General features: G+C 42.7%; 1 protein-coding gene across 1 annotated transcript; it reads right to left on the bottom strand.

Annotated features, from left to right (window-relative positions):
- Positions 1 to 31,544: 31,544 nt before the first annotated feature.
- Positions 31,545 to 117,161, bottom strand: Slc15a5 (solute carrier family 15 member 5). Its single transcript, XM_051173210.1, has 9 exons — positions 116,828 to 117,161; positions 111,779 to 112,001; positions 98,606 to 98,775; positions 84,209 to 84,420; positions 77,954 to 78,140; positions 68,283 to 68,465; positions 61,618 to 61,749; positions 34,803 to 34,911; positions 31,545 to 31,689 (listed from the first exon to the last, which is right to left on the bottom strand). Exons 1-9 carry the CDS (start codon positions 117,159 to 117,161, stop codon positions 31,545 to 31,547), a joined length of 1,695 nt encoding a protein of 564 aa, XP_051029167.1.
- Between the last annotated feature and the right edge of the window lie 27,018 nt (positions 117,162 to 144,179).

Here is a 144,179-nt window from a genome sequence, read left to right on the forward strand (position 1 = left end):
ATGCAGAATACTAATATAACTGCCCGAGAGTCAGGCACACTTTAAGACATCATATAAATGAATCTAATTAGAAGGTGATTGACAGGTCTGACTTTTGGTCTGGTCCTCCTTTTTCTTGAATAATATTAATAGATGTCCAATAAGCTGACAAATGTGTAGAAAATGTTTAAAACAGCAGATCATATCAATCATAAAACTGTAGTATCCGGAGCAATCGAACTAAAGGGATCTGAGCAAATAGCTAGCAATGTGACTCTGCCAGAGATATGAAGATTAATTATCTAGTGGGAGAACCGGGAACCCCTGTTTACAGACAAGGAGTTAGATTCTCACAGCAGCTCGCGAGGAGACTTTTGAATTAATGGCTAATTTCAAACAAAGCATTTAATGTCACCACTTGAAATGTTTCAGTAATAATTCACACGGTTTAATTCTAAGCCACTTATGATTAAATTTCAAATATGCTAAGGTATTATTAGACATTTATGGGAGAAATCATTTTTCCCCCTGCAAATTAAATGTTCCTCTTTGACAATTATTCAAGTTATGATGGGAATTCTTGTTTCCTTTTAATTATAGCCCAAACACTTATATGGATAATGCGGCAAGACATTCACTATTTCATTCTGGACCGTTATTACTGAAATGCAAAATATCTCAATCTCTAGCCCTCGCCCCCCGCCCTCCTCGGTTTTCTTTTTAATCCCGTAAAAGCATCTGTCTTTGCTCTCAAGTGGAGTACCTGCTGTGCGGGATGCCATGCAAATCCAATTTGTGTGTAACAAAACCAAATGGGCTGAAATGAACTCTGCATTTTAAAGATGTTTTTGTTTAATCATCGCCATCACTCCTCCTTAATGAATGCATAATCAAGTTAAACTTCAGGCAAGAAATGCAAAGGCTGCGTTTCCAAAGAGGAAGGCAAACTCTTGCCTCTTCCCTCACTGCCCATCTTTCTCTTCTCCCTGGCTTGGCAGGCAAGGAAGAAGGCAGATCTTCCGATTCCTGCCATGATGAACCATTGAGAATCAGTATAAGCTGCAACTGCTCCCCCCCCCACACACACACACAACCCTTACTTTCCTCAAAAAGAATTGGTGTTTATGCCAGGAAGTGAGGTGTCGGGACTTCTCCTTTCCCTCTCCCCTCTGCGGCCTGTCACAGGATGCGGGTGGTGTAATGAGGCTTTGGGATGTGTGAGCAGGGAAATATAGCATGAGGCATTTCTGTGCTACATACATCTAGTCCTAATTTCTTGAGGAAAAAAAAATAAAAACTTGTTTTGGGAAGGAGAAAATCTCTTATAAAGACTGGGAAGTGCCAGGTGACTTTTGACTTCTGTGCAGTCATAATGTAGTTCAGATCGAACAATTAATCATGGGCAGGGCAAGAGTCAAGCCGATGCTTTACAATAGTGGCCTCTTACCAGCCACCTAAATACTAATGTTCTGAACCAGAAAGCTAAGCACAGAATGTGTGTCCACTGACATAAAGTCAGATGCTGTGTGAGTGTGAGAGCCAGGGCTGTGACACCGACCTCCCGTCCTCAGTGTGTTCAAAGCCACAGGAAAGTGGGTGCCTAGGGAGTGCAGCCTACAAAAGTCTGTCTGATCAACTGTCTACACCAGCTTTGTGCTCAAGGTGAGCAGGCACCAGAAGACAGGAAATGCCTGCAGATCATGTGCGATCGATCTCCAAGCAAATCTCTAAGAGTTCGTGACAAAGCTCGTGTAGATGGATTTGTGACTGATAAGACTGGGATTCAAATCTCTGAGAATAAGTGACTGTTGAGAGCCCAGCCCCTGAATGTAACATCTATGTCATCTACTGCAGGGCCCAAGGAACTTTCCAGAAAGAACACAAAGACCGCAAGAGCCAGAGGATAGATAGGAGTGGAGGGCTCTTTATCTTCGTCATCTAACATGGCTGTTTGGATGACGCACACACAGCAGCTGCCCGCAGAAGACCGGCACAAAGGCGGGGAGGGGGGAGGAAGCAGAAAAATGGGAAAGTAGCAGAGGTGGAAGGGGGAGAAGACGGTGACCTAGGGGTAAATATAGTCACAATATACACATGAAATTGTTAGAATTAAACAGAACAAAACAAACTCACAGGAGTGAAAGGGGGCCCGTGAGAGGCCCCGGCGGTCTCTTGCTACCAAGCCTAATGACCCGAATTCTATCCTTGGGATCCACATGCTGGATGGAGAAAACCAACTGCTGACCCTCCCCAAATGTGTCCCCCAGCAAAATAAATAAACACGACACCCTCTTAAAGAGCAAAGATCAGAACCTAGATCTACTATATCTGCTTTCCTCCCCCAATCATTTACAGAGCTTGGGGATATCTTAAAATAAAACTGGATAATTGGACATAAATAACTGTGCCTCACAGAAAACAGTTTGGATTAACTTCTTAGTAGAGAGTCTTGTGCTGGGAGTCACAAAGCTGGGGCGATCGGCTTCCGACATCAGCCTGGAACCCCAGTGCCGCTGCGAGTTGTTACTCTTATGTTTGTATTCATCTGTTGTATGTGTATGGGTGTTTCGTCTGCACACATGCTGTGTACCATGTGCATACAGTATTCGTGGAGGGCAGCCAAGGATCCTGGATCCCCTGGGACTGGAGTTGCGGATGGTTGTGAGCCACCACGTGAATGCTGGGAATCGAACTCCAGTTGCCTAGAAGAGTGACTGGTCTGGAACACCGAGCCATCTCCCCAGCCCCCAGTTTATGTTACCTTGACATGGAGACACATCTCCTATTAAGGGGATCAGCTCTTTCTTTTAGCCTTGAATTTCAAAAGCTCACCAGCTTTCCTTGTGATTCCTACAGCACACATGGTACTGTGCCTGTACCAACTGTTTGCTGATCTGTTGAAGGTTGGGGAAGTCTGGCTGGCCCACAGGAAGTGTCTGAGTCTTCTGTGATAAGGCCATGGAAAGCAATAGGGAAAGCCCCAGTGGAGGAAGCATCATGGAAGTGTGCATGCTTTTCCGGCTTGTTTGAAGGTGGTTACCCTGAGTTAGAAGCCCATACAGCAGACCCTTTAGTTCATCTCCCAGTGGTAAGTTCTTAGAGGTCTCCTGTTCTCTATCTGCTCAGCTTGTCCTTAGTGGCTACTTGTCTCATTTGGCTAAAGAATGGCCTATTAAGCTTCAAGTTTTCCCATATGGTGACAAGATGAATTATTTTTTTCTATTAAAGATGTATTATTGTGTGTGTGTGTGTGTGTGTGTGTGTGTGTGTGTGTGTGTGTGTGTGTGTGTGTGTGCATGCTTGGTGACATCAGAGGCCAGAAGAGGGTATTGGATCTCCCTAGATTTGGAGTTACAGGTACTCATATGCTGCCATGTGGATATGGGAACTCAACCCAGGGCCTTACAGTTTAGGTAAGAAGAATTATAATCATAAAACATAAACATTGTTTGGTGAACCCTTGTACATAGTTCTATCCTGGGCAAATTCTTTTATTTTAGTATTATTGTGTAACTCTGAATCCTACTACTTTAGGGGGTTTACACACACCCATGCATGCTCTTTCTCCTCTGGAACCATCCCAAACCTGTACTGCAACCAATAGGTCCTTTTGACTTCCATCGTTTTCATTTTTCTCTATACCCATGCAAGGTAGATTCATGTTAGTATTAGTATATTTTGCACACTGGAAAGGCCATACATGTAGATAGAATGAGTCCAATAGTCTATTATGTTTAGATTACTTTTGGAGAACATTTGATCACTTTAATACAGTGATCATTTGCGCAGTGGAGAAAGCCAGGGCCCAGGTCTTCACAGGTGAGAGTGGCTAAGGAAATACACTGATTGGTCAGCGACTGTCTACTACATGCAAGCACACTGGCTTCCAAAATGGCGGGGAATGGAAACTCTGTGTGTGTGCACAAGCATGTATGTTCTTGTATACATGGAGACCAGAGGCCAATGTCAGGGGTTATTCTTCCTGTACCTCCATGTTGGGAGTTTGTTTGTTTGTTTTGTGCCTGTTTTCAGAAAGGCAGTGTTCTCATTGGGTCTCTCGTTGGCCTGGAACTTGCCGAGTAGCCTAGGCTGGACCCCAGGGTATGCCTGTCCTCATCTCCCCAGCCCTGGGATCACAAGTGCATATTGCCACACCTGACTCTTTTATGTCGACTTTGGGGCTTGAACTCAGGTCCTCAAGGTCATCAGGCAAGCATTTTCCTGTAGTCAGGGTTTTCTGTGAGTTACCAGCTCACAAAGCACAACACGAATTTAGTCTAGGCTTGTTTCTAACTAGCTCTTACAACTTGAATAAAGTCATTTCTATTAACCTATGCCCTGTCACCCACTGCTCACCCTGCTGGGTCCCCTCCCATCTCTTGGGCTAGCACCCAGATTCATCTCCTTTCTCTCTCTGCCCAGAAGTCCCTCTTATGCCTCCTGCCTAGCTATGGACAATTCGGCTTTTTATGACAACAGTCACAGCAACACCCCTTCACACAGTGTGCAGATGTCCCACAACGCTTTCCTGACTGAGCCAGAAATCTCCTTAGACATTCCAGTAGGGGACTCTAATCGAATCCTATCTTTATACAGATAATTCAGTTGTTGTCAACGTACATGGCCACTGGATGTCTCCACTCTTCCTCAAATGCAGCCATGCCGTTTCTCAACTGGCAGGTAGAAAAACAATGCATTTTCCCAAGGACCTTTCAGACAGATCCTGCAAGAGTTCTGGATGCGGTTAGCAGCATTGCCTAGTCCTGACCTAGCAGCATAGCTTAGAAATGACTGAAGAGGTTGAATTCAGGGTCTCTCTCTCTCTCTCTCTTTCTCTCTCTCTCTCCCTCTCCTTCTCCCTCTCCCTCTCTCTCTCTCTCTCTCTCTCTTTCTCTCTCTCTCTCTCTCTCTCTCTCTGTGTGTGTGTGTGTGTTGGGGACTTGTTCATTAGTGTTGCTGTGTATTCACTTTCATAATGTGTTTAAACACCCAGTTTTTCTGCAAAGTTCTAAAGGGAAGCAAGTGCGAAGACACTGGAGGTGAGGTGAGTATCAGTAGGGAACGGTGAGAACCTGGGGGAGTAAGGATGCTCACCTTTCAGAGTACACCAAAAATGCACAGACCTCGTGGGAATACAGGAAATGAGCATGTGACATTCTTTAGCATGCTACATGGTCTGAATTTTAATCTGTCATCCATTCTTAGTAGTGGGACCCAGCCAGGTGGCCCTGTGCAACCATTGACTGCCTATTGGAGCTATTGTTAGGAGACCACAGTTAAGTCTTTGTAACACTGAACAAACATGCCATGTCTCTAAAGCTCAGGCCCTTGTTGACAAGATGGGATAATACTCTTTTCCTCATGTTCGTTGAGAAACTTAAATGACATTTTATATTACAAGAACCTGGGGCCCAGTGGTTGGGGGTGGGGGAAGTTGAGTAAGGATTTGGAAGCAATGATATTTAGAAAAAGATTTTAAATCTTCAAAAGATCTTTGGTCTGGTTAAAATGGAAAAAGGAAGGATTTAATACTACTTCCATTTTATTATCTACTCAGAGTTAATGAGAATTATTTAACTGTATTAGCTTCCCCTTGATGAATGTCCAACATGGAGAATTACGCTCTACCTTGCCAAAGAGTAGCCCCAAAGACCAGAGAAGTGGTACCGTTTTAAAAAAGAAAGTACTGTAGGTACTCAGTTAATTCTTGGAATTTATGGAGACAAGAAGGAATGGAAATGAAGTGAGTTTCTTTCCTGATGTGTAGCTGGAGCTTCTGCAACGCGGCGACAGAGCAGCTCCACGCCATCCATCACACCACGGCATACAAGTTTCATCACACCGCGGCGCAGAAGTCAGATGGAGGCTCCTCTGCAGCTGAATTTATCACGGTTGCTCCTAAGTGAGGGAAGGGAATGCTCAGAGACCACAGAAAACCGAATCTTACCCTCCCTGAATCGAGTCCACCAGACTCCCAAGGAAGTCTGATCCTCTAATTCCATCCCCTCCACCCCTAACTATCTTATATCTACTTAGAGAATGCAATAAAACCTGATTGTGATTGAAAAGCAAGTCCTGCAAGCAGCCCCAACGGCCCCTCCACAGCCTCTTGCTGGGAGAACAGAACCAGGACTCATCTGCAGGAGAGTCTTTTTGCTCACTCGTGAGCACTGACTGCCAGGATCCTACTCATATTGCTCAACGGAGGAAGCTGACTTGGCTTTGGTTTTGTGTAGTCTCTACACCAGCATCCAAGTCTCTATATGCAGCTTAGCGTGAGTGAATGGCTATCAGGAGTAATGTCAGTCTGCATGAGCGCTAACCCGGGCACTTCTGATTGGAATGAACTATGAACCTGATGCCAAGGACCCCATGGGCTCTGGTTTGGTTGATTCCAAACAGCCGAGGCGTTTGATACCTGAAGAAAATTGTTCAGTGAGAATTCACGACCAGGGCTTTACTCTTGTAAGTTAGTTTTGGACATCTATTTGAAAGCTTTTATTGATCATATTTTATCAAAAGAACCCACCTGCTGTGTAACTGCACAAGGTTCTGCACACAGCAAATTATGGGCTCTGCTGCCTTTATGGTCATTGGATAATGCAAATGTGGTTCCTACATACACTGGGATGTTATCAGCTGTAAGGACCGGTGAATGATGATGATTTCAGGGAAAGAGATGCAACTGGAAATCATGCTAAGCAGACTAATCCAGACCCAGGAAGACAAATACTGCATGTGCTGTTTCTTAATGTGGTGTGTGTGTGTGTTAATACAGGCGCATGGGGCATTTGTCATCACAATAGAAAGGGAACTGTTTGAGGGGAGGAAGAGACCTTAAGCAAGGAGAGATGGAAATAAATAAGGGAGTGTCCCTATCGGTACTGTGACCTCCAGCTCAGTACTCCAGGTCACAGTCGGTACTGTGACCTGTCAGTGTGAGAGGTCCCTATCGGTACTGTGACCTCTAGCTCAGTACACTATGTCACCATCTGTACTCTAACCTTTAGCCCAGTGCTTTGCTTCCAGAGATGGGTTTCCAGAAGGGCGGAGGCAGCAGGATGGAGGCATTCAGGACAGAAAGCAGAACAGAGGTCTGCCAAGCCCTTCACTCACACCGGTTCACTGACAGACAGGTCCTGCGGCATGATGCCTCTAATGCATCTAATGGTTCTCCTCTGTCTTGCTTCTCAGAAAACAAAAACAAACAAACTGACATAGAGGAATGAGCACCCAGACTTTCACTCTTGGGCTTCAGACTCTGCGAGGGAAACACTTACCTGTAGGTAGTAACATGGGTAAGAGGCTAAAGCAAAATTCCCCCACCAAATTCTGTAAACGTCCCCACACACTAGAAGCTTAAAAAACAAACAAACAAAAACAACAACTTTTCTCAAACGAACCTGCTGTACCCCAGAAGAGTCAGAAGAGTGGCGCTCTCCCCAGGGTTATGTTCCCGCCTCCTCTGGGAAGATTTGATGGCTTCCTGAGGAAGTTTTGGTTTTCAACATCCAGCTGCGTGAAGGTGTGAATGACACCTAATGGATAGAAACTAGGGCAGCTGCAAATCCCATAGTGCACCATCCAGCCACAGCGGGGAGGGTCCGACTGAATGCCTGCAGTGCTGAGACCCAGAGCCCCAGAGCCCCAGAAGGAGCGTGCAGCTGAGACAGTCTCCCAGCGTTGGTAAGAAGCTAGAGGATTTCTGGAGGCCCTAGGCAGAGCCAGGGACAGAAGCCTCTCTCCTAAGCTGTGCATCTGACAATAGCTAGCCAAGGCTTCTGACCACTGTTGCCAGCAGAACCACTGTTTGCTTATGGACAAGACTCACCCCAATACAAGCTTTGGGCCTTCATGACTTTGCAGCTTGGAATTACCCTCCTTTCGTGTTGGCTCTCACATTTACCCTCTTAAAGGTCAAGTATTCTCCCTCACAGTCTGCGTGTTTGATTCGGAAGCAGCAAATTTAAATTCCTCCTTCTGTAGCACAGATTTTTATCAAGGGAGACATTTCCTCACTTGGGCGATAAGTCCCTACAATAATTAGCGCTAATTGAGATCCAGGTAGGCAGCTTAAGCAGAAAAGCTGACTACTAAATCACTCATGACGGTGACCTAGGGACTGGTCTCATAGGCTCTCATTTAGTCACAGGAATGAAGAAGAGGGCAGAATTAAGTGACATTAGCAAGTCACCTTAAGGATGCTTTGCAGTTACTATGAAAAATTACAAAACGATTTGAGCTGAATGCCATCACACACACACACACACACACACACACACACACACCCCTCAGTGGGAATCTGATCTCCACCTAATTACAGACAGAGATCATAGGTCCAGCAGCATCATTACTCTTTAAATAATATATAGGTCTGTCTGGTAGCCCAGGGACAAGATCACACATGTTTCACTTGTAGACTGGAGGTGTCCTTGTGAGTGGCTCTCACTTGACTTTTCTTTAGTTTCTCCATTATTACTGTTCCATACTTCTGGAGATCCATACTCAGAAGTGAGACCATCACAAAAAGGAGCTGTGCCATTTAACCAGACTTGAGTCCCTTAGCTTTCTGGAGTTCTATTCTGGTTTTGAGGGTGTGGTGTTTTGAATGAGAGATGTCCTCCATAAATTTACATATTTGAGCACCTGGTCTCTGCTTGGTGAAGCTGTTTTGGGGAGGCTATGTGGGGGTGTGGTCCCGGGTTTGCCACTGGGGGTAGGGTTTGGGGGTTGTAGCCTTGTCCCAATGCCAGTTCACGCTCTCTCTCGGCTTCATGTTTGTGGTTGGAGATGTGATCTCTCAACTTCGTGCTTTGGTTACCTGCTTCCACACCACCTACGCTATTATGGAATCTCCCTCTGGAACTTTCTTCTGCAAGCCACTCTTGGTCATGGGATTTATCATAGCAACAACAAGTAACTATTATGTGGTGAGGGGCTAAGCAGGAGGGACTAAGAGTGGAAATGACACTTGCTACAGAGAACAAGATGTACGTACACAGAGAAGTCTTTGTCATACAGGCCTAGGGAGCAGATACCTATCAAAGTTAATGAGGCATTGACAGTTTCTCTCTAATCTCGATGAGTATAGAACGACAAGAGGTAAAGATTGTATGTGAGTAAATTCCCATGACCCAGAAGAAATTGGAGTCATCATGTCCATACTAGTGGTACTAACCTTTGCTGTGATAGTCTTCAGAATTTTCCGCAAAGAGAGAGAAGCAAGAATTCTTAAGCGTGCCAGCCTTGCCGTTCAGTAGCTAAACAGAGCTTCTCCCTTCGTCACTAACAAGGGGAAGATTGAGGTGATGCTGAGCTCACCCTTAGTGCTGTTTCTATGAACTCCATCCTATGCTGTCTCAGAGACTCTCAGTGCAACCCCAAGCAACTCATCTTGACAAAAGGCTCTGCAGGAGAACAGCATTTCTGTGTGTGTGTGGTTCAGTTCCTGCACAGGCCTGAAGAAGCCCACAAGCTCTCCACATCTTGGGCAAATTCATCATGAGAATTAATCCACTGCCTGTGAGTTATGCGCTTGAGTATGAGCTTGTGTCATTACAGACATCTACCTGGGCAAAAAGCAAGGCAGCAAACTTGCCCTCCAAAAGAGGATGTTCTTGGAAGAGAGAGTCTACGTACCCAAGCTTGCCCTCATAGCAGCCTGGTGGTTGAAATAATCTTGAGCATATGGTACACCATGTCCACAGGATCTGAGAGCACCTGGCTGCTTTGTTTTGCTGGTTGTATTGGTAAACAGAGCACAACATGAGAAGGCGGGAAACAAAGGCGTGGTCTCAATGAAATGAGAGATACAGGATAGAGAACCCCAACGGCTCCAGTGGGAGCCGTAGAAAGCTTGACTTCTGTGGTTTGTGATGGAATTCTAGGTATATGCACCCACTGTGCTTAAGGGGACGCTCTAGAGTAGAGCTTTTGGGAATGTGTGTTGCGAGTGTGGTACCACAATGGTGTATTCCACATAGAACCGAGAAGACCATCCTGCGACTGTGTGAGGAACCCTTGAGTGATAGGTTGAATAGGGAGGAAGCTCTCACAGTAGTGGTTTCAGGACAAACTGGACTGGTAAAATGTGTAGCTACAAGTGGGTTCCCTGTTTCCAGTCTTCCTCCTCTGCCTTGGACACCTCACCTCCAACCTCTGTCTTAAAACCACTTCTGCGTCCAACCCAGGACCTTGAAAGTGAGACAGAGGAGAGGTTTCCCAGGAATTCTAAACACAACAGCATCGCAGTGACTGTTTGGATCAGTGTAGTGACCCAAATCCCTTCTATAGAAGAGAGATATGGAAGTTATTTGAGGCAAGGACGGTGACTTGGTGGTAAATTCCAGATGATCATAACTAGGGAACATACTCAACACCAAACATGCTAATGAAATATCTTGGAGCAAGATTATTGCATAGATTGTAACTTTTTGGAAATGAGCCAGGGCATAGTTGGGCTCTATTATTCAGTGGTCTTTAGCTACACAGATAAATTGCCAACCAAAGTCCTGTGACTTTTCCGTCCCCAAATGAAGAACTATTGTTCAGTTTTACTGCTCCCTCCCACCTGGACCTCTGAAACAATCTAAAACGGTTGAATTTTGTTCCCATCTACTCTACTTTTGGTATGCCAACATTTCCTTGGAGGACTACTTTATTCCCAGATTTCTTCTCATGTACAATGTTCCTTTGCAGTTGCCTGCTTTGGAGGGATACATTATCACATAGTCCTGGCTAATTGATCACAGTGTTTGACCCAGAAATGAACACATACCTCCTTGGAGTTGAGGAGATACATGGAGACAATTGCTGGAACGTCTGAGAAAGGAGTTCTTCTCAGCTTGTTCTCAACGGTTTTCTGTTGTCATTAATTGATCATGAAGGAGAGCCAGGGCAATGCAAAGAAGGGGTGATGCTGATTCTGCGGTTATTGCAAGCTTCTCGTAACACCCCATCAAGGAGCAGGACCGGTTTTGGGCAGTTGCACAAAGTCTTATTAACACAATGGTTTTATACAGTTTTTGCCATTTCTGCTGTGCTTAATACATTTTTCACTTTGGACTTAAGTTTTTCAAGAGAACCCTGCAGGAAAGAGGAGCAGGCATCCGAATGTCTGCCATTCCTCACCACTGTTTCTTTCGTGCTGCCCCGTGGGCAGAGAACTCCAGTGGACCCCACAGAGTGTCCAGATGTAGTGCACAATGTGAATAAAAAGGAAACAAGCTGTGTGTACAACTGCATACACGAGTCCTGAAGGCTCCAGTGTTGGGCTATTTTTTTTTTTTTTTTCTGAACCAGAACTTGCTTTGAATGCAGGAAGACATCAGAGACCTTCTGAGGAACACAAACAACAGAAGAGCTCTGTCCGGTCCTTTGTGCTAGCCCCTGTATTAGCCAACCATAATTCAGCTCAAAATGATGCCCCAGGAGGAAAGAGCAAGGACGATCCACAGTGGCTGTTGCTTTTAGCCTCTCTTTATCAATGGGTTTTGTTTGGAGTGTTGGTAGGATGGGCATGTATCAAGAAAGACACTAAAACAGTGGAGGGAGTGTTCTTAGGGTTCTGCTGTCTGGGTAGGAATGACAAGCAGATGCATACACACGCGTGTGAGAGATATGAGACGTTGATAAACAGGTGCATGCACACATATGTATAAGACAGGAGATGCTGAACTGTAGAAGTCTTATGTTTGGCATTTAAGTTTCATGCTCTGATACTGGTGTTTAAATAGTCACTGCAGAGCCAGACATGGTTGTATGTGCCTGTAATCTCAGTACTTGAGAAGATCAGAGGTTCAAGGCCAGCCTCAGCTGCATATAGGGTACCTGATGTGCTATCTCAAAACAACGACACCACCACCACCTAACACACACACAGACACACATAGAGACACACAGACACACAGAAAGACAGACAGACAGACACACACACAGTGTGTGGACTAAATAACAGAAACTTATTTTTCAATGTACTGTAATTGGGGCAGTCCAAGATCAAGGTCCTGGCACAGTTGGCTTCCCCTGCAGCCTCTTTACTTGTTGTGCAGATGGCTATGCTTTCATTGTCTCTCACCCAGCTGTTCTGCTGTGTGTCTCTTTGACAGCTCTTTGTGTGCCCACGTCTCCTTCCCTTCAGAGAGAGCAGTAGGCTGGATTTGGAGCCACCTGTACCATCTTGTCTGGTTAAGGGACTACGGAGCTTGGATGACAGGTGCTTACAGGAGAACAGCAACTCATGCGACTCCATCCCTGAAAAGCTCACCTCACAGGGGTGGTAACTTATCCAGACAACACCACTGGAGTTTTCTGAACAATTTCCAGTTGTTCCACCAAGTCTTTATTGCTTCTATCACTTCTGAGATAATGGCCTTGTGAATCTTGTGAACCAAGAGAGAATATTCCAAGCTTGAAGAACTCACGGCATACCACCAGCATCATTGTAATGTGATCAGAAAGGTGAATTTAAACTAAAATGTCAGTTTAACACCCACGAGTAATATGATACAAAAGTATAGTAATGCCATTTCAACAACACTATCTAACAGTAATGTTCTAACACAGTGTACTTTCTAACAAGCAAGACACCTACTATGTGACAAACAGGAGGGTAGCCTATACAATGTGGCTGCATTGGACAAAGGAGTGATCCATGTAGGGGCAGATGGGATGGCAGGGAGTCTCATCATATTATCCATAAAGGCACCCCAACTTAAAATTTACTAATTGTTTATTTCTGTGATATTTCCATTAAAAAATTTTGGGTCATGATTGACTACAAGTCACTGGAAATCCCAGGAAAATGACACTGTGGCTAAGGAAGGAATATGTGTAGATTTTAGCAGGGATATGACGCAGCCTGTAGTGGTATTTCCCAGTGGCTTGAACTAATAAATTCCACTTTTCCTTACCATTATCAAGCGTGGCTTATGTTTTCCTTTTGTAAGTACATGTAGCCGCAGAGCCACATGGCTGTGCTGTGAGTGCTGTTGTGAGCGATTCATTGCACTCTACGTTCATGTTGAGCTGGCTTGGGGGGTTCCATCCTTGAGAACTCACAATAACGGAGACCACTTCCCAATGCCATTTCTTAGGGTCCACTCTGGTGTTCTGTCACCAGTGGACAGACTACCTAAGTGCACTAAGAGCTCACCAACCTTGCCACAGGAGTGGGAACAGATGCTTGTGAAAACCTATCTCTACATGTCATCTATGAGACCCAGAAAGTATTAGTGCTACTGGAGAATCAGGTATCTACCCATTCACTTTCACAGGGGAGTCAGGAAATAAACAACCAGAGGCCGTAGCCCCCAGAGCTCAAACAAATCCCTTTCTCTTCTCCATGCTACTCATATCCATCTCTCACAAGGCAGAGATGAAGGGTGGAGTTTTGAGTCTTGGGTTGGTTGGCCTGTTTGATAAAAACTCTTCTCTTGGGCTGCCTTTGTGTATATTTTTAAACAAAGAATTGTTTGAATAAAATATGCACCGGTATATCAAGATGCCTGGCAAAGTCTAAGCTAGCAAAGTCAGTGCTGTAGAGTTTTTTTCCTGGTTAGGTTAAGAACTTCTAAAAGATGTAACTGATGCAAATGAATTCATTTCTCACTCAAAGAAAAAAGAAGAAGTCACAAATGCTACAATCTAAACTGAGATCTTGGAGATGTGACTTCAATTACAGTGCGGCTGAGGTAATCAATAATTACACAAGGCAACTCCTCTAAGGCAATGATGGGCTTCAGAATCATTGGGATTTGAAATTTAGAATACCTCCGCCCATCCCAGGAGTTAATTCCACATGCATGGCATAGAGTTCTGTCTTGAGAACTAACAGGCGGCAGAAATAACACATTTTTACTTGCACAATTTTCTAAGCAGGAATTCACATACTGGGTGGATGGATATTTTTTATTTATTGAATGTTCTCAGCATTTCTCATTGGTGTCTCCAAGCAGCATAACTAAGATCAATAGGAAGGCATATGGTTGCAAGATGGGAATGAAAAATGAGATTAAGAGTAATGCTTGTGAAAATGCAAAGATACATGCTTGGGAAGCAGGCTGTGAGGCCCAGGCCGTCTCATCTTCCCTTTTTTTCTTGTGTGATAGTAGCAGTGTTGTGTCTCCTATAGTAAGATTTGCCTGGTTACAGAGGAGGCTCAGTGGGAAAGGGGCTACTGTGCAAACATGAGGATCTTAGTTCACGTTCCCAGCATCTATGAGAAGTGGGTTGTTGTAGAACAAATCTTTAGCCCCAGTGCTGAGTGAGGGAGCAGAGACAGATGCTGGGGCTCGTTGACTAGCCAGCTGAGCTGAGAAGACAACATCTGAGATCGCCAGCAAGAGACCCATTCTCAAAATCATAGAGTCAGGCTTGGGAGGAAGGCTCAGTTGTTTAGACTACTAGCTGCTGCTTTCAAGGATTGAAGCTCAGTTTCTGGCACTCACATTGGGTGTCTTACAGCCAACTCTAGGAGATCTAGAGTTGCCTTGTTTTGGCCCTTGTGGGCACTCACACATGCACATAATGTGTGCATACATGCACACACACGTATGCCCATGCAGATACACATATACATGATAATAAAATAAATCATTAAAAGTAATCTGAGGAGTGATAGAGGATACCTGACATCAACCACTAGCTTCCACATAATAATGTATGGGCAAGCATAACTCCACACATATGTGAACATGTATGTATAACACAGAGAGAGAGAGAGAGATGAGAGAGAGAGAGAGACTTGATCCAAGTCGAGAGAGAAATAGGGCCAATGAGATGGCTCAGCAGGCAAAGGCTGACAGCTACATCGAGGCTGGAGATAGAACAATTTCCTGGAAGCCCAAGAGCCAGCTAGACTGGAGTGCAGAGCAGCAGAAACCAAAGGAGAGACACGGTTTTAAAATAAGGTGGAAAGACAAAACCCATTCCTGAAAATCTTCCTTTGTCCTCTATATACTCCTGTTGGCCTACACACACACACACACACACACACACACACACACACACCACTCAACTACCACTACTAAAAAGAACTAATAGATGAATAATGATTAAACAAATAACAAGGTTGGGGGAAATATAGGGCACTGTGGAAGCTAGAGACATTGACAAGTGTCTCCAAGGGAAATAATTAGATCAGACATGAGGTAGGATCAGTGCTCTGACTGTGAAGTAATGTGGATATATTTTGAGTTTTTATTGCCAATGAATATATAAATACATCCAGATAAATGTTTTCTTTTAAAGTCATCACATTAGCAGTATATGTATTATAACACAATAACCGTTTCTTAAAGTGCGTGCGTGTGTGTGCGTGCGTGCGTGCGTGCGTGCGTGTGTGTGTGTGTGTGTGTGTGTGTGTGTGTGTGTGTTTGATTCTTGGAGCTAATGAGTGTCTGCCTGTTGAATTTTGGAAATTTCAAGAGACCAATGAGGGCCCACAATTCAGTCAAAAGGCCAGTGTATAATGCCACAATTCAGGTGGATCTTTTCACCCCTTCCTCTCTTCCCTCCTCCGCCCCCTCCCGCCTCCCACCTTCTCTCATAAATGCTGTAATCTAGACTAAGATGTTTATAGAAGTGTCTTCAGTTACAGACTATGCAGGGCAATCAATAATCACAGAAGGGAACATGTGTAAGGCATAAGCCTGGGTTGCAGAGATCCACATCTATTCCTCTCCTTCCCTCTGCTGCCCATCTCGCTCCTTTCCTTCATTTCTTTGTTTCTTACTTCCTCCCTCCCCCACCTCCCTTCTTTTCCTGTACAATCAGTAATCAAAAGTAGAGGTCCAGATACAAATTAATGCAGTCACTGTGGCTTGTAAAGTTGGTGGATGTTGGAGGCTTAAGGAAGTCTGAACAATGGCAACCTTGCAAACACCTTCTCAAGGGTGGGGAGGGCTGAGCATCAGAGGGAATCGTTTGTATGTGTGTTTGCCTGACACAGGATTGCCAAACATCTTGGTCGTATGAAAGTTGTAACCTTACTTAACACACAGTGCAACTAAGCACAACCCACAGGTGCTGTTTTTTCCACACCCGTGAATGATGTCATCTAAGTTAGTTCTGTTTCTTTTTGCTATTTCTGAACTCCCTTGGCTCACAATCTTGTCTTTCTCTCAGGGACAGTATAAAGCTTGGGAATGTTCAGCCTCGCAGGAATAGAAGGGCAGAGCTGGTGGCCAGCCCCCGGCCCTTACCTGTCCTACCATGGTCTCTGAGATTTGTGTGTCTTCCATTTGCTCCTCTACACTGCTTCTTACTATGGCACCTCTGACCGCCACACCGACACGGGGCCACCCATTTTCTCTTCTCGTCCTTGTTTGATTCTCATCCTTACTCCGTCTTCGTTTTCCAGAGATACAGCCATCCTGTGTTATAAAATGTGGGAAAGAAGGAAGGGTCCATGTGTCTCATACCTTCAGAAGAGTTGGAGGAGAAATCCCAAGCAGCATGTTAGTCGGTAGGAGCTCCTTCCCAGAGTTCCAGGGCAGAAGTTGAGTGCATGCTTTTCTCCTTTGGAACTCACACAGAATCCCTTCTCACTCCTTGAAACAGCTTGTTGAGAGTGCATACAATAGGGTGAGTTTCTGTTTAAGTGGGTCCTGGAATAACTCCAGGTTGCTGAGGATTTCCTGAGTTATACAGTCACTTAATTTGCTTAGGCAAACTGTACTTTTCCCCCACGTGTGGGATTGGACAGGGTGCTTCATTCCTCTCTAGCCTTGTCCTGCCGATGCTTCTTTTCTATCCTCTTCTACTTTGCATTCCTAGACGCTTTATTAGCCTGCCATCAGCACCCATGCTGTGTATCTTTGAATTGCTATGGTTAGGACCGTTGAATCAAGGCAGACAAGTTGTCTCCGAATAATGTTGCTATTGTTTTAGGAGTGGCTGCATCTTTGCAAACGAGGAGATTGGAGGTCAGGGAAAGGAAGTTCGTCCTGGTTAGTTTTGTGTCAACTGGACACACAAGCCAGAGTCACCTGCAAAGAGGGAACCTCAGTTGAGAAAATGCCTTCCTGAGAGTGACTGGTGGGCAAATCTGTGGAGCATTTTCTTGATTAGTGATTGGTACAGGAGGACTCAGCCCCTGGGGCAGCTGGTGGGAGTCAGTCCTGGGTGTTCCAGAAAGGAAAATGGACCTAGTAAGGAAGGTGGGACTCCCTAGTAAGCAGCTTTTCTCCATGGCCTGTGTTCAAGTGCCTGCCTCCAGCTTCCTGCCTGGAGTTCCTGCCCTGACTTCCGTCATGATGAATTGTAAGCTATAAGCTGAAAGAAACCCTATCCTCCCCAAGTTGGCTTTGGTCATGGGATTTACCACAGCAACAGAAAGCATTAGAATACAAGGGTTATTATTTCCAACTTAATGCCATGTATATAGTCCAAAAGTCAGGGAGGTAGCCTGGTTTTAAAACAGCACAAATATTTTCAGATAGTTTCTTAAAAGCTATTTTTTTTGCATACATTTAAGTTCCAGGGAGAGTGCTTTGGCACAGCTTGGGAGATAATCAAGTTGGTAATCATATGTAAACTTTGGTTTATATAACTAACAACTCATTGCTCACAGTATAGATTCCTCTGGGACCATAAATGACTTTGATAGGAACACTGGCCCTCATTTACCACTGCAGGAAATCTCCAGTGTACACACACTCAGCTTAGTGAAGATGAGGAATGGCTGGGAAATCATTAACGTCTGGCTGGCTCTTTTCTTCATGGGTTTATGAGAACAGTTGCACCAAACTTTCAGAAGGGAAATGTTCTGCATTCTGATGAGTTCATCCTGCCTCTCCTTCTCTCCCTCTTATTTGCTCTCTCCCTACCTCCCTCCCTCCTTCCCTCTATCTCTTCCTTCCTTCCTTCATTCTATTTTCTATATTCTATTCCTAGCCAACATTGCTTCAATACAAATAACTGGATTAATACAGAAATTGTGTAACTTTTGTCACAATTGCCAGATGATGAAATGAAATTTCTTAGTTCCAGTTGTTCAATCATTCTTCTCAATTTAAGCTAATTCAGTACATGGGATCTCTGTCTCTCTTTCTCTCTCTCTCTGGCTTTATTTCATTTATTTTTTTTTTGAAAAATTCATACATGCATAAAACGAGTTTTGACCAACTGCATCCCTCATTCCTCTTCTGTGCCAGTTGTCCCTCAAAATTTCATGTGACCTTTTATTTATAAACATAATAATCTATTCAGTGCTGCTAGGATGTGTCTGAATGTGAGGCCATCTACCAGAGACAAGATCTATGAAGAATACTCCCTCCCTTCCTCCCTCTCTCCCTCCCTCCCTCCCTCCTTCCCTCTGTTTCTTTATATGTCTCTGACTTTCCTTCTCCGCCAGGGGCTATCAGTTACCAATAGTCCCCCAGCTGTGGGTGGGATTTCATGGCTACCTCCCTCATCCATGTTAAGATTTTGTTCAGCTTGTTCTTGTGCAGGTCTTTTTTATGCTGTCACAACCTCTATGAGATCATATGTGCAACTGCCCCACCGTATCTAGATTACAGGTTTTCTGTCTCTCCACCTGTGCTTGGTTCTTATATTCTGTAAACTCTCTCTTCCACAATGACTTCTAAGTCTTATGGTAAAGCATCATAGAGCATGAGCTCTCTGCAGTCTCTATTTTATGCATGTTGACCAATTGCAGGTCTCTGTACTAATCATCCTCTATTGCAAGAAGCAGCAGCATCCCTAATGGGGGCTGGGGAATATGCTAGTCTTTGAGTAGAAAAATGAGTCATTAGGAGTCTGTTTAGCAGAATAATAGTAGTAGTTTCTCTCTTAAGGCCTATGATCGACACAGCTGTAATTTCTTGGCCCTATTAACCCTGCCAAGCACAGGCTCCCTCTTGTGGAGGAGGTCTTAAATCCAATCAGACAGTGGTTGGTTACGTCCATGATATTCATGCCATTATTGCACTGGTGGGCACGTCTTGCCAGGCCATGTATCTTTTGTTCTTGTATGCCTGATTTCCTGTGATTTAGTTTTGACACTGGGTCTTCCAAATGGGTGTTAAACTGTATTCTGGATAAATACCAGGTCAAGAACCTAAATTGCATATGTTACTAGCATAGTGATATCAATTATAACACGTTAAAGTCAATTTTATCGGGCTAGGAAGTGACTCACCGGGTAAAGTGCTTGCCACACAAGCGTTGGGACTGGAAATTATTGGCAGGCATGTTCTTCAGTATTCTTTATCTTACTTTTTGATATGATGTCTCTCACTAAATCTGAAGTTCACTGAGTGTCTAAATTTGTCAGTCAGTAAATGTCCAGGACTGTCCCTTCTCTGTCTCTCCAGCATTGGGACTGTAGTTGTAGGTCTATATTTATTCACAGCAAGTGCATCACCCAATAAGACATCTTCCCAGCCCATGAGTGACCCTTGAATGAGTTTGCCATTTTATGTCTTCTCAGAAGCACCTTTTCCAAGGTTGGACTCAGAAGGTGCAGTATTGACAACCTCTCTCCATCCAAACAAGAATATAGCTCAAAACCAATAGAATACCTGACAAATAAGCAGGCCTCAGTTTGCTTTTTATTAAGGTGATTGTAATGAGTTTAACAACTGTTGATTAAAGAAGAAAATAAGTTAACTCTGTGAAGGCTCTCACTGTTTTAAAGAAGAGCTCACAGAAGCATTTAATGAACAATCAAAACCTCGTTTGTTTCATTGCATTTTATGATGTCTTATGGCTAGTGTCTGTGGGATGCTTAGCTCCATCCATAATCTAATTATGAGTAGGAAGGCAGAGAAGGCCAGTTAATTGTGTATCTGGAGACAATCCGAATTCCACGGGGCTAAGAAATGCTATGATGAACCAACAGGGACTTTGTGTTCTGATAAATGAGATTCCTGCATCTTCATCTCTTCTAGTCTGAGAATTTGATACAATTTTGGGTCTAATATCAAGGTTATTGTTATTACTGGATACATTTTTGTTGGAGGGGGTAAAAACTTTTTGTTAGGATTCACATAAATGAGAAAAACAGATGCTTTTAATTTTTCTGATTTAGTAAAATTCTGATTTAGAAAAATATTAATTGATACATACCCAGAAATTACTTGGGAGCAGAGATGAAATCCAGTAAACATTTGCTGACTGAGGGAAGAAAAATAGCTGGTTACTAATTTGCATTAACAACCCCATGTCTGGGGATCTTTAGTGCATGTTAGAATATTTCCAAGGGCTAAGACTATGGGGAATATATCCCTGCTGGTTTGAAGGTGTGGAGGGTGAAGCTCTATAATGATAAATATTTCATCAAAGCCTACCCAGTTACTACCAGTTGGAGACTTAGTCACATCTGGACCTGTCTGATTCTTAAGCTAAGATCCTTTCTGACCTCTCAGCTTATCCCAGAAGTCTATGGAAAAGATCAGTCTGTTCCTATGAAGTTAGACTCTGAGTATGTGTTTAGCGGTATGTGATTCATGTAATAAAGTTTTTCATAAGCCCACTAGAAATCAAGCTGAACTTATAAAATTAAATCCAGCATTTGACTTTGATTCTTTCCTTCTTCTCTAATAACTCTTTTGGGACTACTTGTTTCACTGGGTTAGACTGATTGTCAGAGATCTTTGAAGTTTACCAGGTAAAACACTTGGTATTTAATTCTGGGAAGACCACATCAACTCTTTGGGTCTAGATTTATTCATTTATAATATTAAAAAAAACCATGGCCAGATGTTCCTTAACATTCTCCTGAAATATGAATTCTTGACGACTGAAGATTTTTATATAAACAAAGCTTTGTATGTAACTCTCAGGGCACAGGGCATCACTCTGTTTGCTACAGACACCTCAAATTCATTGTGTGAGGATTCTCTCTTGTGATGTCTACCCCTCTACCCTCCCATGTGTATCTAGTTCAGCAGCTTGAATAGTCATGGAGTGTCTTAAGCCTGGAAATGCTCCTTGACTTCTTGCCCTGTGTCACCTACACATCCACGCAATGTGTTTATTATTGAGTATGCTACCTTTCAGGATTGGACTCTATGAGTCATGGCTGTCCTTGGGAGAGTAGCTGGACATCTCTGTGTTTCAAGGATAAGATATATAATGTGAGCTTAATACTAATTCCAAGGTAAAAAAAATTATTAAAAAGTTTTAAGAAACAATTTAGTGCAAGTAAGGCCCAATGCATGCTGTCCATCAGTTACCTCACCCCTGACTGCCTCTTCTTCTCTCCATGCTAGGCACTACACAATTAGCCAGGGACCTTATTGCTGTTTACATTGCACTAATTACCCAACTAGGCTCTCTAGTGGGTATCTAATTTCTGTCAGGTTCTCCATTACATTTCTGACTGAGTGATCTTTCTGAAACACAAATGTCTCACATTGCTTTCATCTAGAGACTTGTAATTGGCTATGGCATATGAGCTGTCATTTTCACACTAATCCAAGACCTTTGCTTACCACTTGTGTGTTTTGCTTATGCCCCTTCCTATGTTTGCCTGGAATGCTTTGGCCTCCACCCTTCTGTTCTTCAAGGACAGGAGTGCTGCCTAAATTTTTGGCTTCTCTGGGCCACATTAGATGACAAAGAATGATCTCTGATCATACATCACTCTAGTAGATACTTACTTAACCTGAAGCCTAAAATCCCACAGCAACAGTTTTATTACCCAACGAAACAAAAGACTCTTGCTATTTTCCAGGAAGAGATGGGACTTAATGCTCTTCTTTGAGTTGAGATGGAGCTCCATAACTCTCCCAAACAGAGTATAGGGTAGGAATGCTGTATGGTTTTAAGTTAGGGCACAAGAAAAATAGGTTTTCTGCCTTGGGTAGTTCTTTTTTGGAATGTTTGTGAATCCCAGCTCCTAAGCACTCACAAAACTTGAAATTGTATCTGTAGATAAGATGAAGAGTGTCACTGGCAGAGTGCCCTAGCTGACAGCCAGTGTCAACTGTAGGCTAAAAGTTTTCCTTCCTTCCTTCCTTCCTCCTTCCTTCCTTCCTTCCTTCCTTCCTTCCTTCCTTCCTTCCCTTTCCTCCTTCTGTCCAGTCTATCATCTATCTATGTATCCATGTATTTATCTATCTATCTCTGTCACTATCTACCATTCTACCATCTACCATGTATCTATTAATATACCCATGTATCATCTATCCTATCTTAATGTTTCTTCATTACTTTCTCTAACTCTATATATCTGTACAATCATCCCTACCTTCATGGACCACTTCTTTATAACCTCAAGGTCATTTGTGCAGCTTGAAGCTGCTGTAGTGAAAAAGTTGTTTGTACTCAGGAAAAAGAGAGACCTTGGGAAACTACCCCTTTTATAAATGCCCCAAGGTGAAAATTAACTAACAATTTAGCATGAATTAGAAGAGAAAGCTTGATGGAGAAAACCCCTGCTTCCCACCTGCTTCTTTAGCCTGTGAACCTCATGGCCAGTTATACACCGAGCATCTTTGTTCTTCTGAACCTTGCCTCTCTGCTGCATATGGCAATCTGGGCCAGCCGTCTGGGATGTGACTCTGGCTTGAAAAATAATGTTAAAGTTTCTAGCACTCCCTGTCATTGTGGGAAGCAGACTGTTATAGAAGTGTTATTATTAATGAGAATTACTGCTGGACAGCTTGAACTAGAGGATAATTTATTCCCTGCGAACTTCTAATTGCGGCAAAGCGGTTCATTCACCTCGACTGCTTGTTGCCGCTTCTCAACCACACTCTGTGGCAGTGAAATCAGGCAGAGCCCGGGGTGTGGGGGGAACAAAAGTCTGGATTCTGGAGACACAGAATTGGGTCAGGAAGGATTAATTAACGTGAGACGTGCTTGAGGAGTAGAGAAAAGCCATTTGGTGTGCTCAGGGGACTACCCGTGATTCATACCAGTCAAGGCACTCACTATGTGCAGGGCATACTGTCCAAACTCAAATGCCCACTTCTGAGTGACCACTACCTGCTTTCAAGTTTGAAGGCTTTCTTCTCTTCTCTGGCCTGTCTGACAGAGATGTGCTCGCCTTGTGTTAAATTCAATGTGTCTTCCTAGTCTTTTCTTCATTCTCCTGTGATGGATCCTGCTGGGGAAACGCAAACTGCCATGATGTCATGTGTGTTTCTTTTGTAATACCTTGGATGGCGAGAGGTGCCCCCTTGCTTTAGCCAAGTCCCTGCCTCCCATGGACTCCATTTGTCTCCAGCTTTTATCTGTTGTAGAATTATAGAACTGTTTCAGTGCTTTTCACTTAAGTGCCATTAAATGTGTTCCCGACTTGCTGTTACCATGGTAATAGACACTTGTCACAGGCTGTGGACTCATTGCTGTGTTTATTTAAGTTTAGCCGCTTGTGGTTTCGTAAGCCTGAGAACCACCTGACTTCTATCCAAGACACAGAATCGGAGCCAAGAGGTGGATTCCAGCATGGCCTTGGTGGAGGATGGGGGCTTAGAGGTTCAGTGATTAAGAACATACATACTGCTCGTTGGGGGGCTGGAGCAAGGTTCCTCACACCCTTGTAAGACAGCTCACATCTCCTGTTAACTCTCCTGAGACTATCTAAGAGCGGATGGCAACTCTGATTGCTAAGTGAACTGACATACCAAGAGACGGAACAGTGTTGTGTGCTCTCAGCAAGTTGCACAGGAATCATCACAACTATGGATCAGACTTTGGGAGCATTTGTTTCTTGCAAATTGCCTTTTTAAAGGCAGTTGAGAACCCATTTGTAGTACAAACATCTGGCTGGTTTTGATGGCAGAACCGAAGGATCTCATTTTGAGTGTGAAATCCATGTTCCCACTGTAGTCAGTTGGAAGAAACTTTCAGTGATCTATGGCTTCCTGTCAATCAGGGGTCCATGTGGGAGCAGCATAAGGCTCCATGACCTGTACGTTCCTATCAGCATAAGGCTCCATGAGGTGTGCTGATGGAAGAAGATGCTGTTTAGTCAGGACCTCTATCCATGTCACGGTATTACTCTCCTTGTTCCCTTTTGATGATGGAGAGTGCGTTGATCCAATGTTGGTGATATCTAGACTGTTCTTTGTGAAAGGAGCTATTGTCCTGGTGAAGGACATTGTAACTTTCAAGCCTTGTCTATGAAAACTACTATTTCTGTAACTCTGTGTAAAATTTATTTTTATTTATTCATATATGTGCATGCATGTGTGGGTGATATTTGTATGTGATGTGATGTGTGTGTGTGTGTGTGTGTGTGTGTGTGTGTGTGTGGTATACTTGTATATGTGTGTACAGGTCATGCATATGGAGGACAGAGGTTGATGTCAGGAGACTTGCTTGCTTTCCGCTCTTGTTGAATATTATTTTAAGGTGTGTTACATTTGTTTATGTGGTGGTGTAGCTGGAGTTTCTTGTGCCATCAGGTCCCACTGATGCTTCGGCCCCAAACACATAGACACTATATTATTTATAAAATTGTTGGCCGATGGCTAAGGCTTCTTATTGGCTAGCTCTGTCATAATTATTAAATCATAACTACTAATCTATGTATTTCTACATGGCCTTATCTTATAAGAGAACTGCTGCATCCTATCTTCCCAGTGTCCACATGGTGTCTCTTTGACATCTTTTTTCTGCCTACCTTTCCCAGAATTCTACTCATCTCTTAGTCCCACATATCTTCTTGCCTCTATTGGCCAAACAGTTTTTTATTCACCAACCAATAAGAGAAACGTATATACAGAAGGACATCTCCCATTACCTTCTCTTTTCTGTCTAAATAAAAAGAAAAGTTTTAACTTTAACATAGTAAAATTATATATATCAAAATATTTATCAAATAAGAGCTATAGTTAACAATATTTAGCATTTGGCAAAATTTAAAGAAAAAATATTCTATCATCTATCCTATCTTTGTGAGTCTCAAGTTTTATATGTAACTTACCTTTTATCATAAATAAGGAAAACTGTAACCATAACTGTCCTAAATGCCATCAAAGACCTCAGAAGGATAATTTATAAACTCTAGAATCAACAGAGACATCTTGCTACCCGGACAGTCACCTAAAGATTCTCTGTAACATTGGAGCATCCATGTTCAGCTCATAGGCCATAGTGTGTCTGACAGACTTCTCAGTGAAGCAGGCAATTTTAAACTGCCTACCTGTATTGGCAGTTTGTCAGTCATTTTTCTCTCTGTCCTGCAGAATGTCTGGCCTACCATTCCATGAAGCAGAAACCCTGCAGGACTGTCCTATCTTATTTTTCAAGTTCAGCAGTCACTTTCCTGTGGGTCCTTTCTGCCCAGTTTATACAGCATATAGTCAAACTATCCAGGCAAGAGGAGATTCTTGCCTAAATGGCTAGTCTTGCCATATTGAAAGCAACTCCATATCGACTTTCTTTGATGCCCATCATCCACTCTGAAGTAATTGGTGTTGCCAGGAGCAGTTGTGTCTCACTAACCTATTTTAAATGCCATATTCCGCAGGTCTTTGAAAGGTTTGAAGAATATCTATCCATTTGAAATATACCTCTGTATATCTAAAAAAACTAACATGTTTTGATTATTATAGGTGACTACAATTTGTATGTAATTATACATTTTTAAAAGAGACATATAAACACAATACCCAAATAAGAGAAGAAATATACCCATAACAAATTGATCTTAAATTTGTATCAATAAACCAAAATCCATACCAATGTAAAATATTCATTTCTATATCAAATTCCCCTTTTTCCTTTAAAAAGAGACTGTCTGTGAACATTAACCATTTATAACCAATCCCATTTAAATGAGAAACATTTATAAACAATATCTAGGAATGTGGGCATCATTCACTCCAAAGTGCTTCCTGCTGTTTGGGAGCACTGTCAATACCATCAGGATCCTGAAAAAAAAAAAAAAAAAAAAACCAGAAACCTGTCCAAATCCTGGCTGTAATAGTCTGAGGCTGCATCATCTCAGTGGTTTTGGATGTTGGATCACCTGGGCTGCCACTTCAGGGGGGTCTTGTTTGATCAAACCATATTAATCTGGAAGGAATCCATAGCTTTTCATTTCCTGTGGAAACAAAAGCAGAACTCCTTTTACAAAGTAACCTGCCCTTAGACTTCAATTTTGAAGTCAAGGAATTTTCAAAATATATAGGTTGGATTAATCCTGCAGCATTTATAATCAAATGTCTGTAGGCAGCTGTTGCTCTTTACTCAGCAATCAAACAATTTAAAGGCAATACAATAACGTACACTATCCAGACTCTCTGTGTATTCTCCATCTTTATGTGGCTTTTTAAAAATACTCTATTTCTTTTACTTTTTTTTTTTCATTTTTTGAGATAGGGTTTCCTCTGTGTACTTTTGCCTGTCCTGGAATTCACTTTGCAGACTAGACTGGCCTTAAAATCACAGAGACCTGCCTGCCTCTGCCTCCCCAGTGCTGGGATTATAGGTGTGTGGCACCCTGCCCAGCTACTCTATTTCTTTTTTAACCACTTTATCCTTTCCCTTTTCTCTCCCATGCCTACACTGCAAACCGTTCAGAGGTTTTTCTTAATCTGAATCTGTCTTTATTGTATATCTCTGTCTTTTTTTTCTGGCCATAAATCTTTTATCTGCTAAACAGCATGACTAAAATTAAAGCAGGCGTTTTAACTGCTGGCTTTCAAACATGGTATGGGATATGTTTACTGCCAGAGCTGGGAGCTGTGCTCACCATCTTGACTCTTAAACCTTTTTTGTCTGTATGAGTGAAAGCTAAATCTGCCATGCAGCATGCTGCTGGATTGGAGATCTGGTCACTTCTGGTTGTACACACCATTCAATTGGTAGCAGGGCCTCTTAAAAAAGCCATGCAGTTTTTGCCGCTAATATTGAGTCAGCAAGCCTCCCTTAAAGGCACCGTGAGCCTCTGCTTGTCTCTAGCAAACAGAGCCCACCCGAGAAAATGCTGCTACCAGGAAGCTGTGCTTGTCTCTTTTCTTTTGTTTTTAGAATCCATTTTTAAGTTCTTGTCAGGTTTTACATGGAAATTCATGCATTGGGCACCATTTTGTTGCTGTAGTTTTCTGTCCTGCCAGGCTCTTCTGTGGCTTCATGGTGCAAAGATGTGTTACATTCTCTTATGTTTTGCTGGTTTAACTCTGTGAACCTGTGCTACTTTGCCTGCCTAAAACACCTGATGTTCTAATAAAGAGCTGAATGGCCAATAGCAAGGCAGGGGAGAGAAATAAGTGGAGATGGCAGGCAGAGAAAATAAAAGAGGAGGAGAACCCTGGGAAGAGAGGAGCAAGAGAAGGGACCAGCCACACAGCCACACAGCCACACGGCCACACGGCCACACGGCCACACGGCCACACAGCCACACAGCCAGGCATGGAATGAGAATGAAGGAAAAGATATACAGAAAGGGAGAAAGGTAAAAACCCAGAGACAAAAAATAGGATAGTTTAAGTTATTAGAAGCTGGCAAGAAAAAAAAAAAAAAAGTCAAACTAAGGCCAGGCAGGCCAGGCATTCATAAGAAAAAAACTTCTGTGTGTGTTTATTTGGGAGCTGGGTGGCAGGCCCCCAAAAGAGTAAAAAGAAACCAACAACAACATCTTGGTGTTCCAACGTAGGGCTAGATTAAACAAGACAAGACAAAAAACAAGACAAAACAACACCAACAACACCTTACCTTACTTTTTTGAGACAGTGTTATTCACTGAGCCCAGGGCTCAACCATTCAGCAAGGCTGGGTGGCCAGCGGTCTCCAGGGATCAGCGTGTCTCTGTCCTCTGCACAGAGTTTATATATGTGTGCTGCAGTCCCTGTCTTCTGCCTTTGGGGATCTAAAGTTTAGATCCCCGGGTCCTCATGCTTATGCAATAGGCACTCTTCTGAGTAAACCATCTCCCAAGCCCTGTAACTCCTGATAAGTCACTTACTGTCTTGGCGCTGCAATTTCTCTTTTACAAGATGGGGACACTAAAATGTGCCTCCCTCCCAGAGTGCTGGCCTTAACCAAACGTATGACAGAGACTTGTAAACTCAAAGGGTGATGTAACTATGGGTCACTACTACTGGTGACTCCTTTATCCCCTTGCTCTCCCCCCCCAGACTGCTCTGGGGGAAACCTGTGTTTCCCCCCCCCCCCATCACTCTGCTGTTGGTTTGATTTGAGGGCTTTGGAAGAAAGCCCGAGACTGGGAAACCTATTCTGCCCTTCATTGTGATGGGCAATGGAATGCAGCTGGCTGTTTTGGGGGCCATCAGCACTGCTGGTTTTCTCAGGCCCAGAGAACCTGGAGGAAATGTCAGCAGGGGTTCAATTTGTTATTCACAATATTAACAGGAAACATTTGGAATCAAGAGCTGTTATTTACAGATTCCATTACTCTGTTAGCTGATAAAAATACTTTAAATCTTGCTGTGTGTGGCGTGTGCTTGTGATTGTGTCTGTGCACGTCTCTGTGTGTGCACAGAAGAAAGAGGAAGATAATGGGTGTCCTGCTTCGTCATCTCCCGCCTATTCCCTTCTGAAGCTCACTCCGTCGGCTATACTGGCTGGACAGAGAACGCCTGGAATCTGCTTGTCTCTGCTCATCAAGGCAGGGCATGCAAGGTCATGCCACATGATCAGGTGGGTTCTGGAGGTCAAACCCAGGTTCTCCCAAGTACATGGCAAGTGTGCTCACTTAACTGACCGGTCCCCACAGTTCTTCAAAGTGCTTTTATAAAGCAAGTGGCAATGACGGGCTGGATGCTAAACTTAAGATCACGGAAGAGAGACCAGATGAGAGAGAAAACTGAGTGGAGAGATTATAAGGGAAATGGCCAAAGAGCTTGGGAGAAAATCCATCTGCTTCCAGATCTCAGAGTTGATTTTATCCTTGTCTGTTTGTTTCGTTATTGTTGTTTGTTTGCTTGCTTGCTTATTTGCCTTTCTCCCCATTAAGAAACAAGATACTATGATAAAAATGTGTTTACTGGTAAATTCTTATGTAACACACAAAGAAAAATGAATGACCCAGAGACTTCAAGCTGAAGGTCAAAGAACACAGGAAGTGACCGCTAGCTCTCACCTCTACCTCAGGCTGAAAGCCCTGATCCTCACATGAGCCCTCACCAAGTCTCAAACTGCCGCCTCTCCTCAGTGTGGCTGGAGAAGGAAGCCTCTCTGAGACCTCGCTTCTGTCTTACATACTTCCCTAATGTTGGGGTTAAAGATGTGAGCTATAATTCTCTTTCAGACTGATTCACTCATGAGTAGTGGCCTTGGACTCACAGAGATCCATCTATCTCTTAATCCCCAGTCCTAGGATTAAAGGTGTGTACCACCACTGCCTGATCTCCACAGTCTGAGGCTAACTTTGGTTCTCTGAATCCACAGCCAAGCTTTAATTAAATCATAAGTAATATATCACTACATTCATGCAGTAAGAACACATTTTAAAAATCTGTGTACAGGCACAATGTCTAACTTTTGGCTTCCCCGAAAAAGGAGGAAAGAGATGTCCTTATCAGTTGTGGACAAAACCGGATGGGATGCATGGCCTGTGTGCTCTGTGGGTCAGAGAAAACATTTTCTAGTGAGTGCCTTCTTTCCATGTCTCAAATCTTGAGCAGAAATCCAGCATTGAGGGTTTCTTGGGAAAGACTAGGTTCCTTCAGCTTTTGTAACCCGTGGTGAGTGAGTCGCTGGGAGACCCTTGATGGAAGTGGCAGAAGCCTAAGGAACACAGCAGACACAGGACTCTGCGGCCATTGAGTACATTATGGGAGAAATACAGTACGGAACGCAGCAGGCTTCTGCAAACAAGGCATCCCTTTAAGTTAATTGGTGTTATATAGAAGCTGAAACGCTCCGCTTATTTACAAAGCTCCAGATTTATGTAAAGCAAAACCAATTACACTTAATGCCTAAACTATTCCAGGTGCTCAGCGATAATGTCGCCAGGCACTAAAGAAGAAACTGCCGTGTGAATGCACCCTGTTCCAAATGGAAGCCTGTGTAGTTACTGCAATTTAGCTAATCACAAGCGTCAACGCCAGCGTGCGAGTTCTCGGCTCTTCTCCTGCTTGCTTTGGGTCAATTTTCTAATTTCTGCAGACCTTTCATCGCAGAGGAAGAGTGAAAGCGCAATGAGCACCCTTTTTCCCCGTTAAAATGTGGAAATTAAGGCGGTGAAGGGAAAGTTGGGAAAGGGCCAAAGTCATGCCAGGCCTTTTTCTAACAGCAAGAGCCAGCTATGACTTTTCATTTACACCAAGGCGAGGTGTTTGGAGCTTTCTTCATCTTCGGGGTGTTCATTATGAGACCAACGCACTAGATACTGCTCTAACGAGGACCCTTTGGGGTGTTCATTAAGCCCAAAATTGCAAGCTTGGCATTTAACCTTTGCCAGCAAGGAAGGTTGTAAGAGCATCAGGCTTGGCCCTGCTGATTTGCCTGGGGTTTATGCAAAATAAAGGTTTTGAAAAAGTTGTGGGGAAGGCTGGTCTTTTTTTTTTTAAAGGAGTGCTCTAAACTTAACTGGCAAATAGCCAATAGCTGGAGTAAGAAAAACACCTGGTGTTTACAGCTGTAAGAGCATTTAAAAATGCACATTGAAGCCTAGTCTGGCTACATCTTTTATTCCACAGCTTTAAGCATTGACTGCATCAGCAAGAGGTGTGGGGGTAGGGAGGCTCAGTCATGTCACTTGCAGTGCACTGGTAAATGCTCTAGCCCAATCCAGCATAGTCCCAGAGGGGAAGTAAATGAAGGGCACTGGTGAGAACCTTCAGTATCTGGGTACCAGTGGGGAAGAACTCAGGTTAGGCTCATCAACACAGGCAGTGGGCGGGGTCAAGAAAGCATCACCTGGAGCAGGAGGCTCACAAGCCAAGCCTTGAGACAAACGTTGACAGATGGACAGGACTCATTTTATTCAATAATAACAATAATTAATAATAATAATAGAAGACTGGCATGGAGGTACCTAGCCTGTAATTCCAGTTTGTTGGTCTTCCTCAACTACACAGTTAAGCTTGAGGCCAGCCTGGACTGAATGAGACTTGTTCCAAACCTAACAAGACCAAATGAAATCAAGCTACCTCTATTTTAGTATTATTGCCTTGAAATTAAAAAAAAAATTTTCCTTCATCAAGATATTTTTTAGTGGAATAATAAAGTCTAATATAGCAGAATTATATCACATTATCATCTGCCTAGACTTATATTATCTATGGTCATACTACCTAGAATGCAGTAAAGACTTGGTGAATATATAGAAAGAACAATATAAACATAGTGTTTCTTAGCTTCTAATGACATGAAAATTATAATTATAACTTTTAATTGCTCAACCAGTGTAAAGGTTATATGATATGATTGACATGCTGGTATAGAAAATGATCATTTTCTGGTCATAGAGTAATCGCCAAGCTGTTAAAATCACTTGATTAGGTCAAAAACATATATCAATACAAAAGCATAGCAGTTTATTAGAGGATTGTAACTGTTCTTTGTAAGTAAAGTACATAGATAGCATCCATAGTTACTTTCGTTTATGTTGACTTTCCCAGTAAAATGTATAAAGTGTTCGACTGAAGGAGAAAATAATGAATAGGGGTGCTCACAAGACAGAGTCAAGTCCAGTTTCATAGGGCTGTCTCCCAAAGATCAATACTTGACGATGTTTCCTGTGTACTGCCATAAAACTTCAGAGACTTTTCCCAGAGAAGAGTTTCTTCACGATTTCCTCCACTGACGCTCTGGGCATTAAAATGATTTAGATTACAATATCTAAAGAAAGAAAGAAAGCCAGCTCTCCTTAGGAGCAGATGTAGATGACTTGATAAATCATTGACTTCCCTCCCGTGCTTGCCTACCCTTTATGATGGCACCTCAGGGGTCATTATTTAAGAGGCAGTTTTGGTACAAGGACAGGAGAGTTCTATTTAGTGCGTAGTAAGGCTTCTTATAAGGACCTTTAGCTAGGTTCTCTTTATTATTGAGATGAGGTATTGCCATGTAGTCCAAGCTCTCTTGCAACTTGCTATGTTGTCTAGGCTGGTTTGAACTGGGGCAATTCTGTTGCCTTAGCTTCCTAAATGCTGGGATAATAGGGTAGCACACACCATCATGACCAGCAGGTTGGTGTTGGTTTACAACCTCCTGTGAGTCTCTTCTGTATTGTCTGTGAGAGAAGCCCTGAAATTTTATTGGCGGTGGATTTCATGGCTGCTTGGACTCCAAGGGCTCATCAGATGTGCTGTGTATTGTGCTGTACTGATCAGACGTAACATGAATTTGGTGCTGAGACCATTGTCAAAGGAGTCTATGACCACATTTTAAGCAGGTCTGCTGTCCACCCCTAACATCAGAGAAACTTAGCTTTCCAGAATATCTTCTCTGACCATACTACTCTGGGAGGAGCGATTGTTCCCATTTTACACACTAGAAACCTGAAATGTAGGAAGCAAACAAACAACTTCCTTATGGCTTACATAAGTTGTGAGCAGGACTACACTTATTTATGAATCAAACCCGCCTTAGCGCATAGTCCTTTGTCTTTGCTTGCTGTACTCTCTAGGGTTGGACACTTTCATCCTTGTTTTCACCACCTTCAAGGGCTCACTCAACAACCACGGGTATTTGAATGTTTTAGATTGGACAGTGACCTCATCCCCTGTGTACTAATGGAGTCTCCTTGCTTCCGCATTGTTTCTTAGTGCCGGGAACAGTGCTTAACAGGTTGGCTGGAAGCATGCATGCACAATGAACTGACAAGTAAGTAAAACTTACTCGGATTCAGTCATACTCATGGTCAACTAGACCACACCTCAGCAGAAGTATGCGAGGAATAAAGCAGCAGAGAGGGGCTGGATAAGGCTAATTTAGTAGGCACTTTAGTATTGCTAATATTTCTGAGTATCTACTCAACTTCAAGCAACTTTGCAACACAGTAAGAGGTCAAGGAACCAAGCCCAGTTAAGGAGTGTTTGGGTTTGGGTGTTTACTTTGCTCATACACCGGAACAGATCGTGACATCCCTGACTCTGGAGGCTGCTTCTGTGAAGGGCAAAGGCAAATTCTTTTCTTTTTTCTTCCTTTCCTTTCCTTTCCTTTCCTTCCCTTCCCTTCCCTTCCCTTCCCTTCCCTTCCCTTCCCTTCCCTTCCCTTCCCTTCCCTTCCCTTTCCTTTCCTTTCCTGTTTTTGGAGACAGGGTTTCTCAATTTAGCCCTGGGTGTCCTGGAACTCACTTTGTAATTCAGGCTGACTTTAGACTCAGAAATCCTCCTTCCTCTGCCTCCCAAGTGCTGGGATTAAAGGTACAAGCTATCACCACCCAGCGAAAGGCAAACTCTGACCAAAAAAAAAAAAAAAAAAAAAAAAAAACCCATGAAATAAAAAATGGAGAGGTGATACTGGAGAGTACGTGCTGGCAGACGGGCTCAGCTTCTGGGGTTGGAGACTGGGGCTGGAGGGAAAGAGCACATGTCTTCGGCTTCTGCTTCCTTGACATAATCTATTTTTCTACAAAGCTACAGATCCTTGTTGGAGTTTCCTGTGAGACTCTGATTTACTGTTTCATTTGCACTCCAAGAGCTTGGCATTTAGAGAGAGGTAGAACTTGTGTGCTCTGGAAGGTAAGAAATACTCATAGTAAAGGGGCCTGTTCAATTTGAGGACTGGTTCCCATTCCTCCTTGCAGGGTTTCAGGGTCTCCCATAATGGACCATCAGCTCGGGGAGATGAGGGCTGCAGATGACACTGAACATCTGCTGCCTTTTGCCTCTGCAAACTTCTTGTTTGCTGCACCCATCTGTCACCTGGATGCTGATCCAAAAGACATTTGATAGAAGAATAAAAGACTGGTTTGGGCAAGGAAGAGGTGGCAAGTGGGAGGCCTCACGGGTAAAGCACTATAATGGATAAACAGAGGCAACTTGAGTTCCTGTGACGTGGTGCACATGGACCTTAGCTCTTTACAGGGTTCTCTCCCTGAAAACCAGAGGTTGGTGACACTGATGTAATTTACATGTGTAAAGACTCCACCAGGTTAGACAGTTTGCTCTCTGACACAGCCACAATATGTCAGAAAGAGAGCTGAGGTAATCAATGAATAGATGGATAGCAGATGACACAAAGATGCCTGATTCATGGAGCTTTTTTTGGCAAATACGCATTGAATGGATGGAAAATATTTACATGATTAGATAGTATTTTGCATGAATTAACTAACTGAAGACAAGTGAGATTATGCACAAGGATGTTGATATTACATTATTCTGATCACTTAGGTGAGTCTCTGAAACAGTGGGTCATGACTCCTTGAGGGGTCAGATATCAGATATCCTGCATATCAGATATTTATATTATGATTCATAACAGTAGCAACATTACGGTTATGACAATTTTATGGTTGGGGTCACCAAAACATGAGGGACTGTGTTAAAGGGTCACAGCATTATGGGAAGGTTGGGGAATGCTGATCTAATGGATTTTCACCTATTGGCCTTGAAATGGCCACTGCTAATTTAAAGACTTGACTAGAACCCAGATCCCTAGGGCCATTAAATTCTTAGCTGTTTGTTTAATGGCAGTTTTTCCCCAATGGTAATGACTTACCCATATGGCTACCTGTAACTCTAAAGCACTGAGACAGTGGCTACAGAAAACCACACTGGCAAAGCATGCTTTAGAATGGAATAAAGCACTCATTTATTGTGAGAACTGGTGGATAAGGAAAGTCTAAACTGAAGTTTTTTTTTTTTTTTGCTCAGAATAATCCATTAAATTTCTGCAGGATGTTAATTTGTCTCGTCATGGCATACGGGATCCCATTGGCTCACTCATGAGTCTCAGACCAATATTTCACAGAGTCAGAAATCGCTCCTCTTCCCCACACTTACCTCTGTGAAGCCCTCCAGAATCCCAGGACGTTCAGCAGCGTCAAGGATGCCAGCACGAAGAAGAAGCCTTCTAAATTGCCTTTGTTTAATGTGTTTGGAAACCAATTGCCTGTTTGGAGCAAATGTGTAATTGTTATTCAGCTGCAGAGTTGCAAGTTTCTGTGAATATTTTATTATCCTGCAGTTCATAGAGAGTTGTTTGCCTCAGTAATATTGCTTGTGTAAGAAAGCTCATTTGAAACTTCACTGCCAAAATTCATTTCATTTGCTGTTAATAGAGAAAATGATAAGCATCACACCCCAACATGCCAGGAACCTTTCTCTGGGTTGTAAGGGTAATCTTGATCATGATACTAATTTGCTTCATCTATGATTGTCTCAATTTATTTTTGTTACTGTACCTAACATATGGAATAAATACATACTGAAGGTCTGAAAACGCCTTTTTATACTTGTCCTCTGCGAATCTAATTGTAAGACCTGTCAGGTGACACATGCAGGTGATGGCTATCACACATTTGGACAAACAAGTGAATCCAGGGTTCTCTTATCCTGATGTCACTGCGCGTAGATAACATTCATCTCCGATTGATGCGGAGATTTCTTTGGACCTGATGAATAATTATTCTTGCTAAAATTACACAACAAATGATCTCCACTTCCTTATAGCACCAAGCCGAGTATTTATGCTATCACTCAGGATTCAAGGTAACTCATCCGCTACTAAGGTTTAACTTTTGTTTTTGGTCTTTGCTGTGATTTCCCCCCTTTTCTACATCTGAAATATTTATTCAATGTATGCTTTCTGCATGTGTGTGCGTATGTGCATGTTTCTGTGTGTTGGGTGCAGATACATGCATGTAGAGTATGTATAATGGAGGTCAGGGGATAACCTTGAGTGCCATTCTCTAGGCTCCTTCCAGCTTTTGTTCAAAACAGGGTCTTATTGGCCTGGAACTCTGCCATGTAGGCTAGGCTAGCCCAAGAGCTTCCGTGTCAGAACACAAAGTAATGACTCACGGTGAACCCTGACTTGGGAACTGTGGGAGAGACTCCAGGTAGAAAGGCAGAGGGCCTATGGCTCCCCATATAGTTCTTGGTCATGATTTTGTGCCTCCTGTTACAACACATTCAACTTCTAAGACATGTTCACTTTTGTTGGATGTCAGAATATAGCTAAAGAATCCAATCTTGTCAGTGGACCTGAATCTGGACATGGCCCTCTGCCTTGCTTTCATGATTTCCCAGATATAGTAGGTACCGGGCAATCATGTTTAAACATACCTGTCCTGAGAAGGTTCTGGAAGTGGGCTGTTCTGTTAACATTTAGTATGTGCTTACTGATGTGTGTTTACATGTTTTTCTGAAGTCAAACAACCTTGCTTGGATCATTGCCTCCTTTGCTACATTCATGTATAAAAGGACACTGGAACTGATGTAAGGTTGTCCCAGAATCTTACTGTCACTCCCCCGCCCCCACCCTTTCAGGTTGTCAGATCCCAGGTCTCGCAGACACAGGCCTGCATAGGCCGGGGAAAGACAACAAGCAGCACCCGAATGGAAAGATGAGAGAAGGCATGAGGATCCTTGCAGCAGGAGGCAGGGAGGGATCGATATGGGCCTAAAAACAGGGAAACTGGCACCATAGCCTGAGTCGGCGCATCAGCATCATTTCTTAAATAAGAGAGGTGTTGCAATGCCTGAAGCCCAGCTGCAAGAACGTTGGGATTTAATAACAGAATATAATCCTTGGTTTCCTCAAAGCGGCTCTCTAGATTCCAGAGTGTGAGATCTAGTTGATGAATATACAGTGAAAGCCCACAGACAAGAACGAAGTAGCCCAGCTCAGGTCCCGGTGACTTGGACATTCCTCCATATCATGATGCAAACAATAAACGGGAACCAGCCAGAGAATTTAGAAGTGCTGCGACAGATTCTTTACATGGGTATGAGCTAAATCATGAAACACAAGGAAAAAAAAAAAAAGTCTTACATGCTAAAAGGGGGCTTTTTCTAGCACAAGGTCAGAAGGGACCAAGAAAATCAAAAGTAAAATGGTCAGCTCAGCTTGAGGATGAGCACCCAGCCATCTTCCCCTCCCTCATGTGCCTGAAATCGTTCAACTTCCTCCAGTGATGGTTGGAAGGTATGGAGAGGGGGGGTGGTGACATGCTGCCTGTGCCGAAGGGAGCACCTTTGTTTTCTGGGAGTGAGGACATACGGCGCAAGTTACCACATTCTGGAAAAACAGAGAAACTTTCTAAAATTAGACAGGGCCCTGGCAAGCCATATCAAGACTTTGTTTCTGATCTTTTACAGGTGACCAAGGGTCTTACGGCTGATGGAGAGGCAGGAATGCTTATTGTTAAACAACAGGCATATGAGAGCCAATGCTGCATGCCAGACTGCCATCCGTCCCTTTAGAAAGAAAGGAGATGTTAATGGTCATGTCCACCTCCGTGCTGAGGTTGGGCCTGGACACTGGAGTCTGCCTGTGCCTACCCACCATCTCACCATTTCTGGAATTATACGCGATCACCACCACCATCTGCATTTTTGCGTGAGTTCCAGAGCCCTGAACCCAGGTCCTCACACCAGCAGGGCAAGTGCTTCACCACCCGAGCCATCTCTCCAGCTCCCTCAGTGGATTCTGATGTATTTCTTGCAGTTCAACATACTATATAGAATACAACCTTCATGGCACCCAATTTTAGTCAATACTCTAAAACCAGAAATATGGTCCCGTACGATACGGTTTAGAAGGAAAATCCGTCTTTACAGGAAAGGTCCAACTGCAGTTCTGAGTCTGGCTAGAAAAACCAATACACTTTGCCATTATGAGACTAGGAGCCCATCCTCTTTGAAGGCTCAAATGCCAGTGTCTGGGTCTCCTGCCTTAGAGCCACAGCTTCAGAGGCATTAGTAAAGGGGGTCTGGGGCTTAGCAACCCATCTCCATGCATAAGGCCTTGACCTTCAAGGCTGCACTTAGCCCATACTACAGGATGCTTCTGGAACTAGAAGGCATCTCTTGGCCTCTTCCTGGGAAGTACAGACTTTGAAGTCGGTTTTGGATCATTTCTGATAGGTTAATAACCTAAGTAAGACAGCTGTGACTAAGTGTGCCATTCCCTATTTATGTCTCCTCTCTCTCCCCTTCACAAAAGAGAGTAATAGCAAATGTCCTGGGCCTTTGGCTCTGCCTTCTTTTTCACAAAGTTTCCTGAGCCTTGGGTGTACCAGTTATGTTGTGAATTTGTTAAATTGGGGCCAGGCTCCCCTTAGTCAGGTGGCCAGCTTTATCATTCTGTTTTGATCTCACTTTGTTGAAAACCAAACCAAACCAAGCCAAACCAAAAAAAAAAAAAAAAAAAAAAAAAAAAAAGGACATGCAGTTGAGAGCTGGGGAGGAGGGGATGGATGTGGGAGGAGTTGGGAGAAAGAATGGGAGATGAATGAGATCAAAATGCATGGGATGGAATTCTCAAGGAATTACTAACAATAAATTTTAAAACTTTAACCACTACAAAGAGGCTTTATCACTAACAAAATTGTAAAGGAAAATAAAAGATTTTTCTTCTGCCATTTAACGTCCCATTGGAACATCCTTGTGTCCCAACCATGGAATGATCTTGTATCTGGAACACAATAGGTAAAGTTGATGCTGAAATGGCACACACCTGAAATCTCACTTCTTACGGGGCTGAGGCCACAGGTTCACCAGGGGTCTGAGGCCGGCCTGGGCTGCAGTGCCAGATGCTATCTTCAAAGAAAACAATTAAGTTTAGTGCTGTTTTATAGGTTATACTACCACGTTAATTAACATTATTATTTAGATTGTGTGTATATGGGTATTTTGCCCCCGCGTGTGTGTGTGTGTGTGTGTGTGTGTGTGTGTGTGTGTGTGTGTGTGTATGTGTGTGAGTGCCATATACATTCAGTACTCTAAAATGCCAGAAGGGGGCATTCTATCCCCTGGGACTGGAGTTACAAATAGTTGGGAGCTGCCATATGGTTCTGGGAATCTAAAACCCAGATCGCCTGGAAAAGCAGCTAGTGCTCTTACCCACCGAGCCATCTCTCCAGCCTTTGTCCATCTTCTTAATTTGCATACCATTATAAAGAAAATGCCTGCTTCTGTTGCTGGAGTGACACAGCGATGCCTTCATTTGGTGTTTGGATGAGTGGTTGCTCTGAGTGCCTTCCTGTATGTCTGTAAATGCACCCTGCAGTCCGTTTCTCTCTTTTCCTTTTTTATCTGCATCTCTGTGTCTGCCTCTCTGCCAGACCCGCCATGCACATATAGTGACTCAAGCTGTACTTGAGTGGAGGAGCTTGGGTGTAGGTCAAGGAAAGGTGAGCTAACATTCCGCTTAATTTCAGAAAAAAACTAAGCTACCCCACTAAGCCCGTCCAGATAGCACTATTTTCTTCTTCTCTTGCATTAATATCCCAGTCATATTTCTGTCCTTTCCATTTTACTCCAGCACTTCACGTGTCATGCGATTATACCATTTTACCATCTTGTTACTCTGGCTGGGGTAAGAGGTTGGCAAGGAGCGCGTGAAACCTGAGAATTAACATGACATTAATTCTTCTGGGAGCATGAATTTCGGTCCATAATAAGTAATTGAAAAGACTATCTTTATATTATAACAAAGTCAAATGAGGGAGAAGAATATAAATTTTGAAATATCTTTAGAGGTAAAACATCATATTTCTAAGAGATTTTGCAATTACAGCAAATACCAGCCTTCCGGGAGGCAGTACCAAGTCCCCTGGGCATGGCAGCATACTTCCATCTGTCACTGGGGACACAGCAGGCATGCATAAAAATCACTGTGACTTGGTATATAGGACTGTGGGGAAGCCAGATGGGAGGACACTGTCCTGAGAGGTTAGAGGAAGTAAGTGGAAATGCCAAGCTATTTGTCAAGCTGTTCCTTAAATATTTTGCAAGTGGGGTTACTTAAAAAATAAAATACCAGATTGCCACATTGGCTATTCTAATTCCTAATTCTATCTGTCATTTAGTTATATCTCTATCTATCTACCTATCATCTATCTATCTATCTATCTATCTATCTATCTATCTATCTATCCTCTACTTATCATATCTATCCATCTATCTATTTATCTATCAATCTATCATCTATCTATCTGTCTATTGTCTGTTTCTGGGGATTGAAGGGCCTTGCACATGGTAAGCAGGTTGTCTACCAGTAACCTATGTTCTTAGGCCGTTTTTTCATGTTATTTTTCTTTATTTTTATTTTGAGGTTCTGGTTCTAACAAATTTCTGGGATAACCTTGAACTCACTGTGCGCACCATACAATCCTTGAATGTGCAGTATTCCTGCCTTGCCCTCTGTGGGTAGCTGGCGGATGGGGGATGATGTCCTTCTGTATATGTGATTCTCTTATTGGCTGATGAATTAAGCACTGTTTGGCCAATAGCCAGGCAGGAAGGATCGGCGGCGCAACTAGACCAGGAGAAGGCTGGGAGAGGGAGAGGAAGGCAGAGAGAAGCTACAAAGAGAGGCGCCATGTAGCCAAGGAAGGAATGACAGGCCCCGTCCCTTCTCTGGTAAGATATGACCATGTGGATACACTTAGAAGTGGGACATATTGGATATATATATATGTATGTATATATATATATATATATATATATATATATATATATATATATATGAAATGGGTTAAATATTAAGAGAGAACTACCCAATAAGAAACCCTAGCCATTGGTCAACTGTTTTATAATTAGTAGTGTCCGTGCGTTTAATTGGAACTGAAGGGCAGCAGGACCAGGCGGAACAGAAACTTCTGTCTTAAGCTGGCCCTGGAGATGACATCGCTAAGCCTTGCTCTGTATTCCTTCTTAAATGTTTTAAGTACCTGGATTTTAAAAATGATGCTGATCCTCACATGCATCCCATAGCTTTTCAATACACTCTGATTTAACATTCCCGATAAAGTTTGCTTTTGTGATAAGAGCCATGGTAAACAGACTCCTTGCCTGGATTGACAGCTTGGGACAAAAATTAAGCCTCGGGTTGGACAGAGTCTTCATAAAAGCTAAAGGTTGCTTTATTTTTTGATATTTTTTATTAATTTTTATATTTAAATTAAAAAGTCTTATTTTACACACCAATCCCAGTTCCCTCTCCCAGCCCTTCCATTCCTCTCCCCATCTCCCCATCCTAACCCCCCTCACCCACTCCTCAGAAAGGGTGAGGCCTCCCATGGGGTATCATCAAAGTCTGTCGCATCATTTGGGGCAGGACCGAGGGCCCCCTCCCACCATATCTAAGCTGAGAGAGTATCCTGCTCCATAGGGAATGGGCTCCAAAAAGCCAGTTCATGCACTAGGGATAAACACTGGTTTCATTTTAGTACTTGTCTTTCAATAGCAGAAGGCACACTGGGTGTACCAAGGCATCCAAAGAGCCTGGGGCTTGAGGCAGACTTTCAGAGTCAACCCTCATCTCTATTATTGGATATCTTTTGTATTGAGCAAACAACTGGATGCCTTCAGCCTCAGTTTCTCCACTCAGTGACAGTGATACCTTTCTCTCTGTGCTCTTATAGGAATCAAAGAGATAATGACCGGGAAAGAATGGACACAAGAAGGCCATAAATATCAGGCCATCACTTTCCCTGCCCCCTTAAGAGAGAGCTCACACAGCTATCAGGTGCCCTGAACTTAATTTGGGGCTTGTTTCCTGTCAGTTATTTCTGTATGCTCTGTGTGCCATTTTTTTTTTTTTATCATTATCTCAGGACCAGCTGTAAAATGTTCCATTTAACATCGTCAGTTGACTCAGCTCTTAGTGCTATAACTTGATTTTAGTAGCTTATAAACTTTTATTGTCGTAATTCACATTTGGGCCATTTTTTCATCTGACATTTCTAGGAGCTGATTGAAGTCGGGAGCATCCTTGAAAAAGGAGACAAAGTGAAGATGATTTTAGTTGGAGAAGGAGGCCAAGGAAGCTTCTCCAGAACGTAGCTCACGAGAGCAGGAAGTTAACGGGGAAGACTGGCACGGAAGGCCCCTTTATTGCATGGTATTTGTTTACCCTCATAGAGAGCCCTAGGTACTCGCTTCCACGATGTGATGTGTCAAGCTGGTTAAGTAGAGACTGTTGGACTGTTGAAGCTAACAGAACTTTTGGGATATTTGGCATTGCTCAGCTTCTCCGTAGGGAGTACTTGCTAACCTTAATTTATTTGCCCATTTGATGGGAGATGTCATATGTATATATGTTTCTCATACTGGTTAATGAATAAAGCACTGTTGGCCAATAGGAAATGAAGATAGGAGGGACTAGGAGACAAGGAGGAAAGAGGAAGTAGTAAGGAGGAGTCAAGATGGAGAGTCTGGAGAAAGCAGTATGCCGGCAGGCTCCCCGGTAAGAGAAATACATAGATCAGCAGAAATGGGTTAATACTTAAGACAGAGCTAGCCGATAAGAAACAAGTACCTGGCCAATAGCATTGTATCAAATACAGAGTCTCTGTGGGTTATTTGGTGCTGGCACAGCAGCGGGACAAGACCAGCAGCGGCGGGTGGAAAAACCTGTACTCCTTACACCCATTGAAACCAATTTTAAAGAAACTTTTGGGTACCAAGAAGTGGTCCTTTGTCCTCTGCATAGTATATATGTTATGTGTGTGTAGCTTTGTGTTCTTGTAGAACTCCGGAAAGTGGGAGGAGAGTGTCTGTTGCCTGCACTTGGGACCCTTTCCCTTCTACCGTGTTATCTCATTTACTCTTGGTAGGAGGTTTGTGCCTGGTCTTATTATGTAACTTGTTATGCTATGGCCTGTTGATATCCCCGGGAGGCCTGCTCTTTGACTTATTTATTGAAGGGAAATAAAGGGATAGATTTGGGGCAGAGGGGAGGCGGGGGGGGGGAGGGCGAGGCTGGGAGGAGTGGAGGGAGGAGAGAACTTCTGTGAGGATTAATATATGAGAGAAGAATAAAAGAAAAGAGGAGGGAACCAGCCACACCCTCCTTCAGAAGCCAGGGGTACCTCTTTGCTACTAAGCCTGCACCCACTGGCCTAGCTGGTTAAAGCTGTTTCTGAGCACAATCCCCACCTTCACATTGCCTTGCATGGCAAGCTGCATTCTCCTCTCCCTGGTCATGAGTACTCGAGACTGAAAGACTGCTGTCATTACCACAGGCACAATCTCAAGTGCCTTTTTTGGGCCATTATTGTCTTCTATTTTGGGAACAATGGGAAGTCTCTTCCTCATCAATGGGTTGAGTAGAAGGTAACGGAATGGAGCTGCCACAGCAGAGATCGAGGTCACTCAGACAGAATGTTACTCTCACATGAGTATTGCATTACTGGTACCCTTCTCTCCCTCAATCCCTCCCTTTTTCTTTCCCTCCCTCTTCTTCTCCCTTCCCTCTCCCTTCCCCTCCTCTTCCCTCCTTCCCTTCTTTTCTTCCTGTGCTGGTTAATTTCTGTCATCTTGATGCAAACTAGTCATTGGGCAAGAGAGAAGGTCAACTGAGGACTTGTCTCCTGTGGGCCTGGCTGTGAGGCATTTTCATAATCACCAACTGATGGAAGAAACGCAGCCCACCGCGGGTAGTATGTCTCTGGGCTGCTTGGTCTGCACTAACTGGACAAATCCTGGCAAGCTAGTTCCCATTGTTCTTTCTTGGTCTTTACTTCAGTTCCTGCCTCTGGGTTCCAGCACTGGCTTCCCTCATTGGCAGAGTATGACCTGAAAGCTGAAATAAACTCTTTTTGGTCACTGTTTTATTGCAGAAATAAGGAATCAAACTAAGACAATTCCCTTTTTTTCTCCCCCCCTCTCTCTCCTCTTCCCTCTCATTCTTGGTAGGACAAGGGGCCCTGGTGGATATTCCACAACAGTGCTATTCAGTACTAAGATGTCTGCTTCTGAGCTACGCTGGGAAGAGCAAACCCATGACCCATAGAACAAGAGTAATGGGATCCAGAGAGTGCCATTCCCTGAAGTACGGATTCTTCCTGGCCCAGATCACCATGTATGTTTCAATCTATAGGCTGAGCCATCACTCCTGATGGGGGCAGGGTCTGGGAGCTCAAGAACATGCAGATAAAGTTCTTCCTTTAACCCAGCAGCCAGTTTTTTGTAGTAGCTAGAGATTTTGTTTTGTTTTGTTTTGTTTTTGAGACACGATTTCCCTGTGTAGCTTTTTGGAGCCTGTCCTGGAACTCACTCTGTAGACCAGACTGGTCTGGAACTCACAGAGATGCACCTGCCTTTACCTCCTGAGTGCTGGAATTAAAGACTTGCACCACCACCACCTGGCTGCACTAGCTAGAGTTTTAATGGAGGTGCTTTAAGTGTAGGTTCTAGCAAAAAAATTGTTCTCACATATTCTCAACTGGCAAACCACCTGTCTCTGTGAATCACTGCTTTTGAAAATGAGTAAATGGAGAAGAGGAGGCCCGATATGGAAAAGACACACGGCCACAATAAATATTACTGCTGCTTACAAGAGACAGGGTGTAAAAGCTTAAATGAAAATAATGTGAATAAAGAGTTAGTTTTTAGGTGGAAATGAAAGGATAAACATTGATTGGAGGTGAGTGTGAATCCAAAGGGAAAGCCATCTGGGGAAATTGGGGGCACTTTCTGTATTGTCGTGATGTGGGCTGGGAGGCAACTCAGTGGGTAAAGGGCTTGGTATCTCAGCACCTGAATTCCAGTCCCCATCACCCATGTAAATCTGGGTGCAGTCATGGATGTCATAACCTCTCACTTCTACAGTGAGAAGAAAGGTGGAGACAGAAGGTGTCCCAGAAGCTCTGGCCACCTAGCCTTGTGCACATAGCGGAGTGCAAAGGGATCTGCCTTGATAATTTTTAATAAATATTTTAATGTATTTGGCTCAAGTAGTTTAGGAAAAAAGTAATTACAAAGCAGACCTAGAGATTCAAGGTACTGTTCTCAAATAGCCAACCAGTACAGGCAAATCAAACCTGCAGCCACAGAACAGCAAGAGAAAGCACAGAATTTTGCATCTATAAATTTAGGGATATGGATATGAACTCCAGGATGTCACTTTAAAAGTCATACATGTTTTCATTTTTAAGGAAAAAGTAAAAATATAAATGAACTAACCATACAAGATTAAAACTTAAGAATGAATAGAAGGGGTTAGTTGAAGATGAGGACAAGAAATTGATGCAGTAGAACGTGTTGTTTTTTAATACTTCTAAAAACGTATGACACATGAGGAAAAGCACAGCAGGATAAAGAAGACTGGAACCCTGCCAGGACCTGTAACAGGGATGCAGAGAGCACGGGGTCATTTAGTGGTACCCAAGTGTGCTCCACTGATGCCAGAACTCTTGGGAGGTGGGATGATGACTTTAGAAAATCTTTTTGTCAAACTTGAATAAAGGAGAAATGAAAATTATTAATAGCACTGAGAAAATGCTATGAAGAACAATATTCAATAGGGACACCAGAATTCCCATCAAAATTTTGTGATATGTTCCTTTACACTGTGTGAATATACATCACTGTGGTTGGTTTAATAAAAAGGGGTGGAGTCAGAGAAGTAGCAAACAGAACAGTGAGAAGCAAGATGGGCATGCTGTACTGAGAAAAGGTACCAAGCCATATAGCAAAACATAAATAAGAAATATGGGTTAATTTAAGTGCAAGAGTTAGCTAGTACTAACAAGCCTGAACTATTGGCTGAGCACTTGTAATTGATACTAAGCCTATGTGTGGTTACTTGGGAGTGACTTGCAGGACAGAAACTTTTGTGGACCAACAGGACACAAAAAAGGCAACCGCTAAACCTGGCCAAGACAAGGTAGGACAGTCGTTCAAAATACCCTGCTTCTCAGAAATGTCTCTCAGAGATGCTAGGCCTGTAGGTCAAAGTTGGATGTCCCAATGCTATAGAAGAACCTAGGGTAACTGTTCAGGTAGCCACATGTCCCTGTCATTAGGTAACATTTCACCCTTCTGGGGTTTTTGATGGAGTTGAAGACTAGATAGTTATAGTTACATTTTCCTTATAATAAAAGGTAAATTGAGTATAAAATTTTAGAGTCACAAAGATAAGATAAATAATAGGATATTTTCTCTAAATTTTCCAAATACAAGTAGACTGGATAATGTAACTATAATTCTTACTTAACTATTTTTTTTGTATATAATTTTACTATGTTAAAGCTAAAATTCTTCCCTTTTCAACTAGAAAAAAAGGGGGAAATGTGGAATATTCCTTTACATGTATGCTGTGATTGATTTAATAAAGAAGCTAACTTGCCAATAGCTGGACATGATAAGTTTAGGGAAAGAGCCAAACAGAGAATGTTGGGAAGAAGGGCAGAGTCAGAGGAGTAGAGAGCAGACACAGAGAGAAGCAAGCATGCCATACTGAGAAAAGCTACCAAGCCATGTGGCAAAGCATAGATAAGAAATATGAGTTCATTTAAATGTAAAAATTAGCTATTAACAAGCCTGAGCTATTGACCTAGCATGTATAATTGATATTAACCCTCTGCATCATTACTTGGGAGTGACTAGTGGGACAGAAGCTTTCAAGCTTTCTGCCTACAAAATTTCAATGATGTTTCTTGTAATGCAAATAATAAAGACCCAGAAACAGATATTGGGGGTTCAAGCTTCAACCTGAAGATCAGAGAAACAAAGCAGCTGGCCACTAGCTCTTATTTATACCTCAGGCTGAAACGGTTGTCCTGTCCTTATGAATCCTCAGAGTATAACGCTGGCTGCACTGCTCTCCACCAAGCCTCAGACTGCGATCCTATGCCTCCCCTGTCTGAAAATGAAATCTCACACGAGACCCTGTTCTTGAACTCACAGAGATCTATTTGTCTACCCCTGTCTGCCAAATTCTGGGATTAAAGATGTGTGATCACAAGTACTGAGGTCATCTTTGTGTGAGCTGTTTCTCTTTCACACTGGATCAATTTCGTGTAGCTCACTTTGGCCTTGAACTAACAGAGATCCCTCTGTCTCTGTCTCCCAAGACCTGGGATTAAATGTATGTATCATTACTGCCTGGCTATATTGCTGCAGCTATCTTTGTATTTTGATCTTCAGTGGCTTTATTAAATCATAAACAATACATCGCCACAGTTTCTCACAAAAATGGGGAAAATATTGTCCTAAAGTTAGTATGGAATGACAGAAAACCTTCAGTAGCTAATGCAATCTTAAATACAAAGAACAATGCTGAATACATTATAATACCTGATTTTAAACTATTCTACAAAGCTATAGTAACTATAGCTTTATTTCTGCAGAAATAAATTCACACATCTATAATCAACTGAATTTTGATAAAAGTATTAAGAACACATAACAGGGAATGGATAGTCTTGTAAGATGGGAGGCAGTAGGGTTTTGACTGAACTTCCTAATTGTTGTGGAAGAACTGGAGTTTTTCTCTGGATTCATCCAGAACACAACAGGACAGTCATGCTATCAAACGCTGCTTCTTCCAGCTTCATCCATGCTGTATAAATCTTATGGTGGTTGGAAAGAAAACGGCCCCCAAAGGGAGTGGCACTATTAGAAGGCTTGGCCTTGGTGGAGGAAGTGTGTCACTCTGGGGGTGGGCTCTGAGGTCTCCTATGCTCAAGCTTCTCTCAGTGTGACTCTCAGTTAACTTCCTGCTGCCTGCAAGATGTAGGCCTCTCAGCTCCTCCACAACCATGACTGCCTACACACTGCCATGCTCTCCACCATAATGGCAATGGACTGAACCTCTAAACATGTAGGCAAGCCCCTTGGAAAAATTAAATGTTTCCTTATAAGGGTTGAATGACCATGGTGTCTCTTCACAGCAATTATAACCCTAAGATGGATGTGATTTCATACCAAAAGACTTATTAATTAAATACACAACAGCAATGAATCATGGGAAATATCATAAAGTGATCACAGGAATGGCTTAGGGATTACTCAACACAATACTATGTGATTTGATTAAATGCTGGGAAAATGGTTACTTATGATAAAGCTAATGGCTTTATAAACTCACAAATATACTGAAGAGGAGAATATGACAGATCCATATTTATAGAAGGACAGGATGTAGAAGTCTTTTGGTGTCACCATTTGATATGGAAAAATGATGTCAAGAAAAAAAGTAAACACCAGAAACAAGGACAAAACTTATATTTATCTGGGGGCTGGGGATTCGGTTGTAGGTAAAGAGCACATACCACAGAATCCTGATGGACCAAGTTTAATTCGTAACCTAGGTGAAGGGATGAATATGATGGCACACTCTTGTTATTCCAGCATTCCTGAAGAGACATAAGAATCAGCCGCAAGCTCCCAGGCTAGGTACCTAGAGAATGCATGCTGCACAGCAGTGGGAAGTAACAAGAGACCTTGTTTCCTCAAGGCAGAAGGCCTAAACCTGCTCTGGGAAGCTGTCCTTTGACCTCCACAGGCCCCATGCACCATGTCTGATGCATCTCTACTTGCTCTCTCTTTTTCCCATTGCACACTGACTCTAAAAATGGGAAAGACCACATTCATTTGACGATGGGATTATTGTGTTGAAAAGTTAATTGGGGACCGGATGAAACACGCTCACATTTACTAAGACAATTCGAGAAATTGTGAGTAGGTGCCAAGCAAAGTGCATCTTACTACAGGTGAGCTGTCATCTCAGCACATTGTGACGGGTAAGAATGAGTCAGTTCGTGACAAAAGAACAACATTCTACAGCTTATCTAATAAGAGAACTTTAGTACACATATACAGTAAACAAAATATTGCTGAAGGGAATTAATCAGTATCGAACAGATTAAAAAGTGTTAAGAGCCAGAGTGCATCGTAGTGGCACAGTGCTTGCCTAGCATGGTCTCAGGCCCTAAATTTGGTCCTTAGTGACTCAATAGATTTTTCTTTTAAAATCACTTTATTCCATGTCGATGGAACATTTTTTCCCCAAAATTTAATTTACAAAGCTTATTAATTTTGTTAAAATGAAAAGGGTTAGGAAAAAGTTTAAGAAAGGATGGTTTGGAAAAAAACTGATAAAAAATTCTAAAATTCACCTTCAAGTATAAATCACAAGGCATATAGAATCAACAAATAATAATCATAAATAAAAGATTGTTATGGATATGAGACATGAAATCTATATCATAAAATCAGAACAACTAAAAGTAGGAAAATCTTAGGGATGAATTTGACTAAATGATAATAAACACAAAGGATATGAAAAAATTGGCCTTTATAGTTACGCTAGGAAAGCAGTAAAAATATAATGCAAGAAAAATGGACAAAGGACATGACTAAAACTTTGTGTCAAAGAAATGCAAATAATTCCCTAAGGATATTAAAAACCTCAATTTCACAGCCCTAACAATATAAAGTAACAGTGGGAATTAGTTTTTGACAACTGGGTTGGCAAAGACCAACATATTATGTCCATGTGAATGTAATAGAGGAAAGGGTTTCAGAGTTGGGGTTAAAGTGGGACACTGATAAGGATTGTTATTTGGGTAAGAGATTTATTAGACGAGTTATTAATGTCAAAGAGGGACAGACAGACACAACATGATAAGGGCTCTGAGGAGAGATCAGGTCCACAGGTCAGAGGAGGTGTCCTCCCCTATATGTTTTACAGGAAGGAGGAAGTTCTACATCATGTGATTGGCAGCTGGTAGCTCTTGTGCTCAGGGTGACTGATGCCTAGGAGGAGGGAGAAAGGAATCTGTTAGCCTGGGGCTTGGATGGAGAATCAGCTGTCAGGGTGGAGAGAGCAAGGATCTGGAAAGAGAAGTCAGTAGAGGAGCTTTACCAAATTCTGTGGCCCTGATTGACAATAGGCATTATCAGACACTATCACAACCAATCCATGCAGCCATTTGAGACGGACTTACATCTGAGAAGTCTAAGACTTTCAGGGTCACTTATGGACAATCCTATTTCTAGGATTCCATTCGTAGGAGATACCAAGAGATGGTCTTAAGCGATACACAAACAGGCTCTCCTTGGTAGCATCTAAAACCTTGAAAAACTGGAGCTAGTCTAAGCATTCTCTATGAAAAAAAAAAAAAAAAAGTATGTATCCACTCCACATACACTATAACACTATAGAACATCTTATCAACCCAGGTGTTAAATGTGGGTTTTTACATTTTTTTTTTATTTATCATTTTTGCAGTTGTGACCTCAATGACACAGAAACTCACAGTATTATTTATGGTAAAGTGAATAGATAGGACTTGACATGTGTGTGTTGATTTGGCAGTGAACAGAGTTTCTATAATCCTATGTTCTGACTATACACATAAGCACAAACTTTATAATAACTACTCATGTGCACAAATAGAAAACTATTTGAAGCAAGTTTATGCAAATAATTTATCAACTTTATTTTTAAAATATTATTTTTCTTTGGTGTGTGTGTGTGTGTGTGTGTGTGTGCAGTACTCAGAGAAACCAGAGAGGGCAGCAGATTCTTTGGAGCTGAAGTCATAGGCAGTTGTGATATGGATGCTGAGAACTAAACTCAAGACCTCTGCAAGTGTTCTTAATTGCTGCATCATCCCTCCAGCCCCATTGCCCATCATCTCTTCAAACTCAACCCCTTCCTCTTTTGTAACTGGATTACTTATACAGGTACTACTTTTACAGCTAAAGACTGGAAGCATCTCGTGAGTGATTATAAAATGTTCCAGTGCTGGGTTTTTACAACTTGTACCTCTCCATTAGCTGGTCATTAGCGGCAGCCTTGAAAGTTCACCTTAGAAGGCATATGTTAATTGTAAAATTGCCCTGAGATATTGTTACAGAACCCTAGTGCCCCAATAAGGAATACGAGACAGTCTGAAGGCCTAGTTCCAGTGAGGTATTATTCCACAGAAACTTCTTAGGTACCTGAGACATGCCTGGTGCATTTTCACACACATTTCCCATTCCTTCCGATTCTAACCCTATCTCTGCTCTCTCTGGGGGATGATATTGTGATCCCCTTGTATTAGCTACTGGTTCGTTTGGAAGGCGCAGGAACTGAAGACTCTTGATGTACACCTTTGGAAATGCCTTTGAAAGGCAGGCAGATCCTCAGCAGCTGTTTCTCTTAGACTTCATTATTACATTTTACAAGTTATTTGGTTGGACTTGCAACCTAGCAGGAGTCTAAGACTGTCGAGGTAAATTTAAAGGGATTGTATACCCTGCTCCCGGTGTGTGTGTGTGTGTGTGTGTGTGTGTGTGTGGTTTTAAGAAGTGTACAATTAAAGGATGTATTAGCCATCCTCCAGGGTGGACCAGCCTCTGCTCCCTGGGAAATAAACTCAGAGCAGAGAGGAGAGCTTTGGAACCGGAAATCCCCCATGGCTATATGATCGTGGTAACTCATATGTTTTCTGAGCTCATTTTCTTCTTATATATGTTGGGGCTACAAATACCTGCCTCTAAAGGCCTGTGAAGATTTAGTGAAATAATATCTTTGTGGAATGCATGCAGCAAGGCCCGCATATAACTGACACTTAATAAATGCTAATTTCTTTCCTTTCTCCTTTCAGTAACCTGATTTAAATGCTTCATTTGAGATTCATAGCTCGCCTACCTGGGTTAATTTTTAAAACACATTAATTTTCATGATACCTGAAGGAAATAATACCTAACAACTGTATTCTAACTTTGACTTTTCTATCATTTTCTTCATAGTTATCTAATAAAAAAAATTCAAATTATTATTTCCTTTAATTTACTGTCAAGGAAACAGAGGCACAGAAGGGCTGAGCTGTTTGCCTAAAGTCAAATAAAGGAGACAGAATAAATATTTGTTTGGTGAACGGATGAACTGAAGTCAGCCTCAGACCCATGCACGGCTCAACCCTGCTCTCTACATCTCCAATTTGTGTTCCCAGGTCTCGGAAACTGTGGATAAAAAAATGAAGTGGGGTTGCTGTTTGCAGGGAGGGACCTGGTGTCTTCCAGAATTGTTAGAGAAATCATGAGGCATTGTTCACCTGAGCAGCAGGGAGAAGGACCTAGATGGTATTTGACATCACAGGCTTTCTTGTAAGGGTGAGTTCATTCTTTTGAAGAGCGTTGGGAGGGAAAACCCATCAAGATAGTGTGTTCTCTTGATGATTTCAATGAATTATCATGGAAATGAGTTTCAGAAGAGAGGTAATGCTTTGTGATAATAGCCCGATAATGCCATTAGCTATGAGCTGTAATTGTAATAGCATTAGTCAAATGAATATATCTGATATTAATTTGAGTGTCAAATATTTCTGTAAGGTTCTTCTTGTTAATTAAACATCAGCCAGGGCATTATTAACTCACCATCTATCCAGTCCTTGCACACAGTAGGCACCAGATATGTATATGTGGACTGGATTAATAAATGAACCCTTAAGTGGAGTTACTAAAAATAACAAGATGCTAAATTTCAGTATTTTCATAGGTATAACAAGAATTAATTTTTAAAGATATATTTATACTGTTTTTAACTATGTGTCTGTGTGTGGGTACGTGCACATGAGCACACACCATCAGACACCCGAAGTCTGGAGTTACAGCCAGTTGTGAGCACCTGACCACACTGTCGGAGTTGAACCTTGGTCCTATGCAAGAGCAATGTGTTCTCTTAACCACTGAGCCATCTCCCCACTCCTGAAGTGGAGTTGGGGAGTTTTGTTCAATAGCTGCTTGTTTGTAAAGTCCTTTTCTTTTCCATTTGCAAGTGAATTCAACCAAGAGTGTAGTTTACACATTTGAAACTTTAGAAGAGAGGCTTTCTCTTCTTTTGCATATAAAGAGTCATTAATCACGGAACATGGAGTTTTTGACGTTTCAGTCCATGTCTGCCATGGCAGCTTGTTGCATGCTTCATAAGAAAATGGGGCACAAAGGGGAGCTACACACCTGCTTGCACTCAAGGCTGGTATCTCCATTCTCTCCCGAGCCCTCCTTCCCGAAGTCCAGCTCCCCGCGTTGCCCCCGATGGAGCATCGATTCCTGCTTCATCAACACTTTGGCTCCATCAGTTCCCCGAGTACCCCCTGTTTCCTGTAACATTTGCCTTCTCTGCCTATACTGGGTGTGCTCAGCAGTTGAGTATAGTCAAACATAGAATAAAAGCGACTTGAGTCTATGCCCGACATTCCCTGATAAAAGCAGACTTCTCACTTGAGTTTTGGGAAAGTGAATTCTTGTACTCTAATGTAAATATGTCTTCAATATTGCACAGGTCACTCTTTGCATATTTATGTTCCCAGTAGTGTATGGGACATACTAAAATACTGAACAATGTATTCACTTTGTATCTGAAATTAAAATTTAACTGCATGCACAGTATTTTGCTTTGCTAGATCTGACAACTTCACCCACATCCCCTTCCAGGCGACACTTTTCTCTTAAATCTTATTAGTCCTAAATTCTTCGAAAGAGCCCCTACACTCCCTTGTTTAACTAGATGCTCCCCAGCCTTCTTAGATCTAGTTCTCACTCTAGCTTCGCCATGGAGACGGCTCCCGTGGATGCTATGAGATCCTTTGTCGCCCTGTTTCTTTCACAGTAGTATTTCATACCATGATACATTTGAAATAACCTCTTAGGTTTAGTGAAGAAGTGCACATATATACGCGCATGTACAGATTCACTACATACATAGCTATATAATCCATGCATGTACACATATACACCACATGTTATATATATATATACACATATATGTGTATATATATATATACACATATACATATATATGTATATATACATATACATACATATATATATATATATATATATCTTACACACAATCTGCTCCCCACAACATCCTGGTGAAGGCTCTCTTTCTTCAGCAGACTCTCCCATTTTATCCACTTTATCATCTTCAGATGTAAACGTTAAGCCCTGGGATTTTTTTCTCCTCATTTTTAATGTTCACACTTGGTAATTTCATTCAGTCTTATGGTTTCGACTGTTATTTTTGTGCCAAATATTTTTTATATTTCTCTACCTAGTCAAAGTCTTTCTTTTTAAAGCTGTGCGTGTTTCTATCTAGATGACTTTTCAGTATGCCAAACTTAACGTGTTAAGTGTCGCAGCGTATTCTTCTTCCAAGTCCTTTTTGTTTGGTAAACAGAATCTTTTCCTACCCAGCTGGTGTTCCTGTAATTCCACCTCCTCCCTCCTGCACCCAGTGATTTTCAAAACCTTCCCAAAGCAGTGATGGTTCCATCTCTAAGGCAGGGCTGTGTCATCCATGTCTCCTCCCCTGCCTTTCCCTCTGCTTCATTCATATCTTCGTTTCCTGTATTATTTTGTGTTCTCCTCCTTCTGAATGTCTTTTTTCCCTCTCTTCCAAACCAGTCATGCTATATCCACAGAAACCTACCATTAAATACTGGTGGAAAGTGACACTTAAAAAATGTCTTTATGATTTACTGCATTTAAGCTATAAGTAAAAAAAAAAATCCTCTGGAAGTCAAAGGTCTCATATGATTTCTCCCCCTTGAAACTAACCCCACAAGGTAATGCCAGTCTCTGATGCTGCTTGTTTTCAGCTTGCTAGCATTCTATAGGCCCCTTTCATGGAACCAACGATTCTAGGCTTCTAGGCTCTATTATAGGAACTCCTTACCAGGAATAGATCAGGGCTAGGCTGACCGTGTAGAAAACCACACACCCTTCTAGTCTTGGCTTCAGTACCATTTCCAGATACTCTTCATGCGAAGATGCCTGTGTCCCTGGCTCTACCTCATTCTATGTATTTTTCATGCAGAAGAGGTATCATTCATGATATGAGTCCACAAAGCCGAGAAGAACCGTGGACACTGTTCATGTCACTTTATTCAGAGCCGGGTCTGAGACTGAGGCAGACTGTGAGAACTAAGCTTTGCGTCGTGGATGTGTTTGTTCCTAAAGAATTATTGAAATTCTATGGCAAACCACATCTAATATACACCACACTGACCCTGAAAACATTGGAACCTCATTCAAATTACAGCAACCTTAATGACCCAGGTCATTACCCTTGCTTATATACACTGTGTGTATATTTTTTGGTGAGTCTATTTTGTTTGGTTGCTTGTATAGCTCTCATAAAATTCTTAGAAGGAAGGTTACTATAAAGCCATTTTGGAGGAATAGCTCAAACTCAGGAGAAATGAAAAACAAAAGTTAAGGTTATGGAGTTGGTTCAATGGGTAAGAACTTCTTGTTCTTCTTCAACACACACACACACACACACACTATGCCACAAAATTAAAAAAATAAATAAAGATATTATACACCCCTTTCCATGTCTTGTGAGCCAATAGCAATGGTTAATAACTGCCTACAGCCCAGTGGGTAATTTGGGCTCTTCCTTGGTATTGTTATGAACTTAAATATTTCTGGCTAGCAAGACACATTTTTTGAGGGGGGGGGTAAAGGTTGAAGATGTAGGGAAAAAAACTATTACTGGGTTTTATAACCCTGTCATATCAGGGGACCCTGTACCTAATTTTGACTGAGGCGCATGAGCAGAGTTTACCCACAGAAGCTGCAGAGAGCCTGTCCACTCAAACATGATCCTGACCACAGGTGGCTTTGGGGACAGCACGGTGCTGTTGTCCCATTTTCAGATCTGGAAGTCTATTATCTTAAAACTCAGACTGATTAAAAGCCCAGTCATAGACATGGGTTGGAAGAAACAGGTTTCTTAGAAAAAATGGCGCGGGCCTATGAAATGCAGGGGACACTTCTCTGTGCAGAGAAGTATTTCCTCCTTTCAAGTTCCCCGTAACTGCACATTCCTGCTTCAAGAGCAGCTCTGTGATTCATGCTGACATGGCTGTCAGTGCCCTCAATTCCTGCAGATATTTAAATGAGATTTTAAAAAGATCTCATTTTTAATTTAAAATGGTCTTGATTTGAATTAAGCAGCTAAACTCTTTGTACTTTTCCTTGAAACTGGAGTAGGTGAGACCGGGGACACAGAGCTTGACCTCTTCATTCTGCCCAGTTCACCCTTTTCTTGCAGCTGTTTCCCATCACCTGTAAGTCTGTAACTGAGATGTCACTTTTTTCTATTTTGTTATTTTTGTCAAAAGGTGAGTTGGGAGTCTCGAGTGTGAGGAAGCCGATCTTGGTCCTAATGGGATAGAGTCGACACAGGCTGTTCGACTGGCTTCTCGGCTGCCTTATATTAGCGTCGCTACTTTTAGAGAAACCATTCCTGAAGTGATTAGTGTAGGAGGATGGTTTTAGTTTCGTGTCTTCTCCTTTAAAAAACGCTCTGAGTGAGCGATCCCAGAAGGATCAGATTTCTCACTTGTACTGAAAATGTCACTCTAACAGTTATCTCGCTGCACAGTTGAGTTTTGAGAAATCCTTTGAATTTACCACATTCACACCATTTCTCCATCACTGTGCTAAAAATGACTAATGTAGCTTGGAGCTCGTGAGACTGTGATAGCTTATCGCCACTCCCTAACCCCCCCTCGCCCCCTCCCCCCCACAGCTGACATGGATTCTTAAAGGATGAAAATACCGTAAATGCTGTGTGGAAGGAACACTGATGGGGTGTCAGATGCCTAAAACCCACCCCAAAGTTGCTTTTATTCTGGTCAATCCTGTTCCACAGTCATCTGGTCATGTGACTGACTCCGCTTACCTGGTTTACAGGGAGCACATCTGCTATAATGTGTGACAGTTTTATGTTTGAAACTAAACCCTGGCATTGGAATTTTGAAAGACTTTATTTAATTTTATCCTCTAATCATCTCTGGGGAAAATGAAAAGCATTGCCCCGTTTTTAATTAAGAGAAAATAGTCTTAGATGGATAATGACTTACGCAAAGTGATGTTTGTAGTCAAAGGCCCATTCTCTTTGGGGGACACTAATTAGTCTGTATACGCCAGCATCAGATCACAAGAACAGATCATTTAAATGACACTCATTTCCTTTCTTGAATTGCGTTCTAATGGGTAAGGGGGTTGTCACAAACACAGAAAGAACCCACTCCAGGTAAATCATGACAAACCTCCTGTGATGTCGTCACACAGGGAGGGAGGAGGAGGTGTTTGGGTGGAATGAGAGTAATTAGGTGAACTGGGAACTGATTAGACCCACAAGGGGAGGATTAAGTTGGTTGTCATTAACTTGCCGTGAGGTCTGTGGGAATTTTCCATAGGACTCTATTTTCAGGTCTGTCCAATTCAACAGTTGTGTCAATTACCTGGGAGATGTCGAGGGGCTTGCTTACTAAATCTGCAGACAACACAAGGAAGATCAGCGATTCACTGGGTGACAGAATCAAGTTCCAAAAATGTCTATTTTCCAGAATGATGGGTTGACATTTATTAAGGAGAAGAATAACATCCTATATTTAATTAGGGAAAAGGCCCGGATGAGAGCTGCTTAAGAGGGACCAACTGCCAGAGCAAGGAGGAGTCTTAGGTTTTAATTGACCACAGGCGTGATGTAACTACTGAGCAACTCAACACAGTCCCCTGTGTATGGGGTGGAGATGAAAGACAGACAGAAGACTGATAAACGTCCTATATGTGCCTATTTTGAGAACTGTGCTTGAATTTGGAAACTATGTCTTGAAGATAGTGACAAATGGCTGTTTAATGGGTGAGAAGTGACAGGGAAAAAGCAGGGAACCATGTAAATGAAAAGAAAATGAGGTGGTCCTTCTATAAATCAGAAGGGGATCATGACTACAATTTATTATTGAGCAGTAGCTGTGGGTATTAATTCCTTAATACTCAGGACAATGCAACATATTATTTATCATGATGATGATCATGGACACAAAACATGGAGACTCTCTTAGTTCAAATTGAGATAGGTGGTCTGACCTGAGAGCTTATAGTACATTACTTCTCTGCATGTCTATCAACACGTATGGCAAGAAGTCAGGTTTATTCTGTGGAATACACTTATCAATAGATGGCACTCAGAGTCTCGTTGCCAAGCAAAGACATATTCTGTATGCTAAAGGCTGACTTGGCTTCTATTTTTGGTACAAGGTTAGACTGGATGTGATGTGAGGCATTATCTAACTGAAAGATTCTAATTTCTTGAGATATGATTTAATGTTACTCAAATACATTATGAATAGAAAATAAGAGCCTTGAAAAGAAGAAAGTAAATTAATTAATTTTCAGTTTAAATGGTGACAATGTCAGTAGACAGAGTGTCCAACCTCAGAACCCAATTTAGTAAGTGTCTTTGGTAACCTTTCTTTTAAGGTCATCAAAAGTTTGCCCATTATATGAACCGTGTTTCTCCCTTTTCTACACTATCTAGAATAGGATCAATATTAGCTCCTGTACAAACTGGAAGAAGGAGGTTGCACAGTAGGAATTAAATATGCCTTTATAAAGTCCTTATGCTTGGAGACTTCTACATTTCTTAATATGTTAAATGATTTGTGCATGCTAGGGGAATTAGGTCTCTTTCAGACACAAGCTGAGATGCCTAGAGCACCTTTTTTTTCTACTTTAATTATATCATTTAAAAAACAAAGATAATGCTATGGCCTTCACAAAAGTTTTATAGTAAATCTAACAATGGAAGTAAATGTTTCTACCCCAGCTAAGACTCCTAGCAGTCCCTGAACTGGCCATATCCTGTGACTAGATTGGTGGCTAGCCCAACTGTCACCAGAGACCCCTCCTATAGCAACTTATGGGAGAAGAAGCAGACCCACAGCCAAACATTAGGCAGAGTTCAGGGATCCTGCAGAAGAGGGGGAGAAAGGATTGTAGGAGCCAGAGGGGTCAATGGCACAAGAAAACCCACAAAATCCACTCACCTGGGCTCACAGAGACTGAACTGACAACCAGGGAGCCTGCGTGGGACTGACCGGGGCCCTCTGCACATATGTGACAGCTGTGTAGCTTGGTCCTCTTGTGGGACTCCTAACAGTGGGAACAGGGGCTGTCTCCGACTCTTTTGCTGGCTTTTGAAACCATATTCCTTATACTGGGTCGCCTTGCCCAGCCTTAATACATGAAGAGGTGCTTAGTCTTACTGAAACTTGATATGTTTTGTGTTTTGTTGATACTCAAGGGAGACCTCCCCTTTCCCAAACAAAAGGATGAGTGGTGGGGAGGAGAGGTAGAGAGAGAGGGACTGGGAGGAGAGGCGGGGAAACTTCAGTCACTGAAAACCAACAGCACACACTGTGAGGATGTGGATGTCACAGTCACTGTTCTATTGCTGTGAAGAGACACCGTGACCAGGGCAACTCTTATACAAGAAAGCATTGAACTGGGGACTTGCTTAAGATTTCAGATGTTTAGGCCATTGTTTTAATGAGGGTTTCTATGTACATTTCTTTTATTGGTTGATGAACAAAACCCCGTTTGGCCAATAGCCAGTAGTGTCAGGAAGATAGGTGGGGTTAGGAGATGAGGAGGATGCTGGGGAATGAGGCAGAGAGGCACCATGTAGCTACCAAAGCAGTAACAGGTCTGGGCATCCTCCGGTAAGCCAAGACCACGTGGAAATGCATAGATGTATAGAAATGGGTTAATAATGAAGACAGAACCAGCCAATAAGCCTTAGCCATCAGCCAACGGTTTTCTAACTAATATAGTGTCCATGTGTTTATTTGAGGATAAACAGTGGTGGGACCTGGCTGGAAGAAACTCCAGTTATATTGCAGATTTTGCAGACCCTGGTTCCTGGGAGGTATTTTTGCTTCTGAACTTCTTCAGAGGGTGGAGAGTCTCTGTTTTTCATGGTGGGAGACTCATCTCCAGCATACTGATGCATGCTAATAGATGAACTCTTGGTGGGGGGACAGGTGTTACAGTTCGTGTGAACAAAATGACTCAGAATGGGACTGACTAACCAAAAGCATAAATCACAGGCCCAGAGCCAAGTTATAGATGTCCAAATTTGGGGGAAGGGAAGGAGGAGGGAAACTGTATTCAACAAGTGTCAGTGATTGAGCCAACCTTGCCTGCCTAACAGAGCCTCCGTAAAAATGGTAAGAACTTGGTATAGTAGGCTTTTGGGCTGGAAGAATTCTTCATTTTATTATACCCTGATGGGTTGGGCAGGTACTGAGTCCTTTCGAATGGAACATCCTCAGTTGTGGGGCCACCATAGGCTTGCATTTTGTGCTTCTCCTTATGGTACATTTGAATTTGTCTTCTTTTATAATGAAGCAATAATTTAAAAGGCTGGCGGTGCGTGCCCATGAGAGAGCTTTGTGGCTAAAGGCAGTAAGTCCATGACTCAAGTTTGATTTTCAGAATCCACATGGTAGAGAGAAACCTGATTCCTGCAGGTGTCCCTCTCACAGTAGGTAACACATATACAATGGCATACAACATCATCCTCATACATATGCACACATACCAAATAAATGCAAAAGAAAACTTAAAATACTGGGCAAACAATGTAGTAGTTGGCAGAGGGCTTGCTTGGTGGACAGGAAGTCCTGGGTTCAATCCCTACCGTTGCCTACTTTGGGTGTGGTGGTGCATGTTTGTAATCCCGGCACACAGGAGGCTGAGGCAGACCTCCTAGCAAAAGGCAACATTAGTACAGCTGTACCTGCACTATCATCAGCTTCTGTGGAATTCATCACTCTGTTGAGGCAGTCTTTGGGGATGCTACTCCATTAGGCTCAGTTATGCTGGCTTATGGAGACAGTTTTTCTCACTGCCTTCCTATGCCCTACCCTTTGTTGGACTCAGTGGACTTGGCTTTAGTGATAGCTTTTGTTTACCTTTCTGAGATTGGTAAGATTTGTCCTTGTCACCCAGTCAATTGAAATGAGCAGATTTTTACCAAACCTGTTATATTAACTATTCTTGATGTTAGTGCTTCCCCGAATCACTGGGAATCTTCTAAGGATTTAGGGAGCGTCTATTTTGCCGGTCCAGGCACCCCAATACCCCATGCAGTGCCTGGAACATTGTTGATAGATATTTTTTGAACTTTGTGTTTTATTTGTTGCCCAGGGACTATTTTCTTCAGAGTCTGAAAGCAGGTAAACTGAATGTTTGTTTAAGAGAATACAAATCATCCTTTTCTTTACAATATTTTAAATGTACAACCACACATATTTTTGGAAGTAGAGAAAGGTAAGTTTATGGTATTTGCCTTAAAATCAGCAAAAGCCAATTAAGATAAAATTTAAGGTACAGTGAAATTTAAAACCAAGATTGTTTGATTTAAAAATACAGTCAAAGGCATGTCGCTATGGCCACTAATCATAACTTCCATGCCCCCTGTCTTTCCCACTCACAAGCCAACTTAGATTAGAATTTTAACATTTGCATCTCAGCCTTTTCTATTTCTTATTTCCCTGTCTAAAATTTCTACTGGGGAAAAACTTCTAGATCATTCATTAGCTATCTTAGGATTTCTCCTCAGCTCTACTGACAACATCTGGGGCCAATCGAGAGCAAAGTCCGCCATGGAGGACCCTGCAATCCTACGTGTGTGGAGTTGCTACCTCTTTTCCTCATTGTCTTCAATATCTACCAGCTGTTACTGAATACAGCCTCATCACAAGACCTAATTTGAATATGATGACCAGTTCACTTTAAAATGCACTTTCAAAAGACAGTCTACACTGTCTCATGGGAAGTGACATTCTGTAATTACCTCCTCCTATCAAAAGAAAAACAATTCCCAGAAATTAATGAATACAGCAAGAGTCTACTTCCTATCTTAATTCTATCTTAATTGCAAAAGTGGATCAATTAAAAAAAAAAAAGACTATGCTTGCAAAGGTCCTCTCTTACGGTTTTGCCTCTTAGCTCCACAGTCATCAGTTCAATGTATACCAGCATATGGTGAGTGAATTCTTACCTTTGGAGATGAGATAAACCAACTCCACCAGCAGTGCCCCTGAGAAACAGGCAAATCCATGGAACAGTGACAAAACATTCGTGGGCGTTCCTCTGAAGATGCTTGGAATGAATCTATGTATTACCGCAGAGACTGGGAGAACAAGAAGAGGCCAGAATCTAGGATTTCACCAACATCACTTTCATAGACCATGCCTTGACCAATGCGGATCATGCATCAAATTTACGAATGAGCAAAGTATGGTGGGTTAGACTTTGTTAAGGTTAGTGTTCAGGTAGGTTATGATGCAATTTACAGTCAATTGCAAGGAACAAAATACGACAGCATGAAGCCTCATATAGTTGCCAGAAGGATCTGATTGCCTGGCAGGTGAGTGCTGTGATGGCTTCACCAAATTTCACCCATATTTGAATATTTCTGATGCCTCTGTATCAAGGTTTGAGCTGTTCCGGATATGATTTCTGTGATGATTCCATGGTCTCTTGGGAATCGGTCACACCTGGCTGACTTGTAGAAAAATTCTGCACCTGTCCACACAGTGCCCCAACTATGTCATTATCATTAATTCATATGTGTGGCACAGGGGCCATAGCATGTGTATTGAGGTCAGAGGACAACTTGCTAGGGTCAGGTTTTTCCTTCCACCCCATAGCTCCCGAAGATTGAACTCAGGCCACCAGGCTTGATGACAGGTATGTCCATGTGTCAAGCCATCTCGCCAGCTCTTGCCCAGCGCTGTGGTGGTTTGAAAGAAAATGCCCCCCTCCACCAAAGGGAGTGGTACTACTAGGAGGTGTGGCTTTATTGAGTGGGTGTGGCCTTGTTGGAGGAAGTGTGTCACTGTGGAGGCGGGCTCTGAGGTCTCCTATGTATTCTAGTCACACACGGGGAGTGTCTCAGTTCACTTCCTTGCCTTTGTATCAAGAGGTAGAATCCTCCAGCACCATGTCTCCTTGTACACCACCACACTCCTAGCTGCCATGCTCCTCATCCTGATGACAATGGACTAAACATCTGAAACTGTAGGCCTCCACCTCAATTAAATGTTTGTCTTTATGAGTTGCTGTGGTCATGGTGTCTCTTCACATCAACAGAAACCCTAACTTTAAATGTTCTTACTTTAAATGAACTTACTAAAACACAATACAAATATATACACTCATTCTTTTTCCTGTAATTGTGCTACATTTCTGGTTTATTTTTCTGTGTGTCCTCTGCTTGTCTTTACTCAGGGGTGTCCCTGTCTACGTCTAGGGAAGCTGCTGAGAGCTGGGCCGAAGACAGGTAGAGGTGCCCTTCCTTCTCTGATTTCAGGCCCTGGAAGGGTTAACAGAGGAGTGCACGGTGGCTCCAGGCTCTCAATTGAATAAACACTGGCTGTGGATGACAACATCGAATGACACTGCAAAGAGAAGCATCTGGTATTGCTTGCCAGGCTCTTCAGTCCTTTTACACAGTAGAAATCACCAGCAGGACCCTGAGGTCAAGTTTCTGGTGCTTTCAGGAAGGTTCATGTGTGTGTAAGAGGCTCTGGGAAGGATTGATTCCGGTTGCAATGGATTTGGCTTATGAATCCTGCTCACTATAAATACACGGAGACAAATAATGGGCAGGAAGAATAAGTGGGCTGATTTCTTTCCCTGGGAAGAAGGGCAATGCACAAGACCATGATTACTCTACTACTCAATTATTAATCCCATGCTTTTCTCTTGCTGGAACTTCTGGTGCAGTGTATAATTCATGAATACACTTTGCCAGCTATCTACTTGCTGGTTAATCTTTCTTTGGTGTCATTTTAGTCATTTTTTTTTTGAAAGCCCCCAGTTCCCTTTTATAGGACTTAGCTTTTCAAGCCTTCAGATCTCCAAATCTCGGGTGCCTAATTGCGTGTTCTGATCTTGCTCAACTTTAGTGATCATCAACTTGTGCTGTTAGGTCTGGGATGCTTCTCGTAGCCCATTACAGTGCAGATATTATCAACAAGTCAGCCACTACTCTAAAGTAACCACTGTACTACGGAGACAGTAAAAGAAACTTCAAAGTTCCTGTGAAAACCTCATCTTCTTGCCGACGAGAGCTGAAAGCGTGTCTCCAGGGAGCAGCGGGCTGTGGTCTGTGAGGATGCCACTTGCAGCCTCTGCTGAGTCTATAGCATATGGAGGCACAGACAGCTTCCCGAGCCAACTGTGATGGGGATTTCACCGCTGGAATGCTTCCTTTCTTCCTTCCTTTCTTCCTTCCTTTCTTCCTTTCTTCCTTCCTTTCTTCCTTTCTTCCTTCCTTTCTTCCTTCCTTTCTTCCTTCCTTCCTTCCTTTCTTCCTTCCTTCCTTCCTTTCTTCCTTCCTTCCTTCCTTTCTTTCTTTCTTCCTTCCTTCCTTTCTTTCTTCCTCTCTTCCATCCTTCCTTCCTTCCTTTCTTTCTTCCTTCCTTTCTTTCTTCCTTCCTTCCTTTCTTCCTTCCTTCCATCCATCCATCCTTCCTTCTTTCCTTCCTTCCTTTCTTTCTTTCTTGTTTTTCTTCAGCTGTTCTTGAACAGTTGAAAATGTATTTCTTATGTTGGGTGAGAGGCAGTTTTAAACATATGAAGTAGTCCAATCCCAGAAATGGAACTGACACCATCGGAGCCGTAGAGCACAGTTCCGTCCTTATTGCTGAAGGCTTCAGCCTGGAATCTCGTGATTATCACATTACCCTCTACTTCTCTTGCAAGCTGTCACATGCCATCATCCTCGTAAAACTGAGGGATTCTTTTCCCCGTCTTCAGTTTCACTTAGGTGAACTCTGAGCACCTTTACTATCATACAGCCCATCCTTCTATTCATCCAAATCTTGGTTTCTCTGTCCGGTTACCTCTGATGTCTTCAATGATATCTTACTTTTCAATCCTTTTACACTGTAGTCACCGCATCTTGAACCCATCTAGCGGTAGGACAGCTGTGGCAGGAAAGTGACCAGGGCAGCACCTATGTGCACAAGGTTGTACTCAAGCATGACTATATCCTCTATTATGCACTGTCTATAGCTTGGTTTGTACCACAATGCCATGGCTGAACAACTGAAATAGAGACCAAACTATAAAATCTATCTATTAAAGTGACCTTGGTCTGACCTAGTGGGTGCCTCTGTGCTGTAGTCGCCTCTACAGACCCCTCCTACCTTCTGCCTTTCCTACTTTCTCTCTACTGTAAGTAGAGCTGTAAGTTCCCCAATGACAAAGTTTTGATAGATTTTCATCTTGACTTTTTTTTCTTGTGTTTTTGTGATTGGTGGTTTAAGTCTAAAGCTTCCAGGCCTGTGAATAGCTGCAGAAGATACAGCTACAATTAAGCCTGGTTTGAAAGTTTTCTCTTCTCCACTGGGATTGGTAGCATATCTCCAGTATATCATATGTCATTGTAGGCCAGAGGACCAAACTGGGTATCTCTGGAATGAGCCACTATGCCTCCTTGTCCACTGTCATCAACACAGGACATAAAAATAGTTGGTTTCCCTCATGTATGTATGTATGTATGTATGTATGTATGTATGTATTTATTTATCTACTTAATTGAAAATACACTGTTTAAAACAGCTTGTGTATACACACCTTTCTGGAAGGCTGAATTCACAGGACTATGAGGACAAACTACAGGGACAAAAAGCTCTTGCCTGAGGGAACATGTATTCTTCTGCTAAGAGAAAGCAATTCAAGATTTTTGTGTTACTAAAAAAAAAAAAAAAAAAAAAAAAAATGAAGTGTGTATGTATGAGGCGGGCAGTGGCAGGGTAAGGGAGGTTATTATAGAGACATGATGGGAAGTAACAGATAAGAGTAATAAGAATGGTTTCTCTGAGTGGATGACTTTTGAGAAAACTCAATGACAAGAAACTATCATTTCAGAACAGGAAAAGATATTGTGAACACAGAGTCAATGCACAGGTCTCAGAAATGGGATCACACTGGCTGATCTAGAAACATATAGATGTGTAGTCAGTATTGAAGGGTCAGGATGTTATAACATGTAGTGGGAACATTACACAGATGCCAAGTCATGGCAAGACACATGTTTACCTCTGTGTCTATTGGTAAATGGTACTCCCAGGAGGCTGGAAAAACTACCATAGCTGTCTTCAGGAGAATGGACTTGGTACTGGAGAGAAGGTGCAGTGGTTAAGGACACTGGCTGCTCTTTCAGAGGACCTGGGTAGAGTTCTAGTACCCACATGGCAGCTCACAAGAGTCTGTAAGCCCAAGGAGATCTGATTCTCATGCCCTCTTCTGGTTTCTGGGGATACTAGGCACACATTATGATGCCCAGATATACATGAAGGCAGAAAATCACACAAATAAAAGAAAATGAAAATAATTAAAAAAAAAAAAACAAAACTAAAAGGACCAATGTGGCAGGAGGAGGGGGTATGCATTCAGAGGCTCTTGAAACAGGAGTGGCCAGAGCTAGGGTCATATTTCCAAACAGACTAATTCTTGCCGTTGGGTTGTAGGCGACATGTAAGGAAGGAATAGAGAGGGATGTGGGTGGCTCATGGGAGAAAGGCTTATGCTCATAGCATTAGGTGTTTAACTTGTTTGTGACAGAAGAAGCTGTGCTGAGTTCTGGGTATGGCACTACTAATTTCACTAAAACAGCAGTGAGGGAAATAAACTCACATGCCGTTGATGCTGATTGCAAAGCGCTGTCCATGTATGAAACACTCAGCATCTTGCTTTGCATAACATTCTTCCCTAGGTTCTTGGGACAACATCTCTAGAAGACAAGAGAAGCCCAGGGCTGCCTGGCATGGGTAGTCAGGGGCAGGGCAGAGTCTGAACTCAGGACAGTCCAGGTTTAAGATAAGAAAGCTGAATGATGGCCTTGCTCCAGGCCTCCCTGACATTACTTCATTTCATAGATCAACATAGCCATTTGCACTTGATACCAGGTTTCCAAAGAATGGCCTCCTATTCCCATTCTCCCTAATGCTATGATGCCAGGAATAATACCATTTTTCACATTTCTAAGATTAGAAAGTTGAAGCTCAGAGATTAAATGAGTCCCCAAAGACCCTCACGTAGCAGGTGGAAGGCTGTGGTCTTTGGCCCACAGACCCTTACAGTAGATAAAAGCTTTAGTTAAATTTAGGTATTCTAAAGTGTTAGGTTAGTGCTTACATTACACTATCCATCAATCCATCTTTTTGTTTGTTTGTTTGTTTTTTTAATGATCTCTTTGGCTTCTCAGTGTTGGATCGCCTTACTGATCAGGCTAGGAATTTCCCCCATGTAAATCATTCTTCTTCAGGAAGCCCAGAGAATTTGACCTATTTTCCAGAACTTCCTACAAATAACATTGGGCTGATGACAAATGCCTGTGTGGCACTATTTGTTCACACTTCTCATTTATTCTGTGCTATGCTACACAATGGCCTTCCCATTACAGAATCTAATAACTGATTCTTATGGGACCTGTGAATTAGATGTTTTAACAGACTGAGAGAAAATGTGAATATGTTTGTGACTATGATTGGACAAATTTCTTTGACTTATTTCAACTTCTTAAGATAATTGCTATGGTTTTGTATATGTGCACATTGTGTGTGTGAACATAAATTTATTAAATATATACACAGAGAAGTTTGAAGTAACTGAGACTATAATATTTTAGATACAAATTAAATGATTAGAATTTTCATTTAGGATGATTATGTAAAGGTTGTGGAAAACGGGAGACACTAGCTATATGAAGACAGTTAAAGGGACTGGAGAGATGGCTCAATGGTTAAGAACACTAGCTGTTTTCCTAGAAGACCCGGGTTTGATTTCCATACCCACATAGTGGCTCCCATGGCTATTTATAACTCTGGTTCTAGAGGATCAGACACTCTCTCCTGGCACCCAAAGGTACTGCATGCACAGTACATACGGTAAAACATTCATACTTGGAAAATAGCAATAAATCTATTTCTTTAGTTAATCATATAAAGTGTAATGTGGGTTGAGTTACATGTAGCTACCACATTTCAGGGAACCATGAGGAACATCAAATCCCGGGATATGCTTGCTAGGTTATTCTGATAAGTGTGTATACACACAAACACATACATGACAACATTGCAGGAAGGTCTCAAAATTTTGTGATAAAGTATAAAGTGGCTCATCTAATCAACATAAGCAAAAAACGATCCAGATAATCTACAAACTTTGGATATTTAATAAACATAGCTTGAACATGTCTAATGAAATTCTGGTGATTACACTTAATCTAGGGTAATTTAATTTGAAGACATCGAGTTATTAGGGAAATTGCATCAAATTTTCATCTAATTTGCATGTTTATATACTCTCAAAGTCCATGCACCGCTTTTGGAAGGTTGCGCATGTGTCTTTGAGTTAGAGGGAGGGCAGTGGGAGGGTGGAGGATGGGTTTCAACTCAGTGTGCGGCAGTTCATTGTCTTTCAGGTTGATTTCTGCCCATTTCTCTCTGACAAAATGGTCTTGGCTCTAATCAGGTTAGCTAGCACTTTTATCTATACCCTAATAAAATTAGTAGTTGGTTATAGATAGTGGAATGAAGAACATCGCGTTGTCGTTATAAACGCGGGTGAAAAGAAGACTTATTGGAAACATGGCTAAGAATGGAGGCTGGGCACTTTCCTCTCAAAACACAGGCTCACGGCATTACTCACCTGCTGGGTTTGCCAGGGCTTCAGACACTCCAAGCAAGACATACTGAGGAACCAGGGAGCCACAGGCCAGGGAGGAAACAGAGGAAGCTTTGCCTGAAGAAGCCTGCTCCGGGGTGAGTTTTCTGTGTATTTCTAGGAAGCCGGCTATTGCCACAGACAAGGCTGCACAGCCGTTTCCAGCAACTGCGGGAGAAACCAAAAGGAGACAAGAGCAGGGAAGCATGCTTGGGGGATGCCTCTGGAACATCTTCCCATACCCAGAAAGCGCGACCCCTAGGGTGCAGCCACCCCATGCTTAGGCTCCAAAGGGCTGCTTTTACTCCATTTTGCTTGGTTCGCTCCTTACTGGGCCTTGTGCTCATTGCTTAAGCTTACTGTCACTCTCTTGACTCTAAGTCCCGGGAATGGGAACAAAGCTAACTTTAAAGGGAAGTTGTCAGATTTTAATAGAATAGTGTCCTGTTAGCATCATAAAGTCTCCCGGCCACAAACAGTGATGATTATGGAAGATACTGCAATAGATTTTTTTTTTTTTTATCTTTCACTCCCCACAGGCACATCTTTGTTAAAGGTACCCCCCCCCCCCCCGCGTTTTGTTTTGTTTGAAACAAGGTCTCACACTGTGGCACAGGTGGGCATCAAATTTGTTGAAGTTCGTGCCTCAGTCTCCCAAAAGCTGTACTATAGATGTAATTGAATAAGACAGTGTTTTGGGAAACTTTTTAAGGCAAAATTACCTCTTTATATAATTTAAATTATAGTTTTTAAGTGGTTTGGAGATAGTTATTTTATCATCTTTATGATTTTTCTATATGGTATTTCTGACCTTTGCAGCTAATAGAGAATTGAAGACTAGAAACCTTTAATAAAAAAAGGCAAGGAAGGGGTGGGAGACGGCTTAGCATTTGTTGCAAAAGCAAAGGACCGGTGTTTGAGTCCCCAGGAGACTATGTGAATCAAGGGTGAGCGGAACTCCTTAGTGTAAGAGTTTAAGGTCAGAAGAAACTGAAAAGGGGCTGAAGAGAACTTTTAAGTGATGCTCCCAATGACGGTTATATTTGGAGTGAGAAAGAAGTGTCAAACTATGGAAAGCACAGAAAACCGCAGGGTTGAAGGAAAGGAGGTGTCAGGAAGGACAAAAACAGACGCCCAGCCCAGCCACTTGGAAGCATCAGCAGGAGCTTTGACTTGGAGGCCCCGGTGTTTCAGACGCTAGTGACAAGGATGAAGAGAAGTTGGAGAATCAGTTGAAATTTTGTCTACTGAGCTATAAGATTCTCAAACCCATACTTCTCCCGCAAAGGAGATAACTCTCCACGTTTATATAAGGTGACCTTGGACCTGGGAAGGAGCATGAGAGGGAAACGTAGGATTCTGGACTCCCATTCATATCTGACTCTTGGCACTAGGGGTATTCTGAAAGCAAGGCATAGAAAGAGTTTTCTCTAGACAGTGGAATACCCCCATTACTCTCCATCTCTTGTCTTTTATTAGGGGGGATTCCCACAATGATATGAGATTTGATAAGTCTCATCTGTGTACAGACACACTATCCACGGTGTTCTTATACTTTACTTCTTTCAGTCCTCATTTTCAGTTATTGTCTAGATAAATGGGCAGGTGGAGGTAACCAGAAGTTTGAGAAGAGCAGCCAGCATACAAAAGAAGAAGTAGAGATACTCTGCAGTTAATACCCTTGGAGATATGGGAGAAGTTATGGTATCCACAGTAAAGGAATGTGTTTCCATGAAAGAGGAATCATATATGAAAGCTAATGGTCAAAATGTGGTGTACTCTTTGAAGGATTAAGTCAATGACATTTCCAAAAGATTAGATCAAAAATCAGAAAGAAAAAGAATTTAATCAAGAAAACCCAACCAACCAACCAACCAACAAACCAACCACTCACCAAACAAATAACCGACTAACCAATAACAAACCAACCAACTAACTAACCAACCAATTTCCTAGTGAGCCAGCCAACTATAATTAATCAACTGACCAATCAACCAAACAAACATCTCAAGATTACAGATATTTGAAGAGAAAAATTTGAGGCATTAACTGAATTGTGTTTTGAAAGTTCAACATCTGGCCAAAAGGAACTCAAAATGAAATATAAGGAAAATGGAAGGAATTATATGTATTTTTTAAAAAAATGTTTTTAAATAACAACAGCCAGACATTATTCAGAGAGTGAGACACTTTGGAATAATTAGCCCTAAACAGAATGTCTCCATCAAGCTGTCCCCTCATGGATCAGGGAACCCTGTGGAAGAGAAGGCAGAAAGGATGTATGACCCAGAGGGGTTGGAGGATACCAAGGAAACAAGGCCCTCTGAATCAACATGATCAAGGTTCATACAAACTCACAGAGGCTGAGGCAGCATGCACAGGGCCTGCACAGTTCTGCACCTGGTCCTCTTCGTATATATTAGAGCTTTCAGTGCAGTGTTTTAGGGATTCTTAAGTATGAATGAGTGGGTGGATCTTTGATTTTTCAAGACAGGGTTTCCCTGTGTAGCTTTGGAGGCTGTCCTGGAACTCGCTCTGTATACCAGACTGGCTTCGAACTCACAGAGATCTGCCTAACTTTGCCTCCTGAATGCTGAGGTTAAAGGCGTGCGCCACCAATGCCCGGCCTGATTCTTGAGTCTTTTCTTGGGCTCTTTTCCTTCTGTTTGTTTGTCCTGTCCAATTCTGGTGTGATGGTTTTTGTTTTTTCTATCATACTCTTGCAGTCCAAACATCTCACTACTCTCCCACTGGGGATTAAATTTCAATGTGACTTCCAGAGAAAATGAAATCATTTAAAATACAGCATGCATGACTTAGATGATCTGGGACAGAGTTTATTGTATATAGAGGATCTAAATGCCTGTTTTGCCACTGCAACCTTAGGCCAGTGAAATTGGTTCCAATCTAAATCTCATCTATTCCATTAAAATTTTTTGCTGAGGTGAAATCACAGCATACCCAAAGCAGACTGTCATTGATCAGAATGCACAATGGTTCCAGAGGAGATATCAAATAATCTATGCTTTAATATTGGCTGTGCGACTGCAGACAAGCCTGTAAGAGCCTTGGAACTCTCATAATTTATATTATTATCCCACCATGTAATACTTTTCAAAAATTAAAGTGCAATGAAATAAGAGAAAGTTGGAGTTCATTCCATAATCAACCCTTCATTTACTGTTACATACTGAAGGAAAAAAATATAATAATAAGTAACGGACATACCAAGGTTTTTAGGGCATTGGCAAAGCTTAACCATTAGGAAGACTATAGAGTTTACATGGGCAGTCTTGTATATGGAATCTAGTGTGTCAGTGTGCCACCATAGCTATGAAATTCTACTGAGATTTTAGGACCTTCTTCTTGGATCCTTCATTTAGCAGCTTTCCCAGAACAGAAAATGAACTCAGTGACTTCATTATCATGTGTTTGCTGCCTTTGGGGAAGGTGCTTCCCACTATGGAGATAGAGAGTTTAGTTTTGTTAGGTTAGAGAAACAGCTGAGCATTTAACAGAGCTCGCTGATCTGGTAGATGGTTAGGTTTGATTCCCAGCACCAACATGGCAGCTTACAACTGCCTGTCCCAGGGGATCTGATATTCCCTTCTGGCCTCAATGGGCGCTGCATGCAGGTGGTACAGGGACACACATGCACGCAAATAAAATACTCATGCACATAACATAAAAATAAAGTCTCAAAAATGCCCTGTGTTTAAAAATACTTTGTTTTGCTCTTGGTTGTATTCTTCAGTGTTTGGATGAAGCTACCCTCCATCTCTGTATTGTTTCTCTCTGAACCACTGATCTCATTTCAGGAGGCAGGATTCAGTCTGTCTTCATTTTTGAATGTGGAACAGATCATTGGTTTGACAGGACCAGACCCAAGCATTTGTCTCTATGAGGCACCAAATGCTGCTTCAGACAGTCCACTAGGTCTGTCTACTTCACTCCAAACTTAGTTTCAATTTTATGCTAACTTTGAGGTCTGAGGGTATCGATGTACCTCTGTTAAACAATTGAACAACTAAGAAGAAAGCTTAATTGCAGGTGATATCTGTAAAAGTGACTCCTGTACCTGTTCACATAGTTCTTTGCATTAAATATTCTGCAATGGGCATAGAGTATGTCTCTGGGACAAACTCATCAGTTTGAAAACCTCACAGAAGACAGGGATTCTTACCAGGCCTAGCGTCACATGCCTGGAATCATGTGATGGTGTGTGTGTGTGTGTGTGTGTGTGTGTGTGTGTGTGTGTGTGTGTGTGTGTGTGGTGGGGGGGATGCTGTCAGTTTCAAGTTCAGTATGGTCCAGGACAATTAACAACATGAGGCGATTTAACAACAGGAGAGAGAAGAGAAAAAAAATGAGCAAACCCTACTTTAGTTAACCGGACTGGGCCCCGGGACTTTGATTTTAGGCTAACCATCACTTCCTTTCCAACCCAAATGGGAACTTCATATAACAGCCAATGACGTGGAGTGGCAGAAGGTACTGGTTATGCATACATGGGTCTAAACATTGCTTGAACTGTATTACAACAGGCTTTCTGTTACAATCAGAATTTTCAGGCTATTTTAAAGTAGATCTCACAGGTATTTGAGTATATTTTGTCTGCATTTCAACTTAAATGCTACTTCAAAGCCAAGAGGAATTATATTCTCAGTCTTTGTGTGGCACTTATTAGTAGCCTTAATTGGGCTCATCTTAATCAGATAAATACTGGCCTGTGTCAGCACTTGCTACTGAATGCTACAGGTTACATGATTGTAATCAATGCTAAGGAAAGAAATACTCCTGGTGTAAACAATTTTTCTATGAAAGTCTGAAACAAAGTATGGCAAGTTACGACGGGATAAATCATAGTGACATTACCAACTTTAGAATTTTGGTAAATTAGGGTGGGCCTTTTATTAGGGAGTATAATCTAGATAAGTAGGGTCAGACTTTGTATGGCATAGTTCTGGGAGGCGTAGAGGTTTGTTTTTCTTTTTTGATGGTCTCTTATGTGTCCCAGACTGGCCCCAAGCTCACTCTGTAGCTGAGGATGACCTTGGACTCCTTATCTTGCTAGGGTGGCAGGCAGGCATCAACACGCCTGGCTTATGATGTGCTTAGGACCAAAGCAAGGGCCTTGTGCCTGCCAGACAAGCGCTCTTCCAACTGAACCATCTCCCCAGCCTCTAGAGAGGTTTTGAATGACTGATGCATTTCATGGTTTCATTTGGTGATGGGCGCCGCAGTTTATATCGTGGATTAGAGATCCTTTTCATTGTGCTGTTTACGAGCTAAGCAAATGAAATGATTTGGCTCACTCAGTGAAACTTCCCTCTCTCTCTCTCTCTCTCTCTCTCTCTCTCTCTCACTCTCTCTCTCTCTCTCTCTCTCTCTCTCTCTCTCTCTCTTTCTCTCTCGTCTGGGCTGTGATTCTGGCCCTCAGGCACTGACTTTGTCTTCACCGCCCACTTCACTTGAATATGACAGTTCCTGAAGGGAGAGCAACCAAGTACTTACTGTAAGGAGTGGGGCAATGTGAGACTTGGCTGCTCACTATAGCAACAAGAGAAGCTGTCGGATAATGTCCATGTCAACGCTCCAACATCTAGAATCTTACTAGGAACAAATCTCTGGGCACATCTGTGAGAGACGTTTCTGAGCCACCCTGTTAGTATTACGTGCAGCATTTGTACTGGCCTGCTTTTGGGGTTCTAACAGGATACGCACTCAGCTGCAGCCACTAAGAGCACCACCTGTGCACATCCACTACATTCCCTTTTAAAAGGGCCCTGCCCAGCTTCCATCTCTCTCTCTGCCTGCCTCCCTGCTCTCCCCCCATCTCTACCTCTCTTTTCTTATCTGCTGCTCCTGTCCCCAGAGGCAGGTCTCCCTTTCCCCCTCCCGCTTTTCCCATTCACTTTATCCCAGTTAAAAAAACATCCCTCCATCCAAGTCCTGTCATATGGTGTCTTTCTCTCAAGCCCCCTATTTTTAAATTGCAACACATCTTATTGTTTCATTATTTTTCCACTAAAAGCAACTCAATCAAAAGCAACTTTGTGTGGGGTGGAAGGTGCTGTCTGTCTGACACTGTCTGTCACAGTTTATCACTGTGAGTGAGAACAGGAACTTGAAGCAGAAACTCTGGGAAATGTTGCTTGCTGACTCACTCAAGGCTTCTGCTTGCTAGCTTCTTTACATAATTCAGGATCATCTGCCCAAGGATGCTTCTGTCCACAATGGACTAAGCCGTCCTACATCAATTAATAGTCAAGACAATCCCTTATAGAATGCCAGAAGGTAAATATGATCAGGCAATCCCTCAAGGGAGCCTTCTCCCCTAAGCTCTAGGCTGTGCCAAGGTGGTGGTTGAAGCTAACTAGGACACACTCTTAATGTGGGCAACACCAGTCCATAGGCTGGAGTCCCATGCTGAGTAAGAAGCTATCGTCATCTCCTCTCCCTGCCTCTTTGAACTACAGGGTGACCTGATGCCTCTTTTTCCTGTCACCATACTTTTCCCCATCATAGTGGACTGCATCCCCTGAAGGCACGAGCCAAAATAAGCTTTTTGTCCTACCAGGTATTTAGTTACACCTTCAAGGAAAGTAACCAGTGGAGGGACATTTCATTGTTTTCCATTGCTAATTGTAAATGCAGTAAAGATTTCAAATTAATGCTGCTAATTTAACCTGTACGATCTAATACCCACATATAGTTGAATAATGAAATAATACTAATAATTCTAATATAATAATAATATATTATTATATAATAATAACTAACAATAATAATAATGGTAAAATAGCCACAAAATTAAAAAGACACTATCATCATGAGCTTTGGCATTTAATTATGGTTTATCATACATCTAAAAAATAATATATACATGATGATGCCCATATTCAAACTATGAATTCATAAATGTATGTCCATTCATAATTTATATATCTATATGCTTCACTCATATTTTCAGGCATTTGAGTTCAAAGTAGAAAGAAATTTTATATCAGAGCCACTCAATTATGTAAATTGGTGTGAGAAAGTATCCTTGGTTTGGCTTTCATGTACTGGTGAAACTTGTTAATCTTCCATAATCATAACCAGAATATGGAAACCCTACCCAAATATCTAGTTTAAAAGATGCATGCTATCATACTTTTATATTCCCATAGCAAAACATTATGCAAATAAATGAACAACTATGCAAATGATGGAACAAGTATGCAAATGAACGAATGAATGCAGTCTGGCTTAGAAAGAACTGAATTCACTATTCCATACCCAGCGGAGCAGAGCTCCATTTCTTTTGAAGTGTGTCTAGCTTTCTTTTCTCCTGCCTAACAGGTCTTGTTACCTCTTTTTCAGGGGGATAATTTAGTTCATCAACAACATCAAATGATGTACTAGATAAATCTGCCACCTTTATTCATGAGAGCATACCTAGAAGAGTAGCCAGGGTTTCAAATACGTCATAGAGAAAGTTGATCAAATATAAACTGAACTTAAGGTGCTTTATTCTAAGGAGGATTTCTAATTAATCTCTTGTAGCTGTGTTGCTGGTCTGTTTCCTTAAAGTGGGCCAGATTTAAAATTTTCATGCATAAATTTGGTAGCTCCTCCTGTAAGTTTCTTGATACTTGTATAGGACTGCCAAGATTTTTGACATTTTTGTAACATCAATGGACCCTTGCTCTCCCTGTATGCTCCCTTATTCTGTTTCAATAGTGAGTTTACAGAGCCAAACATACAAAGTTCTATCTACTTTTACTTGTGTCTTCAAAGTTCAGAAGAGAATCCTGGTTCTTCTTAAAATAATACTGTTTTCTTGATTTTTCTGCATTGGCAGACATACAAAGCATGTTTAAAACTCAGAGATTGTAAAAAACAAATTAGGATTTGTGTTTTGCTAAATGCTATTACAATAGTGACAGGCCTACCTGGTGATCTCTGTGTGGATAACCATAGTCACTCTGATGACTTAAGTCATCTTGAATTCTAACTCAAAACAAGCATCCTCTGCTCTGATCGGCAGAATCATGCTCATGAATTTGAGGAGTACCAGAAAATACGCAGGAAGCTGTGACTCCTGTACAGAAAAATAGCAGGAAGTGTGTGTGGCTGGAAGACCACAGCCTTTGGTCCTTAAGAGCAGGTCAACCAGCTGGAAGAATAAACCTGCAGTCTTCCCTTGACTCCTGCAAAGGAATCATGTCTCAACTATCGACTACCATACCATGTTCATTTGTCCTGTGTGATATTTTCCAGAAGTTTCTTTGCGTGTGTGTGTGTGTGTGTGTGTGTGTGTGTGTGTGTGTGTGTGTGTGTGTGTCAAAGGACAAATGGTTTCTTCTGCAAATGATACCCCATTATCACTAATTCTTGTAATACTTCCACTGAGTTCTGGGTTGTGTTCTGGGCACCCATGGCATGCCCGGTGCTTTCAAGTCTCACATAGCAAAGTGATTCAAGATTTATGTAGGTTATGCCCCTCAAAGGAATGTCAGACAAGTAAAGTCCAGACTGTATAGGTTCAGTGGCAGAGAACACACTGCCTTCCCTGTCACACCTGCCTGTGGTTCCCTGACAACGCCTTACTGTGCATGGTTGGAAGGACATACCCATCAGAATGAACTCTGTGGCTTTTCCTCCATTAATCATATGGGTTTTATTTTATGGCTTAATGTGTGTGTCCTAAGGAAGCTATCTTAAATTGTTCCACTGCAAGAACCCTTTGAAAATCATTGCTATTCCCCTTACTAACTGAAGAGTTACTATACAGAGGCTATGAATCAGACACCTCATCTTTCCTCTTTAAGGGTTGGAGACAGGACTTGTAACTTTATTCACGGTAGGCGAGCACTTTAGAGCCGCATCTCCGTGTCCGCAGCACTAATTTTTAATAAATTTTGTTACTGGTCTAGAAATTAAAACTATTAATTTTTTGAAGATTCACTAAGCACCTTCTCTTTTTAAGAACACGTTAGGAGTGAGGACGGCCCTACCGAAGGAAGTCCACTCAGTGATGTTTGGAATTTCACTGTCTCTTAACATCGGCTGTGACTTCCCAGGAAGCATAAAAGGATGGATTGAAGATATCATGTCGATGCCTGGGTAAATATTCAGGGACCTGGAAGCTACCACTCATAAATTTATTTATTTATTTATTTATTTTGAAATTTGGGAAAGCTGGGTGCTAAGGACTCAGGTGTTATGCTGGCCTGACCCTGTCACCTGACAGAATGCACTCAGGCCGCGCCCTGGTCAGCCCAGGGTTACATGGTTGCACAGTCTACAGGCAGGTGCAAAGCACGAAAGATCACCCCCCATTCCCCTCAGCCGATTTATGTTCCCTTTCCCTCTCTCTTTCCCTGGGGCAGACAGGACTTTTCCCGTCTCCCTCTTCTCTCCTGTCCTCTGTGTCTCTGTGCCTCTTTTCTTTCCTTCCCTCTCCCTCCCCTTTCTAATACAACTTCTCACTAAGCTCTGTCTGCCTGGCATGTTTGTCCCCCGCCTCGGTCACCCTCGCCTGCCATGGAATGGCACAAGGTGCCCCCATGAGCTTTGCCATAACACTCAGGAACATGTAGCTAGTTTAACAGGGTCTTTTTTGTTTTTAGGTTGCACACAATTCTCTCCGAATCCCACGTTGTACTTACTAATGCATGCTGACAGGAATGGTCCATCTCTCTTAGAGGGAAGTAGGCGGTGGCTGAAGAAATCCATTAAGGGAACCAGAATTAATAATGGCAGGATGCTGAGGGCATTCATTAGTGCAATTGGCAGAGGAAATCCGCCCAAGGTCCGGTTGGAATTCATGGTCTGAAGATAATATCCCGAAGGGATCTGCATTCGAGGAAGAGACAAGTTAGGCAATGGCTTACCTTTGAAGGCAGGGCACTCTGTCAGATGCCTCCCACCTCGTGCATACTCTGCGGCAGGTGACACGGAGGTCCCATAGTTTTTCAAGACCCAGTAATGAGCTAACAGAAGATTTGTGACCCCAGAGGCTGTGTTCCGTTCAGTGGCATTGTTACTGATTCTGAAAACGCTGTTTTGTTATTTAGTTCACATTCATAACTTCGTCACTCAGGCAGCTGGTAAGGAATCAGGTCGTATACACCCTCCATACTCAAATTGACTTACGTTTTCATGAACATTAGAGCAAAAGCCATCAGAAAGGGTAAAGGGTGTGTGCTTTCGCCCTGATGAAAAAAGAGGAGGGACTAGAATAGAATTTCTAAATGGCATCTAGGTTGGCAACAAAATAGGATTTATTTATTTATTTATTTATTTATTTATTTATTTTTCAGTGAGGGGACAATGGGAGGAGACACATGGCTCACCATGGGCCGCCTCTATGGGCTTCCTAGAAGGGCTTCGTTTCTAGCCTCAGCCAAGCAGCAAGAAGGAAAACAAGACTAGCGTTTCTGAGCTTGTGGCTTCCATTTAATTGCTTTCATTTAACGGTTTGTTTTCTGTGTGTGGGCTCTTTTGCTTGTCTGCGTTCCATATATCTGCAGTATCGACGGAGGCCGGGGAGGGGGGGTTGGGGGGAAATCTCTGGCACTGGAACGCTGTGAGGTGTCACGTGGCTGCTAGAAGTTTAACCCTGGTCCTCTGCAAGAGAAACGACGGGGTTCTTTATGGCTGGTCCATGTTTCCTTAGGCCCTGTTACTCATTTTTAAAGTGTTTCTGTATTCCAGTTGTGGTTTTCACCCGGAATGTCCAGCCCAAAGGAGCATGTGCTTGGACACTTGGCCCCTTGAGCATGGTGCTGTTTGGGGAGGTTGGGAAACCCTTCCCTAACTGGAGAGAGTGCACAGCAAGGGGCGGGCTTTGAGATGTGATTGTCTGCTCTAAGATTTTGGACTGCTGTGCTGAGTTTTGGCACTCGCTGTGGCCAACTGCTTCGTGTCTTCTTTGTCGTGACTATTCACCCTTTCTTGAACTGGGAGCCAAAATGAGCCCTTCCTCCTTTGAGTAGTGTCAGGCGTTTTTCCACAGTGATAGGAAAGGTTCCATCCCCAGCACCCTTATGATGGCTTACGGCTGTCTGAAACTCCATTCTCGGGACACGACATCCTCTAACAGACATACAGGAGGCAAAACACAAATGCATATAAAATGAATAAAAAAAAAATCTATCAAAAAAGCAAGGAAAGAGAGAGAGAGGCTAACAGAAAGAAATCAAGAAAGCGAGAGAGAGAGAGAGAGAGAGAGAGAGAGAGAGAGAGAGAGAGAGAGAGAGAAACAGCAAAGCAAGCTGATGGGTACACTAGCTAACCTCGAGTGAGGCTGGGTACAACAGAACCCTATATTAACACGAGATGGCAGAATTTTTGAATTTCCTTTGTTCTCACCTCATAGTCTCAATTAACCACAAAACCTTCTTCATATTTAAGGAAACCACCATGCTACCTGGAGACCCCGTGCTGACTAAATCTGTACACTAGCTTCGAGTCTCTTCCCATATGCCAAGCTCTGAGGAGTGTGACATGCGGCACACGACATGAGCATGGCTCCTCGCTTTCTAAGTGCCATCAGCAGCACGGAAGATGTCTTTGCTTCCCAGCAGCACACAAAGCCACCGACAGGCAAACAGTAAAGGCCTGCATGCCTCTTCCTTGAGGGATGGCTTTTACAAAATGCCTTCCATACAGTACTAGAACCGAAGTGGGGAGTTCTGCCTTCCCTCCACCCCAGGACAGCCACTCTGTGCAAACCCCCACATCACAGCTTCTCGATGATTTCCTCACTGACCCCTTCTTCCTAGTCAGATGTACAAGTCGGGAGTTTGTGAGTAGTGACAACAGACTCAGGGCTTCGGCTAACAAACTGGCCGCCAGTAAAAGGCAACTCTTGCTGTGTCATCTGCCCAGACATAGGGCGGGACTACATGTTCGTATACCTTCTCCCTGTCTACATATAACACATCCTGGTGATAATTTATCTCCCAGTCTTTAATGTAATACTTGGGATAATAAACAGGGGTTGTTTGGTTGGGTCCAGATGGTGAAAGTGAAGGGTTAGTTAGCTATTTCTGCCTCTCTAAAATGAAGAGACACACACACACCCCAATCTGAGGAACATTAACGATGGATGTGCGGTTTAAAAAGAGCTGGCAGCTGAATAAGTTTAAGATGGAGCAGCTCCTAGCATCAGAGCAAGTTTCTGTTACTGATTTCGAATGAGAATTATTGTTAATAGGAATAAAGTTATTATCGGCATGAATCACGGACACTGAAACCTGTTAACTTAATAATGTTGCCAATGTGTCATTAATCTTTAGTAAGGCGATATTAATATATTGCCTAATCAAAAAAGGGCTGTGGTCTCTTGAAAGCTTGAAATCATTTCTGCTTCTGCCTCAAGTTCTGCAATCCTCCCCCTTTTAAAATTTTAAATACTTTTATTTCACACAGGCCTCTGAGTATTCAGAAGTAATTGCCGTCAGCAGAGATTCATTCTCACCTTTGAGTGGCCCTAATGTCAAATGGCAACCTTGTCAGCCTTAATATCAACATATTTTAAATATATGTCTTGGACCTGAAGGTCAATAATTGCTACTAAATTTAAAATATGGAATTCTGGGATGTTTTATTCTTGGTACTTTGATTGCCTTTGTGCTGGTGATTATTTAATCTGGAGGCAAAATCTAGTCTAAACCTGTCCTGATGGAAGTTCCAACCTGGAGAAGGATGCTCTAATGTTTTCTTTCAATTTCTAGCAAAACTTCACCTATAAAGTTTGAATCAAGACACTTTGTAAAGTGTCAGAGAGGTGTCCTGGGTGATAGCAATAGACTTTGACAATAGCCTGCCACATGCTGACAAGTTCAAGGTCACTTCATCATCGTTCTATCCACTGGAGCCTTAGACATTTATTTATTTAAAGACAAGGTCTCAGTGTACAGCTAGGTATCCAGGCTAGCCTTGAACTCACTATGTGTCCCAGGCTGGCATTGAACCCACAGCAATCCCCCTGCTTCAGCTTCCCTAATGCAGTGCAGTCATACACACAAGAGTCATTACACTAACTGCTAAGTCTGTGATGTGTGATAATCACAGTGGCTGTGCAGACTTCCTGTGAGGATGACCTGAGACATTCAGAAGCCAAACCAATGAGCTGGCTCAGCTGCTCAGGCACTTACCATTTGACTTTGACAATCTGAGGGTGACCTCAGGAACCTACAGGGCAGCGGGTGAGAACTAAGGTGAGGACTGACTCCTGCCCATTGTATTTGACCCCCTCCCCCAACCAGGTCACAGCAGGCATACCTCTCCCCTATCAAGTCAATGTAGATATTTGGAACCCATCTGTAAGAAGCTGTGGGTAACAATAAATAGTCAATAAATACTTGAATATTTTTCTTCAGTAAATTGGGCATTTATTTCCTTAACAGTTAGCTTACCAATTTTTTTTTTCTGTACTTACATTAGCCCACTCCTGTTCCTTTAAATGACATCTCACCCATGAAAAGATGGTTCAATGGTGTGTGTGTGTGTGTGTGTGTGTGTGAGAGAGAGAGAGAGAGAGAGAGAGAGAGAGAGAGAGAGAGAGAGAGAGAGAGGAGAGGGGACAGAGAGGAAAGTAGATGGGCACTAGATGGGAAGAGGAAAGGGACAGAGAAGTGTGGGAGGGGCAACAGCAGGCAATGTGGGCTGTGACGAAAACCAAATTTACCAACATGTGCTGTACTTACATCAAAACACAAGGTGTAGAACCTTTCGCAGAAAAGGTTCAAGCTGAGTGGAGAGACACACAAGTTGCTGCTTTACCATGAAGACATGGAGTTCGTAATTTGTGCTCTTGGCACAGAGGGTTTGGGAGTAGTTCAGTACTCATCATTTTCTCAGGTCTAGGTGCCTTTCTAGCAACGACCGTGTAAGTGCAGAAGGCTTCCGCTGTGTCTTTTTTGATGCCTGTTTCTAGTTGTACAACTAGCAGGACTCTCTCAATCTGCACAGCTCCAGTGTACTGTTTGGACCAGGGGTTAGCAAACCTTTCCGTAGGAGATGAGGTGATGAGGATGTCCACACGGGGACTCTTTGGTAGCTTTTCCCTTCTGCCGCCTTTGCTCATGAGCAGACACAGGTATATTTGTAGACAATTGCATATAAATTTAAGCACCACAAACTACTCTTTTGTTTTTTTCCCATTGATGTAAAATATTAAAGACACCATAACTTTCACTATATACAAAAATGAAAGAGAGAACCAAGAGTTGGCTATAAGGATAGAGGCGCTTGCCACAAAGACTTGGTGATCTGGGTTCAATCCCCAGAACCCACATAACAGTGGGCGAAGAAAACCAACTGCTGTTGTTCTCTGGCTCTATATGAACATGCAGCCATGTGTGCGTGACCTCCCACACGATGCACTTAGGCACACATAATAATGACAAATATTGTAAAAACAGATCACGGACTGAGTTTAGCTTGGAGACTATAGTTTTGAGTTTAGCTTGGAGACTATAGTTTGCTGGGTGTACTGTTTACTATTCTGTTGCTGGGACACAACTCCGCAACCAGAAGTTACTTTAGAAAGAGAGGGTTTATTTTTAACCCAGGGCTCTGGAGGAAGCACCTGTGGACAGTGGGGAAGAACCTGGAATGGTTGCAGGAAGTTGGCTGACCGTAGTTTTGTCTACACGCAGGAAACAGAGAAAGACGAGAAAACGAGTGGAGAGAGGCTGCGAACTCCCAGAATCCACTCCGGGTGATGCAATTCCTCCCGCAAGGCTTTGCGCCCTCAGACACTGCCACCCATTGGTGCGTGAGTTCTAACAGGTGGGCCTATGGCACCCTGGGTTTACAGGAGCAGGTGAGGGCTGTTCTGAGAGCCGATGTCTCTTCCGCTTTCTCCTTCACGGCTGTTAACAGGCTACCTCTCAGCACCAAACCACTTAACTTTCTCTGTGCAGATCTTTTCTTGAGCACATGGAGCTGGAGTCAGGCAAGCTGTTCCCCCCCCCCCCCATCTCCATCATTCTGCGATTGATGCATACAACTCGTGCATTTGCTTTCTAAGCTCTAAGCTGGGGTTGGGGTGGCCATCAAGAAAGGCCTGAGTTCGTTCAAAGACTTTTATAATCACCTCCTCCGATGGTGTTTGACCATAGTTACTTCGATTAAAGTCACATACATCTAGGAAAGGGCCTAGTGTTTTCTCTTTGATTTCCTCCTGGATTAAGGACTGATTGAATTGTCGTTTACCATTAGTGAGAATTAGTGAAGGCAGAAGGCAGTCAGTTGGTTAGGGGTGCTTTCTAAAGGTTTAATGGGGTGGGGGAATCTTTGGTTAAAGGGAGTTGAGGAATTGCCTCTGGGTCTCAAGATTCTAAACCTCAGAGCTGGGCACTCTATGAGTTACCACCTTTGGTCAGTGGTGAACAGTCCTAGGCGATGATCCCACCCAGGGGCTCCTGGGTGTTAGTTTGACCCTGCTGAGCTCTTAGAACCAGGGCGGCATTATTCTGAAGGTAGGACAAAGGCTCAGGATGTGTTTGAAAGTCCTGCGGGGGTGTTGTGGCTTGAATGGGGAAAGTATTCCCTAAAGACTCATGTGTTTGAACCCCTGATCTCCAGATCGTGGCACTGTTTGGGATGGTTGTGGAAACTTCAGGCGCTGGAGCATTGCTGGAGAAAGTGGGCCTTGGTAGAAGGCTTCTTGCTTTCCTAGAGGCCCCCCCCCCCCAATTCCATCTGTGGACTGTGACGGGCCTAATCCTGTCGGTCCTTCCACGATGCGGCAGACCCTACCTCCTCAAAATGAGCCCAAACAAACCCTTCCTTCCTTAAGCTGCTTTTGTCAGCTATTTTGTCGCAGCCACGAGAAAAGAGACCAATACAGGATGAAAATACCCGAGGTCGCATTGCTGTCGTTGGCGTGTGTCGGCCGTCCTCCCTACCTGCGCAAGGCACATTCTGTATGGGAGCTGGAAACCGAGGAGAGGCAAGAGGGTGGAGAAGACCAGTTCCGCATCTTCCTCCTGGAGTCCATCGTGTGTTTCCACGGCACGGGCTGACCAATTTGCTCCATCTCGCCCAAGGTGGCAGTATGGCAAGCAGCGTTTTTTCAGGGTCTTAAGCAACACACCAGCGACCATCAGGAAAGAGCAATCTGCAAAGCATTGGAGACAGCATGTATTACCCCAGAGTGGCCTATCAGCCTTCTCAGACCTGACACTCCCAGGGACAAGAGGTGGTCAAAGGGGGGTAGAAAGCTTCCACCCTGGAGGAGTTGGATTCAAAGGCGCTGCTGACCCGATAGCTTTGTGATGACCAGCCCAGGGTGCCTGACAGCCCGTGTAAAAAATGAAGAAAGGTAAGATCAAAGGACACATTAGAAAAGGAGTGACAAGATACAACGGCAGAGTAGAGAATTTCAGAGTCTCTGAGAAGTGTCTAACATCAGTCATTAATGAATAAGAGAACCCAGGCTTTCTTTTACATCCTTTACTCAGGAACTAGGGCTGTTCTGTAAAATATAAATAACCCTCATTTTCCTTGGCAGGTAGCGCTTGGTTCTTGTATTTTGACACAGAGATGAAGGAAAATGTATTCTTTTCTTTGACTTTACCCTTGAATTTCAGACGTAAAATTAAATGTTGTACTCTTTAAATGCCTTTATGAATGTTGACAATGTCACTAAAACACCAAGCTGTATTAGTTGACTTTTCCAGGATGTATTTCCCTCCGTGTTGGTATGGAGGATGCCTTAGCATCAGAAATGTCACATAGCATAAGATGTCGCAGTTGCCTAGTCCCTGTTATCTGCATGCAACTCACTTTTGCTTCTTTTATGATGTTTAGATTGAATATTTTCTTTGTTTCTCTTAGGAATGCCTGCTACCATGACAAGGAAAATACCAATATTGTTTAGGCTAGCTGTGTCATCTTGATTGTGACTTTTTTTTTTCATAATACTCGCCAGACAAATCCTTCCACAAATTATAGACACCAAATTTTGGTTACAGGAAGAATAGGACAATACACACGAAAACATCTGGGTTTCTCTTAGCAAGTCAGCCAGAGGCACTCAAAATACAATTCGAGTGTCATTTTATTGTGTTCAACTTTCCCATAAGAGAATCCTATTAAGGAAGGATTCTAACCAGATACATTTAGGTGCCACAAAGTATTGGCTCTTATATTTAAATAAGGAATATCTATCAACATCTCTTTTTATGGCTATAATGTTGGCTATATTGATTCCTTCTGATCTTTTCCGTAACTCTTGTAATAGACTGATTATGTCAGCCTTTGGTTAATTGAGGAGCTGGGGGCCTGGTAATTGAATATGCACCCTTTCACCCCAAGTCACTAAATCAAATCCAGCCCAAATTGGTAGTGACCAAGAATGATTATATTTGTGGCTTTCTGGTGGCCTCTGTGAAGTATCTTTAAGTCACATGGAAGAGCATTGGGATAATTGCTGACAGAAGAACCGCTCAGATCCACGGTCCTTGTCACTCTTCCTGACCACTGTTCCCAAGCACAGAGGAAGGCTCAGAATTGGCCTCAGGGGACAGAAGCAAGTTGGTGTTGTTCTTCATCATCACAGTTTGAACTGTTCCCTCACGTCATGAGGTCTTCCTGGCTATCTCAGTGACCTTACTTAAGGGTTAAGTGAATGAGAACTGGGAGGGACGATGAAGTCTAGAGGTGGATCATGGGCAGGCCTGGGCTAAGTGACTTAACCTTGACATTTTCTTACAGCGTTGCTTGTGTGTCTCCTCAACGCATACTCTGTTTGTCTTGGCTAGTTTTATGTCAACCATGTCTAACACAATCTAGACTCATTGGGAAGAGGGACCCTCAACTGAGATAATGTCCCTGCATCAAATTGGCCTATGGAGTGTTTTCTTTTTAAATTATTTTTAGTGTCTCTATTTCAGTCTTCAAGTCTTGAACTATTTGAATTGTTTCCTCCATCTGTTTGATTGTTTTTTTCCTTGGCTTTCCTTACTTTCTTCTTTAAGAGATTTGTTCATTTCTTCCAATATTTTGTTTGTTTTTTCTTCCATTTCTTTAAGGGCCTTCCATTGTCTTTGAGGGCCTCTGTCATTTTTATGAAGTTATTTTTTAAGTCGTTCTCTTCTGATTCATCTGCTTTGGGGTGCTCAGGTCTAGTTGGTGCAGAGTCCCTAGATTCTGGTGGTGTCATGCTTATCTTTCTATTGTTAGGTGTTTTCTTGTATTGCCATCTTCCCATCACTTCTTCCAGTGGGTGCAGATGGAGTCTCTCTCTCTCTACTCTACTCTCCTGGTGGGCGTAGGTGGGTCAAGAGTTTGGTGTCTGTAACTCTGGATGGTCCAAGCTCTCTAGGAGGTCTCGCCTCCGGCAGAGCCCCGGTGATGGGGTCAAAGATCAGGCAGGTATGGTCCCGCGTGGATAAGTGGGTCCAGTGTGCTCAGAGCAGACCCAGGAAGTTCTCCGGAGGCAGAGGGGTTATTGGACCTGCACTCTGGCCCAATGCTCAACCACAGCAGTTGGCCCTATGGAGTGTTTTCTTGCTTGATGATTGATGTGAGGGCACCCAGTTCCCTGTGGGTGGTACCACCCCTGGGTTTGAGCTCCTGAGTGCTGTAAGAAAACAGCTTGGGAAACCATCAGGAGCAATCCAGTAAGGAGCATTCCTCCATGGTCTCTGCTTCAGGTCCTGCTCCCTGGTTCCTGCTCTGAATTCTCTCTGTGATGGAGTGCCATGGGGACATGTAAGCTGAAATAAACCCTTGCTTCCCCAATTTGTTTTTGGTCATGGTGTTTTCTCACCGAAATAACTGAAACTGAAACACTGATCATTTTTGGGGAAAAAAAAAAGGCAGTGCTATCTATGGGAAGAGAAATGTGCCTGCTTACAATTGTGAAGCATTTTTAAAGGAAAAGGGAGGCTTGAGACTGTTAGTCTCAGCCCATAAGGTTTCCAAGGTTACAGAGATTTCACAGAGTACAAAGTGTTTACAAGGCGGGATTGTTTAGCTCACCTGCAAGGTTAGGGTTTTTTCTTTCTCTAGGACCAGTGAGCTCAGTGACCTTGTCCTTGAGATAATGGGAGAATGTACTCTCCAGTCAGGGAGTTATCTATATCTATTGGCAGGAGCACTTGTTCTTTCTAGTTTTCCCTTCTTGCCGTGAGTCCCGTATCTTTTAATTATTAATTTTCCCTCACACATACCTATGGTGAAAATGCAATGGACTGATATGATAGAAACCCACTAGGCGATGGCACATAGGGGTTTCCTAAGGTGTTCACATATGAACTGAGACTGATGACTCAGTAAACAACATCACCTGGAGGAAACACACCAGGCAGATGATGCCATAGAGGTGAGCGGGACAATGTGGGCAGGCGTAAAGGCTCTGAGGTTGGATCAACTAACAAGAAGAACATGGTGAGAAGGTCAAGTCCAGTGCTTGTTAGAAGCCAGACTTGGCAGTCCGTGGGAGGATCGTGCAGTCCACCCTCCAAAGGGTTAGAGCCCAGATTACACAGATGGTGGGAGGAACATGCAGTCCACCCTCCAAAGGGTTGGGAGCCACTATGACATTGTTAAGTGCAAGAAAGATGGCATATAATTCATACTTTAAAAAGCTACTCTGGAACCTTGGAACACTCCGCCCTGAATGGGATGTCTCTATCAATCCCTTCTCCTCAGAGCTCCAGGAACCCAGTGAAAAAGGAGGTGGAAAGAATTTAAGAACAAGAGGGGACGCCAGGAGAACAAGGCTCTGTGAATCAGCATGAGCAAAGCCCATATGAACTCCCAGAGGCTGAGGCAGCTTGCACAGGGCCTGCACAGGTCTGTACTGGGTCCTTTGTGTGGCTTCCGGTTTAGAGTTTTTGTGGGATTCCTGAGTGCGCTGAGAATGAGTGGATTTCTGATTCTTGTGCCTTCTTTCTCTTTTTTGGGGGGAAGGGGGATCGACTTCGAGGTGATAGTTTTTGTTTTCTCTTATATTTTACTTTGTTATATATTTTTAAACGAATTAATTAAAAAAAAGCTACCTGTTTTGTGTCTCAATCATAGACGGCTCACCTCCACATATGAGGATTTGAGCTTGGTTCTTAGAGATGAAAAATAAATAGTAAAAGAAAAAGTAACCCTTACACCTGAAGGCTGATGGATTTCTGGGATGAGATGGGGAAGCAGAACCCAGAGAGGAGATAGTGATGATGTGGACAGGGACAGCAGTGGCAGAAGAGACTGATGGAAAGAATGGACTGTGTCCTCAGCAACCAACAGAATCTTCTGGTGTCTGAAGGTAACAACGTGGGAGAAATGAATAGATGGAAGATGGCCACATTTCCCTGAAACAGCTGGGTTTTGGTGACATGTCATGAAGGATAAAACAGGTTAGCATGGCTGGACAGTGTGGTGCATGCCTATAATTCCACTAGTTGGAAGGCAAAGGGAGGCAGATCTCTGGGAGTTCAAGGGCATTCTGGTGTACATGGAGAGTTTCAGACCACCCTGGGCTATACAGTATGATGAGAGAGAGAGAAGAAAAGAGAGTCATTTGCAGTTGGGGGAACTAGCAGTGGGGTTGGAATCACATTTGAGACGCTGCTAGGTAACTAAGTCTAAAAGTCAGGTACAAAGTGAGCGAGCATGAGCTCTCTCCAGAGAGGTGACTGGAGCTGAGAGGCCTGTGGTTACCACTAAAGCCTCCTGCTTAGGGGCACAAGAAGAGGCATGGTTCCTGACAGGAATCCTGGGCCTCGGTTACCATCAGGTTGTCAAAGTTGGGGAATGGCCGGAAGGGTTAGAGAGGAAAGCCACAGACAGGCATGCACTATAGGTGAAAAGGGGGAAGGAATAGAGCAGGAGGGAACCCCAGTCTCAAGAAGCCACTCTGAAAAACAAGTGGTGGGCAGCGTGTTTGCTGGGCATGGCCGCTTCCCCCCTTCACTGTAGTTCCCACTGTGGGAGTCACCTCTACATACATGCTGCATCACCCCTGTTCATTAACCCACTAGGCTAACAGAAAGCTTACATCTGTTGTCCAAATAATTGTGGGTGCCATGGAGGTTCAGCCTTTAAGAAATTCCATTGTCATTGTAATTCTTGGGGTGTTTTTGTGCACCCAGAGCAGAAAGAGAAAGTGAGGGAAAAACAAAACAAAACAACAACAACAACAACAAACCCCACCACCACCACCACCAAAACCAAAAAGTCAACCACAGCAGAAACCTCAGTCTGGAATGGAAATTCAGGGGAGATAAGAAGTTCTGACTTTAATGCCCAGGATACACAGAGCAGGTGTGAATATTCTCAAATCAAAACAGACGAGCTGTCTTAAATGTTTTATTCCGAATCCATGGATTGCAGCTCTTACTACTACTTAAAAAAAAAATACTCTTAGGAAGCCATTTTCCTGTTCTTTCTACCTTTGAATCCTTGGTGCTTATGTTCTACTCTTCTGACCTTGATCTAATCATGAATATCTATAGTACTTAATTTTAATAAAAAAAAAAAACCCGCCTACATTGCACTCTCCATGGCAGAGGCATATTTTTTTCTCCTTTGGTCACCTGCCAGTTCTTAAAATTATAGCAGTGGGAAGAAATGCAAATGAAGGGCCTGCTTGACAGCTAAACATAATGGAATGCATGGTCTACATTTGAAAAGTTACGTTAAGATAAAAGGTAGCATAGGAAAAAAAATTCTTTAAGGTCACCTATGGCTTTGAATTATAGCTTGGAGAGATTTCCAATTTAGGCATCAGAGAGGAAGAAGCCAAAATAAGGATTATATCCTTTGCTGGGGAAAGATGGAGTTTTACTTCACATTCATTGGGTGATCCAGCAAAGTAGAAACCACAAACAAAACCATCAAAGGTAAAGCAAAAACATCCATTCCCACAAAGTCATTGTGCAGAGACTTTTGTGAATAAGTCACTGTGGAGTATCTCCTAGGTTAATTGTATTCTTGCAGCATGTGAAGTTGTTTTCTTAATAATAAGCAAAGAAAGAATCACTTTAGCACATGACAAAATATGCAATTAGTGGACTCCATGAGGTAGGGAAGAAATACAGTTGATTGTATGGATCTGTGTGAATTGAAGACATGTATTTCTTTATTCAGATAAACATATTTTTAAATAGGGTATTGGGAAGTCAATGGACATATGTTGAGTCATTCTTTGGAAAATGTGAAAATTCAATGTTGGATTTATCATGCTTTCCTTGTTTGTGTATTTGAGACAGAGTATCACCCTGTAACTAGGCTGGCCTAAAATTTGAAATCTTGGGATTTTAGCTATGTCCCATGTTAGTTCTCTCTCTCTCTCTCTCTCTCTCTCTCTCTCTCTCTCTCTCTCTCTCATAGTGCTTGAGTATGAAACTCAGGGCCTGTATAGGCAATTAGAAATACCACTGAGATAGCCCCTCCTGCTATGTATATGTATTTGTGTGTGTGTATGTGCCCACCCACAAAAACATAAAATTTCCTGGTAGACATTCCAGAAAACGCCAATATGGTTTCTGAATCAAAAGCCTCCCCCCACCCCCATTTTGCCTTTCTCTCCTTTGTCTGGCATTTGGGATCAACAGTGACATCTTTCTGAGTATGGATGCCATATATTGGTTACCAGGAGAGCATGTACCATGTACCATGATGTGACGGCCCATAGACACAGGGGCTCTAGCTTCATGTCTGGCAACCTTTGCAGGGTTTTTGTCTTAAGAAAGTCATCTCAGCCTTTGGGATCCTTGCTCTGCACTCTGGTGAATAAAAAACCCTGAGCCTTTTCCATATTGAGTGCATGGGACACAGGAGTCTAATTATGGCCTTAAAAGAACTGTTTGAACGAATTGGTAAGTACAATGGAAATGGTGAGCTTAGGATATGCCAGGAGCAGACATGGCAGTGCACAGAGCCCAGGCTGCAAAGCAGTAATGCTACCTTTCCCACCTGCCTCTCAGGCCCACGGTAGAAATAAGTGACCCGGCTGAGTGATGCTGACGTGTGAGTGACATGGAAGAATGATTCTGTTGAGTAACTATGATGGGTGATAGGACACTGGTGAGTGGCCCTGGAGAACGATTCTGATGAGTGACAATGATGGGTGCTGGGACACTGGTGAGTGACACTGAAAAATAGTTCCACTGAGTGACAGTGATGGGGACTGGGACACTGGTGAGTGACACTGGAGACTGATGCTGCTGAGTGACACTGATGAGTGGCATTAGAGAATGATGCCAGTGAACAATGTTAATGAACGATAAAGTTGAGTGACACTGGTGAGTGGCACTGGAGACTGATGCTGCTGAGTGACAATGATGGACAGTGTGAAACTGGTGAGTGGCATTACAGAATGAGGCTGGTGAGCGATGATAATGAATGGTAAAGTTGAGGATGTTGGTGAGTGGCACTGGAGAACGATTCTGATGAGTGACAATGATGGGTGGTGTGACAGTGACACTGTTGAGTGACATTAGTAAATAGTAAAACTCACGATGCTTTTGCTGCTGGTAACCATGCTGTTGAACAGGAGAGGCAGGAAACATGTCAGAAAGAAGGCAGGGTTAAGTAAGAAGAAGAGAAGGACTGATCATGGGAACAATAAAAATTCCCACAATTCATGATACAGTGAAGATGACATACAAAATCAACGTCAAAGACAGGGAAAACTTGATAGTAATATAGATAGGGGGTGTGTTTAGTCTTAAAATATATCCAAATATAATTTACAGTGGCTTAGAGGTATAAAGTAAAAAAAAAAAAATACAATGTAAAATCTAAAAGAAAACATGTATGGATTTTATAACTGTAGAGTGAAGCTATTCTACCATAGCTCAGAATCTTCAAGAAACAAAGGAGAAGGTAGACAAATTTGATTATAAGTATTAAATCCAAGAAACTATAATAGAACCATGTTAAGGAAAACAAAAACCTGTGCATGGAAAATAACACATGAACCTAGATTAAAATTCATAATACAGATTAGAAATAATATGTAGGATTTTAATCATAGATAATAGGTGAATCTATATACTAAAGATTAAAATCTTGACACTGATGAGGAGGGCCTACAAGAAACATGCTTCTCTTATTGGTTAATGAATAAAGCACTGTTGGCCAATAGGAAAGCAAGATAGGTGGGACTAGAAGATAAGGAGGATTCTGGGAGGGATAGGAGGGGATTCAACATGTAGGACAAAGAGAGCAGAACTCCAGACCCTCTCTCCGGTAAGATTAGACCACGTGGAAGTACTTATATTAATAAAAATGGGTTAATATTTAAGCCAATAAGAAATGCTAGTAACAGGCCAACAGCTTTATATCTAATACAGCATTTCTTCGTGTTATTTGGGGCTGGCGCAGCTCGGGGACCTGGCTGGCCAGAAAACAGCTTGTAACAAAATGGCTCATGCACCATGGAGCACAGGAACTTTCACTTAAAACTTGACAAAAGCTAAAAAAAGGGGATTTTAGAAACAAAAGAACAGAGACAAGCAAGGCTTCTCAATAACAGCATTTTTCTCAGTTGGGCTCTGTTTTGCTAGAGACAAGCAAAGATTTGCACATCTCCTTTAAGGGAGGTTTTCTGACTCAGCATAGTGGCAAAAAAAAAAAAAAAAAAAAAAAACAAAAACAAAAACGCATGCCTTTTAAGAAGCACTGCTAACAAGTCAATGGTGTGTATGAGCAACTTGTTTTAAAAAAAAATAGAGAGAGTAGTTACGTATGATGGCACATGCCTTTAATTCCAGCACTTGGGAGACAGAAGCAAGCATATCTCTGTGATTTCAAAGGGAACCTGCTAGACAGAGTTAATTCCGGGACAGGCAAAAGTTACACAGAGAAACCCTGTCTCAATCAATAAAAAATAGAAGTAGAAGAAATAGAGTTAAAAAAAAAAAAAAAGGCATGTAAAGATGGAAAGCACAGAAAGAGTTTGGATACTGTACGCTATTCTGTTGTCTTTGTATTGCTTGACTACTCAAGAAATAGCAACAATTGTTTAAAAAATGCTGCTGGATTATTCCAATTTATATATTTTAAAAGTACTTTGACTTCAAAATTTAAGTTCAAGGACAGGTTACTTGGAGGGATACTCCCTTAACCTAGAGGCAGTAGGGAGGGCCTAGTCCCTACTCCAAATGACTTGACATATTTTGTTGATTCCCTCCTGGAAGGCACCACCCTTCCTGTGGGGTGGGGGATGGGATGGGAGGGTGGGGGTGGGGGTATGAGAGGGAGGAAGAGAGGGAGGGAGGGAGAGAGGGAGGGAGAGGGACCTGGGATCAATATGTAAAATAAGAAAAAATATAAATATATACAAAAAAGAATTTTTATTTTTGTTTCCACAGAAAATGAAAAGCTGTGGATTCCTTTCAGACTAACATGGTTTGATCAAGCCAGACTCCCTGAAACAGTGTCCCAGGTGATCCAACATTCAAAACAACTTGGACAAGGCAGCCTTACAGACTACAGCCAGGATTTCTACATCTTAAGATTCCCCAAGACAGCGCCCCCTAACAGCAGGAAGCAGTTTGGAAAGAACGACGCCCAAATTCCCAAATATTATCTATAAATGTTTGTTTTCTTTTCAATGGGGTTGGTTAAAAATGGTTAACAGCCACAACCAATTTCTTTTTAAAGGTAAAAAGGGGATTATTTTCTAGAAATGAAAACTTTGTTTTGGAATGGATTTTCATTTATTGATACAAATTTAAAGTCAATTTTGTGATATGTATATTTCTCCTCTTGTTTAGGTATTGTGTTTATATAGCTCATTTAAAAAGATAATGTATAATTAAGTACAAATTATAGTTACCTATACTAGTCAAAACTTATAGTTAAGTTAGTTAGGATTTCTAAATATACAGAGATATATTTGAGATGGATTGGTATTCTTCAAACCTTTCAAAGACCTACAGAATATGACATTTAAAATGGGTTAGGGTTTTTCTTGACAACGAGACATAACTGCTCCTGGCAACACCATCTGCGTCAGAAAGGAAGATGGACATGGAAGAAACTCATTATGGAGTTTATTTTCAATATGGCAAAAGTAACCATTTGGTTAAGAAACCGACTGTTTGAATTTATGCTGTATAAAATGGACATGCAGGACCCACAGGAAAGTGACTGCTTATACAAGATGGACATTGCTGTAGGGTTCCTGCTTCATGGAAGAGTCTGTCAGACATTCCGCAGGACACAGAGAAAAGTGACTGGCAAACTGCCAATACAGGTGACTGACCAGGTAGCGAGATGTCTTTGTCATTTCTAGAGTTTATGTATTATCCTTGTGTGGTCTTTAAAGGAGTTGAAGACAGATAGTTATGGTTATAGTTTTCCTTAGTTAGGATTAAAGATAAGTTACATATAGGATTAGACTCACAAAGATAGGATAGGTGATAGAATATTTTCTTTAAATCTTTCTTTAAATCTTGCTAAATATTAATGGACTAAATATTGTTAATTGTGGTTCTTATTTGATAACTGTTTTGTCATATATTTTGCTATGTTAAGGTTAAAACCCTTTTTATTTTAGACAGAAAAGAGAACATGATGGTAGATGTCATTCTATAAATATGTTTCTCTTATTGGTTAATGAATAAAGAAAGCACTGTTGGCCAATAGAAAGCAAGATAGGCAGGACTAGGAGACAAGGAGGATTCCTGAAGAGGTAGGAGGAGATTCAACATTTTGGACGAAGAGAGCAGAACTCCGGGTGCTCTCTCCGGTAAGGTAAGACCATGTGGAAACACTTAGATTAATAGAAATGAGTTAATACTTAAGACAGAGCTAGCTAATAAGAAACACTAATAAGAGGCCAACAGCTTTATATCTAATACAACATCTCTGCATGTTATTTTGGGCTGGTGTGGCTCTGGGACTAGGCCAGTGAGAAAACTACTCATAACAGTAAGTGAAAGAGACCAGGAGAAAAATAGAAAACAAGAAAGCAAGCCAGAATTTCAGGAAACAAGTAAAAACATCACTATTCTCAGATGAAAAGATTCTAAATGCACCAAATATACATACACAGGCACATATAGACATGGACACACACCCAGAGACACAGACATGGACACACACACACACACACACACACAAACACACACTTTTGTGAGAGCCAATAAGTACATTTAGTAAAATTCCAGGCTTCAAAATGATGGGGATGGAGAGACAGTTGAGCAGTTGAGAGTGCTTGCTATTCTTGCAGAGGATCTGGGTTCTGTTTGGAGACCCAGCAACACCGCTAACTCCAGCTCCAGAGGGTCTAATGCCCTCTTCTGACCTTAGTTTGTGTCTGCAGATATGTGCTATGCACTTACTATGGTACAACATAAATCAGTAATAAAAATGAATGAACAAGAAAGCAGAATTAATGATCAAAACCTGATTGCTAACTTGTGTCTCCACAATGACTGTTCTTAGAGAAAGTCAAGGAGGCCGTACATGCAATGCCATTGTGGTAGCATGCAATGCTACCCAGTGCCATTGCAGTATCATACAGTGGCATTGCGGTGCCATGCAGTGCTATACAATGACATTGTGGTAGCATGCAGTGCCATTCACCACAGCACACACACAAAGTGATATGTATTCAGAAGTAAATTTACCCAAGCAGGTGAAAGTACTGTACACTGAAAAGTACAAAGCTTTACCAAACGTGGATGAGGAGGTGGAGTGCCTTAATTCCTATCAGTAATCCATCCCAGCACTTGGGAATTGAAGCAGGAGGATCAGTGCTTCAATGTTATCTTTGACTGTGCAATGCATTCATGGCCATCTTAGGCTACATGAGATCCCGTTTCAGAAAAATAAATGTAAATAAATAAATTGGAGGTGATTCTGATAAAAGGGGAAAAATCCTTTGGAAAATGCCAATCAAAATCATGATGAGTCATCTTTCATCATCGTGATCACACTTAAAAGGAGAAAATTAGTGCTGACAAAACATGGAGAGTCTGTGAGGTATCTCTGGGTACTGAGGGTGGGATCGTGGGAGATTCAGGTGTTGAAGAAAGCATCGGGAGGTGCCCTCAGACATGAAGAGGCTGAGATGTACTTCTGGGCATATGACTCCAAGGCATGGGTCCCTGTGGGTGTTACCCTCCTATATTCACTACAGCAGCATTTACATCGGGCAAGTCCTGCATTCTGTTCAGCTGTCCTAAGAGATGAGTGGATAAAAGTGCATTTTGTGTTGAACCACAAGCTTGTTTACCCAGACATCTGGATGACGAAGAGTCAGCAGTTCAAGATCATCATTGAGTTCATAGTGAGTTCTAAGTCAGTGTCACAGGTCTAAAACTGCCAGAGATGATATGATATATACAATGGAGTATTGGAAATGAAGAAAATTCTCCCATGTTAGCACATGCGTGACACACCAGGGGATATGTTTAAAGGGAGTATTCCACAAGGAGGTGAATACCGTACACTGATATGATACCAAAACCACAGGTTACAAAGTAAGAACTAGTAAACATATAGGTTTACATTAAACTCATAAAATCACATAAACAAGCAAAGTAAAATCCAGAGATGAAACCAGAGGGAGAAAGCCAGTAGTGCTGCCATCTTTGAGGAGTGATGGAGGGAATATAGAAATCAGTGTTCTGAGAAACCTGCTTTGCTATATTGCTCAGAAATGTGGCGTGAAAGACTCATCTGAACATAGTACAGACCCATTTTCCCCCCTTAATGGGCAATACTAGATGTGGGTAAAGAAATCAGTAGATGCTATGACTACAAAGCCAAGACGTTACATTTCTTTTTTGTTTGTTTCTTTGATTTTGGTTTTTCGAGACGGGGTTATTCTGCATAACAGTCCTAGCTGTCCTGGAACTTGATTTGTAGACCTGGAGGGGCATTGAACTCACAGAGATCCACCAGCCTCTGCCTCCTAAGCACTGTGATTAAGGGCACGTGCCATCACCACCTGGCTACACTTCTTAATTGAAGTAAATATCTCAGTCCATCAATTCTGTTCCTTTGGAGAACCCAAGTAATAGAGGGATATGGGGAAGACTGTTCGGTGGGCAGAGTTACACTTAGATACAGTCTGGAAGTTGGGTGCACTATTGTAAAGCAGGGCAGATGTAACAGCCATGTGCTGTGTGTTTTACTTGTTTTGTTGTGGCAGGGTCTCAGGTACCTCAGTCTGGCTTCAAACTTGCTTATATGGTTGATGTGAGGCTAGCCTTGAACCCTTAATCCTGTCTACACCTTCCAAATGGTGAAATCACAAGTATATACCACCAGTTCAGTTGAAGTCCATGCATTTAAAAAAGCTAGGGAAAAAAAAAAAGATCTTGAATGTTTTACTGCAATGAAATGTGTTTAATTTAAACATTACAGACAAAATATGTATATCCATATTGAAACATCACATGATACCTCAACAATATGCATGCCTTATGTGTTGATGTATCCATTAAACGTGAATTTAGAAGCTGAGAGATGGTTTAGTGATTAAGAGTACTTGCTACTCTTGCAGAGAAACAGCCCCCAGCCTCCATTGGGCCATTGGGCAGTTCACAATTGCTGGTACCTCTAGCTCCATGGGGATCTAATATCTGATGCCCTCTTCTGGCCTCTTAGGACAACTGCACTACATGCTACCATTAAAAATTTAAATATACATGTATAATTTTTAAAAATATAAAAGATTACACATATTTAAAAATATAAAAATTACATATATATATATATATATATATACTTAAAATCTTTAAAAATAAAATAAATTTGGAATTGAGGCACAGTGACAAATGCCTGTAGCTCCAGCTCTTAGGAGGTGGAGGCATGAGGATCCTGAGTTTAAGTCCAGTGTGGAACACATGGAGAGTTCAAGGCCAAACTGCTGTACATAATGAGACCTTGTGTCAAGAAACAAAGCAACAAGAATCAAATGTAAAGTAAGATGAAGCAGTTCACTTCTCTCTACAAACACCTTCCTTTACCGGTAAACAATGATGACATTCAGAAGAAAGATTTTGCTTTTAAAGTATTTAACATACATATCCACCCAATATATAATATGTATTATATATGTAATACTGTGTATGTGCATTATGAACGTAACCGTTTGTCAATGACATAGACAAATGAGACCCTAGGACAGTTGCGCTTCGTGACTACCAGACTGAGACAGAGAAGCTGTGGAGCCTGGGAGCTGGAGCTGGTTCCACACGGGGAGGTAAAGGCAGACACAGGACATTCTCAGGCTTCGGACCCCTGCAGTTCTGTGAGTCCAAAGACACTGCATGCAATTTAAGACGGAGATAAGAAATCTGCCCCCTCTCCCCACCAAACTATGATAAGTTGTGACTCACGTTTCTCTGGCTGATAGATCAGGTCGCAGTGCCTCATGTAAAGAGCCACCAGGGCTGTGACCAGGGACAGAGAAGGAAGCAGGACCACAATGGTAGAGGCCCCCAAGTGCTGGATGCATGAGACTCCCAGAAAGACTGCAGCTGCTTTCAGGTTCATGGACCAGGAGGCCCTAGGGTACGGAGAGAGAGAGAATTCCCAGCGGTTATTTACGTAAGTCTCTGGCTGTGGGTGTTTTATTTTGCACATGGATTACAAACAGGTGCCATGTCTCTGATCCAGACTTTACAATAGGATTTGCTCATTGCTTCATATTACCTTCCCAGTCCTTGATTTACGTGCAGTGAGAGTGGATACTTTCTTACCTTAACAGGTCAGCATCATTTTCTGCTGGGAGCCTTATGCAATAAAGGTCAGGGTAGGCAGGTTCAGAATTTTTTTTTTTTCAGCAGTGACTGAAGAAAGTGAAGCCAGGACTTCACCTAAGCAGGGGTCTATCCCCCACGAGCCTGGAAAATGTCTATCATTTAAGAACAAAATATCCCAAAGTACAGAAAGACACAGAAACCTCAGGATTACCCAGTTAAAACCTGGGTTAGGCATTAAGCCAAAGGGATGGATGAAGCCGAACAAAACCTTCTCCCTTCTTAAAGACCAGCATCACGAAAAAGTCACCTACTCCAGAGTCTAGAATGCAAATTATGTCTGGGGACATACTCTTGCCTACCACTGGATCTGCATTTAGCATCAGAACCTACGTCTAGAATTCAGTGGCATAATACTACCATGTCAAGTTAAAAATCTGTCTTTGAGGAACAGTACAGTACAATACAAGACAATACAACATATAGTACAACACAGCATAGTATGATGCAAGGCAATTTGCTCAGATGTCCCCCCCCATTTGTAAGTTTTATTATGTGAGCATTTACATTCTAATGGAATTATGCTTTCATATACTTGCTTTGTTAGTAGAAGTTTAAAGGGTTTACATGACTAAATTCCCCATGATTAACTCAATACCAACTGATTAGGGACTGCAGCGAACTCTGCAGAATCCTCTTTTCGCTATATTGTATGGTTAGGGGAGCTGTGTTCTATCACCTGTGTGAAAGCCGCAGGTTGTTCCTGTACTCATGGGGAGTGTCTATGCAGGAGTGCGGTCCACGGTGGTTCCTCACGGCATGCCTACCCTGACTCTTCCTCCCTCCCTCTCTTTCCCTTCCCTATCCTCTTCTACCCTCCTTTTCCCTCTGCCTCTACCTCCCCTCCTCATTCTCCATCCATCCCTGGGCCCTCTCCCCATATTTCTCCCCTCCATGTACCGCCCCTCTTTTTCCTCATCTTCTTTTCCCTTGCTGCCCTCCCTTCTTTCTCTCCTCCCCATCCCTCCCTCTTCCTCCCCTTTCCCTCATTGTCCCTCCTCTGTACTCCCCTCCATCTCTTCCATTCGTGCGCCTCCCTTTCTCCCCATCGCTGTGTCCCTGCTCCTCGTCCCATCCTCACACATCCCATCCACGTTCCCTCTGTACGCCCCTGCTATACCCACTCCCACCACACCCCGTACACAACATTTCCTCCATACACCCCCGACCGCCCTCAACACCATTCCCTCCCCTCTCCCGCCATGCGCCCTCAACCACACACACCCACATACTTTCACCATGTCCCACCCACATCCTTCCTATCAACTTCCTGTCAGCCACTCCTGACATCCTGGGTCACCTCCACTCAAAAGCCTCTCCAGCTTCCATCTCTCACCCATCTAGTACTTTCTAATATTTCCTGTACTCCCACACCATCCCTCCTGTCAGCAAACCACCATCTACTTCCTTCTGTGCCCTCTTGCTGTCCCTCTGTAACCCCTATGCACACACTGCTGCACCACTGACCCAATCCCCAGCACGCTGCCCAAGCCCTACCCTCCCACCTACACTCCTCCATTCTCTCCATCACAGCCAGTACCTCCTCCCTCCACCACCCTGCTCCACACCTCCTGTACAGTTCACCAAGTCATCTGCTTTGCTTCAGCCCTCTCCATACACTGTCGCTCCACACACTCCAAACCCTGGCCCACCACACACACACACACACACACACATACACACCTGCCTACTCCTTCAATTTCTCTCCCACTATTCACCATTATCCACCTCTTCCACCTGTCTTGGATATCCCTTAATACCCTTCCACACACCATCATCTACACTCCCTTCCACATACTCCACTCCATTGTCTATCCATCATCTACGTTCTCCAATATTCCATTTACCCCATACAGCGATGCCTCATTAAACCCACATTCGCCCACCATCCACCTGCATCTGCTCTTATCAAACCCCATCCATCCTCTGTCCACCTCCACCGATTCTTCATGTAGCCCATCCATCGTTATCCACCTCAGCTGCTCACCACCCACATCTTATCTACCTTCATTTGCCCCTCCCTATACACCTCCATTCATGCCAATCAATCACCATTTACTGATAGCCACCATCCAGCCAGCTTCCACCCATCCATTCATGCACTACCCACCAGCAACCCCTCCCCATCTACTCTCATACATTCCCCTCCCACTTCCATCCAACCCTAGATTTACTTCCCACCCAGCCCTATTCATTACCATGTATGTCCATGCTCATGCATCTCCATCTACCCATTTCCAACCGGTTTGACCCCATTTATGCCCTGAGCCCTGATCACTTTTCACCTGGTGCTCACCCTTCCTCCCTCTATCCACAGCATACTCCCTGTACATCGTCATCTACACTCTACCAACTTCTCATCCAACCACCGTTGCCATGTCCCCTCTTACTCACTTTCACTCACTCATCTAATCCACTCTCGCATCTGTTCCTCCATCCACCCCCTACTCACCCCCATTAACTCCCCATCTACCACCCCCTCCCCATGTATCCCCATCCACTACTCCCTTATCCTGCCCCATCAGGGCATTTCTTCTTACCACCAAGCAGGGTCCATTATATAAACATTTACCATTTATTCATTTGTTTTCTGTCGGTAGACGTTTTTTTCTAGCTCATGGATAAAGCAAACATTGATGTTTAAGTATTTGTACAGATATGGACATTCACTTTCTGTAGGCAAAAGTCTAGGAGTGAAATGGCTGGGGTTCATGGTATATGCATATCTAATGTTAGAAGACATTTACAGACGGCTCCTGAGACCTTTACATTTTGTGACATTCTACATTGTGATCAAATGTCTCTGAACGCTCTAAACCATTTGCATCATGCTCAGCACTGAGAATGGTAGATTTGCATTACTGTCTCATTGCTGTTGGCTTTTGCATTTCCCTAACTGTTAACGATACCCAAGCTTCTTGTAGTGAGTTTTGACTTTCTATATCTTTTTTGATAAAGTTTTTGGACAAATATGTCTCGCACTTAAAAGGAAAGTTAGTGCAGGGAAGACTGTTCAGTGGTGTGACATGCTTGCCCTGCAAACTTGAGGACCTGAGTTTAGGTCACAGCACCCATATACCAAGCCAGGCACAACAATCCCTGCAGTACTGGGAGCCTAAGACTAGGAGATCCAAGGGAGTTGACTGGCCAGCTGATTTAGCCAATTGGTAAATTCCAGGTTCAATAAGAGATCTTGCCTGAAAAGTAATGTGAAGAATGATAGAGAAAAACAGCCAACACTCACCTCCACACATGTATGCACCTATACACACACACACACACACACACACACACACACACACACACTTAAAAGGTTGCTTGTTTTCTTAATATTGAATTTAAAAATCTTTGTACGTCTGTAAATGAGTTCTTTTAATTGTCTTAATAAGGTGTTGATAGCATCCACTTACCAGGCTTATTTTCTTTGAAGATCGTGCCTTCAGTGTGGTTTTTAAGACTTCTTTGCCAAACATAAGCTCATACAAAACCCCCACTTTTTCTTCAGGAAAGAAATCTGAGACTTGGGGAGTTGAGGTGACTCATCTGGTTTGATCTAGCTGTGCTGCGGACCCAGGACCCAGAGCCATTTGTCACTGTGCAGCCTCCAAGCAGGGACTTAGGCTCTGCCATCTTTTTTGTGCCTCTTTCCTGGACTCTGCAGTTACCAGTTTTATGACACCATTATTTCCTTATTCATCCGGGCTTTGACATTTGATCAACGTGTTTCATCTATCATTAACTATAAATATTGTCCTTCCTCTTTGAAATGGTGGCCAGAAGACATGAATTGGTGCTAAACTCTCACAATCACTTACACCCTCCCTGACCTCCCATGCTCCAGAATTCAGTGGAATTTTTAACATAGACATTATACCTTCTAGACAAAGATTATTTTAAAGAGTTGAGTGAAAAATGGATGTCAGCTGCATGGTGCTAAGCAAATGTCTCTGTTGCATTTTTCCTCCAATCCTGATTTAGGGAACAAGACACATGACATGAAGCCAAGAAAAAGGGATACAACATTTGGAGATTAAGCAGACACTTTTGGCGTGGATTGTGTTGGGATTGGTTGGTCATGGTAATGGGATGGGGTTTTATTCTCACTTAACGGGAGGGGGGGCTTTGGAAGGAAGAATAACACGGCGCTGATCAAATCTGACTTTAAGAGAAAAGGAATTAAATGATCATAGTCTCTCTGTGATTATAGACAAAGCTTTGCGTGGAATCATAACCCTTGTAATGGTCTGGACCACGGGTATGAGAGCTGGCCAGTGGTACTATAGGAAAGGGGTAAAGCGGCAGCTGTGAGGTGGTGTGTGGACAGGGGAATGCCACCGGAAGGCACTGTCTCTCAGACATACCCACTGGTTCTCATCTCTGAGACATTTTACCTCCCTTGACTGCCATGTCCTGCTTTCAAAGTTCACATCAGGTTTCTTGTCGTCCCTATGAAATATTCTCTCATTCTCATGCCTGAACTGTTAAAGGAAACCGAGACTTCAGCTCAGCTTCTCACTAACATCATCTTATTCGGCAACTCTTCTCCATCCGCATGGACCTAGCTCAGAACTAGAGCCACAGTGAATGGAAGATGCATGGCAAAGTGATTAAGGATGTGACACACTGTAAGAAAAACAGAGGCATTAAAGACTTCTAAAAATTTACATGGGCTGGAGGGATGCTAACAGAATGCCAAAAGACCATGATAAGCAACTCTATTTAGTATAGCACATGGACAGGAATTTATTTGTCCTAATACAGGGGGTAGCCAGTTAGAATTTTCTAGGACAACCAGGTAGAATGCCGAGGTTCAGCCTGGGGTTAACCTTTCATGCTGTGGCAGGCTGTTCCCTTGAACCATGGCTGTAGCTACTGAGAGGTGGAAACCAAAAGCAAAGCTACACTACTTTCGCTCTTTAGAATTCCGTACCCTCTCCTGATGGTAAGCAAGCACTATAGAAAAAAAATATAAGCAGACCCTGTGACTGTTCAATGCACCATGAGGTGGTCCACACCGAACTGCTCCAAAGTCGGTCAAGGAAAATAAAAGTTACTCTGAGATTTAAGTGTTGGAAATCTAAAGAATTGCAGCACTGAATTATCTGTGTACAGGAGGGGATCTCACATAAAGAGCTAATGTAGTTTAACCAAAGCCATCCCACCTATTTGATTGTGTTAATTTTCTGAAAGAGTTACTCAGCGCAAGCACACTCTACATCTGTCTTCGCAGTTCTATGGACAGGACAAGCCACAGATGATTAAGGGTGAAATTATGTATGCATTATCTGCAAAAATTAAAGAAAGGAAAGCAAAGCCCAGTTTTGGAGCTTACCATTATGGCTCCTTTCATCTCAGAGTTCACCAGTAAATTGAATGTATAAAACACCTCTCACACAGAAAGTCGGAGAGCAAAGCACTAAAGCAAAACAAATACCAGTGATTAAGGGAAACAGAAATCAGCTGCAGGAACACAATTTAGTCGGCGTTTAAGTGTGGGCATGAAACTGCGAACAACTGGCACCGTGAAGGCGATTTGAAGAAAGTGTATGATCCCCAGGATTTCTTGTCACAAATCTCCCCCATCGCTTTGGCTTTGTTTCAAACACTTGCTTAATTTATGGAGTGATAACTTGAAAGCAACATCATTACTTTGTTATTTCTTAGATGGCCAGATTCATTTTAAATCATTTTTGCCAGAAAAGAATAAAAGAGTTCTTGACTAACCTGAGAAGGTTTGCAGGAGGGGAGGCAAATTTTCTGGAAGTTTCCAGTCTTCCTAATATGAGTGGACAACTTAGTGACCCCAGATATTTTATTCTGCCCGAAAAGATGTAAAGATCCAGCAGATTTGTGACTGTTGACTAGAACAGAGGCATTTAGAAGAGCCCCTGAAATACGTGAACACTGATTTTATGATGGTGGGTGCTACCATTCTCCTGGCGTAACTGTGAAATATTTGAAAGACTATTCTGGCAAGGGTGTATTTGGAGAGGCAAGGAACAAACAGACGGGTTATATTTCTTAATCCCCCCCCCAATTGTTTCTTCCAGATGCGATGCTGAAAAAAATGGTCGTTAATCTTGATGAGTGCACATCGGGGTCAAGTAGAACTTGTAGTTTTAATTGACCAACAATGGATTCCCCCTCTTTCCCCAGATCTCTCTCTCTCTCTCTCTCTCTCTCTCTCTCTCTCTACTGTTCAACCCCCCCCCCCTTTCTATCTTCTTTTCCCAATACTGAGCACACCTTTCAGGAATTTCTAACGCATGATGTTTGGGATCAGATTTCAGAATTATTGTTTTTAAGGGGTAGTAGGAGATTACAGCAAGGTATGGCCTAGAATCACTTCATACTTGCTACATATCCAAGGCAGTCCTTGAACTCCTGACCCTTCTGCCTCTTCCTTCTATTATATATATATATATATATATATATATATATATATGTATGTATGTATGTATGTATATATATATAAAATTCATTTGTAAATTATCATTTTGTCTGCCATAAATTTTACAGAGTTCCCCCAAATAACCTGATTTTTGCTTATTTATGTATTTGTTTATTTATTTATTTATTTATTTGAGACAAGATCTCTATATACCCAGGCTGACCTCAGACTTGTCATGGAGCCGAGGAGTGCTTTGGATTCCTGGACGTCTACCTCACAATCATCCCACCTGCTTTTGTGGAGTATTAAAATCAAGTAAGGCTGTTTGAGAGCAGCCGTTTTCAGCTGTAGTCTTTCAGCTTGAAAATGCAGAAAACAGTTTTCCTTCCCTGTGTCCTGTGTCAAACTGATGTAATTTGGACTTCTGGGGTCTAGGAATTGGTATATTTTTAAAGGATGCTGTGGTACCTTTAGTGTGCATCTAGAGTTGAAACCTGTTGCCCTCTGGGTTCTGGAAAAACTGGTGGAACAATCACTTTTTAACTCTAGGGCTTCCCTAAAATAAAGATTCTACATTTGAGTAATTATTCGTCTTAGTAAGGGTTTCCATTGCTGTGACACCATGACCAGGGCGACTTTTATAAAGGGAAATATTTAATTGTGGCGGCTTTCCTACAGTTTAGAGGTTTAGTCTGTCTTATCATAGCATAAAGCAAGGCACATGCAGGCAGATGAGGTGCTGGAGCAGGAGCTGTGAGCCCTACCCTACATCGCCCCCTGCAGGCAATAGGATGTAGTCTGTCTCACTGGGAGTTGCTTGAGCATAGGAGACCTCAAAGTCCGCCCCCCCCCCAAGGAAACAACCCACTTCTTCTAAAACAGCCACACCTACTCCAGCAAAGGCACACCTCCTAATAGTGCTGGTCCCTCTGGGGGCCATTTTCTTTCAGACCACCACAGTATTCCACAGAAAACATCTTTGTGTGGGACAGACACAGCAAAGACTCAATCTAGCTACACACATATGAAATGTTGGGGATGAAATAAACTCATCTTTTGCCCCTTTCAAGAATCCAGCCAATATTCTACTTGGGGCTTTCTATTCTGCCTATTGCAGCACACCGTGAAATAGAGATAGAATGTAAATTATCAGGTAAAGCAAGTAGGAAAAAAAAAAAAAAAAAAAAAACTGCTTAGAGCGTTTTGAAGCTGACAGTGGTAGGTTTTAAAATCATGCCCATGAACAGATTTAATTTTCCACCATCTTTTGGCTGCCAGGAAAGAACTTGCTCAGGTGTACTGGTGTGCTTAACTTACATTATCTCCAGTGTGGTGACTCGTAACTGCATGCCTAAGAACTTGGAAATCCCTGAAAGAGCCGGGTTCTGATCTGGGTCCTGCACACCCGGCTGTTGGCAGAGAGCTCCTTTTCGGAGAGCTGTAACTTTATGCTTCCTGAGAGGTACTCGGTGGTGGAGACTCCGTTCCAGATGGCACCGTTGGCTAGCAATGGCTTTCTCCGGTACGTTTGGCAACCTTACTCAGAATTGACGTTTTCAGCTCCTAAAACTTCCAGCCTACACCGCTTAACAGGATCGCGGGGAAGCTTTGGGTAAATGAAGTAGGTGCAATGACACATCTTATTAAAGGTCTCGCAGCTATGAACATCTGATATCTGTACCGAAAGCACAGGACTTAACACAGACTCCAGTGAGATTTGAGTGGTATGTTGTCATTTGAAAGGTGCTGCTGAAATCAATTACGTTGTCCATGCTTGCAACTGTTAGGATTTTATTTTTCTTTTGTGGCACTGGTAATTGAACCTGGGGCCTCATGAACACGAGGCAACCTTATTCTACTACTGAACTATAACCTCAGCCCAGTAGAGGATTTTTGGACTTTGAGAAAACAATTGAATTAACTGACTTCCATTTAAAGATGGCTGCCTATTAAATGGGTTTTTCTCTTTCCTAGCAATAAGGTAAAGATTATTTTTTTTGGGGGGGGGCTATGACTTCCTCATTGTTCAATAATAATAAGTCATTAAAATTCAAATGCCAATGGTATGTATATAAGCAGCAATAAAAACATCCCTCTGTGACTGGGAAAAAATGATTCCTTCAAGCTACCAACCTTGCTGGAGGGAGGTCATAGCCCTCCCAAGCGACCAATACAAGACTCTGCCAGCTAAGTTGCCAGCCTGCTAGTGGAGCCACTGTCCATCTTGCCAGCAACCCATTCAGAATGTTCCAGAACAGGTATTTCATTCATGTCATTTATTTCTGCTAACTTTAGTAAGTGGACGATGATAAAACATGTTCCATAGTTTAGTATTTAAACCAAGAAGCAAGCAAACCAGAAAGAGAGAGAGAGATACTGTGGTTCTTGGTCTACTTTTCTAGACACATCTTCAGGCTTCAAAGACACCACACGGTCATCTTCATCAGAGATTTTAATGAGGTAATAAAAAGTATTTGCTGCATGTGCTCTTCCTGAGTTTGGCCTGGCTCCTCCCAGCTCCTCAAATTTATTGTGTGCCATCCCCCATCCTCCCACCCAAGCCCCTAAAGCACACACCCACTGGGAGTCTTCCTGCTCCCCAAAGGAAGTGGTCCAGTCACATAATGTCCCTCCTGCAATCAACCCTGAGAAATGCCACTTTGATTAAACACAACTCTGAATGACTATAGTACAGTAAAGTCTCCGCAGCGATCTTTCAGAACAACCGATCACTCTCCAGTGGCAGCAACCCTCCAGAGTCTATTTTAATCAAAATGATGTTGCTAATTAAGGACTGAAATCTCTAAAGAGAATGAGAAAGAGGGATCTCCTTGTCTTCTGGGCAGGTCGAGGAGGCAGAGTTTGCTAAGAGGAAGTACACATCCCTTCTCCCTTTGACCCCATTCTTCCTTTACATTAGGAATTAATCCAAAATAGGCTTGAGTGTTTTGTAATATTAATATGTGTGTGGGGGGGAGATGAGGAAGAGGATGAAATTGCTTGTATAGCTACACACACATAGATAATATTATCTCTAAAGTTTTTACATTTAATGCATTTAAAAAAAATTTCAAATGGCTGTGAATGCTTGGCCTCCAAATATGTATGCAGAGCAACTGCATCCTGGTTTCTTCCTAGTTCAGAAGAGGGTGTCAGATGCCCTGGAACCAGAGTTGTCTGTGGCTTTAGCCACCTGTGGGCACTGAATCCTCAGTCACAGCGGCAAGTACTTCTAACTACTGAGCCGTAACGGCTCCAGCCCTCATTCAATATTTGCAAGGTTAATCTTTTTCAACATTTTTTGTCTGGCGCTGTCTGTCTTGATTTACCCAGAGATAACAGTTGTGGAGAGATAGCTATTCTAGACAATGCTGGAAACCCATTTTATACACACACACACACACACACACACACACACACACACAGACACATAGACACACACACACAGACACTCACACACACACACACACACACACACACACACACACACACACACAAGACAAGCCAAACCAAACCAAACCAAAACCCCAAATAAAGTAACAACAAAAACAGAAGCACCCAACAAACAATCCCAGATTGAAAGTAATTCTCTGGTAGCTTTCAGTTGTTATGACAAATAATGTTTGTAACAATCAACTTAAAAGGAGAGAGTGTGCTGTTATCACTCCCGAGATTTCAGTGAGTCCTTAGAGGCCTGTCCCACTGCTAGGGAGTCTGTGACAATGCAATACTTTGTGGCTGTGACTGGAGCCAAATGATCAAACAAAGCTTCTTATCTGGTTGTGCCCAAGAAGCAAGTTGAGATCAAGAGAAAAGGACCAGGATTCCAGTAACTCCTTTAAAACCCTAATGTGTATGTGTGTGTGTGTAAGTGTATGTGTGTTTTACAAGATTCCATCATGTAAAGGTCCTACAACCTCTCCATGGTACAATAGGTCAGGAATTAAACCCTCAATACATGGGCCTTTGGGGAGACATTTTGGATCTAAATAGAACTTTCTCGAAACACTAGGTGGTCTATCGTTTAGCTGAAAGGTGTGAAATGGCTATCATGTAGACTTTAATGGTGGCTCACATCTGTTTGATACTCACTAATGAGTAGAAAGCACCCAAAAGAAATTCCTTCCTAGTGGCACCTGTTTTCCTCTCCTCCCCCTCTCTTTCTCCTACTTCTTTCTCTATTCACTGCCCCTCCCCACTTCCCCTGTGCTCTGGGGTAGGAAGAGAAGACAGGAGACACACACACACAGAGAGAGAGAGAGAGAGAGAGAGAGAGAGAGAGAGAGAGAGAGAGAGAGCATAAAAGAGGGAGCCAATATTGGTTTGAAGAGAAAATTGAACACAAAGAAAGGTCTAGAGAACTACAAGATTGCCACAAACTAACAATTTGAGCTTCTGTGGAAAGGCTACCATAAATGCCCTTCCTGGAGAGTGAGATCAACAACTACCTTATCCATGGAGCCCTCATCTAATGCCTGTTGGAAACAGAAGCAAACATCCATAACTAAACACTGAGTCAAACTAGAACCCAGATGCAGATGGAGAGGACAAGACCAGGCAGCAGAAACACATAGAGACAGATTACCTGAACAAGGAGGAGCTAACGGGCCCCCAAACTGATAGCTGGGAAGCCAGCATGGGACTGACTCAGGCCCCCCCTGAATATGGGTCTCAGCCAGAAGGACTGAGGAGTCTAAGGGACCTCAGACAGTGGAACCAGGATGTATCCCTGGTGCACAAAAGGACCTTGCGAACACATCCCCCATGGAGGGATAACTGTTTTAGCCTAGAGACAGGAGAGAAGCCCTAGTCCCTACTTCACATGACCTGACAGATCTACATGACCCCAACTGGATGGCATTCCCCTACATATGGGATTGGGGTGGGGGGATGGGAGGGGAGTGTGGTTAGGGTGCATGTGAGAGGGCAGAGAGGGTAAAAGGGAGGGAGGGAGAGGGAACTGGGATCGACATGTAAAATAATACATTAAATAAATAAATAAATAAAAGAAATTCCTTGCTAAGCTGTGAACAGTTACCTTCCAGATTTCATTTATTTTCTTGAACTTTTATTTTACAATATATAAACGCGTCCCTTTAAAAATATATAGGGCCTGGCGCTATGGTTCAGTAGGTGAAGAGTGTACTATGTAATCATGAGGACCCAGGTTCGGCTTCCAGCACCCATGTAAAAAGCCATGCACAGCAATGTACTTGTAATCACAGATCTAAGGTTGTGGAGAGAGATGGGCCCCTGGAACTTACTAGACATCCAGCTTAGCCTAATTGGAAAGCTCCAGGGGGCCAATGAGAGACCCTTTCTAAAAAAAAAAAAACTTGATAGCTCCTGAGGAATGACACCTATGGTCACAGTAGGGACAGATAGCATGTACACACTTGCACACACACGTACTTGTATGCACATACACACATACTTGCAGGCACATACCCTCATATTCCACAGGCCAGGCAGCAAAGCATCAGAGAAAGATAGTTCGGTTGTCATAAAACCGTCAGCTCCTGCAGGTGTTGGGATAATGTTGGCGAGAAACGTGGATCCTGGCAGGACTGGGTGAACATGTTCTGAAATATCTTTTCCATTGTCATCTCTACACTGACCTATGAACTTACCAGGCTTGCCGGGCTCCTCTGCTACAAGTCAGCATAACTGCTCCAGCTAATCCTTGCCTTCGTTTTGAGCATCTGCAGCCATGCACCAAGTTCTCTGTCTGTAGCAGGTATGTTTGGGAAAATACTAGTGCTATCTTCAGACATGAGCATACTAGAGAGCAGTGACTTGGTCATGGGCAGCCACTTGTGGTGAGTAGAAGTGAGACTTCCACTTGGCCTGTTTGGCTCAGAGGCCACATTTTAGTCATTGTGATAAACCACAGTATGTCTCATCACTTGGAGGATAAGTTAATCAGATTTTTTTTTTTTGAAGTTGCTGGTTCTGATTTATATGTGATCACTATCGTTTTTTAAGATTTATTTTGTGTGTGTGTTTTTGCATGTGTCTGCACGCCTATATGTGCACATACATGTGAGTACCTGCAGATGTCAGAAAGTGGCATTGGATTCCCTGGAACTGCAGTTACAGGCATCTCTGAACCATTTGACTTGGGTGCTGGGAATCAAACTGCGGTCCTCTGGAAGAGCAGCAAGTGTTCGCAACTGCTGAGCTGTGTGTTCAGCCTTGACCATGATTATCAACTGAACCATTATTATAGATGTCGCCATACATGCTTTCACTTACCTAGCCCAACTAATGAGAAAGGTTTCCCACACAGTGCGAAAACCTCAACAAGGAAAGAACACTAGAATTATATTTCCCCCTACCTCCTAATCAATGCCACTTACCAGTTAAAAAAAGACATTGGCTTCTTTGATTCCTCTTCCTGAAGGCCATAAACATCCAGTGGACAAACGACAGCTCTAATTCCTCCTGTGCCCAGGCAGAGGGTCAGCAGTGCTGTGTGGAACAGGCTGGCCCGCTCCTCCACAGGCGCGTTGTTAACCATAGGGTAAGAGTCTCCATAGAGATCTTCCAAGGGAAAAGCAAGCACGGATAGCAAAGCAGTACCTGTTGGCAGAGAGAGCAGAATACAAATAGCACAGACCCACAAGACTCACCGAAGCACATCCCAAATAAACGTTTTCCTAAGAAATGCTCATGGTTGTATGGGCGTCTTACTAGCATACTTATGCCGATCCTTGCAATTTCAGGGATGGCTTGGATTTTCTAAGTGTGAAAATTCTGCGGCTGGAGAGATGGCTCAGTGGTTAAGAGCGTGCTCTTGCCGAGGACTAAGTCAGATGCCTCTTCTGTCCTTTGCGGGATGCACTTACACACACAAACCCAGCTCTCCACATGCATAATTGAAAATAAGATAACAAACTCATAAAAATTTTCATTCTTTTATAGCTGACTTGGTAGAGCTCCCTTCCTGTTCCGTCCCCTTCCCTCCTTCCCTCCCTCCCTCCTTCTCTCCTTCCCTGTGTCCTTCCCTCCCTCCTTTCCTGTGGTACTAGGGCTAGACCCCAAACCCTCATACACATTAGGCATTCACTCTGTCCCTGAGTTACATCCCAAGCACCATTAATGTTATTTTTGTCCATTTGATTACTTACTGTTCAACTACTTTGACATTACCATTTTTTGATGTGAATTTTTATTTTTATAAAGTGGTTCTGGGCCATTAGTTCCCCGATTAGAGCTTAAGTTCCACAGAAATATAAATTGGGAACAGCATTTAACGCTTTTTCTACGTGATTACCATGTGGAGAACATAGGCATTTGTTTGTCATTCAGCAATGAGCTAATTTACCTTGAGAGTGGACCCTTAAAGTGACTGAGTTTGAAATGTTTTCTTTCAAGGTCAGCCAGATGTGAAACAATGTGTTTCTCCGGAAGTGTGATGTGAGGCTTGGCAGTACCGAGGGCTGTCCACCAGCATGTTCAGCTCAGATGGCCCCTGCAGTTACCACCTATTTAAGGCCATTCTACTTCTAGACCTCAAGCTGCCTCTGTGTAAGCCCCAAACATGTTGTGGTTCTATCCTCTGAGAAAATGTCACAACACTCTGATTTTATTAGGTCAAGACTTCATTTTTATCTTCTGGAAACGGATGTGATTAGATCAAGACTTCATTTTTAATCTTCAGGAAACTGATGTGACAAAAACACAAATCTTCGATGTATTTGGTAAGAACGTCTCTCCTTGATGTGTGCTGTCGTGTCCTGCACGAGCCACCCGCCTGTACCTGTAAGTGCTGGGAAGCGTGCTGCTGTCATAGCTTACCTGAGGCAGTGGGGAGCAGTTCAGGAGTGAGAGGGTACATTAGAAAGCAGACATACAGAGAGCAGGTACATGGCAGAAGCGTAAATACAGGCATGTAGATTGTTGCAGGAATGTATTCTGGCACATGTGTGTAAAGGTATGTAGAAGCCGGGAGACTTCGGGGGTAGCATACTTTAGGAGCCACCCACTTTGTTTTTGGAGGTAGGGGGTATCTCAGTGACCTGGTACTTGCCAGGTCAGCTAGTGGTGTGTTGTTGTTTCCTCTGAATTGAACCATTCTTTCTAGGAGAGAGAGAGAGGAGGTCAGAAGACCCAGGAGACAGACTGAATTCACATGTCCAGGGAAAGATGAAATTTGCAAGATTCACCAAGTCCCTTTCCCAGAGTCACAGAGGCAGCAATCAAGTGGGGGGGAGCAGGCTGAGACGCAGACAGGGGAGCCCCTGATCCTGGAGCTACTGAAAGTCCCGTGAAGAGCCCTAGGGACGTGGATTCCATGTCATCACATTGGCTGGAGTGCACGTTGTGCTGGTGAGACCCCTGCTTTTTGGTCATCCCTGCTGCTATAAATGACCTCTCACCCATAACCCTGTTAGCAACCCCAAATAAAAACTCACTGGTTAACCAAATTGAATTCTGATGTAATTATTACTTTGGTTGTCGTAAGTTCTATATCTAAGGTGAATAGGTGTGTGTGTGTGTATGTGTGTGTGTGTGTACTTCCTAGGGAAAGCCTCTTACACGTTAGCAGGCCACCTATCTCCATGTCCTAGTGTTGAACTAAAATTGGGTACCACCACATCATGTATTTGGACATTGGCTCTGGGGTGAATTCATGTCTTTGTGCTTACATTGACAAGCACTTACCAACTGAACATCAATCTCCCCAGCCTATGCAGCTCTGTATATTTGATAACCATAAGGGCAAACATGGAGGAGAAGGTAACAATATAAACATGGGTCTTGACAAAACAGCAAGAGTTTTGGAAATATCAGGTACAGAGTGAGAACTTGCTAGTTCCTACTTCTTTCAGGCAGAGAGGAAAATGAATGGATGAGAGAGAAGTAGGAACTAGCAAGATCTCAGTGTCATTAGAGGTGATCGTAGATCATTCCAGAAAACTAAATTTCATACAAATTATAAAAGTATGATAAACCAAATTTGGAGTTTATTTTTTTAGATAATAGAAACAATATGTATTCATTATTTTTCAGAAAGTCATGTTGGTAAAACAGTATGTGGGCTGGAATTGGACAGATTACTGGCAGCTCCGTAGGTAGGCCATTGTCAAGGAGAAAGCTGCATTTTTAATCTAAATTGGTATCAATTCAGACAGAGGTCATACTTTGATTAGAATCTCTAATATTTAGTAACAGGTTGTAATGTCCTGGCAGTTGTAACAGGAAAATCTGGGACATAGCCTGTAGAAGAAATAAAAGCCAAGCTCAGCACCACAGACCATCTCCCTGGAAGGCTAAGGTAGGAGGATGAGTTTCAAGGCCTGATAGATTTACAGGGGATTTTCTAAGACCATCTGGGCAAGCTAGAGAGACCCTGCCTCAAGATGAGAAAGTTAAAAGGGATGGTCATGTAGCTCTGTGATGGAGGGCTTGCTGAGTATGTGTGAATCCTGGCTTCCATACCCAATATGGGGGAGGAAGGGAGAAGAGATGGAGGGAGGAAAGAGAGAGAGAGGGGGAGGGAGGAAGGAGGGGGAGAGAGGGAGGAAGAGGAAGAGAGAAAGAAACAGACAAATGTGAGTGCACACACACACACAGAGACACAGAGAGAGAGGGAAAGAGAGAGGGAGAGAGAGAGAGAGAGAGAGAGAGAGAGAGAGAGAGAGAGAGCATAGGAAGTTAATAGTTCTTTTTGCTTGGGAAAATTCTCAAGTGAAGCTCTGCCTTTCCTGCCATAGTGTGGTGACTTACACAGGAGTTCAGACTGATGTAAGTAACAGCATTAAACAAGAAAGCGACTGAACGCTGTGGTGTGGCATGCTGTCCAGTCAAGGAGAATCCCTCTTTCCCACCTGGGCTTAGCTACCTCCCTATCAGAAGCCTGATGCACAATAGCAGGGCCACCACTTTCTGCCCACCCCCACCCCAGCTCTGCTCCCCTCACAGGCATTGCCACGGACAGGGACCTATTCTCCTGGAGGTTTTCTCTCTCTCTTCACTTGAAAGCCAAGGAATTCATTGTTTTCCATTTGCTTGCTTCACAGACCTCAGAACAACACATTGCTGTAGACTGGGTAGAAAGAAACATTTCTTTCCCCCAGATCAGTCTCTATGTCACAGAATTTGAGTGGTGCTGATGACAAGTGAGAGTCACGCGCTCATCAATTTCTTGAATGGCCGTTTCCTTCTGCTCGTAATCCAGGGCTTCTAGTACCCACTGTGTACGATGCCTCCTCACAGCCACCAGCCAGCACCCGCTCCGACCGCCCTACACGCTTCGCCTCAGCTGCAGCCCACTTCCTGCCGGGTTCTTGAACCTGGGAGGTTGCCTCTGGCCCTGTATCACTTTATTGCCTTTCTGGGCATGTCCGCTAGGTTATCATGTCTCCTGCTTCACTCTTGCCTAAACCACCATGCTGAGCTTTTCTGACGGTCCACTTAATCAGCCTCGTGTGTGTGGCTGAGCGTGCTGTTTGTGGAAGTAAACCCTTTCGCAGCTGTTCCCATCCTCTCTGCTTCCTGCTTTTCTAGAAAGAATGACTGAATTGTGAGCCAGGACCAGAGAGCCGGGTCAGTGGGTAACAGCACTAGCCAAGCAACCTCGCAGTCCCTGAACCCTTCTAAAACGCTCCTGTGGTGGCACACATCTCTGTCCAGTGCTCTTATGTTATGCTAGGAGGGAGAGGTGGGAGAACTGGCTGGAAGCTCACAGGCCAGCTACTCTGGCATAACATGTCTCTCCAGCAGAAGCAAGGGAGACTCTGCCACAAACGGGATGGAAAGTAAAAACCTACGCCCCTAAGTTGTCCTCTACCCCCCCCCCCCCCCGACACACGCAGACTATCTGCCGCTTGCTCTTCATGCCCCATCGAGTATTCCCAAGCCCCTGGAGTATGTTTATTTTTCTTTATGTAAGCAATTATAATGCCCTGTCTAAATTCACTTATCTTTAACTCATCTAACCGTAGTTAAATGTATTTGTACAAAATCTAATTACTATATGACTAATTATAAAGCCCAAACACTTCTTAGTTATTCTATATGAACTTCAGTGACCTTTTTAGCATATTTCATCCAGTTGTGAAGCAAATGAATTTCATGTTTCATAAAGGATCTGCCACAAATTTCAGTTGGAGCATAAAGAGAGAAGCAAGGACATTGTACGGTGTATAGCAGCTTGATATGCAAAGATATAATTAGCCAAAATGTAGACCTCAGAATGCCTTAGGTATTAAAGATCCTGGAAAACACAGTATGTACACATCTACCAATAGCCTAAATAATATATAGACTGAAATAACATACCTAATTTATTATAGTTTATGCTAAGAATAGGGTGGGAAAAAAATAAACTAAAAATTCTAACAAGAACTTATGCAGCTGTGTGACAGACAAGAAACAAAATCCAGCTAGCAGGGGGCACTCACCCAGAAAGTGTAGCACTAAGGACATGTACACCAGTTTTCCCCTTCCGAAGTAGTTGTCTGCAAGCCATCCCACCAACACAGGGGTGAAGGCTGAGACCCCAATAAAGCACAGGTTGAGAATTGCGGCCTGGTGGTTGCAGTAGCCCAGCTTCACCGTGCAAAAGGGGATCATGTTGCAGACGACTTCAAAGAAGGTCAGCTTCTCACACAGTTCCACCAGAAGCAAGCAAATTCCAGCCCGGAAACACCCGAAACATCTCACTGTCTTCTGCTGCCCAGAGCCACCATGTAAGGCCAGTTCATCAATAATGATGCTGGAGTCTGTGACAGGCATAGCTACTTTGACTACTACCCTTGAATACTACTATGTGAGTTGCTTGGACTTGGTGTCTTTTTTTTTTTTAATACCCATTCCTCTAATGAAAAAAAAGAAAGAATAAGATGGCTGCCTTGAATTTCACAGCTCCTTGCTAAAATTTCTTCAGGTTTTTGCACATTAATGCTATTCCTCCTGACAATCTACAAGCACATGAAAGAAGACCACAACATTTAAACACTCAAGGCTCAGCATAGCCAAATCTGATTTGTTTGCTTAATTACTTAGAGACTAAATTAGACACTTCTTCCAAAATTATATTGAGTTACGTGAATCCAGTTGCATATATATATGGAGCTTCATCTGCCTCACACAGATAAAGGTTTAAATATAGAGGCAGAAGGAACAGTTTTTCAGGGGAATTTGAGCACCAGATCAAGAAATAATTTGAGTCTAATAATTCCTGATATTTTAATTAAACAAGCCAGAACAGTGCCAAGAGATAAAGTGCAGAAGGAAATCTGTTTTGAGGAGGCAGGGTACCTTATCATGATTACATTTCTTGTTATTTTTGCTTGGGACTCTGATAAGAAAGTTAATTAGGAAACAAAAGTGCTAGTACATTTAGGTAACGAGCAGAGTTTACAAGGAAGTAATTTAAGCTCTCTAATGAAAGGAGAAAATATTAAATAAACCGCACTTCCTTTAGGTTGACCCCATCCTTGGAGACAGCCTCTCGGAGGAAATCAGAATCAAAAGGTGCCATTTGACTCACTGGTGATTAATCAGCAGTCGGGAGTGTGGCAACCAGCCTACACACGCTTTAGGGAATACGGAATCTAGTAGAAACCTGATCCTCCAACTGAGTGAATGGCAAGCATTGCACTTTGGAAAGCAAGAGAGCACCAATTAGGCTAACAAAAGCAGTGGTGGATGAGAACATCTCACCATTTTGGAGTTTAACTACCGGGATGCAGCGGGCAGAGGTGAATGGAAGTACTGGGCCAACTTGTACAACTTTAACAAGCAGGACTTATTTTCACGTAGCAGCACAAATCCAAAGGTTGATCAAGGCTGTGGACTTGGGTCCTCATCGTTTGTCCTGTGAGCACAGAGCTTTGTCTCTGTATGGTGGATGTTTTGATCGGCCCAGCCTCTCTGTCCCTTCTTTGGCTATCATCTCTATTGTGGGACACCACGTGCTCATATGTAGTCTTTAGGAGGTGGCTACTTGCTAGAGGAAGCAAGTCACTGTGGGTGGCCTTTGAGGGGACACTGGGGGTGCTGTGTTCTCTTGGCTTCCTCTGCACGGGTTCAGTGTGATCAGCTGTCTTCCTGCTCCTGCCAACATGCCTTCCCCGACTGTTGCCAAGTCTTCCTCTCCATGCTGACCTCTGCCCTCTCGACCTGTAAGCCCGAATAAACCATTTTGCCCTAGGTTTCTTTGTGTCAAGCTATTTTATCGCAGTAATGGAAACGAAACTAGTGTTATGTCCCTTTTTTTTTTTTTCTTAGTGTAGAGTGATCACACAGTTAATCCCTTAAACTTGAGCACATCTGTGAGATTAAAGCGATGTTCGGTTCTGTGTACTTATTCCTGGGAAATGGATGTACATGTAGACTGCATGGAGCCAAGTCTAACCTGTGTTAGAGAATGAGTCCCATCTCTTACAGGCGGTCACGGTGGACCTGGCCATCAGAAGATCCCTGTAAACACAAACAGGAGGCTGGTCTACTTAATGAAAGTAGGTCACTGGAGGAGACACATCTTTGAGGGCTGTATATTGTCCAGGTCCCTTCCTGTATTTACTTTTCTATGCTTCCTAGTCTCTATGATGTTAACTTCTCTACTTTCCTGCATCGTTGTTTGTTGAGATGGCTTGGTGAGTAAAGGCCTTGCAGGCCTTGTGGCCTGAGTTCAATTCCTAGAACTGATGTAAAAGTAGAAGGAAGCAATCGATTCCCCCCAAAAAAATGTTGTCCTCTGACCTCCACATGTGTACCTTGGCATGAATCACACACACACACACACACACACACACACACACACACACACACACACAGAGAGAGAGAGACTTACCCATAACAACAACAACAATAATAAAATAATAAAGTTTTAAAATTCATGGGTAGAATGACCCTAGAATCACATGTGGAATCTGAATCACCCAGATGACAGGAAACAAAACCATGGGAAGTAAACCTTACCACCAGCCAAGAAGCTTTTGTGTCTTGTGTTTGCCCCACTTGTGGGGAGATGCTCTCTGGGGACACAGTCTGCCTCCCGAGAGGGTGTCTCAGTGGTGTCTTCCCCCGAGCAAAGCAGTTACTTCTCCTTGCACTGGCCTCTGGTGAGCAGGTTGGAATTCTTGGCCTCACAACCAGACGGAAGGCAGTGGGAACTTGTGCTCTGGAAAATCTTCATCCAAAGAACTACAGAGGTGGCTGGCTTTACTGCCCTTTAGGAGCGCAGAGAGAACCACTTACACTGAAGTGAGGCTCCCTGGAGTTTTCAGTGCAGCCAGGAAGTCTGACGGTGTTGTGATAAGGGCAAAGCAATTAGTGAAAGGATGGTCACTGAGGGGGGAGGGGGAGGGGGAAGGGGGAAGAGGGAGGGGTGGGGGTGATGGAGTAGTGCCCTGCTCCTTCCCCTTGGGTCTGTGAGTCCCTTACACCAACTGCATGCAAAGCCTGTATCAGAAAGTCACAGATGAAGCTTAGTGTAGAAATGACTGAGGAAATGTCACAGATCTCACACAAAAATGCCTCTGCTATTGCCCATCTCTCTTCACATCTATTTCTCAGCTAGTGTAAGCAATGGATCTTTCGGAAATATGGAGCCATCTTCCAGATCTTGTTTGCACAGAACACAGATGTCAGGAATCTGGAATTGTGCTAAGTGGTACTGAAACAATGGAAAACACCTTCTTGTTTGTCCCTTTCCTACCACTCCCCCACCCAGATTTATCTATTTGCGTGTTTATTTATTTTTTGATTTTATTTATTTTGTTTGTGTAAGTATTTTTCCTACATGTATTTGCGCCATGTGCATTTCTTTTGCCATTGGAGTCCAGAAGAGAAATCACTAGATCCCCTAGTTAAGTTAAAGATGGGTGTAAGTTTCATTGTGGATGCTGGGAATAAATCCTGGGTCCTCTACAATAGTAGAAAGTGCTCTTAGCCACTGAGCCGTCTTTCCAGCCTGTCCAGCCTGTCCTACCCATTCTCAATGCCAAATGCAGAGTGCACTCAAATGACAAGTGTCAGGTGTTCTTGAGAATGACGTTTAGCAGGGATTTTGAATGTCATCCTTTTTATTGATAAAACTATCCCTGAACACTGGAAACATGGCTCAGTGTGTAAGGACCCTTAACACACAAACTTGAGACCTCAGTGTAGGTTTTTGGAGATTGTGTAGAAGCCACAAGGTGAGTACATACTATGTTCTTCTTTTTGTGACTGGGTTACCTCATTCAGGATGGTTTCTTCAAGTGCCATCCACTTGCCTGAAAATTTCAAGGTACCATTATTTTTTTTCTGCAGAGTAGTATTCCATTGTGTAGATGTGCCACATCTTCATTCTTCAACTGAGGGACATCTAGGTTGCTTCCATGTTCTTGCTATTATAAATAGTGCTGCTATGAACATAGCTGAACAGATGTCTTTGTTGCATGGATGTGGATCCTTTGGGTATATGCCTAAGAGGGGGATTGCCGGGTCCTGTGGTAAACTAATTCCCATTTTCCTGAGGAACCGCCATACTGATCTCCAAAATGGCTGTACGAGTTTGCACTCCCACCAGCAGTGAGGAGTGTTCCCCTTTCTCCACAGCCTCTCCAACATGAGTCATCATTGGTGTTTCTAATTTTAGCCATTCTGGCAGGAGTAAGATGGTATCTCAAAGTTGTTTTGATTTGCATTTCCCTGATAGCTAAGGATGTGGAGCACTTTAAGTATCTTTCAGCCTTGTTGATTTCCTCTATTGAGAATTCTTTCTTCAGTTCTGTACCCCATTTTTTAATAGTATGTACTCACTCATATATGGATTTTAGACCTAGATCAAAGGATTACCAGCTTATAATTCACACCACCAGAGGAACTAGTATACAAGGTGTATTCTAAGAGAGTCATATAAAGTCCCTCACAGAACCGGGAAGGGACAAGTCCCTCAGAGCACAGGGGAAGTGGGGGGGGGCAATGAATGGAGAGAGAAGTAGGAGAAAATGAGGGGGAGGAAAGGAAAACACATGCAACCAGGAAGATTGAGCCCGGTTAGGAATAGAAGTCAGGAGAGAGAGAGAGAGAGGGAGAGAGAGAGAGAGAGCATAAAAGAGGGAGCCAATATTGGTTTGAAGAGAAAGTTGAACACAAAGAAAGGTCTAGAAAACTACAAGACTGCCGCCAACTAACAATTTGAGCTTCTGTGGAAAGGCTACCATAAATGCCCTTCCTGGAGAGTGAGATCAACAAATAACTTATCCATGGAGCCCTCAACTAATGCCTGTTGGAAACAGAAGCAAACACTCATACCTAAACACTGAGTCAAACTAGAACCCAGATGCAGATGGAGAGGACAAGACCAGGCTGCAGAAACACATAGAGACAGCTTACCTGAGCAAGGAGGAGTTAACGGGCCCCCAGACTGATAGCTGGGAAGCCAGCATGGGACTGACTCAGGCCCCCCTGAATATGGGTCTCAGCCAGAAGGACTGAGCAGTCTAAGGGACCTCAGACAGTGGAGCCAGGATGTATCCCTGGTGCATAAAACTACCTTGTGAACACATTCCCCCTATGGAGGGATAACTGCTTTAACCTAGAGACAGGAGAGAAGCCCTAGTCCCTACTTCACATGACCTGTCAGATCTACATGACCCCAACTGGATGGCATTGCCCTACATTTGGAATTGGGGTAGGGGGATGGGAGGGGAGTGTGGTTAGGGTGCATGTGAGAGGGCAGAGAGGGTAAAAGGGAGGAAGGAAGGGAGGAAGGGAGGGAAGGAGAGGGAACTGGGATCGACATGTAAAATAATAAATTAAAAAAATGCTATGACTCAAAAATTTAAGTTCAAGGACAAGTTACTGGGGAAAAGGATTTCTATTTTTGTTTCCACAGAAAATGAAAAGATGTGGATTCCTTCTAGACTAATGTGGTTTGATCAAGCCAGACCACCTGAAACAGAGTACCAAGTGATCCTACATTCAAAACAGCTGGACAAAGCAGCCTTGCAGACTACAGCCAGGATTTCTGCATCTTCTTTGAATCCCTGATGACAGCACCCCTTACCAGCTGGAAGTAGTTTGGAAAGAACAACGCCCAAATTCCCAAATATTGTGTATAAATGTTTGTTTTCATTTAAATGGACTTGGTTATAAAATAAATAAATAAATAAGTAAAAAAAAAAAAAAAAAAAAAAAAAAAGCCACAAGGTGAAGAGCAAGGTCCCGTGCCCGAGACTACCCTCTGACCTCCGTATACATGGCTGGCATGGGCACCTGCACACATGGAGTGGGGATTTGTAGGTTTTAATTAGGTTATGGAATCACCACTAGTCTTTCATGCTTTTGTTAATATTCACGGCTATGTGCACAATCACAGTGTCCACCTGATTCTTCATAAGACCCTCTCATTTTTAATTTTTACTTGCTTCATTATTGTGTTTTGATCATATTCACCCCCACGTTCCCAGGCCTTCGTAGCTTCTGGGCCTGGGTGGTTGCTGGGTTGCCCAGCTTGCCAGCCCTTCTTTTATCCTCTACTGTCAACTCTACTGTGTTTCCCGGTGAGGTACAGGGCCGGCCCATTTGAGTGCCGCAGTAGGCGAGGGGCATGACCAGCTCTCCAGATCTCAAGCCCCCGAGGCTAGCTGTCCCACCTGGTGTAGGTGGCAAGGGGGTAGAGAGGATATCTTTCTCTTTCTTGGCCACACCACCACATGGAAAATGGGGGGGGGCGTCATCTTCCTCATCCTCATGCCCTCGGGGCTCAACCCCACGCATCCTCCAACAGGGTCAGCTCAACTGTGCTGCCCAGGAAAGGTGCAGGGGCTCCTGAGTGCTGCAGCCAGTGAAGGACAGAGCAATTCTGTGCACGCCTTTTCTCATGGCCTTCGGTGGTAACAGGAGCCACGGACATCAACACAGACTATGGCTGCAGTAGAGCCACAGAGTTAGACATGGCGCCTGGCCTGGGCCTGGACATCGCCATGGCTTCAGGTGGCAAGCAAGCCACCCATACTAGCTGTTCCTCACCAACTTTGCTTCTTCAGATCTGCCTCTCTCCGTAGGACATAAACCCTCCTGTCTCTCCCCTGCCCCATGCCTCACCATGTATTTGCTCACCATAATGGCACTGGACAGGCCCTTGGTTTCATCTACCCACCCAGGGCAAGTGGCCCCAAGCAGGCATGTGGGTGTCCTTTACCTGCCCACTCCTAATGGCACTGGGGCCCTTTTCCATATTCTTAAGGTACTGTGCACAGCTCTCTGTTTCAATGCATGTTATATTATTGTGTATTAGTTTGTATGCCTTTCATTTTTACTTTTTCTAACCATGAGTTCTTTGAAACTTGGGGCAATTTCATGCTTACCTTTGCTTGTCCTCTGCTTCTGACAGTGCCTGAGCAATCTGTGTTCTGTGCCTTATAGCGGTGGCCCCATGTGACATACCAGACACTAGAAAATTTAGCATGCTGCTGTGCCTGGTGTTGCAACCTGTAATCTAATTTACTTAGGAGGCTGAGGCGGTAGGGTTGTACATTCTGACTCATCTCCAGAATGAGTTGAATGCCAACATTCAACTGTTTCAAGACTCTGCCTTAAAATGAAAATTAAAAAGAAGGGAAGGAGATACCTCAGAGTTGGGGTGCTCACCTAGTATGTGTGAGCCCTTATGTCCAAATCCAAGGAACCCAACCCTGACTCCCAAAGAAGTAGAAATAATAGAAGAGGTTGATTTAGGTGCTGCAGATTATGGTCTGAAGTAAAAACGATGTCCTGTTCTTAGAGAGGCAGCCAGAACACAATGTATGGTGACCCACAAACACAGTAACTCTGGCTTCAAGGGGATCAAATGCCTCATGGATCAGAAGTCACCTTCACTCACATGTATATACATACAAGTAGCCACAGCCACAGCCTCAGCCTCAGACACAGCCACAGCCTCAGCCACAGCCTCAGCCACAGCCACAGCCACAGCCTCAGCCATAGCCTTAACCAGAGCCACAACCTCAGCCACAGCCACAGCCTCAGCCACAGCCTCAGCCACAGCCACAGCCTCAGCCTCAGACACAGCCACAGCCTCAGCCACAGCCTCAGCCACAGCCACAGCCTCAGCCTCAGCCACAGCCACAGCCACAACCTCAGCCTCAGCCACAGCCACAGCCTCGCCTCAGCCTCAGCCACAGCCTCAGCCTCAGCCTCAGCCTCAGCCACAGCCTCAGCCACAGCCTCAGCCATAGCCTTAACCAGAGCCACAACCTCAGCCACAGCCACAGCCTCAGACACAGCCACAGCCTCAGACACAGCCTCAGCCTCAGCCACAGCCACAGCCTCAGCCATAGCCTTAACCAGAGCCACAACCTCAGCCACAGCCACAGCCTCAGACACAGCCACAGCCACAGCCTCAGCCTCAGCCACAGCCACAGCCTCAGCCTCAGCCACAGCCTCAGCCTCAGCCTCAGCCACAGCCACAGCCTCAGCCACAGCCACAGCCTCAGCCACAGCCTCAGCCTCAGCCACAGCCTCAGCCTCAGCCACAGCCTCAGCCTCAGCCACAGCCTCAGCCATAGCCTTAACCAGAGCCACAACCTCAGCCACAGCCACAGCCTCAGACACAGCCACAGCCTCAGACACAGCCTCAGCCTCAGACACAGCCATAGCTGTAGCTAAATTATTTAAAAAGTCTTGAAAGTAGATTTACCATCTTGGTTAAGGTGTTGCATAGATCAGGCTGTCCTGTGGGCATGTCTTGGGGAGTGTGTCTTGAATATCAGTTGATACAGAAGGGTCCAGCCAGTTGTGGGCAGTACTATTCCTAAGGCACATGGTTATGGATTAAATAGGAACCTGTATGTGGGAGTAAAAGAATAAGCCAGGAAACGAGACAGAGTATAAACTAGACTATCATCCAGAGAGTGAGCCAGACAGCTGCATTCATCCTGCATTCAAGTTCTTGCTTGAGGTTCCTGTCTTAACTTTCCTCAAGGTTGGATGAACCTAGGAGTGTAAGCCAAGCAAACCCTCTCCTATGTTAAAATTGTTGTCAAAGGTTTTAGTCGCTGCAAAATAAATAAAACTGGGGCAGTTGTCAGTGTTGTGTCTAAACAAACAGGACTAATTAATAACTCAAAAACCAACAAAACAACAAAATGCACACCCCTTTGCTGTGAGTCCGATTTTATTTTAATGACTTTTATTTCATTAGTAACTAGGTAAAAGTTGATCACAGAAGTTTTCCATTTGACTTAAAGAGAAGGAAATGCAGTTAACCATCCAAAATGACAACTGCTCAAACCTGAAGTGTTGTAGGAACATGGCTTTAGACTGTTCTTCAGTAGCTACAATCAGAGTGATAAACCTCATTCTGTAGGGAATTCTGTTTCCTGCAGTGAAGACTGTTGTGGACTGGATGGCATTTAAGAGTAGCTATCTGAGTCTAATTTCCCTTGCTAAAGACAAGTAATTTATAAGAAATATATCTTTTTCCACAGTCGTGATAGAGCCATCTGTCTATAAATTCTACTTTTCATATTCATAAACTAAGCACTGGGCGTAAGTAAGATTTAACTATTTTTTAAAAATGCAATTATCATAGTTCTGTCTAGATTTCTATCCTTTCTATCCTGTCCCTATGGGTACAGTTGGAGTAGAGGAAGAGATAGTATTTCTCTATATTCCTGGAGGCCAGAGTTTAAAAAAAAAATTATCCCGGGCATTTCAATATATATATATATATATATATATATATATATATATATATATATATGGAAGAAAGAATAGAAAACTTAAAAAAATATATGGTTATAAATAGCTCTTTGGTTCTGGCTTTGTTATTCTTTAGACTCTGAAAATTTTATTCTAGGGTCTTCATTGAAATATACATAATTACCCAGGCTTTGCAGTTTTTCATACTTACAGGGTCCATGTATTATTGCACCTGTGTAGAGCTTATAATTCAGTGGTAATTGAAGAGCAATTATTTTTCACGACACATGTACATTTTTATATCAGATTGTTGGCAGATATTTTTTATGATGATGTCGTCTTCGCTAATGAGAAAATTAGAACAAGTTATCTCAGAGAGTGAGGCGTCTCTTGCTAACTCGTTCCTAGCTTCTGACACAGATTTCAGGAAAAAAAAAAAAAAGACTTTTGTGCTGGAAAGCACCAGGCACAAAATAGCAGCAATGCCTTCTCTGCAACTGGGGGAGGGGGAGTCATGGAAGGAACAGTGAACTGTTTCATAGGACTGGTAAGGTCTTGTTTGTCTGGTCCGTATGATGGATCTCATAGCAAGTTTGTACAGACATTTATGTATATATTTTAGATCACAAAATTCTAAAAGAATTTTAAGGCCCCTCCTTCCACAACATATGTGTGTGAGACCTATTGTGTCCATTTAGCATTGTTGGCATGGACATGTTTCCAGAGCTTACCACTTGAGATTGGACAGCCTGTGTGGAAACCCATCCCTGGAGAAAACTGATTCTTCCTTTCTCAGCAGCCATTGGCCACCCGTTGCTCTTCTTCTAGGGGAGTGACCACGTGGAATTTCCCCTGTACGTGTTGGCATGTCAACTGGTATTGTCGTTATCCTACTCTTGTTCAGGTAACCATACTGTTGAGATTTAATCGCTTATTTTCCCTGAGATGGAGACACTACTTGGCAACAAGTGTCCCGAGCCTCTGGCTTTTATAATCTTCCTGATCCCTCTTTCAGGATTTGCCCTGTGATCCTTAGTTGTAAGCTTCTTTCTGTAATAGATAGATACTATTACAGAGATCCACAACTGGCCAAAATGCAGAATTTAAACTTTTCATAGCTGCATTCCATAAAACAGATCAAGTGACTTAGACAATAATTGGGTATAAGACAAGAGAACATAAGGCTGGGACATATACACCATCAACTTAGGTAACAAATCACTCCGTTTAGACGGTTTAGAACCAATCAAAGTTCAGCACACAGAGTATCTGCTCTCTGTCAGGCACTCTGCCATATGGGAGAGGGCTAACTTCCCCCTTATTGTAGTAAGTGGATCACATATTTTAGATATGCCGCACATAAGCATATAGTCATGGTAAGATTTCCTCCAGGGTTGGGGATGTAGCTTAGTTGGTAGTATGCTTACCTAGTATGTACAGAGCTCTGGTTTTGGTCCCCAATGATCATAAACTGGGTGTAGTAGCACACTCACATCATCAAGCACTCTGGAAATGTGTGTAAGAGTCTCAGAAGAGGCCTTTGAGTAACAGTAGGGTATAAAGAGACACCTTAAAGACTCACATCTGGTGAAGAGATGAAGCTAGGCTAGGGGAAAAACAGACCCCAGTCACCTTTACACATAGTGTAAGGAGCTGTAGCAGTGGTTGTGGCCACTTAGTGGGAAGAGGGTGAGAGAAACGGTTAATTGGGGGATTTTGGTATTTTAGATGGAAAACAGAGTTGCTTTTGGAGTGTGGGGGGAAATAAAGGTGTTGTGGATGGAGTTGCTTGAGCAGACTAAGTGGTCCATATGTCAAGCTGGTAAGACTCAAGTTTGTGCCTTGACTTGGTGATGACCATGGTTCTGATATCGTCAATGAAGGAATGTTTCCATGACATTCAATGCTGCGCTGAAAGTGTTTTCAAAGTGCTCAGAAATGAGGGAGGATATCTTCTGAGACTGAGGACACAGTTGGATGATGTTGTTGCTTGACTTTAAGAAAGCGAGTGTCTGTCATGTCGGAAAGGTTACACCATGAATCCCAATCACAAAGACATCAAGAACTAAACTGAGAAGGTGATTACTATAGTATGCTAGGCTGGCTTGCTCTGTGACCAGAAATGACCAAATGCTCTCTTTTCCTCCAGGTTGTGGATTTCCTTCGTGTGTATTTTATTTGTTGGTCAGAGTGAAGAAGAAATGGATGAGTTTCTGAAGTCTCTTTACCCATTCATTTCTTCTTCAAGGACCATAATAAACATGGTTCACAGCTCAAACAAAGAGAAGAAAGTGGAGGAAATGGCAGGAATAGATTTGAGACCCAGAAGTACTAAAACCAGAAAGATGAAGCTTAGTAGATGTGGTATAGGCACCAGTATCTAAATATGTCAATTCACTGTCATGGGAACAGAGAGATTTACAGATGTTGACATCAGTTTCATGCTGCCTCACCCTCAGCCCACATAGATTTGTGTGAAGGATAATTTAACAGGTTTGGAGAATTAAGGAGAAAAAGCAGGTTATGGTTGGATATTTACTTTGAGTTTGAAGTTCTACTCAAAGTTTCCAGAGGGGGGAAAATGAGATAATGATAGATATATTGGCCTGGGGCACAAGAATATGAATGATAATGATCTTCATTTTGAAATCATTAATATATAGATGATCATTAAAGCCAATGGAACAGTTGAAAGCTACCCAGGACAAAATCCCATGGTAGATCAAAAGTTCTAGATAGTATATCTGTATTCTCTATCCCTTGTGGTGGTTTCAATAAGAATATATTTGAGTGCTTTGTCTCCGGGGAATGGCACTATTTGAAAGAATTGGGAGGTGTGGCCTTGTTTGTACAGGTATAGACTTGTTGGAGGAAGTGTGTTGCTGGGGGTTGGTTTTGAGTCTTTCAAAGGCCCAAGCCAGGCCCAGTGGCTCTCTATTTTTGCTGCCTATGGATCTGAATATGGAACTCTCAGCTACTTCTCCAGGTTTGTGTCTGCCTGTGCATCACTATACTACCTGCTCTAACGAATGTGGACTAATGCTCTGAAACTGTAAGTAAGGTTCAATGAAATACTTTCCTTTATTAGAGTTGTTGAGGTCATGGTGTCTCTTCAGAGCAATAGAACACTGAGACACCCCTCTACATTCGGAGGGATCTGTGGCTAACAGTATCCACGGTCCTATTGTTCACATAAGAAGTAACCCTACAGGGTCATGTGTTGCAGGGTTGCCCCTAGCTGGTAGTGCTGAGATGGGATTGGATCATAGCTGCCAGCCTCACAAACTCCACTGATATTCCCAGGGGAAGAGAGCACCAGCAGTTGGGACTCTGTTGGAGGAAATGGATCACAAAAAGAATGTCTCTCAAGGGTACAGCTTGTCTTTGGCCCTTTCCTCTTTCTTTAGTAACGAACTATAGAAATGATCTCTGACAGTATAGTCTTTGCCTTTCCTCTTCCTTGTTGCGTCTATTGTCTGCCCTGAGGTTGGCTGCCTCTTATGCCACATGTTCCTCGCCCCACAGTGTTTTCCTTCATTTCAGTCTAAAGCAATGGAACCAGCTGTCAATGGACACCTGAGCTCATGAGGCAAAATAAGCTTTTCCTTGTTGTGAGGATTTGAATTAGAGTCCCTCACAGGCATGCATGTTTGAGTACTTTGTCCCCAGTAGGGGGTCTTAAAGTCTCCCAATGTCCCTTTCTATATCCCTGCTTTCTGTGTGTATAGACATGTGATTTCCTGCTCCTGTGATCACGCTTCCTCTGACTGCAGCCATGCCCTTCCCACTGTGATAGGCTGTAGCCCTCTGCAACCATAAGCTCAAATAAATCCTTTCTCCTCCAAGTTAATTTTTGTCAGGACATTTTTTTTTCTTCACCACAGGAATAGAAAAGTAACAATTTCTATAATATAGTCATGGTGATGTAAAGCTAGCTAATTCAGGCTAATTCAGAGTAGGTAAGCAATATGGGAACCAGAAGCTCTTTTATATAGCTAATCACTAGAACTTCTTTTAAGAAAGAACATTATGGGGGTGGGGCCATAACTCATTGGGTAAAGTGCTTGCTTTATAAGCGGCAGACACAGGAATATTTCTGGGGTTTTCTGGTCTACCTGCCTAGCCTAGGGCTTTCTGGTCAACCTGCCTAGCCTACTACGTAAACTCCAGGCAAGTGAAGTTTAATTATATGGTTTAATTCCCTTGAAGGTTTTTTTTTTATTGTGTGTGCAAGTGTGTGTGTGAGTGTGTATATATGTATATGTATGTGTATATGTGTGTATGTGTGTGTATGTGTGTATATGATTGAGCGTGTATGTATATGTATGTGTGTGTACATGTATTTGTGTGTGTATGTATTTGTCTCTGTGTGTATGTATGTGTGTGTGTGTGTGTGTTATATGTTTGTCTGTGTGTGTGTATGTGATTTTTGTGTGTGTGTGTGTGTATGTATATGTCTGTGTGAGCAGATACCACATGCTGTATGAGTGCTCACTGAGGTAGAAAGAAGGCATTGGTTGGGCCCTTGATGCTTGAGTTACAGGAGGTTGTGAACTGCAAAGCCTAAGTGTTTGGAACTGAACTCTGTCCTCTGGAAGAGCCACAAGTGCTTTTAACCACTGAGCCATTTCTTCAGTCTGTTTAATTCTTTATTTGTTGTACTTTTATTTTTCTGCAGTAATTGGGCTGATTCACATAATTTTACCTTCTAGTTTCCAGAAACCTCTTCCTTCCTTTCTTTTATTCTTTCTTTCTTTCCTTTTTTTTTCTCTTAAGAATGTTTGCTCGTGTATTTGCAGGCATATCCAGTTAATATGATTTTTAAAAACAGAACAAAACAAAACCCACGACCTACCCTGACCCCACTTTGGCCATTTCTGCTAAGAAAAAACAGTGACTATTTCCCAAGCATCTCTTCTTCGTGCTGTGCTGCCTGTCCCCATTTAACACGCAGACAGCACATAGCATTTAGCTGTTGCATTCCTCACATTTGCGATTCATTTTCTGTGTCAATTCATGTGGTTGATATTATAAAAATCATTTTAAACCTAGTTTAACTTTTCTTTTTTTACGTTCGGCTTATTCATAATTTTATGAGCTATAAATTTTATTGCATTGTGAATTGCCTTTCCCATCTACAGATAACTCTGAAGAAGTCCTTGGAGGAATTGCTTAGGATAGGATTTGAAAGAAAAGGAAGAGAGAAGAGGCACTTTTTTTGAATCTTGGCACATGTTAGGCCACAATGTATCCTTGAGTACAAAATGAACAAGAAAATAAATAAATAAATAAATAAATAAATAAATAAATAAAACCTGGCCTTGTCTGGCTTTAGTTAAAGCATTCAAACCTACCAAACATGTACATCCTGTTTACATTGTGTAAAATGAATATGAAATTGGGTATGCTCATATTTATTTGTCATGGGAAATGTTGACTAAATTGATACATATGAAATTAGGACTTACTCCGGTCATATGGAGCATGTGTTGAATGTTCTCATCTTCTTTAAGCCTATAAGTGCTAGAACTATGTATGAGGGAAATAATGTTGATTGGTTCCATATTGGGTTTGTGGCTATTGCCAAACCTGAAATGGCTCAAATGATATGGAAGAAAAACTACAATTAATTTTGAGTCTGGGTTCTGATTTGATCTCTTACTGTTGCTTTTCTAAATATCCCCTACAAACATACTTTCATTTAACCTCCTTCCATTCATGTTTTGAGCCTCTTATTTTAACTTTTTTCCCTCAGCATGTGTAGCTATGTCCTTGGAGAGTTTGTAGAGGTCCCATAAGAGACAATTTGGAAACAGAGGAGCCCTGATTTGGATTAACACTTAATGGCAACTATGCTAACAATGGTTCCACTAATGCACATACTGTGCTTATGGGTAGAATCCACCTGTAATCCCTGTCTACAAGCCCAGCTTGTCGAATTTACCTCTCCAGAATATTTTGCTCCCAGATATCCACATGCCCAGCTTTTTAGCTTCCACTAAGCCTTATTGAGAGACCACTTTCTCTATTGTCTTTACACTAAATTTCTTTAAAATAGCAGACAACTCTCCCACTTCCTAGTCAAGGGTGATCATTTTGCCTTAGCTTTCTTAGGACTATTGTAGTGAGATATTTACTTTGTCTCCTTCTGTGGCACTGACCACGCCCATTGGGGGGTGGAGCCATGGACCGGAAGTGACCTGTTAAAGGAGCCTGGAAAGCTCTCTCCCACTTCCTAGTCAAGGGTGATCATTTTGCCTTAGCTTTCTAAGGACTATTCTTATTTTAATATTTAAAATTCCACACACCATTAAATGCATTGGATATAGTCTCTTAGTGGTCCCAAGATTCCATCTATTTTCTATCCATCCATCTTTCTACCCATCCATAATCCCCCCATGTACATATACTCTGTCATCTATCTATTTTCTCTCTCTCTCTCATCTATCTATCATCTATCTATCATCTGTCTATCTATCATCTCTCTATTATCCATATATCATCTATCCGTTATCTATAATCTATCTATCATCTACTCATCTGCCCACCCTCTTTATTTAATTGAACTGACTTACATTTCACAACAGTAAGCTTTCTTCTTCTTCTATATTCCCCTATCCCCATAGCAGCATTCCGAGGGCCCCCAAATAAATCTCAACGAGTATTTGTTAAATGAATGAAAAAAAATCTATATGTCAGGGGCAGATTAGTAAAAATGAGAATAGAAAGGCCATGTTGACACTGCCCGTCTGTCCAAATAGCTACCAAAATTATGTCTTGATCCTTATCATCTTCACAACTCATACTCACAGGTACCCTGTGTGAGTCAGAGATTCTAGAGGCAGGAAATGCGATGTCTTATACACAAGAGTTTGAACTGAAAATTGAGATTTAGGTAATGAAAATGCTGATTCGGATCAGAAGTGTCCTGCAGGATGATGAGTCCTAGTGCAGGCTGTTGGAGATGCAGGCTGTTGGAGACACAGATAGAAACATAAGCACAGGAAACAATGGGCCTGCAAGCGTGATGCGACTGCTGTGGCACCTGGCTTTACAGGAGGCACAGCAGAGGAAGCACCTGTGAACTGAGATTGAAATGCAGCTGGCCAAACTGTGTTCCATCATGTCTACATTGAGCATATAGGCGCATGCTATCCAGTGAAGAGCCAGCCACAGAAAAGAAATGTAACGGACTGCAACGGTTCCTGGATGGCATCAAATTGAGAACTTTACTGGGGCCCATTCCTATAGTGTTTGTCACTCTGTGTTATGATCATACCTGCACCATCATGTTTGTTTATTGTTCCTGTTAGTGATTATTTTTTAAGTGTGTGTGTGTGTGTTAGGGAATGTGCATGTGTGCCTGTATCTTTCTCAATCACTCGCCACTGTATTTTTTGAGACATGGTCCCTCACTGAAGCTGGAACTCAGCAACTCTGCCAGGCTGTCTGGGCAACAAGCCTCAGAGATCTTTCTGTTCCTAGTGCACTGGTGACAGAATTACAGATACATGCCACCACGCCTGGCATGTTTTGCTTGTGTGCTGGGGAGTTAACCAAGGTCCCAAATGTTTGCATAGGGAGCACTTGAAAGTCTAAGCCATTGCAGTCCAAGTTTCTTTTAAGTTAGGTCCTAGCCCTAAGGCTAAGGGTGATCTTTTACAATTCCCATCTGTCTTTCTCATTTAATTTTCAGCTCTCTCTCCCCCACACCATCTTCTGCACTCAGCCAATCATCAGACTGTAACGAGTACGGTTTTTCTGCCCGCCGCCGCTGGTCTGGTCCCGCCGCCACGCTGCCAGCCCCAAATAATACGCAGAGACTCTGTATTTGATACAATACTGTTGGCCCGGTTACTTGTTTCTTATCGGCTAGCTCTGCCTTTAATTATTAACCCATTTCTGCTGATCTATGTATTTCTCTTACCAGGGAGCCGGCGGCATACTGCTTTCTTCAGACTCTCCATCTTGACTCCTCCTTTCTACTTCCTATTTCCTCCTTGTCTCCTAGTCCCTCCTATCTTCCTTTCCTATTGGCCAACAGTGCTTTATTATTAACCCGTATGAGAAACATATATACATAATGGCATCTCCCATCATCAGACCTTATCCATTTTATTCTTGAATATTATCATTATTATTATTATTTACCATGACCTCTTTTCTATGCCTTTCTCCTCATCCATACTTGACGTATTTTCATAATTACCATAATTCTGCTCATCTGTCCCCACCTTCTCTCATTCATCATGGTTGCTTCTCTACTCAGCTGCATGGCCTCTTGTATACTCCATCACCCCCCAGAACAAAGTCATTGCTCCTGGAGAAGACCCACATCGCCCACCTCATGTCTTCTCAGTGTCCTGAGCTCTGCCGAGGGGAACTTCGAGTTCCTATGGGAGTGCCATTGTTCCCTTCCTTGCCGAAGGAGTAACACACCAGAAGATTAAGGGTAAGCCGCAGCAATACATAGTTTAATAGAAATGGGTTAATAATTAAGAGAGAACTAGCCAAAAACTAGCCCGAGCCATTGGCCAAACAGTTTAAAATTAATATGTCTCCTCGTGTTTATTTGGGACTAAAGGGCTGCGGGACAGAAACCTCCATCTATGACTGCAGGATTTCATTGTGACAGGCATTACAATAACAGGCACACTCACTTTCCTTCTTTTCTCTTCTTCTCAAATGGAAAATCTTGCACTTCGGTACTTCAACACACACCTCAGCTACAATGAAAATTTCCATATAGTGCCAAGGCCATGCTCCTGAGGATCCATGCTAAAACCTTCTCCTTTTTAAAAATTCCCTTTGGACCACTGTAATGGACTCTTATTAGCAGACTTCAGATGGTATGAAATGCTGCTGTAGAGTCCTATTCAGCATTGGATCAAATAACTACATAACTCTGGTTTTTGTGTCATCAGAGTTAGAGATGGAAAATAATTATTGGTTTCTCGTTGAGTCTGTTCCTCTTGGGATCTGGGGCAAAATTGTTCCCTTTGGGCATTTTGTCAGCCCACTGACTTTAAATGAAGAACCAACAGGTCTCTGCTATTTCCTTTGGGAGATCCTTTTGCTGTCAAGTAGAAGCGATTTTTAGAAAAAAAGAAGAGGAAAAGTCTTCCTTCAGTTTATATTAAGTTTTCCTTGTAGTCTCTGCCTAGCTGAATCCTGAAGAGCCTACACACATGTTGGGATGTATTCTGCAGAGGGAAGGGTTATTTTCCTGTGAAGACCCACAGAGGCATAGCCTTTTTTAATTATTAATTTTTAAAATTTGAATTAGAAAAAATCTGATTTTACATATCAACTCCAGTTCCCTGTCCCTCCCCTCCTCCCATGCCCCCACCGACTCACCATCCCATCCCCTTTCTGCTCTCTAGGGAGGGTGAGGCCTTCCATGGGGGATCATCAAAGTCTGTCATATCATTGGGGGGCCTACCCCCTCCCCGTGTCTAGGCTTAGAGAGTATCCCTCTATGGGGAGTGGACTCCCAAAGTCCAATGGTACACTAAGGATAAATACTGATCCACACCAGAGGCCCCATAGACTTCCCAGGCCTCCTAACTGACACACACATACAGATAGTCTGGATCAGGATTTTGCTGGTTTCCTAGCTATCGGACTGGGGTTCATGAGCTCCCCCTTGTTCAGGTCAGCTGTTTCTGTGGGTTTCCCCCAGCCTTGTTTTGACCCCTTTGCTCATCACTCCTCCCTGTCTGCAACTGGATTCCAGGAGTTTGGCTCAGTGTTTAGCTGTGGGTGTCTGCTTCTGCTTCCACCAGCTACTGGATGAGGGCTTTAGGATGGCATATAAGGTAGTCATCAATCTCATTATCGGGGAAGGGCATTTAAGATAGCTTCTCCACTATTGCTTGGATTTTTAGTTGGGGTCATCCTTGTAGATCTTTGGACATTTCCCTAGTGCCAGATTTTTCTTTAAACTTATAACATCTCCTTTTATTAAGGTATCTCTTTTCTTGCTCTCCTCTATTCTTTCCCTGCTCCCTCATGCCCCCCCCCACCTATCTCTTAAGGGAGGCATAGCCTTTATAATGAGCCATTTAATGACAATCCTTTGAGAATGAGTTGTTCCTTTCTTTACGCAATTTAAATTGGTTTAACATCTTTAATGCAAGTATTTTTCTGTGTGTGTGTGTGTGTGTGTGTGTGTGTGTGTGTGAGAGAGAGAGAGAGAGAGAGAGAGAGAGAGAGAGACAGAGGGAGAGTTCCTGCCCAAGTTAATGTGGAAACATCAATTTTACGATATAGGCATCAGGTCCAAACAAATGATCTGGAGTGAATTGCTGTACACTGTATTGATCTATTCATTGCACTTAAAATATTTGCTTGGATTTGACAGTCGTTTGCAATCTACAGCATCCCAGTGAAAGGCTTTGACTGGGAATGACTTCACAGGAGGAGTGTTGCCTGGCTACTTAACAGGGAGTTACTTTCTGGGTTGATGTCAGTATTCCCCAAAAAGTTTTACTGGAAGCCTAACTTAAGGAAATATTCTCCCCACTTTGCATTTTCAGTGCAGTCTACATGCAGTAGGGAGGATCTTAGCACAAAGGAAGGTAGGCTTTTAAGAATCAAAGCCAACTGGACTACAATTCAAAACCCAATCTCCAGCTTTCTACTTGCGAAATATCAAAGACATTTGGCATTTCCAAATCTCTGATTTCCCATTTATTTTTGGGAAACAGGAACATGATACATTCACATGGCTGTTGCAGGGAGATTAACTGATGTAACATGTGGTGTGTCTCAGTGTGCTGTACACACCCAATAAAATTTGTATTTCTTTTTTCTTTCTACCAAGAAGACTACTGTCTGATCCAAGTCAACATGGGCAAACTTATAAATGCTGTGAACACCTAAGATAAATTTAATATGTCTTTCATGGAGATAGGAAGTCAGAGTACATGTTGTATTTAATTGTTTAATAAATTACATTAAACAGGAAGTTCTACGTAAGTCCAATATACATCTGTGACTACTAATGCTGTCACTTATTAATCTGTTAAATCTGTTCAACAGCCTCCTCTTGACCTATAAAGCCCTTTAAACTTTTTCCCTTCAATGTGCCTAACTATGTTCTCGAATATTACTTGAGGCACCTCAACTGTGCCTGCTGTGTGAGTAATATGTAAATGTGGCATACTAGAACAGCATTTCAGATGTTCCCGAGGCTTCTGCCTCCCCTCTTGCTTGCAATTAATTGATCAACAACATTAATTAAGTTTTCAGAGCAAGCAAAGTACGTCCGTGTGGAAGGGAGATTAAGTGCCGCACAAATCTGTAGAAGTGTACTGCCATCTGCCTGGACCCAGTCTCTCCAACTCTCACTATTCCCCAGGGTTTTTTCTCCCAGTTTTTTTTTTTTTAAAAAAAAAAACTATACACACACACACACACACACACACACGTACATATATATATATGTATATATATATATATTTAGATAAGCATACATGCTTATATAAGCATACTGTATCATTTTTGTAATAGAAACCACTCTGAAAACAATTTATTTGTCTAGCAAGAAGGATATGTTTAAATAAGTTATCATACAAATCATAAATTAACCAAGCTGCATTTTGAGGTCTCTGAAATTTCATTATTTGGTTTACACTACTCTGTATCCCTCTTTGTTGTGAAAAGAATCAAAGACAACAGCATCTGAGGATTTAGGACGCAGATCTGGTGTATGGTGTGGGCAGAAAGGACCAGTGCCTATCAGGTCTGCAAAAATATCAGACTGATCGAGTTCCTGCGGGAAACCCATGCACTGATGGCCTATAGATCACTCCTCCATGCGTTTCAAGTCATACTGTGATCCTGAGTAAGAAGCCTGCCCTCTTTTCACTAATTTATTCTTTAGAAAATATTGTTGGCTTAGTGTCTTCATTGTGCTTCATATTTTAAAAATGTCCTGATTCTTTTATTTAAAAAATCTGTCTTTAATTGAAATAGAATTGCATCACCTTCTTTCCTTCCTCTCCTCACTCTAACCTCTAACCTCTCCATCTAACCCCACCCATACCCCACTTTTTTCTTCCTTCCTTCCTTCCTTTCTTTCTTCCTTCCTTTCTTTTTTCTTTTCTTTTCTTTTTTTTCTTTCTTTCTTTCTTTTTTTTTTTTTGCTTAGTGCTGTACATGTACGGAATTCTTTTAACAGCTCTCTCTATTAAAAAAAACCCAATTATTATTTTCAGGAATGTCATATCACTATGTCATGGCAATCTTCCTACATGCTGGGATCACAGGAGTGCCCAGCCCAGTAAGACAGAGCAAAGTGAACTGGTGTGGGAGGAGGTTGTTCCCACAGGCAGGTGGGTATTTTAACCTGTTTCCACCCAGAAAAGGCTCTGATCCCTTTAAAAGAAGTACCACAGCAGTATTAATTTGGTTACTTTTACATACATTTACATACATTTGCATTAATATCCATGAAGCCCTTCTCCAGATATGCAAAGTTAAATATCATTAACTAATTAGTTCTTCCTCTGTCAACTGTGTTCAAGCTTGAGATGGAAAGTGTGAAAGTGGCCGAAACACGTGAAGTATGTGAGTCAATCAATCATTGTTCACTCGAGCTTAGAGGAGGTGCACCAGGGAGCTTCAGAACCTCATGCACAAAGGCAAATGTCAGCTTTAGGTTTCTTTACATTTGAGACAGGAAACATGGCCTTCCCATCCCCTCCCTCACTGCCCATGGGAAAAGCACCCTGTCACAGACAGCACACAGGCTTGAAGGACACAGCTCAGTCAAACTTCCAGAGAATGGTTTTTTAAAAATTTTAGCCATGATTTCAGATATGTCCCAAATCTTACAAAACTAGAAGCACAATTCAGTGTGGAGGCAAGGAACAGGGAGAGTCAATGTTGCTGTGTGAGAAGCCACCAAATAAATAAACGAAAGAGGGAGGAGCAGGGATTGCCGGTGGGGAGGGAGACAGGTTTGAATTGCAGATTGCTGCTACCAAGGCTGGCCACACACATTCTTTCTCTTGAGTAATGATGACATGTAGAGAGAAAATGCAAAGCAAGCAAGGAAAATCACTTTGGTAGAAAATGAAATTTAATAGGAAGAAATGTCTATAAAGGGATTAAAAAAATAAGTTTCCCTTCTCAAAAGAATCTGCTATTTCTTTACAGATCTCAGCTCAGAGCAAGGCTTCCCTCTGTCCTGGGCTTCTCTGTTTTCTGAGCTCAAGATTTGAAACAAAACAATTTGGAAGCGATTAATAAGCAGCTTGCATGACACCCACATGATGAGCACTGCCCAGTAGCAGCTAAATTCAGTGAAGTAGATGAGTGCATTAACAAGGAAAAGAAGTTTCAAAATGTTTAATGGGGGTTGGGGGTGGAATCCTTCAGGCTGATGCAAAAATCCAGAACAATATCATGCCTTGAAAGATTAAAGTCTAAAGCTAATAATTTTCACGAAAAATCATAAATAGCAATTCATGTTATAGAGTATCGTGTAGGGAGATAGTAAGGAGAACATAGCTGGGTAGAGATGGGTGGAAGTGGAAGCATTTCTGTTTGCAGTTTTGTATTATTGCCTTTCTTCTCTGTTAGAAACAGAACATTTCACAGCGTTCTAAATGGACTCATGGCCACCTACAGGCGTGACTAGTTTTTCCAGCTTCCCTTGCAGCTATGCATGGGTCACAGGACTAAATCCTTGCCAAGGCAAAGCGATTAAAATGTCCCATTTCTATAGAGGAGGAAATTGTCTTTAGTTTTCTGCCTCTTCTCCCATGTGCTGGAATATGGATGAATTAACTGCTCGTAGTCCAATCTCAACTCTCATCCCACAAATGTTATCTAAACAGAATTTAAGAGTTTAGCCTGTATTCCCATGGTTTGTCTATGTCATCAATTAACTCAGCAAATATGTACTGAACACACAGTACGTGCTGTAACCTAAGTGTAGTATTAGGGATATGGTGGTGAGCAAGCCGATGAGGTAGTGACCCTGATGGAGCACGTGTTTGATCCTAAAGTCTCCGAACACGAACTTGTCAATGAGTGTGAGTGTGTGTGAGTGTGTGTGAATGTATATGTGAGTGTGCGCGTGTGTGTGCGTATGTGTGTGTGCATGTGTGCGTGCATATGCGTGTGAGTGTGTGTGAATGTATATGTGAGTGTGCGCGTGTGTGTGCGTGCATGTGTGCGTGCATATGCCTGTGTATATGCGTGTGAGTGTGAGTGTGTATGCATGCATGTATGCATGTGTGTAGGCTCACAGTATGTGGATATGAATGCATGTGGGGGCACATATATGTGGAGATTGATGTAAGAATCTCCCTCAGTTGCACTTCTGCGTTATTCAGTGAGAAGGCAAGAGCTCTCAGACAGACCCAGACCTCACCGAGCCGGCTGACTTCACTAGCCTGCTTCCTCAGGAGGCCAGAATTACAGCAGCTGCCCCATCCAGTTGGTATTTATGTGGACTCTGGGAATCCCAACTCCAGTCCTCACACTTGGAAGGACTTAACCACCGAGCCTTTCCCCAGCCTAGTTTCTATTTTTATTCTGTAGTTAACTCGTGTTGAAAGAACACTGCCCAGGGGCACTTATTTCCAGTGATTCAACCCAATTAAAACAATTCAGACCCAAGTTGTTGAGGAGGACTTTTGGGAGTTTTTTTTTTTTTTTTTTTTTTTTTCTAAGAGTTTTAAACTTTGTTCTGATTCTTTAAGGAGGTATTTGATTGTTAAGAAATACATGACACACAAAAATGAGTAAAAGTCATCTGAATAAAGAAGAATAGAAAAATGAACAGGACTGAGCCCGCGGAAGAGTGAGGAGTGAGTGGTTACGAGAAACTTATCAGGTATACACAACTCTCAAGTGCCATCCTGGTCAGCAATACCGTTTGAGGCATTGATTTACATGGCAGTAACGAGTTAATTTTCACTGTTATATTTTATTTTAATCCGGTGAACACTGCCTTAGTGTTTCTGTTGCTGTGGTAAATACCATGACTGAAAGTGACCCTGGGGGGGGGAGGGGCTTGTTTCAGCTCCCATGTCTTGATCACAGTCACTGGGAGAAGTCAGTGCAGGAAACCAAGGCAGCTACCTGGAGGCAGGAGCTAAAGCTGTGGAGGAGTGCCGCTTACTGGCTTCCTGCTTATAGCTTACCCGGTCTTCTTTCTTACACAGCTCAGGATGACCAACCAGCCCAGGAGTGACACCAGCCATGGTAGGCTGGACCATCCCACATCAATCATCCGTCGAGAAAATATGCCACAGACTTGCCTGCAGGCCACTATAATGGAGGCATTTTCTCAACTGAGATTTTCTCGTTCTCAGATAACTCTGGCTTGTTCCGAGTTGACATAAAACTAGCCAGCCGAAATACATTGCAGTTTATTTATTGCCGTGCAGAGGGCCAGTGAGGTCATTTTCTGTGTAAGGCTGTGAAGAGCAACCGTGTATAAGATCATTTCCCTCGTAGGTTAGAGACTCTCCCGGGTATTTAGGACGTGTTTAGGAATAGAGCAGTAGCAGCAAGTGCCCAATCTTGCTTCCTAACTAACATCAAGCTCACTGTCCGTCCGGAGGCTGGATGGCTTTAGATTTTTCACCAGCAGTGTGTAAGGGGCAACACCTTCTTGGCTTTGCTGAAATGGTAATGTTGTCATTTAAATGTTCATAAACTACCATCTCACTGTGGTTCTAATTTGTGTTTTTGTATACCCCACCCTTTTTATTCTAATCCCTACAAGGATAGATAGCTTTGCACATAATAAACTGGGTCATTTATGGTAACTTATCTATGAAATGCTCATGTTTTCCCTTCTCAAAGTCATGCGTGTGGGAGCATGTGTGTGCAAGCATGTGTGTGTGAGTTCAACTTTGTGTCGACTTCCCCTTTTCAGTGCTGGGATTTTGTTTGATTTGAACCCGTGTTTGGGTCTTGTGTGTGCTGTCAGTCTCTGTGAGTCGACAGGTACATCGGGCCTGTTGTGTCTGGAAGCTGAAGTCAGTTTTTAATTTAATATAATGACATATTTTCATATTATGGGGTTTATCGTTAGGGAAAATTTCTGTACTTTGAGGTTTAAAGGCATTCTATATCTTATCCTACAGTTTCATAATTTGACCTTTTATATTTGTCTTGCATCTAAAGGCAGTAACTGACTTTTATATATGATAAGGGTTAAGCATTAAACCTATTTATTGTCTTGTAGTTATCCAATTATGCTCTTCTGAGCAGAAAGGCAGGGAGCAGAGGGAACAAGGCTGAACTGTCGTGACCCCTCCTTGATCTCTAATTTCTTCTTCAAATTATTTGTATGAGATTATTCTAGAGTTCAAACTTTGTCCATTACTCATCTTATGTGATGCCATAATGTAATGCCAATACCCTAACCCTTTATGACAGTATGCACATTTATGCATGAACGTGAGCGTGTGTATGCCAGTGCCTGTCGAGCTCGTGTGGGTATGGATGCACGTGTGTGCATGTACATCTATCTGTATACTTCAAGAAGCAGAAAGCCAGACTTGGCTGCCATCCAATATGCTCTAGGCAGTTACTCAGGCTGAGCTTTCTCTTCCAGGTGACTCTAGTTTGTCTCATTTTGACAGTGACTAACCACACTATCCACCTCTTGTCCACCTGACAAATAAACACATCCTTGTTAAACTATAACCTTTCCTTTCACGTCCTGAGATCTCACGTTAATATTACAATATAAAACACAACTCTTAAAAGTCTCACAGTCTTTATTTACAACACTTTAAAAGCCGGAAGTCTTATCAAAAATTCCAAAGTCTCTTAACTATGGGCTCCTGCATAATAAAATTGTAAAAAAATGACGTGTACTTTCATATTCTTAAAGAAAAACAGGCATGAAAACAATCAGACCTAAGCAGTGTACGTTCAAATTATTTAGATTACTGTTCAATATCTCGAACTCACTCTTGATTTTCTGGGCTCCAGAGAGCTTGAGCAGGCCCCGCCTCTCCGGTGTCGTCAGCCACAGGTCATGGAATACATGCTATAGGCTCAGGCCAGCTCCCGCTTCACACTTGCCACAGTCCTGGGCCCAGCGTCATCTAATTTGCATTTGGCCAAAATCTTCACTCACAGCAACTGAGAGGGGAACAGACCGATGCCGGGAGTGGGGTGTTTCTGCGATGGCCCTGACCATGTGACTTAAAGAATATGTGTATAGTTATGCACATTGTGGGAAAGAGATACCTTTAGATAGGAACAATGAGTGACAGTCAAGACAGTCGTGTAAGGAGCAAACAGATCCCTTCCCATTTTCATGAAGACTAAGGGGAGGTTGAGCGGGGACTTGAGGTAAATACTGAGGGTTAGTTCATTATGTAAGTGAAGTTGTTCATAGCCAGGATAAATCTTACTTGCCTGAAGCAATTGTACAGTGATTTTTGAGCTAGTTTTCCTATCTTCAGGGGCTTTGTGGTCAAGTTATAAAATTATTTCCTTTCCTCTCAGCCCTGGGGGAAAAATGAAAAAAAAAAATTGGTTAGGGTGGTCTCGTGGTGAGGAAGGTTTGTTAAAGTGTGCTGCACAGAAACAAAAAGAAGACAGGGATTAAACACTCTGGGTAACTAGTATACCCGAAGGCTGGATAAAGTCTTGCTTTTGCTTGTTTTTAAAGAGGAAAGATTTTGCTGTTTGGTATTTATGCTGAAGTGCATAAAGTAAATGAAGAATGCCGGGAGCTCATTTTCAAAACCTAAGCAGGCTTTTAGCTGCTGGGATCCCATAAAACTCAAAGGGACAAACATGACCTACACTTGCTTTGCTGAAGCCAATTTTCACAACCTGGTTTTTAAGTTGAGCTCAGGGACACTTGGGTAATCCCACAGGCTCTCCAGGATCTGGAATTCATCTCCATCTTAGTTTTCTGCTTGGGGATTTCAGATCACAGTTGCCAACCTGGGAAAACCACATCACTTACATTCGGTTAAGCAGTCCCTAATTAGTTTTTTCTGACCCTCTTGTATACCAATAAATGGCCCATTTACAGGACATTAAAACGGAATTCTTTCCATTAAAAATGATTTCCTTGCTAGTGAACAAGACCTGGGTTTAACACACAGTGTTAGTTAACAT

The sequence above is a fragment of the Phodopus roborovskii genome, unplaced genomic scaffold (genome assembly GCF_943737965.1).
Source record: "Phodopus roborovskii unplaced genomic scaffold, PHOROB, whole genome shotgun sequence".
In the NCBI taxonomy this organism is placed as follows: Eukaryota; Metazoa; Chordata; class Mammalia; order Rodentia; family Cricetidae; genus Phodopus; species Phodopus roborovskii.

Coding starts and splice junctions, on each gene's coding strand:
- Slc15a5 (XM_051173210.1), bottom strand. CDS start 117,161: ATGCCTGTCACAGACTCCAGCATCATTATTGATGAACTGGCCTTACAT. Junction 84,421..98,605: donor GATCTATCAGCCAGAGAAAC/GTGAGTCACAAC, acceptor AATGCTTTGCAG/ATTGCTCTTTCCTGATGGTC. Junction 78,141..84,208: donor ACAGAATGTGCCTTGCGCAG/GTAGGGAGGACG, acceptor CCTCGAATGCAG/ATCCCTTCGGGATATTATCT.